The sequence below is a fragment of the Gobius niger genome, assembly GCF_951799975.1.
Source record: "Gobius niger genome assembly, chromosome: 18".
NCBI lineage: Eukaryota > Metazoa > Chordata > Actinopteri > Gobiiformes > Gobiidae > Gobius > Gobius niger.
Window position 1 is genome coordinate 1,302,422 of NC_136869.1, and position 142,646 is coordinate 1,445,067.

Below are 142,646 nucleotides of genomic sequence, written 5' to 3' on the forward strand. Positions count from 1 at the left end.
ATGACAAAAATGTGACAAAAAATGACAAAAAATGTGACAAAAAATGTGACAAAAAAAATTAAAAATAATTTTTAAAAAAAGACAAAAAAAATAAAAAAAAATGAAATAAAAAGACAAAAAATGTGACAAAAAAAGAAAAAATAATAAAAAATATATGACAAAAAAAAGACAAAAAATGTGACAATTTTTTTTAAAAAAATTAAAAAATGTGACAAAAAAAGAAATAAAATGAAAAAAAAATGAAAACAAAAAATTTAAAAAAATGAAAAACAAAAAAGACAAAAAATTCTTTAAAAAAAATAACAAAAAAATTTATTAACAAAATGAAAAAAAGCTACAAAATGAGTTGAAAACCCCCCAAAAAAGATGGAAAAAAATCTGACGTGAGGATAAAGATCCATTTACATGACTTTTGCAGATCTTAGCTTTCAAACGAGGCGTTACACTGGCCTACAGGATTTGGGTAAAGCTGGGGAAAAGGCTCTGGGTTCAGGCGGGAGTTCAGAGCGGCCTTTGGATTCACCGACTAAACCAAACCAGGATCAAAAACGAGCGTCACAGGCAGAACCAACACAAGCGTCTTTATTGACTCGTTCAAAGTCAAACATTTAAACCGAATTTTGACAAAAAACAAAAAGGCTTTGATTTGTTTGGAAACGTCACACTTAACAAAACGTTCTCAACATAATACGAGTCTAATCAGAAAGTAAGACACGTCCTTCATTTGAAACAGAAGTGAATGTGAAAGTATAGATGACTGCGCCCCTCGGTGGTCAGTCTCAGAAGTGCTGTTTGGAAAGGAACTGGTTTGATTAAAAAGTGGATGTGAGGCTCCAGGCGGTGCTTCAGGCGGTGCTTCAGGCGGTGCTTCAGGCGGTGCTTCAGACGGTCTGCGTGGAGCGGCTCAGGTAGGACTGCAGCGTGACGATCAGCTCGCTCTCCTCCTCCAGAGTCAGGTCCAGATAATCCTCCTCATGACGAGAGATGTCTCCCAGAACCTCGCTGACCGCCGCCTCGTCCTCTGTGAACACCACCTTCACGTTACACTGGGCTCGTTAATGATGAGGGTGCTGAGGGTCTGACCTGGGGAGCTGGTGGAGGAGCTGCCGGTGGAGGTGGAGGTGGAGGAGGTGGAGGAGGAGGGGACCGGCTCCTGTCGCCCGGGCCCCGAGGAACCCGAGGAACCCGAGGAGTCCTGGCTGAGGTCTGGAGGCAGCTCGCCCTGGTTCTCCAGCAGGAGCTGAGCCGCCGCCTGGACGTCTCCGTCTGTGAGCGTGAGCGCCGTCTCAGCGTGAGGCCGATCGAAGCCCAGGTACAGGAGCTGCAGGGAAAAGATCAGACTCAGATACTTCAACCATACTTGGTTTTCCATACTGGAACCAGAAAACAATGTGTGGAGGATCTGCACATGTACGGGTTCAGCCACAATGTCACGAGATGTGTGATTCATTTGGAGGAAAACTGTGGCAAAATGAAGGAAAAACATTGATCAAAAATATTGTGAAATGGGGGATAAATGAGGGAAAATATTAGTGATGGAAAAATTGCGATAAGATGGAAAAAAAAAAGGGAATCAAAAAATGGTGGGAAAAAATCTGTGAACTTTGGCCAAAAAATAGAAACGTTTTTTTTTTTAATATTAATAATAAATTGGGCAAATTGTGAGAAAATATTTGAAACAACCAAGTCACTTCCTTTAACCCCTGAACTACCGCCTGAACCGAGCACATTTTCTCCAGTTTGGCTTTGCCCCAATCCAAAAGCGTCTGGGAAAAAGGTGAGAAAATAGCGACAGAACTGAGACGAAAACAGTGATGGAAATGTGACAAAAAAGTGAGAAAATATTGACAAAAAAGTGATGAAAAAGAGGCAAAAATGTCACAAGACATTGACAGAAAATTTGATAAAAAATGAGACAAAAAAATGACAGAAAATTGGGGGAAAAAATGACAAATGTGATAAAAAAATGGACCAAAATGTAGTAAAAAAAAAAAAGATGAAAAAATGTCAAAAAATGTGACAAAAAAAAGTGATGAAAAAGAGGCAAAAATGTCCCCAAAATGTCACAAGAAATGGACAAGAAATGGACGAAAAAATGAGACAAAAAATTACAAAAAAATTACAAAAATGTGATAAAAATTTGACAAAGAAATGACCAAAATGTAGCAAAATATGAAAAAAGAAAAGAAAAAAAAAGATAAAAAATTGACAAAAAAAATTGACAAAATTTGACAAAAAAAAGACAAAAAAAATATCCAAAACATGTGACAAAAATGTGACAAAAATTACAAAAAAGTAAAAAAAAAATGGAGAAAAATATCTGCTGACGTGAGGAAAAAGCTCCTCTCGGTTCAGGCGGGAGTTAAGAGGTTAAAGCCGTCCCTGCTTTCGATACTTTCATGTCCTCGACACCGGTAGAAGCTAAACGGTCTTTCCGACACCAGACTGATCTGATCGACGTGGATCTTCACAGTAAAAGAGGAGACTGATGCCGTTCAGAAAAGCTGCTACAGTGACTTTATGTGAAGCTGCTGGACTCTGACCTGCTCCACTTTCTCTGGACTCACGGCCTCCGGAGAGTTGTTGTTCGTGGCCTCGGCGGCTTGTCTGGAGTTCAGGAGGATCTGGAAACACGACGGAGCAGGTGGAAGGTTTAAACTGTGAAGTATCAGTGCAGTATCAGTGCAGTACTAGTGCAGTACTAGTGCAGTATCAGTGCAGTATCAGTGCAGTATCAGTGCAGTATCAGAGCAGTATCAGTGCAGTATCAGTGCAGTATCAGTGCAGTATCAGTGCAGTATCAGTGCAGTATCAGTGCAGTATCAGTGCAGTACTAGTGCAGTACTGACGGTGTACGCCTGGTCCACGTTGCCGTCGCTCTGCTGAAGGGCTCGAGCTGCGTCTCTTCGGTTAAATCCGAGTTCAGACAAAACGGAAACGGCCTCGAGGCGAGAGCGTCGCTTCTGCCGCTCCCGGTCCTTCATCTCCGCTCGCTCCTGCAAACATTAGGCCTGGTTTAGACCTGGTTTAGTCCTGGTTTAGGCCTGGTTTAGACCTGGTTTAGTCCCGGTTTAGACCTGGTTTAGTCCTGGTATAGTCCTGGTTTAGTCCTGGTTTAGACCTGGTTTAGACCTGGTTTAGACCTGGTTTAGACCTGGTTTAGTCCTGGTTTAGACCTGGTTTAGTCCTGGTTTAGTCCTGGTTTAGACCTGGTTTAGTCCTGGTTTAGTCCTGGTTTAGACCTGGTTTAGTCCTGGTTTAGACCTGGTTTAGACCTGGTTTAGACCTGGTTTAGACCTGGTTTAGTCCTGGTTTAGACCTGGTTTAGTCCTGGTTTAGACCTGGTTTAGACCTGGTTTAGTCCTGGTTTAGACCTGGTTTAGTCCTGGTTTAGTCCTGGTTTAGACCTGGTTTAGTCCTGGTTTAGTCCTGGTTTAGGCCTGGTTTAGGCCTGGTTTAGGCCTGGTTTAGACCTGGTTTAGTCCTGGTTTAGACCTGGTTTAGACCTGGTTTAGTCCTGGTTTAGACCTGGTTTAGTCCTGGTTTAGTCCTGGTTTAGACCTGGTTTAGTCCTGGTTTAGACCTGGTTTAGACCTGGTTTAGACCTGGTTTAGACCTGGTTTAGACCTGGTTTAGTCCTGGTTTAGTCCTGGTTTAGACCTGGTTTAGACCTGGTTTAGACCTGGTTTAGACCTGGTTTAGTCCTGGTTTAGACCTGGTTTAGTCCTGGTTTAGACCTGGTTTAGTCCTGGTTTAGACCTGGTTTAGGCCTGGTTTAGACCTGGTTTAGTCCTGGTTTAGTCCTGGTTTAGACCTGGTTTAGACCTGGTTTAGTCCTGGTTTAGTCCTGGTTTAGTCCTGGTTTAGACCTGGTTTAGACCTGGTTTAGTCCTGGTTTAGTCCTGGTTTAGTCCTTCTTTAGTCCTGGTTTAGTCCAGGTTTAGGCCTGGTTTAGGCCTGGTTTAGGCCTGGTTTAGGCCTGGTTTAGACCTGGTTTAGTCCTGGTTTAGTCCTGGTTTAGACCTGGTTCAGACCTGGTTCAGTCCTGGTTTAGACCTGGTTTAGTCCTGGTTTAGTCCTGGTTTAGTCCTGGTTTAGTCCTGGTTTAGTCCTGGTTTAGGCCTGGTTTAGGCCTGGTTTAGACCTGGTTTAGACCTGGTTTAGTCCTGGTTTAGACCTGGTTTAGGCCTGGTTTAGGCCTGGTTTAGGCCTGGTTTAGGCCTGGTTTAGACCTGGTTTAGACCTGGTTTAGTCCTGGTTTAGACCTGGTTTAGGCCTGGTTTAGTCCTGGTTTAGACCTGGTTTAGTCCTGGTTTAGTCCTGGTTTAGACCTGGTTTAGACCTGGTTTAGACCTGGTTTAGACCTGGTTTAGACCTGGTTTAGTCCTGGTTTAGTCCTGGTTTAGTCCTGGTTTAGTCCTGGTTTAGACCTGGTTTAGACCTGGTTTAGACCTGGTTTAGACCTGGTTTAGTCCTGGTTTAGTCCTGGTTTAGTCCTGGTTTAGTCCTGGTTTAGACCTGGTTTAGGCCTGGTTTAGACCTGGTTTAGACCTGGTTTAGGCCTGGTTTAGGCCTGGTTTAGGCCTGGTTTAGTCCTGGTTTAGTCCTGGTTCAGACCTGGTTTAGGCCTGGTTTAGTCCTGGTTTAGGCCTGGTTTAGGCCTGGTTTAGTCCTGGTTTAGGCCTGGTTTAGACCTGGTTTAGGCCTGGTTTAGGCCTGGTTTAGGCCTGGTTTAGGCCTGGTTTAGGCCTGGTTTAGACCTGGTTTAGGCCTGGTTTAGGCCTGGTTTAGACCTGGTTTAGGCCTGGTTTAGGCCTGGTTTAGGCCTGGTTTAGACCTGGTTTAGGCCTGGTTTAGGCCTGGTTTAGACCTGGTTTAGGCCTGGTTTAGGCCTGGTTTAGGCCTGGTTTAGGCCTGGTTTAGGCCTGGTTTAGGCCTGGTTTAGACCTGGTTTAGGCCTGGTTTAGGCCTGGTTTAGGCCTGGTTTAGACCTGGTTTAGGCCTGGTTTAGGCCTGGTTTAGACCTGGTTTAGGCCTGGTTTAGGCCTGGTTTAGGCCTGGTTTAGTCCTGGTTTAGTCCTGGTTTAGACCTGGTTTAGACCTGGTTTAGTCCTGGTTTAGGCCTGGTTTAGTCCTGGTTTAGGCCTGGTTTAGGCCTGGTTTAGGCCTGGTTTAGGCCTGGTTTAGGCCTGGTTTAGTCCTGGTTTAGACCTGGTTTAGGCCTGGTTTAGGCCTGGTTTAGGCCTGGTTTAGTCCTGGTTTAGACCTGGTTTAGGCCTGGTTTAGGCCTGGTTTAGGCACAGATTCTGCCCAGTTTAGATCTAGTTTGTGCCTCCTGTCTCCCTCTCTGTCACCTGTCTCCCTCACCTGTCTCACCTCTCACCTGTCTCCCTCTCACCTGTCTCCCTCTCACCTGTCTCCCTCTCACCTGTCTCTCTCTCACCTGTCTCCCTCTCACCTGTCTCCCTCACCTGTCTCCCTCTCCTCTCACCTGTCTCTCTCTCACCTGTCTCTCTCTCACCTGTCTCTCTCACCTGTCTCCCTCTCACCTGTCTCTCTCTCACCTGTCTCCCTCTCACCTGTCTCACCTCTCACCTGTCTCCCTCACCTGTCTCCCTCTCCTCTCACCTGTCTCTCTCTCACCTGTCTCTCTCTCACCTGTCTCCCTCTCCTCTCACCTGTCTCACCTCTCACCTGTCTCACCTCTCACCTGTCTCACCTCTCACCTGTCTCACCTCTCACCTGTCTCCTGTTGCTGATGTGCAGCGCCGCCTCCTGGACGTCTCCCTCACAGGCCCTCAGCCCCAGTCGAGCTTCTCTCTCACCTGTCTCTCTCACCTGTCTCCCTCTCTCTCACCTGTCTCACCTCTCACCTGTCTCTCTCTCACCTGTCTCACCTCTCACCTGTCTCTCTCACCTGTCTCCTGTTGCTGATGTGCAGCGCCGCCTCCTGGACGTCTCCCTCACCTGTCTCTCTCTCACCTGTCTCTCTCACCTGTCTCTCTCTCACCTGTCTCTCTCTCACCTGTCTCTCTCTCCCTCACCTGTCTCCCTCACCTGTCTCCCTCTCACCTGTCTCCTGTTGCTGATGTGCAGCGCCGCCTCCTGGACGTCTCCCTCACAGGCCCTCAGCCCCAGTCGAGCTTCTCTCTCACCTGTCTCTCTCTCACCTGTCTCTCTCTCACCTGTCTCTCTCACCTGTCTCTCTCACCTGTCTCCCTCTCACCTGTCTCTCTCTCTCACCTGTCTCCCTCTCTCACCTGTCTCTCTCACCTGTCTCCTGTTGCTGATGTGCAGCGCCGCCTCCTGGACGTCTCCCTCACAGGCCCTCAGCCCCAGTCGAGCTTCTCTCTGTCTCTCTCTCACCTGTCTCTCTCTCACCTGTCTCTCTCTCTCCTGTCTCTCTCTCACCTGTCTCTCTCTCACCTGTCTCCTGTTGCTGATGTGCAGCGCCGCCTCCTGGACGTCTCCCTCACAGGCCCTCAGCCCCAGTCGAGCTTCTCTCTCACCTGTCTCCCTCACCTGTCTCTCTCACCTGTCTCACCTCTCACCTGTCTCCCTCTCACCTGTCTCCCTCACCTGTCTCCCTCTCTCTCACCTGTCTCTCTCACCTGTCTCTCTCTCACCTGTCTCTCTCTCACCTGTCTCCTGTTGCTGATGTGCAGCGCCGCCTCCTGGACGTCTCCCTCACCTGTCTCTCTCTCACCTGTCTCCCTCACCTGTCTCCCTCTCTCTCACCTGTCTCCCTCACCTGTCTCCCTCTCACCTGTCTCTCTCTCACCTGTCTCCTGTTGCTGATGTGCAGCGCCGCCTCCTGGACGTCTCCCTCACAGGCCCTCAGCCCCAGTCGAGCTTCTCTCTCTCCTGTCTCTCTCTCACCTGTCTCCCTCTCACCTGTCTCTCTCTCACCTGTCTCCCTCTCACCTGTCTCACCTCTCACCTGTCTCTCTCTCACCTGTCTCCCTCTCACCTGTCTCTCTCTCACCTGTCTCACCTCTCACCTGTCTCTCTCTCACCTGTCTCTCTCTCACCTGTCTCTCTCTCACCTGTCTCTCTCTCACCTGTCTCTCTCTCACCTGTCTCACCTCTCACCTGTCTCTCTCTCACCTGTCTCCCTCTCACCTGTCTCTCTCTCACCTGTCTCTCTCTCACCTGTCTCACCTCTCACCTGTCTCCTGTTGCTGATGTGCAGCGCCGCCTCCTGGACGTCTCCCTCACAGGCCCTCAGCCCCAGTCGAGCTTCTCTCTCGGTGAAGCCCAGCGTCATCAGCTGCTCCATCTTCTCCGCGTCTGGGCTGAGCCTCCTGTAGAGCGCCTCCACCTGGACACAGGCAGAAGTGCTCAGATGCCCTCCCGTACACCCCGTACACCCCGTTATGCGTCACGCCGTACCTTGGAGAGCTGCTGTCGGGCCTGAGCGTCGTTGCCCTCGATGTAGGCCAGCAGACTCTGCAGCAGATACAGACGCAGGAACAGCACCTCCTCCCGGCCCGTGCTCCCCTGGGGACACCGTTTGAGAACCGTTTGAGAACCGTTTGAGAACCGTTCTTACGAGCGGCCACAACAAACATAACAAACAGAAATAACGCCATGACGACGATTATGGCTTTAACCCCTTAACTCCCACCTGAACCAAGCACAGTTTCTCCAGTTTGGCTTTACCCCAATCCAAAAGCTTCTGGAAAAAAGGTGAGAAAAAAGCAACAGAACTGAGACGAAAACAAGGATGGAAATGTGACAAAACGTGAGGAAAAATTTATGAAAAAATGACAAAAATTTGATTAAAAAATGACAAAAAATGTGACAAAAAAATGACCAAAAATTGATTAAAAAAATGACAAAAAATGTGAAAAAAATGGACCAAAAAATGACAAAAAATGACAAAAAAAATACGAAAAAATGACAAAAAATCTGACAAAAATTGACAAAAAACAAAAAAATGACAAAAAATGAAAAACAATGACAAAAATTTGAGAAAAGATGACAAAAAATACAAAAATGTGGCAAAAAAAATGACAAAAATTTGATAAAAAATTTCAAAAAATGACTACAATTTTAAAAAAAATAATGAAAAAAAGTGAGACAAAAATTTGATTAAAAATGTGACAAAAAATGACAAAAAATTGATGAAAAAATGACAAAAAATGATAAAAAATGATAAAAAATGTGACAAAAATTTAACAAAAAAATGACAAAAAAATGACAAAAATGATAAAAATTTGACAAAAAAGGACAAAAATGTGACAAAAAAATGATGAAAAACAATGACAAAAATTTGAGAAAAGATGACAAAAAAATACAAAAATGTGATAAAAATTTGACAAAAAAATGACCAAAATTTGATTAAAAAAAGGACCAAAATTTCATTAAAAAAAATGACCAAAATTTGAAAAAATTTTACAAAAAATGAAATTTAAAAAAACAATAAAAAAAGTGAGACAAAAATGACAAAAATGAGTTGAATACCCAACAAAAAAATGATGGAAAAAAACCCTGATGACGTGAGGAAAAAGCTCCTCTCGGTTCAGGCGGGAGTTAAGAGATTAAAAGCATCTTCATGATATCTTTATGAGACCCGACTGTAGGGAGTCGGAACAGTCCAAGTCTGCATCATAAACTATCAGCTTCAGAGCCGTGTTCCTCCTTAGCAGAAGATGAAGCGAGCAGAGCGAACGAAAACGCTGTTAGACTGCTGCTGTTACCCATAATGCACCGCAAAATTACCTTGATCATGCGCAGTCTCTGCTGCTGCTCGCCGTAGCACTGGAGGAAGCTCTGCTCCGCTCGCTGTAGCCGAGCTCGACCGTCGTCCAAACAGGAAAGAGCCTCCAGAGCCCGGTAACACCACACGATGTCCAGCTGCAGCACCGCGAAGTTATCCACCGAGCCCAGCAGCGTGGAGCCGCACTTACTGAGGAGCAGAGCGGGTTAGAGCTCAAACACACACGCACAAGTATTAACCCCTTTTCTCCAGCCTGGCTTTACCCAAATCTAAAAGCTTCTTGGAAAAAAAAAGTATCAAAATAATGTTGAACACGAGGATGAAAAAAACTAATGGAATCACGAAGAAGAAGCTAACAGGCTAACGGGCAAAGCTAACTGCGGGCTAGCTCCACTTAACCCCTTAACCCCCAACTGAACCGAGCACATTTTCTCCAGTTTGGCTTTACCCCAATCCAAAAGCTTCTGGAAAAAAGGTGAGAAAACAACGACAGAAGTGAGACGAAAACAATGATGGAAATGTGACAAAAAAGTGAGAAAACTTATATAACTGAAAAAATGGACAAAAAAAGGTGAAAAAGAGGCCAAAAAAAATGACAAATCAATTGACAAAAAAGGACAAAAAAAGGACAGAAAGTGACCAAAAAAATGTACAAAAAATGATGAAAAATTGTTTTCATCAATTTTTCATCATTTTTTGTACATTTTTTTGTGGCAAAAAATGTGACAAAAATTGACAAAAAATTGACAAAATTTGACCAAAAAAATGATGAAAAAGTGGCAAAAAATTGACAGAAAGCTACAAAAAATGATGAAAAAAAGTACAAAAAATGATGAAAATATTTAAAAAGTGGCAAAAAATGTGACAAAAAAGGACAAAAAAAATGACGAAAAAATGACGAAAAATGATGAAAAATGATGAAAAAATTACGCAAAAGTGGCAAAAAATGTGATAAAAATGTGATAAACTGACAAAAAATTGATAAAAAATTGTCAAAAAATGACAAAAAAATGATGGAAAAAGTGGCAAAAAATTATCACAATTATCACAAAAATGTGACAAAAATGTGATAAAAACGGACAAAAAATGACAGAAAGTGACAAAGAAATTATGAAAAAATTATGAAAAAATTATGAAAAAGTGGCAAAAAATGTGATAAAAAATTGATAAAAAAAGGACAAAAAAATGACAAAGTGACAAAAAAATGACAAAAAAATGACGAAAAAATATGAAAAAATGACGCAAAAGTGGCAAAAAATGTGATAAAAATGTGACAAAAACGGACAAAAAAATTACAAAAAACAGACAAAAAATTGATAAAAAACTGACAAAAAAATTACGAAACAATTATGAAAAAATGACGAAAAAATTATCAAAAAGTGGCAAAAAATTATCACAATTATCACAAAAATGTGATCAAAAATTGACAAAAAATTGAAAAAAAAAAATGACAAAAAAGTGGCAAAAAATGTGACAAAAAAGCTACAAAATGAGTTGAAAACCCCCCAAAAATTATGGGAAAAAAATGTGCTGACGTGAGGAAAAAGATCCATTCAGATGAGTTTTGTAGATCTTAGCTTTCAAATGAGGTGTTACACTGGCCTACAGGATTTGGGTAAAGCTGACCTGGAGAAAATGCTCTCGGTTCAGGCGGGAGTTAAGAGGTTAAACAGTATTTACAGCCATGATTGAGTGAAATAAATGATCTCCATTGTGTAATTTGGATGAACAATATCCCTCTGTCCCTGTGTCTTGTCTGTCAGTGTAGGATTTACTCTCACGGGGAATTAATGAGTAAAAAACACTCATGTACGACACCTGCAGTGGCGCTTATGGCCTCTGGGGGCAGGAGTTACTTAGTTCTGCTTTAACGCAACAAAAAAGCGATAAAACAGCATGGAATTTGACTTGCTCCTGCCTGAAGAATCATGGTCTGCACCTGAACTGCTGGTCGGCCTGGAGCAGGTGGCACAGGGCGTCATCGAACTGCCTCCTCTTCATCAGCGACCGGCCCTTTTCGTGGAAACCCATGGCCAGAATCAGAGCCTGGGAAACGAGCGTCGCCGCAGTGAGAACCTCGTTACATTTACAAGAGCTCAGATCCACTCAGTCCAACCTTTTTCTCCTGGTGAGGGATGTTCAGGGGGTTTCCCTTCTGGTCTGCGATCTCCAGGAACGGCTTCGAGTCCAGATCCTCGGCTGAAAAAGAAGCAACAATAAACAAACATCCTTCTGAATGCATGAAGTGGAAGGAACGCGAACATAAGTAAAGGTCCGTTCCTCTTTCAGGGGTGTAGAGATTCTCCTTCCTTAGGATTCACACAGGATTTCCCAAAATTTTCAAAACCCCATTTTTTTTAAACTTGTTTTTTCTTTCCTATTTTCCCCCATAAATAATTTTCCCATGATTAATTATGACCAAATATTTTCCCAGTTTTCTTTCTTGTTTTTCCCATTTTTTCCCCATTTCTTGCTTATTTCTTTAAATAAAATGTTACCTTATTTTTCTCTATTTTTTTCCTTATTTTTTTCTTATCCCCCAAAAAAGCTTAATTTTCCCCCCAAAATTTCCCAATTAGTTTTTCCTCATTTTCCCCCCATTTCTTGATTATTTTTCACACTTTTTTCTTTTATTTTACCCAAAATCTTACCAAATTATTGTATTTTTCCCTTATTTTTTTTAATCAAATTTGATCCAATTCTTTTCTTATTTTTCCACCAAAAAAATCTTCATTTTCACCATTTTAAAAATTATTTTTCCCAAAAACCCTATTTTTTTTTTTTTCTTTTTCTTCCCAATTTTTCCCCCCAATTTCTTCCTTACTTTTATCAAAATTGTAGCCGATTTTTTTAAAAATTGTTTCACATTTTCCCTCATTTTCCCCCAATCTTTTCCCGTCACATTTTTTTTTTTTTTTTTTTTTTTTTTTTGTCACATTTTTGTAAATTTTTTATCACATTTTTAATTTTTTTGTCACATTTTTGTAATTTTTTTTAAAATCATTTTTTGTCACATTTTTTTCATTTTTTGGTCAAATTTTTGTATTTTTTTTTGGTCAAATTTTTATCAAATTTTTGTCACATTTTTGTCATTTTTTTGTCACATTTTGTAATTTTTCGGCAATTTTATGTCAATTTCTTGAGACATTTTTGGGACATTTTTGCCACTTTTTCGTCGCTTTTTTGTCAATGTTTTCTCACTTTTTTGTCACATTTCCGTCATTGTTTTCGTCTCAGTTTTGTTGCTATTTTCACAGCTTTTTTCCAGAAGCTTTTGGATTGGGGTAAAGCCAAACTGGAGAAAATGTGCTCGGTTCAGGTGAGAGTTAAGGAGTTAAACACTAACATAAGTAAAGGTCCTCTCCTCTTCGTACCTCTCTCTGACAGGATCTGAAGTCTTTCTGCTGGCCTTATTAATCTCTTAACCCCCGCCTGAACCAGATTTTTTTTCCATCATTTTTTTGTTGGGTGTTCAACTCATTTTTGTCAAATTTTTGTCACATTTTTAATTTTTTTGTCCTTTTTTTGTCCTTTTTTATTTTTAATTTTTTTGTCACTTTTTTCCCATTTTTAAAAAAATCATTTTATGTCACATTTTTTTAAAAAAAGTCATTTTTTGGTCAATTTTTTGTAGTTTTTTTGTCAATTTTTTATCACATTTTTATTTATTTTTTTGTCAATTTTTTTCAATTTTTTTTTAAATTTATCACATTTTTGTAATTTTTTTCATCACATTTTTTTGTCATTTCTTGTGACATTTTTGCTACTTTTTCGTTACTTTTTTGTCAATTTTTTGTAATTTTTTGTCAAATTTTTTAATTTTTTTGTGTAATTTTTTTGTCAATTTTTTGTAATTTTTTTATCACATTTTTTTCATTTTTTTTAAATCATTTTTTTCATTTTTTTTAAAAATCATTTTTTGTCAAATTTTTGTAATTTTTTTGTCAATTTTTTTTTATCACATTTTTGTCATTTTTTCGTCACTTTATTGTCGATGTTTTCTCACTTTTTTGTCACATTTTTTTGGACTGGGTTAAAGCCAAACTGGAGAAAATGTGCTCGGTTCAGGTGGGAGTTAAGGAGTTAAACAGTAACATAAGTAAAGCTCCTCTTCGTACCTCTCTCTGACAGGATCTGGAAGTCTTTCTGCTGGTCTTATTAAACAGTAACATAAGTAAAGGTCCTCTTCGTACCTCTCTCTGACAGGATCTGAAGTCTTTCTGCTGGTCTTATTAAACAGTAACATAAGTAAAGGTCCTCTCCTCTTCATACCTCTCTCTGACAGGATCTGAAGTCTTTCTGCTGGTCTTATTAAACAGTAACATAAGTAAAGGTCCTCTTCGTACCTCTCTCTGACAGGATCTGGAAGTCTTTCTGCTGGTCTTATTAAACAGTAACGTAAGTAAAGGTCCTCTCCTCTTCATACCTCTCTCTGACAGGATCTGAAGTCTTTCTGCTGGTCTTATTAAACAGTAACGTAAGTAAAGGTCCTCTCCTCTTCATACCTCTCTCTGACAGGATCTGGAAGTCTTTCTGCTGGTCTTATTAAACAGTAACGTAAGTAAAGGTCCTCTCCTCTTCATACCTCTCTCTGACAGGATCTGGAAGTCTTTCTGCTGGTCTTATTAAACAGTAACGTAAGTAAAGGTCCTCTCCTCTTCATACCTCTCTCTGACAGGATCTGGAAGTCTTTCTGCTGGTCTTATTAAACAGTAACATAAGTAAAGGTCCTCTTCGTACCTCTCTCTGACAGGATCTGGAAGTCTTTCTGCTGGTCTTATTAAACAGTAACATAAGTAAAGGTCCTCTCCTCTTCATACCTCTCTCTGACAGGATCTGAAGCCTTTCTGCTGGTCTTATTAAACAGTAACATAAGTAAAGGTCCTCTCCTCTTCATACCTCTCTCTGACAGGATCTGAAGTCTTTCTGCTGGTCTTATTAAACAGTAACATAAGTAAAGGTCCTCTCCTCTTCATACCTCTCTCTGACAGGATCTGAAGTCTTTCTGCTGGTCTTATTAAACAGTAACATAAGTAAAGGTCCTCTCCTCTTCATACCTCTCTCTGACAGGATCTGAAGTCTTTCTGCTGGTCTTATTAAACACTAACATAAGTAAAGCTCCTCTTCATACCTCTCTCTGACAGGATCTGAAGTCTTTCTGCTGGTCTTATTAAACACTAACATAAGTAAAGCTCCTCTTCATACCTCTCTCTGACAGGATCTGGAAGTCTTTCTGCTGGTCTTATTAAACACTAACATAAGTAAAGCTCCTCTTCATACCTCTCTCTGACAGGATCTGGAAGTCTTTCTGCTGGTCTTATTAAACACTAACATAAGTAAAGCTCCTCTTCGTACCTCTCTCTGACAGGATCTGGAAGTCTTTCTGCTGGTCTTATTAAACAGTAACATAAGTAAAGCTCCTCTTCATACCTCTCTCTGACAGGATCTGGAAGTCTTTCTGCTGGTCTTATTAAACAGTAACATAAGTAAAGGTCCTCTCCTCTTCATACCTCTCTCTGACAGGATCTGAAGTCTTTCTGCTGGTCTTATTAAACACTAACATAAGTAAAGGTCCTCTCCTCTTCATACCTCTCTCTGACAGGATCTGAAGTCTTTCTGCTGGTCTTATTAAACACTAACATAAGTAAAGGTCCTCTCCTCTTCATACCTCTCTCTGACAGGATCTGAAGTCTTTCTGCTGGTCTTATTAAACACTAACATAAGTAAAGCTCCTCTCCTCTTCATACCTCTCTCTGACAGGATCTGAAGTCTTTCTGCTGGTCTTATTAAACACTAACATAAGTAAAGGTCCTCTCCTCTTCATACCTCTCTCTGACAGGATCTGAAGTCTTTCTGCTGGTCTTATTAACCTCTTAACTCCCGCCTGAACCGAGAGGATCTTTTTCAGATTTTTTTTCCATCATTTTTTTGTTGGGTGTTCAACTCATTTTTGTCACTTTTTTGTCATTGTTTTGTCAAATTTTCGTCATTTTTTTGGCAAATTTTTATCACATTTTTAATTTTTTTGTCACTTTTTTTTCATTTTTTTAAAAATCATTTTTTGTCACATTTTTTTTCTTTTTTGGTCAATTTTTTGTAGTTTTTTTGTCAATTTTTTATCACATTTTTTTCTCATTTTTATTTATTTTTTTAGTACATTTTTTATCACATTTTAAATTTTTGAGAAATTTTTTTGTCACATTTTTTTCATTTTTTTAAAAATTTTGATCACATTTTTGTAATTATTTTCATCACATTTTTTTGTCATTTTTTGTCACATTTTTCTCATTTTTTCTGCAATTTTTTGTCAATTTCTTGTGACATTTTTGCCACTTTTTCGTTGCTTTTTTGTCATTTTTTTGTTAATTTTTTGTAATTTTTTGTCAAATTTTTATCACATTTTTGTAATTTTTTGTCACTTTTTTTGTAATTTTGTTGTCATTTTTTGTCACATTTTTTCCATTTTTTGGTCACATTTTTTTCATTTTTTTAAAATCATTTTCTTCGTACCTCTCTCTGACAGGATCTGGAAGTCTTTCTGCTGGTCTTATTAAACAGTAACATAAGTAAAGGTCCTCTTCGTACCTCTCTCTGACAGGATCTGGAGTCTTTCTGCTGGTCTTATTAAACACTAACATAAGTAAAGGTCCTCTCCTCTTCGTACCTCTCTCTGACAGGATCTGGAAGTCTTTCTGCTGGTCTTATTAAACACTAACATAAGTAAAGCTCCTCTCCTCTTCATACCTCTCTCTGACAGGATCTGGAAGCCCTTCTGCTGGTCTTATTAAACAGTAACATAAGTAAAGCTCCTCTCCTCTTCGTACCTCTCTCTGACAGGATCTGGAAGCCCTTCTGCGTGCGCTGCAGACTCTGGTTCTGGTTGTTCTGTCGCTCCTGCTCCTGCTCCTGCTGCTGCTTCCACTCGGAGTCGCTCACTCGCAGCACCATCATCTTGCTGTGGTTCCTCACGCCCTGCTCGTCCAGGCGCTGCTCTGCGCTCGGGGGAAACACGGGTCAGTGCAGCTCGGACTCGGGTCGGCCCCGGGTCACTCGGCCTCACACTTACCCACGTTCAGAGTCCTCCCGTTCAGGATGAGTTTGACGGATTTGAGCCCGTACTCTTCCCTGATCCTGAAACGAGCTGTAATTAAGCTCTGAACTCCCGCCTGAACCGAGAGGAGCTTTTTCCTCATGTCGTCAGATTCTTTTTCCAGCATTTTTTTGTTGGGTATTCAACTTATTTTTGTCACTTTTTTGTAATTTTTTTGGTCATATTTTTATCACATTTTACTCATTTTTTGTCAATTTTTTATACATTTTTTGTCAAATCTTTGTCATTTTTTTGTCAATTTTTGTCACATTTTATCACATTTTTTTTGTATTTTGTTGGTCATTTTGTGTCACTTTTTTCTTCTTCATTTTTTCATCAATTTGTCATCAAATTTTTGTCATTTTTTGTCATTTTTTGGTCATTTTTTGTCACTTTTTTTCCATTTTTTCATCAATTTGTCATCAAATTTTTGTCATTTTTTGGTTAAAAAAAAATTGTCACATTTTATCACATTGTTGTCATTTTTTGTCACATTTTTGTCATTTTTTTATCACATTTTTGTAATTTTTTTGCCACATTTTCATACATTTTTCGTCACTTTTTTGTCAATGTTTTGTGTCAATTTCCATCATTGTTTTCGTCTCAGTTCTGTTGCTATTTTCACAGCTTTTTTCCAGAAGCTTTTGGACTGGGTTAAAGCCAAACTGGAGAAAATGTGCTCGGTTCAGGTGGGAGTTAAGGGGTTGGGACTGTACCTGTCCACCAGCTCCTGGGCGCACACGTCCAGCTTGGTCTGGAAGAAGCTCTTCGTCTTCGGGTCCTGAAACCACAAGAGGGATTTTAAAGGTTATTTCTTTTTATTAACCTCTTAACTCCCGCCTGAACCGAGACGATCTTTTTCCTCACGTCAGATTTTTTCCCATCATTTTATTGTTGGGTATTCAACTCATTTTTGTAACATTGTTGTCATTTTTTGTCACATTTTTGTAAATTTTAAAAAAAAAAAAAAAAGTGAATTTTTTTATCACATTTTTTTCATTTTTTCGTCAATTTTTTTAATCAAATTTTTGTCATTTTTTTCGTCAATTTTTGTCCATTTCTTGTGACATTTTTGCCACTTTTTCATCAATTTTTCGTCACTTTTTTGTCACATTTCCGTCATTGTTTTCGTCTCAGTTTTGTTTTTTCCAGAAGCTTTTGGATTGGGGTAATTGGGGTAGGTGGGAGTTAAGGGGTTAAACATGGACTTTTCCTGAATGTGTGTTGTTATTGTTCTTACTGTGGCACCAGATTAAATCAAAGACACAATTGTCAGAAATGTTCAACAATTTCCCTCCAACTCAAAGCTTCTTTTCGCTCACACATCACACTGAAGCTCCACAGAAAACATGGAGAAAGGTTTACAAAGCCCTGTGGTTCAACACTGACGCCCCCGAGTGATGGGTTTTATGAAACTCATGTATTCTAATTACTCATGTATTCCGATACTGATGCCACATGCTTGTACTCATTAATGAGGTCCCGATACCAGAAACCGTGTGTCCGACAGGAGCAGCTCCACTGAGGAGAGAAAATAACAACAAACAAATCCAATAATCCACATAGAGCGGACTTTATTACAGACGACACTCCCTACAGCAGAGTCTGAGCTGGATTTAACCAGAGCTACACGTCTGCAGTGTCTACAACATACAGGCTAATGATGCTAATGTTGCTAATGTTGCTAACTAGCCGCTAACAGTTTTGCCCAGGGGCTTATTCATCTGAAAAACTAAAAAGTCCTCAGAAAATCCAGAATAAAGAGATGCAGCTCGGGCGCGGGGCGATACGGACTAAAAGTCGTATCCCGAAATGAAATGTTGAGTCAAAGTCGAGGCCAAACACGAGTAGTTTTATTGAAAACTCACTATAAAATGTAAACATAAACACACATTTAAATAAAAAAATTCTCTTAAATAAAAATAGCCGAGAAAATAAAATCTTTTTCTGAGGGAAGCGCTTATATATAAAGAGATAACAAAATAAAGTGCCCAGTTTAAGATAAACTTTTAAAAATCGGCCGTTTCTTTTTGGTAACTTAATAGCTTATCTGAATTTGAAATATCCCGATATAATTCCATATCTCATTTAACAATATATCGATACATCTTAAATATCGATGTATCGCCCAGCCCTCGATACAGCATGTTTATATTGAGCCAAAATGAGCAGAACAATGAAAAGGCTGAAGCTCCTGGATGAGTTTCTATAAACACAGGAGAAAATCCACACGGAGCTGAAGTAAAGGAGAAAAGAACCGTTTATCTGCAGTAATAAGTAACATCTCAGTACTATTGTTCAATAAAAACACATAAATGAATAAAGCACAAGCACTGAGGAGCTTTAGGACATGAGCTGTTCTGTCTGTGATGGACAGAGACAACCATATTTAAAATTAGCACTAGCCTAGCACTAGCCTAGCACTAGCCTAGCACCTCTAAACTCTTCAGATATCAGAACTGCATGAATGAAAACATAAAAACATCTACAGATTCAGCAAACCTCCTGAATCATCCCCGGATCGGATCTTTGTGTGACGTGTCCGAGTGTGTTTTTGTGAAGCACCTTCTTGGAGTCGCGCGGCAGCAGCAGCTCCAGCGACGCCACGTTAGTTTCTCGGAACGTCTGGTTTCCTTTGCCTCGGTTCACGGCCTGAGCGCGGATCGACTCCAGAGCGCCCCCTACCTCCGCCACCGAGAGGCCCAGCAGCGGCGCGTACTGCTCCGACAGATCCTGGCACACAACAGCATCTGGTCTTAGAAAAGGGAAGCGGGAAAACCCAGAGGGCGAGGGCCGGGTACAAACAAACGGTACTGCTGTATCTGGGTGGGCGGTGTCGATAATATCTCAATATCGATATTCAGATGATAATCTTCAACGACATGTGTACAATCTTGCAGAGAAGGTCTTGCTAAAGATATAAAAATGTGTATACATATATATAATTGTATATGTGAGTTACCAATGACATCACACAGTTCTGGCGGCCATTTTGAATAAGTAGAATTATGGGCTGTATCCGAATGTCACACTATTCCCTATATAGTGACTATATAGTGACTATATAGTGACTATATAGTCACTATATAGTCACTATATAGTGACTATATAGTGACTATATAGTGGTCACATGTTGTAGGGGCGTCCGAATGTCCAGAGAGAAAAAAGTAATGCACTCGAAATTTCCCACAATGCATCTGGAAAAGTAGTGAGTATCGATGGTCACTAAACGGGTCAATATAGACCACAATGCATTGATACAGACGCATCTCGTCATAGAAGGGGGCGTGGTTTCGCCGAGGGGGAAAATAGAATCTTTAGAGAAACACAGTTTTTCCTCTTTTTAGCCATTTCCTGGTGGAATATGAACTTATTTATCACATAAATAAAGTCAAGTCTAAATCGGGCCCATGTGGATATTTTCTCACAGCAGATTGTTCAGTAGAAGTGAAAAAACGGCAGTTGTAGCAAGCGCTACCTAACCGTTAGCATTAGCTCGATGCTAACATGTAGCATCAAGTTAGCATTCTCCGTTATTTATGTATTTATGGGCTGTTGAACCACTTTGCTCCTCCCCATGTCTTTGTATCTTTATTAAGTAGAAACTATATTCATAATTCAGCGTTTGTTAAAGTAGTTTTTTTAATAATTAGAGAAAGTTTAGATTTTTTCAAAATTGTTTTCCCCCTTAACTGTTTTAAAGAATGACCATATATGGGCGATTCCAGAGATGCGTCTGTATCTATTGCGAGAGTGGGAGAAGAGCCTGACAGAGACAGGTCTTTGAACTAAACACGACTGAAGTAAATCAGCTGTTTCAGTCGTGTGTTTGTGTTTCTCATGAATAAACGACCAAAATATAAATGGTTACGGTGAAAAGATGCTAACGTTAGCTGCTAACCTTTAACTGGAGCTGCTAAATGACCGATAGCTTCATGCTAACGTTAGCTGCTAATCTTTACTTTGAGCTGTTAAATGACCGACAGCTTCCTCTCGAATAATCTAAGACATTCATGTAAAATCCATGTTAAATAAAAGCGTATCTGACTCGTATTTATCATAAATATTCCACTGTCTCTGAGTTTGGTTTTTATCACAGAAATACTTTATTCCCGGTCTTTATTGAACTTTAAGCAGATGTAGTCGCTCAATCTGCTGGTGTTCGGACACCTGGCTCCGGGCTCTGAAAATGACAAAAATCCAGCAAAAAAACGGCAAAAATCCAGCAAAAAAACGACAAAAATCCAGAAAAAAAACGACAAAAATCCAGAAAAAAACGACAAAAATCCCTCAAAACTGTGACAAAAATCCAGCGAAAAAATTACAAAAATCCAGCAAAAAAATCACAAAAAAGTGACAAAAATCCATCAAAAAAATGACAAAATCCAGCAAAAAAGTGACAAAAATCCAGCAAAAAAAAGACAAAAATCCAGCAAAAAAGTGACAAAAATCCAGTAAAAAAAAGTGACAAAAATCCAGCAAAAAAAGTGACAAAAATCCATTAAAAAAGTGACAAAAATCCATTAAAAAAGTGACAAAAATCCAGCAAAAAAAGTGACAAAAATCCAGCAAAAAAAGTGACAAAAATCCAGCAAAAAAAGTGAGAAAAATCCAGCAAAAAAAGTGACAAAAATCCAGCAAAAAAAGTGACAAAAATCCAGTAAAAAAAGTGACAAAAATCCATTAAAAATAGTGACAAAAATCCATTAAAAAAGTGACAAAAATCCATTAAAAAAGTGACAAAAATCCATTAAAAAAGTGACAAAAATCCAGCAAAAAAGTGACAAAAATCCAGCAAAAAGTGACAAAAATTCAGCAAAAAAAAAGACAAAAATCCAGCAAAAAAAGACAAAAATCCAGCAGAAAAATAATTTTAAAAATGGCAAAAACACATTAGGGAAATAAAAAGTGACGACAATTGCAAAGAGGAGAGAATGCACTACAACATGGTTAAAAGCTCCAAAAAGTCCATTTTTAGGACCTTTAAAGACCCAGAGCATCAAGTCACAACAGCTAATGTGGATCCAAACAGTGAAGAACCAAACCTGCATGTGCTCTGGGCTGGGCCGGTTGTCCTCGGTGTACGGGGGGTTCCACAGCTGGATCTTCTGCTGCTTCAGGAGGGTCTTCAGTTTGGCTTCAGTGTTTTGCTCCGCCATCGTGTCTGTGGACGAGACACAACGACCAGATTTATTATCCTCCCCTCGTAGAATGTTTACAAAGAAACTACTCGTCTTGAATGCGACAACACTGGGGATTAACTGACTTAGACGTGTAGAATAACTCACTAAAGTGATAAGAAACTGGAAGAAAATGACACCTTAACCTCTTAACTCCCGCCTGAACCGAGAGCATTTTCTCCAGGTCACCTTTACCCAAATCCTGTAGGCCAGTGTAACGCCTCATTTAAAAGATAAGACCTACAAAACTCATCTAAATGGATCTTTTTCCTCACGTCATCACATTTTTTTCCCCATTTTTTGGGGGGTTTTCAACTCATTTTCCGTCCATTTTTTGTCCATTCTTTTGTCTAAGTTTTCTCACTTTTTGTCACATTTTTGTGATTTTTTCATAATTTTTTGTACATTTTTTGTCTACGTTTTTTCACTTTTTTAGTCATTTTTTGTACATTTTTTGTCCTTTTTTGTACATTTTTTGTGACATTTTTGCCACTTTTTCATCATTTTTTCTAAATTTTCCGTCAATTTTTTGTACATTCTTTTGTCTAAGGTTTCTCACTTTGTCAAATTTTTGTCATTTATTGTACATTTTTTTGTCCTTTTTTTGTGACATTTAAGCCACTTTTTCATCATTTTTTCTAAATTTTTTGTCAATATTTTGTCCGTTTTTTGTCTAAGTTTCGTCACTTTTTTGTCACATTTTTGTCAATTTGTCATATTTTTTGTAATCATTTTTTGTCAATTTTTTGGGCATTTTTGTGACATTTTTTCCACATTTTCATAATTTTTTCTAAATTGTCCTTTTGTCCAAGTTTTCTCACTTTTTGTCACATTTTTGTAATTTTTTCATATTTTTTTGTCAATTTTTTGTCTACGTTTTTTCACTTTTTTATCAATTTTTTTGTCATTTTTCAGTCATTTTTTGTACCTTTTTTGTCCTTTTTTGTACATTTTTTGTGACATTTTTGCCACTTTTTCATAATTTTTTCTAAATTGTCCTTTTGTCCAAGTTTTCTCACTTTTTTGTCACATTTTTGTCATATTTTCATAATTTTTTTGTCAATTTTTTGTCAATTTTTTGTCAATTTTTTGTCACTTTTTCATATTTTTTTCATCATTTTTTGTCAATTTTTTTGTCTTTTGTCAATTTTTTGTGACATTTTTGCTACTTTTTCATCATTTTTTCTACATTTTTCGTCAATTTTTTCACACATTTTTGTCATTTTTTCATAATTTTTTTGTCAATTATTTGTCCATTTTTTCTCTAAGTTTTCTCACTTTTTTGTCACATCTTCATCATCGTTTTCGTCTCAGTTCTGTCACTATTTTCTCCCTTTTTTCCAGAAGCTTTTGGATTGGGGCAAAGCCAAACTGGAGAAAATATGCTCGTTCAGGTGGGAGTTAAGGGGTTAAAACCTTAAACGAAAATGAAAGTACTATTTATTTACACACGGAGACTGAGCCAGTAAACGCTCTCCAGGACACAAACCTCCGCTAAATGAGATAAAAACAAAGAACAACCTTGAAAGAAAAGTAGAAACATTACAAACTAGGACTAAACACATCCTGGAAGACAGCGCTATATTTAAACTCCGCGTTTAACTCACTAAATATACATCTAACAAACAAAAACAGACGTTATATCTTCATTAATCTTCACATCCTCGCGCTCTTGTCTCCTGTTGTTGTTGTTCAGTGGCTACACACATGATGCTAAAGCTAGCTCGAGCGGAAGCTAACCGTTAGCTTCCTTTAGCTTCCGCGGTAAAGCGCAGAGTTCGCCGTGTTTTGTGGATGTCCCTCGGTAGTTTCTGACTCCTGGCGTTACCTGGAGGGGGAGCGGGGAGCTGTCACGGTGTTTGGAGCGTCCTGCTCTCGCTAAAACAGCGCTTTTCTCCGCTGGAAGCGCTCGGTCCGTGTTGTTTATGTGCGTACGTGACGGAGCTGGTTAATAACGGGAGGAGGTCTCACTCTGAGGAAGCACAAACTACGGCGTCACTTCTGCGGTCAGGGAGGGCAGGTCACGGGGCAGGTGTGGCTTTTAGAGGAGGAATGGAGTAAAGCCGTGAAGATTTAACCTCTTAACTCCCGCCTGAACCGAGAGCATTTTCTCCAGTTCGGCTTTACCCTAGTCAAAAAGATTCTTGGGAAAAAGCACCAAAAATGTGACAAAAATTCAACAAAAATTCAATAAAAATTTGACAAAAATTCAATAAAAAATTGACAAAAATTCAATAAAAATGTGACAAAAACTCAACAAAAATGTGACAAAAATTCAACAAAAAATCAACAAAAACTCAATAAAAATGTGACAAAATTCAACAAAAATTCAATAAAAAATTGACAAAAATTCAATAAAAATCTGACAAAAAATTAACAAAAATTCAATAAAAAATTGACAAAAATTCAACAAAAATGTGACAAAAATTCAACAAAAATTCAATAAAAATTCGACAAAAATTCAATAAAGATTTGACAAAAATTCAATAAAAATGTGACAAAAATTTAAAAAAAAATCGATAAAAAATTGACAAAAATTCAATAAAAATGTGACAAAAATTCAATAAAAATTTGACAAAAAATCAATAAAAATGTGACAAAAATTTCACACAAATTTCACAAAAATTTCACAAAAATTCTACAAAAAATCAACAAAAATGTGACAAAAATTCAACAAAAATGTAACAAAAATGTGACAAAAATGAAAAGAAAAAAAAACATACAAAAGGTGACACAACACAGCAACAACGCGAGGAAAAAGATCAGTTTTGTGGGTCTTAGCTTTCAAATGAGGTGTTACACAGGCCTATATAATGGCCAAAAGAGGACAGTGGGTAAGAGGTTAACGGGCTGAGTTACGAGAAACTATTGGGAAATTTAAGAGACAAAACATCCGCTCGCGCGCAAACAATCTAGGTACTCCATGAAAGCTAAAAAAAAATGAAAAAAACCATAAATAATAATAATAATAATAATAAAATATAATGGAAAAAAAATAATGATAATAAAACACATGGACACATGACGCACTCCTTTATCCTTTAATATTTTAACACTTTACTGTATCTGACATATTTACTTACAAGGCGTTGCCGAAAGTTAACACATAAAACAAATTTATTGGAAACCACTTCACTGATCATGTTTATCAATCTGCAAAACATGAATAAAAATCCTCTTCAGTGACAACGACATCCGACTGATCACACGGGAGATTCATGTGCGTGTTCCATCACGTTGGACAGACTTCCGTGTTTTTATCACGTCCTTAAACTAAAACCAGACTCCGCCCAAATAAACGTGTTGTTCTGTGCCCTCACCAAAGCCTGTATTTTCCAGGTAAGACGCTCTGCTTACTGGGCCTGGCGGTTTTCTTTATAAACATGCTGATACTGTGATTAAAGTCCGGATGCGATTAAAGTCCGGCTGCGAGGCACAGTCTGGATGCGAGGCACAGTCTGGATGCGAGGCACAGTCCGTCCAAAGCGCGTTTCTGGACAAACTGAGGAATGCTTTGCAGAGAGCGCGTAACGACAGGCGCTGCCTCTGAGCGCAGACCTGGCGCCGAACACCGCGGTGAAGTCAGTTTCACGTTGGATATTCGGCTCCAGCACCTGCGGCGGGAGCTTCCCTTTACTCCGACCCACCCGCTCAGTCTGGGTTTGGGGAGGAACGCGCTGAACGCGCCGCTCTGAACTCTGGTCGTTCCAATTTAGGGACCGTCAGTAAATGACTCTCTTACATAATCGCATTGGTTTTAAAAATGTACGTCTCGTGAAAATTCGAAAAAATACTTTTAAAACTGATTAAAAAAAATACTATTGTGGGAAAATAGACGAAATGGAATGTGCAGGTGTAAATTATATCATTCATTATTTTAGAATATTTTACAACCATTGTTGAAGACTGTATGAATATATTTTTCAATAGCTTTGGCATCACATGACCCAGAGACCCCATTCTCATTTATCATAGTAGTTCTAGTCCTGGGATACAACATATATATATATATATATATATATATATATATATATATATATATATATATAACACCTTTTTGTTTCCACATTTGGGGGTTGTACATTTTTGGAAGAATCAAAATGTGGCAAAATTAAACAAAATCCATCATTTCTGTTCAATGGCTTTGGCTCATGGCCCCTGTGTCTCCCGTCCAAGTGGACACTGACGCAGGGCCCCCTGGGGACCACCTGCCCCCCACTCAAACCCATCAGGACTGGGGTGAAGCGGGGGGGGACACCGATTGCCATAGTGGTTCCTGGAGTTTCAGTTTTGCTTTCCATACACGGCAGACGGTTTCGGAGCAAATCTAGAACTAGAAATATGTTCACATCATCCATCCATCCATTTTCTTCCTCTTTATCCGGGGCCGGGTCGCGGGGGCAGCGTCTCAGCAGAGACGCCCAGACTTCCTGATCCACACACACCTCCTCCAGCTGTTCTGGAGGTGGGAGTTGAAGACCCCACCGACAGAGGGATCCACCAGACGTTCCTACAGACCCTCACAACACGCTTGGGCCTGCCAGGTCTGACCAGCTTCCTCCCCTGCCAGCGGATCCAGCTCATCACCAGGTGGTGATCAGTTGACAGCTCAGCTCCTCCTGGGTAACTGAGCTCCTCACCCGATCTCGAAGGGTGCGCCCGCCACCCTGCGAAGGAAACTCATTTCGGCCGCTGCCGGCAATGGGAACCAAGCTCCTGCTGCTCATACAGGGAACGGACAGCCCTTAGCAGAGGGCCCCGGACCCCATACTCCTGGAGCACCCCCCACAGGGCACCACGAGGGCCCCGGACTCCATACTCCCGGAGCACCCCCCACAGGGCACCACGAGGGACACGGTCGAACGCTTTCTCCAAGCCCACAAAACACATGTGGACTGGTTGGGCGAACTCCTACAAACCCTCGAGCACCCGACGGAGGGTATAGAGTTGGTCCAGTGTGCCACGACCAGGACGAAAACCGCATTGTTCCTCCTGGATCCAAGGCTCGACTATCGGCCGGATCCTCCTCTCCAGCACCCTGGAGTAGACCTTACCGGGGAGGCTAAGGAGGGTGATTCCTCTGTAATTGGAACACACCCTCCGGTCCCCCTTCTTAAAGAGAGGGACCACCACCCCGGTCTGCCAATCCAGGGGCACTGTCCCCGACCGCCACGCGATGTTGCAGAGACGTGTCAGCCAAGACAGTCCTACAACATCCAGAGACTTAAGGTACTCAGGGCGAATCTCATCCACCCCCGGAGCCACCGAGGAGCTTTCTCACCACCTCGGTGACTTCAGCCCCGGTGATGGGCGAGCCCACCTCCGAGTCCCCAGCCTCTGCTTCCTCATTGGAAGATTGAGGAGGTCCTCGAAGTACTCCTTCCACCGCCCGACGACATCCCCAGTCGAGGTCAGCAGCCCCCCACCCGCACTGTACACAGTGTTGGTGAAGCACTGCTTCCCCCTCCTGAGGCGCCGGATGGTTTGCCAGAATCTCTTCGAGGCCGACCGATAGTCTTCCTCCATGGCCTCCCCGAACTCCTCCCAGACCCGAGTTTTAGCCTCCGCGACCGCACGAGCTGCAGCACGCTTGGCCTGCCGGTACCTCTCAGCTGCCTCAGGAGTCCCACAAGCCAACAAGGCCAGGTAGGACTCCTTCTTCAGCTTGACGGCATCCCTTACTTCCGGGCGCCACCACCGGGTTCGGGGATTGCCGCCGCGACAGGCACCAGAGACCTTACGGCCGCAACTACGAGCAGCCGCATCGACAATGGAGGAGGAGAACAGAGTCCACTCTGACTCCATGTCCCCCGCCTCCCCCGAAATCTGGGTGAAGCTCTTCCGGAGGTGGGAGTTGAAGACCCCACTGACAGAGGGATCCACCAGTCGTTCCCAGCAGACCCTCACAACACGCTTGGGCCTGCCAGGTCTGACCGGCTTCCTCCCCTGCCAGCGGATCCAGCTCACCACCAGCTCCGCCCCCTCTTCACCCGAGTGTCCGAGACACGCGGCCGGAGGTCAGACGACACAACTACAAAGTCGATCATCGACCTCCTACCTAGGGTGTCCTGGTGCCACGTGCACTTATGGACACCCTTGTGCTCGAACATGGTGTTCGTTATGGACAAACTGCGACTAGCACAGAAGTCCAATAACAGAACACCACTCGGGTTCAGATCGGGGAGGCCGTTCCTCCCAATCACCCCCTCCCAGGTCTCACTGTCGTTACCCACGTGGGCGTTGAAGTCCCCCAGCAGAACAATGGAGTCCCCAGTCGGAGCACTATCTAGTACCCCTCCCAGGGACTCCAAGAAGGCCGGGTACTCTGCACCGATGTTGGGCCCGTAGGCCGAAACAACGGTGAGAGACCTGTCCCCGACCTGAAGGCGTAGGGACGCGACCCTCTCGTCCACCGGGGTGAACTCCAACACGTGACGGCTGAGCTGGGGGGATATGAGCAAACCCACCCCAGCCCGCCGCCTCTCCCCGCGGGCAACTCCAGAAACATGGAGAGTCCAGCCTCTCTCCAGGAGTTGGGATCCGGAACCCAAGCTGTGCGTGGAGGTGAGCCCGACTATATCTAGTCGGTATCTCTCAACCTCCCGCACAAGCTCAGGCTCCTCCCCCCCAGCGAGGTGACGTTCCATGTCCCGAACACCAGAAGCTGTGCACATGGACCAGGTCGTCGAGGCACCTGCCTCTGACGGCCACCCAGTCCTCTCCACACCCGACCCCTACGGATCCCTCTGCGGGTGGTGGGTCCACAGGAGGGCGGGCCCACGTCGTCCCTTCAGGCTGTGCCCGGCCGGGCCCCGTGGGCAGAGGCCCGGCCACCAGAGGCTCTCGTTCAAGCCCCAGGCCTGGCTCCAGGGTGGGGCCCCGGCGGCGCCATGCCGGGCGACGTCTCGGCCCTTGTGTGTTGTACGTCCATAAGGGTCTTTTGTTCACATTAGTTCTGCAGATAAAGACCACACTTGTGTCCACAGGAGCAGAGGAGTCGGAGCTGCTGACCTCTTCTCCTGTCCTCACGTCCTATCAGGTAAGAACTTACAAACAGCACAGCCTTTCTGAGAAAACTAAAGGAATAAAGGAGTGAACAGAGACCGACAGTTAAGACAATCTCAATGAGACTCTTTTATCTGAGGATATTTAGAATTAAGTTACTTTTCTAGAATCAGAGGAAAACATTTAATTAATCATTAAATTCAGTTTCATGATCATAATAAGTGTGGTGGCCAGTAGTTGGAGGAGGTTTTAACTCAAAAGCCCACAAAGCACTGGCAGATCCAGTGTCAGGTTCAAACTATCTCCTGTCCTCCTCACCTCCTGACACACACAAACTGTCCACAGAGCTGATCGGGAGGGAGGTCTGAAGCCATAGACAAACACAAAAACATGACATATTTCATTCACAACTAAACTGGCTCCACAATAAGAGAGAAAACGTCAGACCAGCCGGGGGAAGGTTCAGCTCCACCTCATTGTGGGCCTGTGGCGTTTCCTCGTTAGTGCCAGACGTCTTAACAAGTGTCGCTGCACAGTTTTAATCACACAGCGTTTTTATACAGTGGTGAGAAAAAGTACAATTAATTCACAAGTTTATCCAGATATTTTACAGAAAAACCTTCACATTCACAACAGTGTGAATAAGTAAGTGAACCCCTGTGTTAAATATCTGCTGATGCTTCTTTTGCAGCAGTAACTGCTTTTCTGTAGATCAGACGCTCACAACGATCAGGAGGAATCTCGGATCATTCCTCTTTACAAAACTGCTGCAGTTCAGTGAGATTCAGGCGCTGTACTTACTTATTCCTCCCTGAATGGTTAATGTTATGGCCAATAAAAAATATGATCAATGTAAATGTTTGGGTGGTGTTAGTTTAAGCAGACACTGTTTAGTGACTAATTAGGCAAAGTGCAATACTCTGATTGGACAAAGTAACAGAATATGTTACAAAATACCCTTTATGGCAAGTATTCAGTAACTAGATACAATTTCAAAGTATTCTCCCCAACACTGACCATTGCCAGGCAGTAATGTGATCGTTACCACGGGATACATGGAACAATTATGAGCAAATTACGACACAATAGATGGATAAAGAAACTCGACTTCCTCTGGCTGTGATGGATCTGGATCTGTGAGATCCAGGGCTGAGCTACACATTTTAGGACAGACTAACAGGAGTGAGGCTGCCAATCTGTGCCACTCACTCACACTCAGTTCACACAAATGAATCTGTTTTCCTCTAAGACATCGGTCTGAAGGTAAAAGAATAAAGTAAATGAACTGAGACACGTCAGTGACACAGACTGTGTTGTTTCTGAATCAAAGTGAACCTGAACCTGTTCATGTGTGACTGATGTTTTCTTTCTTTCTACAGTCGGATCGTTCCAACATGAGTGACTGTGAGGGGAAACCGAGCGGAGAAGCTGAGGCTGAGGAGACCAGAAGAAAAGAACCTCAGAAGAGCCTCGTCTCTGAGGACGACCTGGGATATGGACCATCAAAACACAGAGAGAAGTTAAAACACGAAGAGCCTGGAGGCGCTTCAGACTGGGGTAACTTTAGAATTTACTAATACTCGTAATATTTGGAGGAGAGTGTTTCCCTGTGAAATCTGTGGTCGTCAGGATGATTTTTAGTTTGTCATAATTAAAGCTACACAGGTCAGAACCGAACATTTATCAGACAGATCTCCATTTGAGTAGTTTTACTTCACAAATCCTCTGAGGAGCACAATAACCAAAGCTCTGCCTCCACTGTGGGCTCTGCAGCTTCTATAGACTTCTGTCAAGCAGAGCAAAGGTCACATGATCTCAGTGACCTCTGTGACCTCTGACCTCTGTGACCTCTGTGACCTCTGTGACCTCTGTGACCTGTGATCTCAGTGACCTCTGTGACCTCTGTGACCTTCATTGAAGACACAGGGTGTCACTAAAATCCCCATTTAAGTTGTTTCAGATGAAAATATGTTTGAAATTAGGACTAATTCTCTTTAAAAAGGACTTAACTTAAATTGTTCGTTTGAATGAGGACAAGTCATAATATTGATTGATTTTCTCTTTTTTCAGATCCACACGAGGCTTTAGTCGTTTACAAACTAAGTCTTAAGACAAAGTGTGAAACAGTGTCTGAAGGAAGTGCCTCAGGGAGGAGAGTTCTTCTGCAGCAGGTCTTCACTGAGGTCCAACATGAGGTCATTCAGATGGAGGCAGATTCCAACAAGAGGAGCATTCAGGAGACAGTCATCAGCTGCAACGACATCTTTAAACCACTGCCCTCTGAACGCCAGCAGGGGGCGCCCCTCAGGGTGGTGCTGACTGTGGGCGTGGCCGGAGCGGGGAAGACCTTCTCAGTCCTGAGGTTCTGTCTGGACTGGGCCCAGGGCTTAAAGAACCAGGAGCTGCAGCTGGTGGTGCCGCTGTCCTTCAGAGAGATGAACCTGCTCACCACCAGGGGGCGCTACAGTCTGATGGAGCTGATCCAAGCGTTCCATCCAGAGCTGCAGGAGCTCCTTCCTCACGCTCTGAGCCACAGTAAAGTCCTGATCATCTGTGACGGCCTCGACGAGAGCCGCCTGCCTCTGGACTTCAGCTGTGAGGTCGTCTCTGAGGTCACACAGAGGTCAGAGGTCAGTGTGCTGCTGGTCAACCTCATCAGAGGAGACCTGCTTCCTCACGCCCAAATATGGATCACCTCCAGACCTGCAGCGGCCAATCAGATCCCAGCGCAGAGCGTGGACAGGCTCACGGAGCTGCGAGGGTTCTTCACTGATGATCAGAAGGAGAAGTTCTTCAAGAAGAAGTTCACTGATGAACGGGAGTTTAACTCAGCCATGTCCCTCCTCAGATCCTCCCGCAGCCTCTACAACATGTGTCAGATCCCGCTCTTCAGCTCCATCACAGCCACAGTGTTGAAAGCCCGTCATAGAGGACCACTCCTGCAGACGCTCACAGAGCTGTACGCTCACTTCCTGTTGGTGAAGACCCTCAGCATTAAGACGACACAGAAGAGTCTGTTGGACTGGTTTCAGAAGTTCAATATCTTTAGACGAGGGCTGAGCAGAGCCGACTGTGAGCTGCTCCTGAAGCTGGGCAGACTGGCCTTTGAACAACTGCAGAAAGGAAACATCATGTTCTACCAAGAAGACCTGGAGCAGGTGGGTCTGGACCTGAGCGAGGCCTCGTTCTTCTCTGAGATCATCAAACGAGAAAGTGTCTTTGACAAACCGGTCTACAGCTTCTTCCACCTGAGCCTGCAGGAGTTTATGGCTGCGGTTTATGTTCACCACTGTTTCAGGAACAACACGGACGAGCTCAAGGAGTTTCTTAATGTTGGTGCAGGGAGCATCCCACAAAGACCTAACGAGCTTCTCAAACTTGCTTTTATTAAAACCCTGAAGAGTCCAAACGACCTGTTTGTGCGGTTCCTTCATGGCCTCAGTCTGGAGTCCAACCACAGACCTTTAGGAGCTCTGCTGAGTCCAGTGGACCAATCAGAAATCACCAAAGTCATTGAAAACCTTAAAGAGATGAACTCAGAGAGAGTCTCTGTCGACAGAAGCATCAGCATCTTCCACTGCCTGGTGGAGCTGAAGGACCAGTCTGTGCAGCAGCAGATCCAGGACCTCCTCAGGTCAGGAGACCCGTCACAGCCTCTGTCTGAGCTCCAGTGCTCGGCTCTGGCCTACATGCTGCAGGTGTTAGAGCAGGTCCTGGAGGAGCTGGACCTGAACAAGTGCAACACGACTCGCCAGGGCAGATGGAGACTGATCCCAGCGGTGAAGAACTGCAGGAAGGCTCTGTGAGTATGAGAACATGTTTATTAGATTTTACAATCTGAAACCACATCTGAGAGACTTAAACACTTTTAGATTTCACACTTTGAGTGTGTTTTTGAAAGACTGTGTTTGAATAAATGGAAACCAGTGAGAGTTTGCAAAGCTCTTTATCTGAAGTCGAGCTCAGCCTGTGAGTTTACACATCGATGTCATGAGGCTTTGAGTTTCTCTGTTTCCTCTGGAGGAAGAGTCTGGGGAGAGGGAAGTCTAAGCCCTCTGTGTCTCAGAGCTGTACGTCTCCTTTGGCGAGACTCATGATGCAGTGTTTCCCAACCAGGGGCCCGGGGACCCCACTGAGCAGGAGGTGCTTGTACTTTAGATTAAAAACAAAGAGAAACTGAGTCAGATTTCAAGATTAATTTCAAAGGAAAGTTAGTTTGAATGATTTCAGTAAAAGGTTTGACTCTGAGAGTTTTTTAGCTTCATTTTAACACACTATTAAATACTGATAATCTTTATTTTACCAAAGTGATTGAGACCTGCAGCTCTACAGGCCCAAAGTGTCTGGATCCTAAACTGTGTTTGTTTCTTCAGTCTTTCAGAGAGTAGGCTGACTCTGACTCACTGTGAAGAAGTGTCTTCAGCGCTGAGATTTAGACTGTCTGTGCTGGAAGAACTCGACCTCAGTGGAAACTGGATCCAGGATGGAGGAGTGAAGGTCCTTTCTGTGGGACTGACAAGCCCACACTGTGTTCTGGAGGTTTTAAGGTCAGAACGTTTTTATGATCAAATCATTCACTTTCAGAAACGTCCAAATAAATCCTGCTCATATTGTCTCTTTTATATGTGTCATAATAAACACTGTCCGTCTGATAGAACATGTTTTAAAAGTGAAACAAACTGTCTTTGACAGTGGAACAAAAGGATCAGTTGGTGTTTGATGATAATCTCTGAGTCTGAAAGCACTGCTCAAACTGTACATATATAATGTAATATAATATAATGTAATGTAATGTATGTATATTATCTTCTTTATTTCATCCTAACACAGAGTCTGAGCTGCCCCGTCTCAGTTACTACAGGAGGACGGGAGGGCATCTGACACTTGTGTTTTGTTTTCTCAGACTGAGGGGCTGTGGTCTGACAGAACGGGGCGGCTCTGTCCTCAGCCTCGCCCTGGCGTCCAAACGCTCCCGCCTCAGAGTCTTGGACCTGAGTGAAAACCCACTGAAGGATGATGGAGTGATGTTTTTATGTGACTTTCTACAGAGTAATTGCTGCCGCCTGAAGAGTCTGAGGTCAGTCACTCTCATGACACGACTCTGCACCGACACATTTAGAACTGAAGAGCAGATCTGACCCACAGACGGCTCTAAAAGGTCAGTGAGTGAGGGCAGGTTATTATTATTTGATCAGGATTATCATTAGTACAAGTTTATTTGCACAAAGTCATTCAAAGTTCTTCAGTTTCATCAAATCATAAGAAACAGATCAAATCAGTCCATAAAACATCAGCATGAAAATGAAGTAACTACAACAAAAGCAAAGAGTCAATGAAATCCTTTCAGTCTCATATTCACGGGTAAAAAGTGTTGCTGATCCAGATCTGAGCCTCAGCGTGTTTAGTCCTGACTCTGGGACAGATGGTTCATACGGCTCTAACACGTCACACATGTGTTCTCTGAGCGACAGTGCACAGACCAGAGCACTGGACTAATATGGTGGTACTTCCTGGTTCTGGATGTTCTGCTGGAGACAAACACATGGATCAGTCTCTCTCAGTCTGGTTACTCACGATACCAAGTGTTTACAGCCCATATGTCAAACCTCAGCTGTCGTTTCTATAAATCTGTGTCAGATCTGTGTGAGGAACATCCTGAACCAACCACCAGAATCTACTGGAGGATTGTATGATGAGGATTTGATTGTTTTAGATGAACTCTGTTCCTCTGTGTTTCTTCACACTCAGCCTAAAGTCGTGTGGTTTGTCGGACCTCAGCTGTGAGTATCTGGTCTCTGCTCTGGAGTTTAATAAGAGTCTGGAGGAACTGGATCTACAGGACAACAACGTGACGTCACGGGGAGTCAAAAAGCTGAGAGACTTTCTAACAGGACCAGACCACAGACGCATCAGGTCAGACATGTTCTGTTTCACCGTCAATTTTACACAATTTACACAATTATCAGACCCTCCAAACGTACAGTTCAGTGTGAAGCAGAGCTGGCTTTAGGATTCCACGTCTAAATATAGGTTTGGTGTCAAAGTTCAACCTGCTCAAAGCGCTCATGTGAATGTTGTGTCTCTTCACGCCGTAGTCACTTTAACACCACAATGACCAAAGTCACCTGTAGTTCTCTGTAGGTGTGAGGGCGAGGTCAGAGGAACCTCACTCAGACTCAGAGAGAACCAAGTGTTTCACACTGTGTTCCTTTGGCTCTTCAGGATCCAAGATGACGTCACTCTCATGCACCGAGGGCATCCCTCTCTGCTCTATATGATGATTATATTTCTGGAAGTCCTTCACAGCTCCACACATTCTGTCTGTGGGAGGAGCCTCAGCCTCAGCCCGGACCGTTACCAAACGTGTTCTGATTCTGGCTGTGGCCAAACTCTCTCATCATCATGTGTTTGTTACTGACAAACAGCTGTTTACTGACCTGAGTTATAGATACAGAGGCATCTCTGGAATCGCCCATATATGGTCATATTTGAAAACAGTTAAGGGGGAAACAATTTGGAAAAAAATTTAGACTTTCTCTAATTATTAAAAAACTACTTTAACAAATGCTGAATTATGAATATGAAAGTGTGGGGATAACGAAGAATGGACATAGAAAGAAACTGCCCCTCAAAAGTCTCTATATTCCATCATTGGTGTGTTTTTGTCATATTCATCATTGTTTATTTCCTTGTATTATTTCTATTTATTTTTAAGTACATTAATACTGAGCCAGCCCTTTAGATTTGCAATAAGTGTAATTCATACAATCGACCACAAGGGGGAGGTACCTTCACATGAACTGCGGGCGTCTGAAGAATAAACGGCAGACAACATCTCGCACAACATTTACGGTTATGTTGTGTTCGCAAAAAATAAAACCATCGAAGTCACACTCTGAGTTCATTCTTCATCAAGTGTGCAACAATAGTTTTCTACTAAATAAAGAAACAAAGACATGGAGAGGAGCAAAGTGGCCCTTAAATACATGAAAAAAACGGAGGTAATGGGCTAATGATAAAGTTAGCTAGTGCGAGCTACAACTGCCGTTTTTTCACTTCTACTGAAAAATCTGCTGTGAGAAAATATCCATATGGACCTGATTTACACTTGACTTTATTTATGTGATAAATAAGTTGATATTCCACCAGAAAATGGATAAATAGAGTGAAAAATTGTGTTTCTCTAAAGATTCTGTTTTCCCCTCGGCGAGGCCACGCCCCCTTCTGTGTCAGACGGCATCTCGTCCATAGAAGGGGGCGTGGCCTCGCCGAGGGGGAAATAGAATCTTTTGGGAAACACCATCACACACAAGTATAGTCAAGTGTAAATCAGGTCCATATGGATATTTTCTCACAGCAGATTGTTCTGTAGAAGTGAAAAAACGGCAGTCGTAGCTAGCGCTAGCTAACCGTTAGCATTAGCCCGATGCTAACATGTAGCATCATGTTAGCATTCTCCGTTATTCATGTATTTATGGGCTGTTGAACCACTTTGCTCCTCCCCATGTCTTTGTATCTTTATTTAGTAGAAACTATATTCATAATTCAGCATTTGTTAAAGTAGTTTTTGAATAATTAGAGAACATTTTTAAATGTTTTCAAAATTGTTTTCCCCCTTAACTGTTTTCAAACATGACCATATATGGGCGATTCCAGAGATGCCGTCTGTGTCTATGGTCTGGGTGAATACTGGATTCTGATTGGCTGGAATGTGTCCATTAACAAGTGATAATGTAGACCAGTTAAAAAACAGTTAAATCACGTTCTGTTTCCCTCCACTGCAGCTGTTTCCATAGTAACGATCAACAATTGAGCTGGAACTAGTTTCAGGTGAAGTAACTCCTGAATGAACAGTGTGAGTGGGCGGGACCCTGGTATAAGCGGACGATGCACGACCAGGCGTCCGTTATCAGAATAACCGTGGGACGGCGACACCTCGTCGAGCTTTATCTCTCACTTATTTCCTGTGTCTTTGGTCACGGGTTACATCAGGAGGAAGTGCGCCCCCTGCTGGCCTAAAGCATTGAAAATCAAATCAAGCTATCGTAGCCACAACCGCCCCTGAGGCGGTCTGATGGAAGCGAGGCTGCCAATCTGTGCCATCTGCCTCTCCCACCGCTCACTCACACAGGCAAACACACTCTCATTCATTTTCACCTATTGTACATGTTTTTAGTGGTCGAGGAAACCAGAGGAAACCTACGCAGACACAGGAGGACCAAGTGTTTGACTGTGTTCCTTTGTCTCTTCAGGATCTGGATCCAAGATGGCGTCTCTCTCGAGCGGAGGCGCTCCTCTTTGACTCTTTATTCAGATATGTCTCCTTTATATCCGTTGGAGCGGTCTTCATCCTCCTCGTCTGCAGGCCGGTATGTCCCTCGGTGAGTTCTCCTCTGGTTTTTATTTTCTCCTCACCTTGTTCTGACTCTGGCTGTGGCCCGACTCTCTCATCATGTGTTTGTTTCTGATAAACAGCTGTTACTAACCTGAGTTATTTCCTGCCTCTTTGGTCATGAGTTACATCAGGAGGAAGAGCGCCCCCTGCTGGCCTAAAGTATATCCAAATCAGATCAATGGGGCAGACTGATGGAAGTGAGGCGGCCGATAAAAGGCTGATCGAGAAATCGGGCCGATATTTGGGGACTTCACGATATCGGCTATCGGCCGATCCAGCTCTGATTAAAGTGAATATTTCTGTGAATGAAAGTGTCAGAGGCTGAAGTCAGGGCTTTGGAGCGAGTCCTCGGCTTCAGGGGAACAGAGACACCAGTGTTGCACTGACGGTGACCAGGAGCTGGTTCTGGAGCAGCTCTTTAAATCATCAGTGTGGTGCATTTATTACAGACACAGCAAAGCAGTTTTAATCAGGCCTCAGGCTTCTTGGTCCAGTGGCCCAGAGTTGGTACTTTTTACGACAAGTTTAATGTTTTTACACAGTTACAGTCAGGTCCGTGCATTTCAAACCTGCTGAAGAATGTTTCTCTGCTCAGATCTGTGTCCCTTCACTCGGTTTTCCCTTTAACGCCACAATGACAGAAGTTTGGATTCCTTTGATCTGTAGGTGTGAGGGCGAGGTCTGAGGAACGTCACTCAGACTCAGAGAACCAAGGGTTTCACACTGTGTTCCTTTGTCTCTGCAGGCTTGATGATGACGTCAAGTGTTATGAACTTATGTCTGGTTCCTCCCATGAGCTGTTCACTCCTCCAGGTCTGTCGGAGCAGCCTCAGTCTTCATCCTCCTGGTCTGCAGACTCGTATGTCCCTCAGAGAGTTCTCCTCTGGTTTTTATTTTCTCCTCACCTTGTTCTGATTCTGGCTGTGGCCCGACTCTCTCATCATGTGTTGGTTACTGATAAACAGCTGTTTAATAACAGAGAACAGAGAAACATCACAAGGACAATTGTTAAAGCAGTACTAAGTAACTCCTGCCCCTAGAGGCCATAAGCACAACTGCAGGTGTCGCAGCAAGTTACGATTTTTTAACTTATTAATTGTCTTGGAGAGTAAATCCTTCACTGACAGGAAAGGGTGAAGGGAGAGAGGGATATTATACAATGGAAATATTATTTTCACTCAAACTTGGCTGTAAATACTGTTTAAAGTGACGTTAGCCCGCAGTTAGCTTTGCCCGTTAGCCTGTTAGCTTCTTCTTCCTGATTCCATTAGTGTGTATTGGTGACTCCGGTCCGGTGGCAGTCAAGTTGCAAACATGTTTTTCTGGCCAGAGACACCAGGGGGCGATGAAAGACCCTCCAATCCTCCCATAAACACTTGTATCACCCCCACAGGGACCACGGGGAGGGTTTATTAAGGTAAACACGTTACTTAGTGCTGCTTTAAGTTACAGGTTTGTTGAATATCCACCTTATTCCTCCGCCCATGAGCCTTTGTGTGAAGGACGGGGGGATTTCTACTGTTTGTTTGCCTGGAGACCGTTCAGTCTCGTCCACTGAGCTTTAGAGACGTGAACCTGAGGGAACACGAGCGTCACAGCTGAGACGACACGACCATTCACTGCTCACAATAAACTCACAGTGGAGGAGTTTTCTGACCCGTGTCTCCACTTAACCTCCATCCTTCACACACACGTTACAGATGTGTTTATTTATTTCACATAAAACATGTGTTTTAAAATCTTTGAACTCACACGCCGCCGCATTCACCCTCATTCATATCAGCGTCCACTCAAACAGTGAATCAAAACAATACCACTTGAATAAAAACAGAAAAACAGAACCACTTGCCCTTCCGGGCAGGTGGTTCTCCCTGCACGTCTGAAACACCGGAGTGAGTCCATAGTCGTTGGGCCTGAGTCGAAGCAGTTGAGGTCTGATGAAGGCCTTTCCATGAGGGTTGAGCTGTTGTCTGCAGAGTTAGCGGTGATGAAGTCCCTGTTTCAGTCACATCGCTTGGATCCTCCTTTGGCTGGGGCTGGGTTCTCTTCCCCGCCCATGCCTGTTTTGAATAGGGAGGTAGAGGTTGTTGAGGAGGTGGAGGATGTTGGTCTCTCTGAAGAGCACAGGTAGTGAGGCGGCAGACAGCTCCGTGCAGGTCTTGTGCATGGCTTGTGCATGGCTCCGCATCCACCTAAGCGTAAAGGCTCCCCCCCCTTTTATTGTCCCACAATCCATGGAATATCTGAGCGAGTTAAATGCATGTTGGCGAGCCCCAGGAGCCTTCTCGCACCTCTCCGCGGATGCTCGGGTGTTGGCTGCTGTGCATGAGGCGGCAAAGGCAGGCTTGGAGCGCATGCCAGCGGTTGAACCTGCCATAACTTCACTCATCGTGTCACCAGATGAGGCTCTGCGTCCTGATGTTCGTTGCCCACAGGTTCAGTCTCGAGCTGCTGATGACCTCCTCTGTAGAGCCTACAGTGCTGGGGCACGGGCTGGTCGTCTTGGTAACTCGCTGGCGCACCTCATGTTTGCCCTCTCTGCTTCCTTGCAGGATGAGGGGGGGGTGGCGGTCGCTGCCGGGTTTAGTGATGCGGCACTGCAGGCGTTTGCTCTGATGACCAGGGCTGACTGAGTCATGCCGTAGGACCCTACGCAGTGTTCCTGTGGAACCGGGAGAGATGTTTGGTTCGGCTGCCCTGGAGGCTTTGGAACGGACCATTCAAGCACGACAGACGAGACAGCAGCTTTCAGGTCTCAGCCGGGTTATGCCCCCCCCCCCCTCCTCGGCGGCCGAGGCGCCTTGTTACTGAACCCGCTGACCGCTCGCAGCCTCGGTCCCGGGCTGGTGGTTCTTCTCCTCGGGATGTTTCACGGAGGACCAGTGGGGACTTTCGTGGCACGGTCCGCCACTCAGGAGGGCAGGCCCGAGTGTCGGGTTCTGGCCGCCGCCCGAACCGATCTGAGGGGGCTCAATCGGTATCTGAAGGTCCTGCCTCTTCACATGCTGACCACGGCAGAGGTTCTGCAGGCTGTTGCGAGGGGGGACTGGTTCACGTCGATAGACCTCTCCGATGCGGTCAGTTCACGCTGGGCAGGCGGTTCCCCTACGTCACCTTCCTGCAGGTGTTAGGGAAGCTGACATCTGTCACTCGCATTGTGCCTTTGGGCCTGCTGTCGCTGCGTCCTCTACAGTGGTGGCTCCACGGGTTTCACCTGGACCCCCGGCGTCACAGGCATTGCAAACTCTCAGTGACAGGGACGTGTCTCCGTGCCCTGACTCCGTGGGGGGACAGGTCCTATCTCTCCAGAGGTGTCCCTTTGGGGGTAGTTGTGTGTCGCAGGGAGGTGGTGACCACAGACACCGGCTCTACGGGCAGGGGCGCTGTGTGGCAGCACCGGGCCGTCCAGGGGCGCTGGAGTCCGAGGGAGCGCTCCAGTAAATGTGCTGGAGCTTCGCGCCGTACACTTGGCTCTCCGGCGTTTCCTGCCCCACCTGGTGGGCAGGCATGTTCTCGTACAAACAGACACCGCAGCTGTCTACCACATCCACCATCAGGGGGCACCAGATCTGCACCGCTTCTGGAGGCGTCCAGGGCTCTTTTGGTGTGGGCGGCCCCTCGATTGGCCACTCTGCGGGCGGTGTATCTGCCTGGGGAACACACTCGGGTAGCGGACGCTCTCTCTCGTCAGTCATCTGCTCCGGGGGAGTGGACCCTTCACAGGGAAGTGGTGCACAGGATCTGGGACCTCTTTGGTCGAGCGGAGGTAGACCTGTTCGTCTCGAAGGAGTCGACTCAGTGCCCGCTGTGGTTTTCTCTTACGGGTCATCGGGTGCTCTGGGTCAGGATGCGTTGGCTCATCCGTGGCCTCAGGTCCTGCTGTTCCCTTTTCCGCCCCTTCCTCTGATTTGGCCCACTCTTCAGCGGGTTCTGAGGGAGGGTCACAGGTTGTGGCTGGTGGCCCCGTTCTGGCCAGCACGGCCGTGGTTCCCCCTGCTGCGAAGTCTGATTCACGGTAACCCGTGGTGTCTCCCGAACAGGAGGGATCTGCTGTCTCAGTCGGGAGGGCAGACTTGGCATCCCGACCCTCCTCGTGTTCGGCTGTGGGTCAGGCCGTTACAGGCCCTTGTCACAGTTGACTGGGTTGCCGGCGTCTGTCCAACACACCATCTTGAGTGCCAGGGCCTCCTCTACTCGTGGGCAGTCTGATAACAGGTGGCGGCTGTTTTCCCGGTGGTGTTCTGGTCGTGATGAGGACCCGGCTTTGTGGTCAGTGGCCTCTATTCTGGAGTTTCTGCAGTCGCTCTTTGATGAGGGTCGCTCTCCTTCCACGCTTAAGGTCTATGTGGCAGCGATCTCTACTAGTCAGGCTGAGATCGATGGAGAAATTTAAAAGCGTTTTTCATTCATGGATAAATTATGCCAAAGTTCAATGGGGTCAGAAACATTTCACTTTTATCAAAACGATGTTCTGCTTTTCCCACAGATCCAGCGACGCCTCTGAGGATCCACAGACACCTGGTGAGCAGGAATCCTCTTCAGTCACAATCAGAATCACAATCGTTTTATCGCCTTTGTTTGTAAACAGGTTCACAAACCAGGATTTTGTGAGATGTTCCATAAAAACATATAACACAGAGTTTAGATCCAAATATAAACTTGTCTTTCGGGGCATTCGTAGGAATATTCAAATCAATAAGAGGTAAATACGACACAACTGAACAACAGGACTGGATTCATGTGGCCTTAGGGCGCCTGTGCTGAGGAGGAGACTCTGGACATTGGGACAGTTTTGTTTTGTGTGGAAAGATCCAAACATTAGTAAAACAAAGCCAGAGTCGTCTCTTCAGCTCAGATGAACCGTGGTCTCATGATTTCCTCAAAAGAAACATGAGCGTGATGTTGGTCAGAGTCAGAATCATGTGGAGGTTTGTGAATCCATCACTGAGTTGTTTTTGGCTCCAGGCCGTTTACAAAGTGCTGGTTTTGGAAACGTTCCTGTCCGTCCTCCTGAGATCTTACTCCTGTGTTACCTTCATTTCATTGTTTGGTGTTTTCATTCTACAGAAGATGCAGATCAAGCGGCTCAGGAGCCCCCAGATCCTCCAACGCTCCCCTCAGACCAAGGAGACGACGAGGGAGGAGACGAGGGAGGAGACGAGGGAGGAGACGAGGGAGGAGACGAGGGAGGAGACGAGGGAGGAGACGAGGGAGGAGACGAGGGAGGAGACGAGGGAGGAGACGAGGGAGGAGACGAGGGAGGAGACGAGGGAGGAGGAGACGAGGGAGGAGGATGTGAAGGAGGAGCAGATGAGGCCCACGGTGCTGTTTCACTGGTCGAACCGTTGGACTGGGAGGTTTGTCTGTTTGTTTGTTTGTCTGTTTGTCTGTCTGTTTGTTTCCTTTATTGTCCCTGCGCCCGGGGACCTCCTCATGTCACGGAAACACCTGGGCTGTAAAAGTGGGCGGGGCTGAGTAAGGTCCTCATGCGTCTCTTCTCTTTAGGACTTTACACCTGAAGTGTCTCTCGAGTCCTGGAAAACCTCCTTCAGGTACGACGAGGCTCCGGTGGTCGTCGCTCGTTCTTTCCCCCAGTTTTTTGATGCTTTTTGGGTTGAACTCCTGCAGGTTCAGATGCCCTTCCTCCGGAGCCTTCCGCTGCTCTTCCACCGGATTGGTGTTTGTGGTGTCTAAGGAGGCGGAGCTTCGGTACAGGACGGTCCAATGGGACGAGGCGCTGCTGCAGTCGTCGGGCAGAACTCCTGCAGGACCTCTGTACAACATCGAGTGTCCAGAGAGAGCCGTGTGTGAGCTGCACCTGCCGCACTGTGAACCCGAGACCGGTACGAGTCCTTCAGGAACATCTGCTCCTCACGAACATCTGCTCCTCCTCACAAACATCTGGTTCTTTCATGTCTCCATGGTTCCAGCTGACCTCTCCCACTGCGGTCTGGCTGTGGCCCACATCAGCGACAGTGGAGTGACGTTCCTGGAGCCGCTGAGGATCACACAGTCCCACGTGGTGGTCCGGGTCTCGGGTCTGTCCGTCTTTGGTCTGGTTTGGCAGATCCTGGACTGGATTTACAAAAAGATCAAGTCCGTTTCAGGTCAAGTTCTGCTGTTCCTCGCCGCGAAGAACCCTTTGTCTCAGCTACGGAAACTCAACGTGCTGCTGCTGCCCTGGAACGTCTCCGTGGACGAGGTAAAAGACTCCGACCGGACTGAACCAGGACTGAGCTTCTCGGGCTGGGCAACGAGTCATTCTCTTCTCAAGGGCCCGATTTGATTCACGATTCAGTTAAGGGTTTCACACGGCACCAGTTTTACTTGGATATTGGAGCTGACGGAACAAGTGAACGTCTCCATTGTGAGATCAACAAAGACTTGACCTCTTAACTCCCACCTGGACATGTTTTCTCCTGTTCTCCAAATCTAAAAGCTTCTTCAGACCAGCGACAACGAATGAGAAAAAAATGAGGATGTAAACTAAAGAAAACAACGCTTAAAAGTGACAAAAAAAGTGACAAAAATCCAGAAAAAAAAAGACAAAAATCCAGAAAAAAAGTGACAAAAATCCAGTAAAAAAGTGACAAAAATCCAGCAAAAAAATGACAAAAATCCAACAAAAAAAGAATAAAAATCCAGCAAAAAAAGACAAAAATCCAGCAAAAAAAAGATTAAAATCCAGCAAAAAAGTGACAAAAATCCAGCAAAAAAAGACAAAAATCCAGCAAAAAAGTGACAAAAATCCAGCAAAAAAGTGACAAAAATCCAGCAAAAAAGTGACAAAAATCCAGCAAAAAAGTGACAAAAATCCAACAAAAAAGTGACAAAAATCCAACAAAAAAGTGACAAAAATCCAGCAAAAAAGTGACAAAAATCCAGCAAAAAAGTGACAAAAATCCAGCAAAAAAGTGACAAAAATCCAGCAAAAAAGTGACAAAAATCCAACAAAAAAGTGACAAAAATCCAGCAAAAAAAAGATAAAAATCCAGCAAAAAAGTGACAAAAATCCAGCAAAAAATTACAAAAATCCAACAAAAAAATAATAAAAATCCAGCAAAAAAGTGACAAAAATCCAACAAAAAAAAGATAAAAATCCAGCAAAAAAGTGACAAAAATCCAGCAAAAAAGTGACAAAAATCCAGCAAAAAAGTGACAAAAATCCAGCAAAAAAGTGACAAAAATCCAGCAAAAAAGTGACAAAAATCCAGCAAAAAAGTGACAAAAATCCAGCAAAAAAGTGACAAAAATCCAGCAAAAAAGTGACAAAAATCCAGCAAAAAAAAGATAAAAATCCAGCAAAAAAGTGACAAAAATCCAGCAAAAAAGTGACAAAAATCCAGCAAAAAAGTGACAAAAATCCAGCAAAAAAGTGACAAAAATCCAGCAAAAAAGTGACAAAAATCCAGCAAAAAAGTGACAAAAATCCAGCAAAAAAGTGACAAAAATCCAGCAAAAAAGTGACAAAAATCCAGCAAAAAAAAGATAAAAATCCAGCAAAAAAGTGACAAAAATCCAGCAAAAAAAGTGACAAAAATCCAGCAAAAAAGTGACAAAAATCCAGCAAAAAAGTGACAAAAATCCAGCAAAAAAGTGACAAAAATCCAACAAAAAAATAACAAAAATCCAGCAAAAAATGACAAAAATCCAACAAAAAAATAATAAAAATCCAGCAAAAAAGTGACAAAAATCCAACAAAAAAAAGATAAAAATCCAGCAAAAAAGTGACAAAAATCCAGCAAAAAAGTGACAAAAATCCAGCAAAAAAAGACAAAAATCCAGCAAAAAAAAAGATTAAAATCCAGCAAAAAAAGATAAAAATCCAGCAAAAAATGACAAAAATCCAGCAAAAAAAGTGACAAAAATCCAACAAAAAAAAGATAAAAATCCAGGAAAAAAAATGATAAAAATCCAGCAAAAAAAGACAAAAATCCAGGAGAAAAAAAGACAAAAAACCAGCAAAAAAATGTCATTTATGACAGAAAGTTTCCTCTCATTAGAGCGAGGCCAGACTAAGATCTGTCTTTCTCAGCTCTGTGTCATTACATTAGAATCTGCCTCATCAAGTCACTGCTGAAGCTCACGGTGCTGAACGCTGTGTGGGCTGAACCATTTGGCACATATTTAAAGGGGTGTCAGGGCCCTGAGATATTATCAATCATTATTGTTTGGGCAAACTTCTGTGTAGAACCCCTGTATTTCAGCCCTGTTGTTCAGTTGTTATAGTATCAATTATGAGGAAACTTAGAAAGTACAACACAGAACACTTTCTGCAGCATTTCTGTGGGCCCCGACCCTGCTCTGGGCCCTGGGTACTCAGCACCCTTTACCCCCCCCCCCAGTGCAAAAAAATGACACAAATGTGACAAAAAAAATGACGAAAATGGGACAAAAAAGTTACAAAAATGAGTTGAACACCCAACAAAAAAATGACAAAAATGTGACAAAAAAATGACAAAAATGTGACAAAAATGTGACAAAAAAATGACAAAAAAGTTACAAAAATGAGTTGAACACCCAGAAAAAAAATGACCAAAAATGTGACAAAAATGTGACAAAAATGTGACAAAAAAATGACAAAAAAATGACAAAAATGTGACAAAAAAATGACAAAAAAATGACAAAAATATGACAAAATAAGATAAAAATGTGACAAAAAGATGACAAAAAAATGACAAAAATGTGACAAAAATGTGACAAAAAAATGACAAAAATGTGACAAAAATGTGACAAAAAAATGACAAAAATGTGACAAAAAAATGACAAAAATGTGACAAAAAAATGACAAAAAAATGACAAAAATATGACAAAATAAGATCAAAATGTGACAAAAATGTGACAAAAAGATGACAAAAATGTGACAAAAAAATGACAAAAAATTGACAAAAAAATGACAAAAATGTGACAAAAAAATGACAAAAATTTGACACAAAAAATGACAAAAAAATTACAAAAATGATGAAAACATGATGGAAAGAAATCTGATGACATGAGGAAAAAGATCCTCTCGGTTCAGGCGTGAGTTAAGAGGTTAAACAACTCGGGACCCGTGAGACTCCCCCCCCCCCCCCCCCCCCCCGGGCGGCCATTCCCCTGAAATCCGTTCCCGTGCAGATCTCTACTCGGGTTTCAGACTGTGTTCCACTGTCAATGAAGCTGTTTGTTTTTGTGAAGGTCCGTCCCAAACACCCAAACATGAGGAACGTCCAGGTGACGGCGTCGCACGACTTCACTGTGAACCAGCTCTACAGCGTGGACTGCACCAGAGCCCACCGCGTCCAGCCCAAGGTCCACACTCGTCACACGCTCTGTCCAGCACTCACACTCGTCACACGCTCTGGCTTTGACTGGGGAGGGTCCAGCACTCACACTCGTCACACGCTCTGGCTTTGACTGGGGAGGGTCCAGCACTCACACTCGTCACACGCTCTGGCTTTGACTGGGGAGGGTCCAGCACTCACACTAGTCACACGCTCTGGCTTTGACTGGGGAGGGTCCAGCACTCACACTAGTCACACGCTCTGGCTTTGACTGGGGAGGGTCCAGCACTCACACCTGCCCCCGCAGACACACTATGTTGTTTTTTTATCTGTTTCCACATGTCTGTCTTTTTGCAGAAAGCCAAGTTCATCCTGGACTACGGCCCCAACTACCACCCCACGTTCCAGATCCGTCTGACGGCAGAAGTGAAGCTCATACATGTCAGGATCTGTGGAGAGAACTGCTCCTCAGTGTGGGAGCATGAGGTGGATCTGACGGGTGAGCGGCTCATTCTGAACCGGCAGCTCACGGTCATGTCTTTCAACAGTGGATACATAGAAGAGTTAAAGTCAGTTTGATGTAAAGTGCCCGATAAAGAAATGGACAAAAATGTGACAAAAAAAAAAGACAAAAATTTGACAAAAATTTGATAAAAAATAACAAAAAAATGACAAAAATGTGACAAAAAATGAACCAAAAAATTGACAAAAAAAATATTAAAAAATGAAGAAAAAATAACAAAAATGTAACAAAAAAAATGACAAAAATTTGATAAAAAAATAACAAAAATGTGACAAAAAATTGACAAAAAAAATGACAAAAAAATTGACAAAAAAATTGACAAAAAATTGACAAGATATTGACAAAAAAGTGATGAAAAATTTATTAAAAAATGACAAAAATGTGACAAAAAAATGACAGAAAATGACAAAAAATGGACGAAAAAATGACAAAAATATGACGAAAAAATGACAAAAAATGACAAAAAATGACAAAAAATGACAAAAAATGACAAAAAAATGACAAAAAATGACAGAAAATGACAAAAAATGGACGAAAAAATGACAAAAATATGATGAAAAAATGACAAAAAATGACAAAAAATGACAAAAAATGACGAAAAAATGACAAAAAATGACAAAAAAATGACAAAAAATGACAGAAAATGACAAAAAATTGACGAAAAAATGACAAAAATATGATGAAAAAATAACAAAAATGTGACAAAAATGTGACAAAAAAAAGACAAAAAAATGACAAAAATTTGATCCAAAAATGACCAAAAAAAGACAAAAATTTGACAAAAAAAATGACAAAAAAGTTACAAAAATGAGTTGAATACGCAACAAAAGAATGATGGAAAAAGAATCTTCTGACGTGAGGAAAAAGCTCCTCTGGGTTCAGGCGGGAGTTCAGAGGTTAACATCAGTTTGTTTTCTTGAGTCCGTTTTAACACCTGCTTTAATTCTTCACCTCATACTCAGTTCTATTCTATCTTGTGCTGATGAACACAGAGCAGTCGTGTCTTTCTACAGTGGACACACAGAACAGTTAAAGTCCGTTTGATATAAAGTGCCCTAAAAGGAAATTGACAAAAAAATGACAAAAAAATGACAAAAATGTGACAAAAAATGACAAAAATATGACGAAAAAATGACCAAAAAATGTCAAAAATTGACAAAAAATGGACAAAAAATGTCAAAAAAATTGACAAAAATTGGACAAAAATGTGACAAAAAAATGACAAAAATGTGACAAAAATGGACAAAAAAATGACAAAAATGTGATAAAAAATTTACAAAAATATGACAAAAAAATGACCAAAAAATCACAAAAAATGGACAAAAAAATATCTAAAAAAATTAAGAAAAAATGAAAAAAAATTGACAAAAAAATATTAAAAAATGAAGAAAAAATACCAAAAAATGTGACAAAAATGTGACCAAAAAAAATGACAAAATTGTGACAAAAATGTGACAAAACATGGACGAAAAAATGACAAAAATGCGACAAAAATGAGTTGAATACCAACAAAAAAATGATGTAAAAAGAATCTTCTGACGTGAGGAAAAAGCTCCTCTCGCTTCAGGCGGGAGTTCAGAGGTTAACATCAGTTTGTTTTCTTGAGTCTGTTTTAACACCTGCTTTAATTCTTCACCTCATACTCAGGTCTATTCTATCTTGTGCTGATGAACACAGAGCAGTCGTGTCTTTCTACAGTGGACACACAGAACAGTTAAAGTCAGTTTGATGTAAAGTGCCCTCTTTGCGCCTCAGATGTGATCATGGAGGAGCTGACCACGGCGGACGCTGTGGCCTCGGCCTCGGCCTCGTTCCGGGAGCTGCTCGTGGACTCGGACTCGTCGGTGGAGCAGCGCCTGCGTTCCATGCGGTTGGGCTTCGTGGAGCGAGTGACGGAGGTGGTGCTGGACCAGGTTCTGGACCGGCTCCTGCAGAGCGGCGTCCTGACCCCGGCAGAGAGAGAGAGCGCGGCGAGCGTCAGAGAGCGAAGGACTCGAGCCGCTCGGGTCATAGACTCTGTGATGAAGAAAGGATCCAAAGCCTCTCGTCTCTTCATCCAGGACCTGCACGACCTGGACCTTCTGCTGTTTGGCGAGCTGCTGAGGAGCTCTGAGTCCTGAGCTCCAGAGACTGTCAGAGCTGCACCAGACTCGTCATGGGAGAGGAAACATCTGGTTTCTCTGCTGTTCTTCTAAAGCCACTGTGGAAGTGCCCGACAGGAGCAGAAGGAACCAGCAGCAGCTCAAGTCAATGCATCATGTAGAGCAGTCAGGCCCGGGCCGTGTGTCCATCCTGGAAGAGCTCAGAGGGGCCACCGGTCCCGCCTTAACCCAGCTTTACCCAAATCTAAAAAAGAGGATGAAAAGAAAAGAACAATGTGCCGGAAAAGCAGCACAGAAAGTGACGAAAAATGTGATGAAAAGTCGACAAAAACACGACGACAAAGCAACGGAAAAAAGCAACAAAAATGTGACAAAAACACGACAGAAAATGATCGAAAAAAAGTGACAAAAACACAATAAAAAAGTGACAAAAACACAATAAAAAAGTGACAAAAACACAATAAAAAAGTGACAAAAAAAAGGAATGAAAAAACAACAAAAATATGACAAAATGTTACAATCCCTTTATCAGGTCTCAGCTTTCAAATGAGCCGTTACATTGTTGCTCTCCAGTCGAGAAGCTTTTAGATTTGGGTAAAGCCGAACTGTTTCTCAGTCTCAGTCCAGCCCCTGGTCCGGGGGCCAAACTCAGCCCTCCAGCAAAAAACCTTTAGTCCAAGAGAATTTTGAAGAAACATTTATTCATAAATCAGAGACGCGAAAAGGCTCTGTGGAAATGTGGGAAATACTGTCAATGTTTCACACTTCACATTGTGACCAGTGTTCGTTTCATCGACTAAAATATTTAGTCTTAATTTTAGTCAAAGTGATATTTTTAGCGACTAAAATTGGACTAAAACTAAATTAAAAGTTTCTCATGAGACTAAAACTGTGACTAAAATGTCCAGATATTTGAGTCGACTAAAATCAGACTAAATAAAAATGAAAAGGAGAGACTAAAATCATCCAAACTTGTATTGAGCGTCTGAAAGAGCCTCAGATCATGTTTAAAGGATCAGCTCTGAGCTTTGTTCATGTGGAGCAGAAACATGAAGCAGAGGAACAACATTAAATATGATTATAATGAATATTATCAATGCAAAATCCACTAAATTAGTCTTAAATTTAGTCGACTAAAACTAGACTAAAATTGAAAAGATTTTTTCGACTAAATCTTGACTAAAATTACATTACATTTTAGTCAAAAGACTAAAACTAAATTAAAACATGTTGTCAAAATTAACACTGTCTGTTTGGTCTTGTGCTGTGGAGCCGCCCTTGTGGGGAGTGAACTGGAAGTCTCTGCCCAGAGCTGTGGGAAGGGACAGGTTTCTGCTGTGGACACTTGTAAATCCACACGCTGGACTCTATTGTTATCTGTGTGGACCCTCGGTTTTGTGTCATTCGCCTCCTTTACAAAGACAGGGTTTATACAGACCAGTGTAAGTCCTTGTGTGACCGGGAACTATTCAACTAAAACAAAACCCTCCTTATCCCAGATCCCACATCCATCTTGTCAGGAGGGAGACCCGGCTGCCCCCCTATTGGAAAACCCCCTGTAGTTCAGAGACCCTGCAAACCGTCACAACATGTTTGTAGAAAAAGGTGCTTTACTTTGGGCGACATTGTGAGTTTCGGCCCTGGGTGTTTTGTGAATGAAGAACATGGACCCTCCATGACACAAACCTGCCTCCCCCTCATGTAAAACATCTTTGATTATCTGTTATTATCATGACTTTATCATGAACGTATCACATACTTACTGCAGATTATGAATAATAATGGTTGATCTGATCATTATAACTCATTACAAACATGGTCAGTGATTCATAAACACTTCCGCTCCAGCACAGGTTGTTTTGTTTTATTTGGACACTTAAAGCTCCAGCTCGTTTCCATGGAGATGTGACTAAAGTCGAGATCCTTCCTTTAATAAAAACACCGTTTTCTGTGTCGAGCTGGTCATTGGTCCGTGTTTTGTGCTGATGGGAACAGGACAGTCCAAAATGTTACGCAGTGTGCCTTTAACCTCTCACCACCCGCCTGAACCAAATGCCTTCTGTCCTCTTTGGCCGTTATATAGGCCTGTGGAACACCTCATTTGAAAGCTAAGACCCACAAAACTGATTTTTTTCCTGGCGTTGTTGCTGTGTTGTGTCACCTTTTGTATGTTTTTTTTTTCTTTCTTTTTTTTCCATTTTTGTTGAATTTTTGTCACATTTTTGTCACATTTTTGTTGCGTTTACATCCTTGTTTTCTTCTCATTTTTTGTGGCTGTTTTGGTGCTTTTTCCCCCAAGAATTAGGGTAAAGCCAAACTGGAGAAATTTTTGGTCAATTTTTCATCCATTTTTTATCATATTTTAGTCACATTTTTTTTGTCACTTTTTGTCCAATTTTAGTAATTTTTTTGTCACATTTTTGAATTTTTTTGTCACATTTTTATCTCATTTTTGTAATTTTTTTTATCAATGTTTTCTCACTTTTTTGTCACATTTCCATCATTGTTTTCGTTTCAGCTTTGTTGCTATTTCCACACCTTTTTTCCTGAAGTTTTTGGATTGGGGTAAAGCCAAACTGGAGAAAATGCACTCGGTCCAGAGTCCAGGGCCGTTTTTCAGTCCCAGTCCGCCCCTGTTGCAACCTCATTTTGAAATGTTTAGCCTCCGCTTTAGCCTCCGCCGCTTTAGCCTCCGCTGCTTTAGCCGTTAGTTCATAGCAAGTTAAACCTCTTCATCCCCACCTGAACCAAGCCCATTTTCTCATTTTACCCAAATCAAAAAACCTGAAAAAAGTCTCAAAATAGAGAGAAAAGAAAGCATGATGATAAAAAAAGTGACGAATAACTGACAAAAGAGCAACACAAAAGTGACAAAAATGTGTGAAGAAAACACAACACATTAGCCAAAAAGAGATACACAAAAAAGTGACAAAACAACAAAAGAGCAACAAAAAAGTGATGAAAAAGTGACGAAAATGTGACGAAAACACAAAAAAGGCCCAAAAAAAAGAATTTAAAAAAGTAAAAATAAAAACAAAATTTAAAAAGAGAAAAAGAAAGAAAAAAAAGAAAGAACATTTTTTTAAAAAGTGAAAAAAAAGTGAGCCTTAAAAAAAAAATCTTCCTATCTTCCTTTTCCCATTTGTTCCACGTTTTCCCCCTCAAATGTTTCCACTTTTCCCCCAATTTTTCACGTTTTTCCCTTTTCTTTTCTTTTTTTCTTTTTTTCTTTTTTTCTTTTTTATTTATTTTTCTTTTTTTCTTTTTTTTATTGTTTTATTTTTATTTATTTATTTATTTTTAATTATTTTTTTATTTTATTTTTATTGAACAGTTATTTTAATGTTATACACATTTATGCCACGGGTTAAACAAAAAAAATAACATAAGAAAGAAATAATAATAATAAAAAATAAATAAATAAAAAACAAAAAACACACCTTTCCTTACGTCGGCGTAGTGAGCAAAACGTGACCAAAAGTTGTCAGCGTGTCAAACACCAATCACAGCACAGGACCCCGTCACGTGGTCAGAGCGAAGCGTCAACACGGAAGTGCTGGTTTTCCGCTGGAGCAGCCGAAGCTTCAGCTGCTCGTCTCCCGCTGTGAGAGCTCCAGTCCTCCGCCCTCCGTCTCCAGCTCTGCCCGCCGCCCCCGCCACGATGTTCCCCCCCAGGTCAGTGCACCTCAGGCCGGGTATCACCTTTGGAAAGCCTCGGTTCAGGACGCGCTGTCTGTCGGGGCTAACTCCACTAGCTTAGCGTATCCGAGCACAGTTATTCATGTTTACCAGACTTTCTCTCATGTTTAAGTTTCAGCTTTAAGAACTTTGCTGTTTTTTTGTGTTTCTCTGAGTCTGAAGCGTCGGATTCTCTCTGAAAATCTGCACACTTGTCCAGCCACGCGGACTTTTGAAGGGTTTCCTCTTAGTTTTGGGCGTGGGCACTTTGAGTAAATAAAGGAGTGTCGGATTATTGTTGAAACGGAAAAAATGTGAGATCGTGAGATTGTAGATCGTTTCTGCGGGTTTAACCTCTTAACCCCCACCTGCACCGAGCACATGTTCTACAGTTTGCTATAGGGCTGTGCAATTAATCGAAATTCGATTACGATTTCGATTACAACAGTAAACGATTACAAAATTAGCATAATCGAAAAAAATCGAAGAAAAAGAAATCAAAAAATCAACAAAAAAATTCCAATTTTTTTTTCTTTTTTTTTCACTTTTTTTAATTTTTGTCACTTTTTTGCTGGATTTTAGTAATTTTTATGATGGATTTTTGTCACTTTTTTACTGGATTTTTGCTGGATTTTTGTCTTTTTTTACTGGATTTTTGTCTTTTTTTTACTGGATTTTTGTCTTTTTTTGCTGGATTTTTGTCTTTTTTTGATGGATTTTTGTCTTTTTTTTTAATGGATTTTTGTCATTTTTTTTAATGGATTTTTGTCACTTTTTTGATGGATTTTTGTCTTTTTTTGACGGATTTTTGTCTTTTTTTTTAATGGATTTTTGTCATTTTTTTGATGGATTTTTGTCTTTTTTTGATGGATATTTGTCTTTTTTTGATGGATATTTGTCTTTTTTTAATGGATTTTTGTCACTTTTTTGATGGATTTTTGTCTTTTTTTGATGGATATTTGTCTTTTTTTAATGGATTTTTGTCACTTTTTTGATGGATTTTTGTCTTTTTTTGATGGATATTTGTCTTTTTTTAATGGATTTTTGTCATTTTTTTGATGGATTTTTGTCTTTTTTTGATGGATATTTGTCTTTTTTTAATGGATTTTTGTCACTTTTTTGATGGATTTTTGTCTTTTTTTGATGGATATTTGTCTTTTTTTTTAATGGATTTTTGTCATTTTTTTTAATGGATTTTTGTCACTTTTTTGATGGATTTTTGTCTTTTTTTGACGGATTTTTGTCTTTTTTTTGATGTATTTTTGTCTTTTTTTTGATGGATTTTTGTCTTTTTTTTGATGGATTTATTTTTGTCTTTTTTTTGATGGATTTTTGTCACTTTTTGGCTGGATTTTTTTAAAAGCAACAAATAATCATTTGAATAATCGTGATTTCAATTATGACAAAAATAATCGTGATTATTATTTTTTCAATAATCGAGCAGCCCTAGTTTGCTATTGTTTTCACTGGGCCAGATTTGACCAAACAATAGTTGTCTTATACTGAAGCATTTTAAGGCTTTATAGGCGGTTCATACGGAGATATGTTCTTACCTGAGTTTAGACGAGTTGATCCGTACCTGTCTGGTGTCCGTGGAAGAGCTCGGTCGCTTCCAACTTCACCCCCGTTTGGAGCCATAGGAATACACTGGGAGCGGCCAAATGTTAGCAACATCTTTAGTCGTCTTGCGTGACTGAGGGCACACGCAAAGACCAGACAGGTACACATCAACTCGTCTAAACGGTGGCCTGTTCCTTTTGATAGAACAAATGATTTAAAGTTTGCCTCAATTAAGGAGAGGTCTCTGTTTCACACCTGCCCCCTGCTGAGTGTAATAATCAAAAGCGAGTTTTGAGTGATTGCACAGCCCTACATTGTCTCACTTTTTTTTCTTCGCTTTTTTTGGTGCGTTTTCATAACTTTTCTGTTGTTCTTTCGTGGCGTTTTGTCATATTTTTGTCACTATTTTGTTTCTATTTTGACACTTTGTTCAAGTAGCTTTTAGATTTGGGTGAAACCAAACTGGAGAGCGTGCTCGGTTCAAAACTATCTATAATCCAATCCAACTTTATTTAAAGTTAATGGTGATTGTAAAAAGTCTAAAGTTTATATAGTCTTATTACCCAAAGTGCTTTACATCAAGGAACAATGGATGGAAATGAGTAAAGGTCGACTCATGTGTTTTTTCTAAGGCCGATGCCGATATTCACGGCCGATATTTTTGACCGATTGTCTATAATCCCGTGTCTGATGCTCCTAAACTGTAAAATGTGTCAGTGTTGAACTGTGACAGCAGGGGGCGCTTCTTTGGGGCGTAGGGCTGATGTAGGTACTTAAGAGGGAGCTCTTTTGAAAGACAAATATCAGCAGATTCCAAAACAACAAAACGTTAAATCTCTATCACTTATGGTTCCGAAGAACCATGAGAAAAATTCTGCAAAATAAAAATATATGAACAAGTTCTTGCTCATGTCTCTGTTTCCTGTTTCCTCATGTCTCTGTTTCCTGTTTCCTCATGACTCTGTTTCCTCATGTCTCTGTTTCCTGTTTCCTCATGTCTCTGTTTCCTCATGTCTCTGTTTCCTCACGTCTCTGTTTCCTGTTTCCTCATGTCTCTGTTTCCTCATGTCTCTGTTTCCTGTTTCCTCATGTCTCTGTTTCCTGTTTCCTCATGTCTCTGTTTCCTCATGTCTCTGTTTCCTCATATCTCTGTTTCCTCATATCTCTGTTTCCTCATGTCTCTGTTTCCTCATGTCTCTGTTTCCTCATGTCTCTGTTTCCTGTTTCCTCATGTCTCTGTTTCCTGTTTCCTCATGTCTCTGTTTCCTCATATCTCTGTTTCCTGTTTCCTCATGTCTCTGTTTCCTGTTTCCTCATGTCTCTGTTTCCTCATGTCTCTGTTTCCTCATGTCTCTGTTTCCTCATATCTCTGTTTCCTCATGTCTCTGTTTCCTCATGTCTCTGTTTCCTCATGTCTCTGTTTCCTCATGTCTCTGTTTCCTCATATCTCTGTTTCCTCATGTCTCTGTTTCCTCATGTCTGTTTCCTGTTTCCTCACGTCTGCTTCCTGTTTCCTCACGTCTGCTTCCTGTTTCCTGTCTCCAGGTTGCGGTGTTGGCGAGTGGCAGCGGCGCTCACCTCGCGGACGTTTTGCTCCAGGTCCGGACGAGCTCCCGACATGAAAGAAGGTCACAGACGACGCTATGATTTTATGAGTTTTTACTTTGGAATCAACTCAACACGGGAGACAAAATATTAAACTTTAACCAAGTATTTATGTTTGTATTTAGCTCAAATTAAAGATGTTTCACAATCAAAGCATTATTCCAACACTATGCTGCTTTTAATTCAGTTAAAGGGTACAAAAAATGAAATCTATTTACAGAAACAGAAAGTGACATAGGGCCTCATTTCCTAGTTATCCAGAGGGTTTGGGATTTCTGGAGATACTTATATATATGTTTTAATTCATGCAGTTCTTGTATTTGAAGAGTTTAGTGGCGCTAGGCTAGTGCTAGGCTAGTGCATGTCTATGGTAACTAGTAGCCTGCGTTAAAAGCAAGTGCACCTGAGGTAAATCACACGCCAGACGACCATATAAACGTCTGTGTGACTGAATAATGTTTTAAATATAACCATTTTGCATTTAAAAGAACTTATGTTTGAGCAGCTTTAGCTTCCTGGTTGTAGCTACGCCGCGGCGGAGTGATCTGCTCGGTTACCGGATCTACAGTCGTTTGTTTACCTGCGGCCGCATCACTACACGTGGAATTCACAAAGGAGCTTCTGCAAATCAGATATGGCAACGTTTGGAGGACGAGGTTTCTAATGCAGGCTACTAGTTACCATAGACATGCACTAGCCTAGCACTAGCCTAGCACTAGCCTAGCACTAGCCTAGCACTAGCGGAGCACTAACTGAGCACTAGCCTAGTGTTAAGGGTCCGGTCTAGGGGCAGACCAGCACCAGAAAAACCATCTGAATAAATGGAAGAAATGATGAGACAAGAGGCAGTACGCTTTGTTCGATGCAGCCTCGCTTCATGTATATTTAATTAAATTATATTCACATACATTACATTTCTGTATTTACCAAAAATCATGTATACTTTTACTTTGTCTAATCATGTTTCACCTTTTATTTCAATAATCACGTGTAACCTTTATACTGTACAAGTACCTTGTTACTATCTTATCTGGTTTATCACTATGTTACTTTTAGCTTTAGCAATTTTCACCAGAAAATAGTGCTTTCACTTATATCTATTTACATATGTAGTTTTCTACTTTTTTTTAAAACTTATTTTGTTACTTGAGTACAACTAAAATAATGTTTATGTTTAAGTACAATCGCTTGGTCTGCTAATCAATGTTCATTTTTTTATACAAAATTACGGAACCAAAAATATATCCAAAAAAGCCAGTCTAGCATTTAAACATTAATTACACTTTTCAACAATGTCTCGGAGCTTATGTTCTTGTTACGGAGAGAGTTCAAGTTACGGATGGGCGCCGCCATTACACGACCTCATAGTAGCCTTACTACAACGGCCGCGATACCAAACAGCATACTGACGTAATCTAGCTTTACCAAACTACTTGAAAAATGGCTATAAACAACCACAATAGTAAACAATCTTGTATGTGATATTGTATGTGCTTTATACATTACTACCTGAAGAAATGATGAGACAAGAGGCAGTGAGCTTTGTTCGATGCAGCCTCGCTTCATGTATGAGGGAAGGCCGCAAACGTGTTGACAAGAAGGACCCCGCCTGGCGGTTCCGCTGCTTCCTCACTACATTGCCCCCTTGTGGCGCACCCCAATATTGCATTAACCTCAGAATCAAAGAAAGACATTAATACATTGAATTATAAAGTCCCGTGTTAACTGAAGTTCTAACTAACTAAAAATACTCTGATTATAAAATAACATAAAAAATGTGACTGCACATTTTGTGTGCGTCACACTAGCACTAGCTGAGCACTAGCCTAGCACTAGCTGAGCACAAGCTGAGCACAAGCCTAGCCGGGCACTAGCTGAGCACTAACTGAGCACTAGCCTAGCACAAGCCTAGCCTAGCACTAGCTGAGCACTAACTGAGCACTAGCCTAGCACAAGCCGAGCACAAGCTGAGCACTAGCCTAGCCGGGCACTAGCCTAGCACAAGCCTAGCCTAGCACTAGCTGAGCACTAACTGAGCACTAGCCTAGCACAAGCTGAGCACAAGCTGAGCACAAGCCTAGCCGGGCACTAGCCTAGCACTAGCTGAGCACTACCTGAGCACTAGCCTAGCACAAGCCTAGCCTAGCACTAGCTGAGCACTAACTGAGCACTAGCCTAGCACAAGCCTAGCCTAGCACTAGCCTAGCCGACCACTAGCCGAGCACAAGCCTAGCCTAGCACTAGCCGAGAAACTAGCCTAGCACAAGCCTAGCCTAGTACTAGCTTAGCACTAGCCTAGCACCACTATACTCTTCAAATATAAGAACTGCATGAATTAAAACATATATCTCCATAAACCCTCTGGATAACGAGGAAATGAGGCTCAAACTTCCTGAAATGTCCCTTTAACCTTTGGTCCTTTAGATCCACGTGTTGATGCTGTTGGTCCAGGGACGGCGTTAAAGGAAGTGTCTCGGTTGTTTCATTTAAAATAACTCGTATTTTATGGAGTAAATGAACATTATTGTTGTGCTTCCTGGTTCTAGTCGATAAACGTGTTAGGATTTGAAAAGCGCGGCGGTTCTCACGTGTGGCTGTTTGTCTCCACAGGAAACCCTCTGTTACATGTGTCCAATGGTAAACCAATCACCTTCTCTCTGCTCCCTCTGGTGTAATCCCGGCTAATTGTCATGTGACTGAACGCTCTCTTCAGCAGATGTTCCACCTCTGCAGCTTCTCTCTCCTCCACCTTTTCTACCACAACCTCACTACCCCTCGTTTGTTCATCTCCTCTCCCGACTCTGTCACCTCTTTATTGTTTTCCAAACCTCCCAGAGCTCTTGTTATCGGAGTCTCAAAGTATCTCGGGGTCATTGGCCTGAAAGTCTGGAATTTCAGTATGGATTTTTTTGGAGAAGCAGCGTCAAAGCATTAACTCGCTGAACTCGGTCCTTGGATCAGAGTGTCTTGAAAATGAAGTTGTTTAACCTCTTAACTCCCGCCTGAACCGAGAGGATCTTTTTCTTCACGTCATCTGATTTTTGTTCCATCATATTTTTGTTGGGTATTCAACTCATTTCTGTAACTTTATTTGTCATTTTTTGTCACATTTTTATCACATTTTTGTAATTTTTTTGTCACATTTTGTCAATTTTTTGTCATTTTTTTGTCCATTTTTTTTATCACATTTTTGTAATTTTTTTTTATCACATTTTTGTAATTTTTTGTCACATTTTTGTCATTTTTTTGTATTTTTTGTGTGACATTTTTGTAGTTTTTTCGTCAATTTTTTGTCACCTTCTTGTGACATTTTTTTTGACATTTTTGTGACATTTTTGCCACTTTTTCATCAATTTTTTGTCAATGTTTTCTCACTTTTTTGTCACATTTCCATCATTGTTTTCATCTCAGTTATGTTGCCATTTTCACACCTTTTTTCCAGAGGCTTTTGGATTGGGGTAAAGCCAAACTGGAGAAAATGTGCTCGGTTCAGGTGGGAGTTAACGGGTTAATGTGAAGCTAATTAATAGTTTGCGTTGACGACATTCTACAACGGGGTAGGCAAGTTTGTCTCATGGAAGGAGATTTTCATCTTTGCCAAAACACCAGGGGCCGTACCTCACCATTGTAGCCGAAAGTAAGAGTAGTTCAGCTTCCCGATGGCCCTGTGTACGAAACTGTTCCTCAGTCGACTGGAACTGACACGTAGAATCCGCAGTCTCCTCCCTGAAGGCATAACCTTGAAGAGACTGTGATGGTGCGAAGGGTCTCTGGCGATTTTGACGGCTTTGCGGGTGAGACGGGCTGAGAACATCTCCTTAATAGAGGGGAGAGGAGCTCCACAGATCTGCTGCTCTCACGATAAAATACTGACACTATATCTCACATTTTTAGGCTACTTAACCCCTTAACTCCCGCCTGAACCGAGCACATTTTCTCCAGTTTGGCTTTACCCCAATCCAAAAGCTTCTGGGAAAAAATCAGTGAAAATAGCAACAAAACTGAGACGAAAACAATGATGGAAATTGACAAAAAAGTGACGAAAGATTGATGAAAAGTGGCAAAAATGTCACAAGAAATTGACAAAAAATGGACAAAAAAATGACCCAAAAATGACAAAAATGTAACAAAAAAATGACAAAAATTTGCTACAAAATTTATGAAAAAATTATAACAATGTGATAAAAAAATGACAAAAATGTGACAAAAAATGTGACAAAAAATGACAAAAAAATGACAAAAAAATGACCCAAAAGTGACCAAAATGTAACAAAAAAATGACAAAAATGTGATAAAAATTGGACAAAAAAAGTTGAAAAAATTGACAAAAAAATGACAAAAAAGTTGCAAAAATGTGATAAAAATTTACAAAAAAAAGACAAAAATGTGACCAAAAAATGACAAAAATGTGACACAAAATGACTAAAAAATTGACAAAAAAAGGACAAAAAAAATGACAATTGACAAAAAATGTGATCAAAATTTACAAAAAAAGACAAAAATGTGACAAAAAAATGTAACAAAAAAAATGACAAAAATGTAACAAAAAAAATGACAAAAATGTGATAAAAGATTGACAAAAAATGACAAAAAAATGACAAAAAATTACAAAAAATTGATAAAAATTTGACAAAAAAAGTTGGAAAAAATGACAAAAAAGTTGCAAAAATGTGATAAAAGATTGACGAAAAAATGACAAAAAAGGAAAAAAAAATGACAATTGACAAAAAATGTGATAAAAATTGACAAAAAAAAAGACAAAAATGTGACCAAAAAATGACAAAAATGTGATAAAAATTTGACTAAAAAAATACAAAAAATTGACAAAAAATGACAAAAAAGTTGCAAAAATGAGTTGAAAACCCACAAAAAAATGATGGAAAAAAAAACCTGATGACGTGAGGAAAAAGATCCTCTCTGTTCAGGCGGGAGTTAAGAGGTTAAACAGGTATTTGCGCTCTTATTTGCATAATAATAATTCTCAAAATCATTGGGGGCCAGAGGTTCTGTGCTGGATGGCTGGATTTTGCCCCCGGGCCAGAACCCTGTTCTACAACGTCATGTGAACTTCTGGAACTAAACCCGGTCCAGAGCAGGTTTCCATGGAGGTCTACCCTGATGGAAAGTGATCTGGCTTTGTAGACCAGAGTTAACCCTGAGTTTACCACTAACCCTAGAGGGATAGTTCGTAGTTTACCCCTCTGAAATCTGAGCTATGTTTTTATTTAGACGATTTATCGGTTCTTTCTGGCAGTTTCATTAACGCACTCAGACAGGAAGCTCCAGTTTCTTTTCCCGTAACCTTGTGTCTTCCTCCAGTAAAGGCTGCTCTGCTGTTTCCTCTGCGTCTGCTGCTCCTCAGCTGTTTCTGCTCAGGCTCTGGAGACTGTGATCTGACTCCAGTCTTGTCGTTTCAGTGAGGAACAGGCTCAGGGAGATCGTCGGCGCTTCCACAAACTGGAGGTGAGTCCGGAACAGGAAGAATCAACCAACAGAGAGTCAGATGGGTCAAAAAAAATGGATTCATAAAAACAAAACCCGAAATGGATGTCGTGAAGACGCTCGTTTTATCGTCCTGTTCATTTAGGCAGAAACAGTCAGTGTTTAACAGTGTTTAAGCTCTTAACTCCCACCTGAACGGAGCCCATTTTCTCCAGTTTGGCTTTACCCTAATCTAAAAGCTTCTTGGGGAAACAAGCACCAAAACAGCCACAAAAAATAAGAAAACAAGGATGTAAACGCAACAAAAAAATGACAAAAATTCAACCAAAATGTGACAAAAATTCAACCAAAATGTGACAAAAATTCAACAAAAATGTGACAAAAATTCATCCAAAATGTGACAAAACTGTGACAAAAATTCAACAAAAATGTGACAAAAATTCAACAAAAATTCAACAAAAATGTGACAAAAATTCAACAAAAATGTGACAAAAATTCAACAAAAAAATGACAAAAATTCAACAAAAATATGAGAAAAATTCAACAAAAATGTGACAAAAAAAAAAAAAAAACTCAACAAAAACTCAGCAGAGATGCCCAAACTTCCCGATCCACACACACCTCCTCCAGCTGTTCTGGGGGGACCCCGAGGCGACTCACCACTAGGTGACCTCATTGCGCAACAAATAAAACAAACTGATTCCATTACAATAATTGTTATTTGCCGGTGCAGTGACCACCAGCAGGCGATGACAAAAATTCAACAAAAATTCAACAAAAATTCAACAAAAATTCAACAAAAATTCAACAAAAAAATGACAAAAATGTGACAAAAATGTGACAAAAATTCAACAAAAATGTGACAAAAATTCAACAAAAATGTGACAAAAATTCAACAAAAAAATGACAAAAATTCAACAAAAAAATGACAAAAATTCAACAAAAATTCAACAAAAAAATGACAAAAATTCAACAAAAATTCAACAAAAATGTGACAAAAATGTGACAAAAATTCAACAAAAATGTGACAAAAATTCAACACAAATGTGACAAAAATTTAAAAAAAAATTCAACAAAAATTCAACAAAAATTCAACAAAAACTCAACAAAAACTCAGCAGAGATGCCCAAACTTCCCGATCCACACACACCTCCTCCAGCTGTTCTGGGGGGACCCCGAGGCGACTCACCACTAGGTGACCTCATTGCGCAACAAATAAAACAAACTGATTCCATTACAATAATTGTTATTTGCCGGTGCAGTGACCACCAGCAGGCGATGACAAAAATTCAACAAAAATTCAACAAAAATTCAACAAAAAAATGACAAAAATGTGACAAAAATTCAACAAAAAAATGACAAAAATTCAACAAAAATGTGACAAAAATTCAACAAAAATGTGACAAAAATTCAACAAAAAAATGACAAAAATTCAACAAAAATTCAACAAAAATTCAACAAAAATTCAACAAAAATTCAACAAAAATTCAACAAAAATTCAACAAAAAAATGACAAAAATTCAACAAAAATTCAACAAAAATTCAACAAAAAATCAACAAAAATTCAACAAAAACTCAACAAAAACTCAGCAGAGATGCCCAAACTTCCCGATCCACACACACCTCCTCCAGCTGTTCTGGGGGGACCCCGAGGCGAACAATTTTTCAATTAAACCGCAGTACTAATGTTTCACCACTAGGTGACCTCATTGCGCAACAAATAAAACTAACTGATTCCATTACAATAATTTTCATCTGCCGGTGCAGTGACCACCAGCAGGCGATGGCGGAGCGGGCGTCTCTGTCCTCCATGTTGGTGAAGTCCCAGAGCGACCTGCCGTCCAAGTCCATGAAGGACAGTTTCCTGGAGGTTCATCTGCCCCTGGGCTCGGAGCCACTGCTGAGGGAGAAGTACCTCACCTTCCACAACACTGTCAGGTACGGCTACTCCTACTACAGTACTACGACTACTACAGTACTACGACTACAGTACTACGACTGCTGCGCCGGAGCCCACCCCTGCCCCTGACACTCCTTTCTTCCCCGTGCTTGTGCTCCTGGGCAGGTTCGGGAGGATCCTGGAGGACCTGGACAGTTTGGCGGGTGAGTTTCCTCCTTCGTCTCGGTGTTTTCAGGTTTCAGTCGTGACTCGTGATGTGTTTTGTGGCAGTGCTGATCTCGTACTCGCACACGTATAACCCGGCGCTGAAGAGGTCTCCGCTGTCCATCGTCACCGCGCTCGTCGACAAGATCGGTGAGTCTCGTTCTGTTCGAGTTCAGCCGTTTGTAACGAACGTGAAGGCGAGACGCGGCAGGGTTTGTGCTTAGACGGAAACATGAAGTAAACATCCTCCTGAGGCCCGAGAGTTTGTCTGGTGAGCATTTTATAATTGTTCTTGATACTTGGGATCAGTAGGACCTAATAAGTATAAGAACTAAAATGTGATGTTGTACAGGAAGTAGTTTTTCCTCCTGTGAGGACAGTGGGTCTATCAGAACCTTATGAAAAATCATTTGCTGTTAAGGGCCAGAAGGTCCTAATTAGTCAAAATTCAAAACTTCAGCTTAATATAATAAGTAGTTAAGGTTAAGAGGTTGAATTCTCCAGGTCCAAAGCTTCAGAATGATCTGCAGCCCATATTCACTCAGACTTAGTAAAAGTTGTGTTTTTCAGGTGATGAGAGACAAAACTGGTATCGGTTCAGTATCGGATATTTGTAGCCAATACCCAGTGTTGTATTTTTTCCAGTGTCGGCTCCAATATCGAATATCAGTATCGGATCGAGAAAAGAATAAAAATATACAAAAAATAAACTAAAATCTACATCTGAGACAGATGCTATCATAGAGGCGGGGCTAAATAGCGTTTATTTCTACGACAATTTACCACTTAGTATTTTAGTATAAGATTTACAACTGTACAACATGACTCTGCAAATGTGCCACAATAACTATTTACAACTGTAAACCATGTAAATAGTCCCAGGTTTAACCACATGGTGAATAGATAATGTTATATCGTCCCAGTGCTTCACATTCACTGATGTCCGAGCGGCTACAGTTACTAATATATGTGAAACTTTAATCCCCACATGACGATAGAGACAGTGTTGGACATAAATAAATGTCTTTTATTCATATCATTTGGATAGATTTTTTTCCTGGATCATTTTTCTTTCTGGTGTAGAAGGATTTTGCTGATATTCCCGCCATCGTCTTCTCACTGACACTGGTGTAATGTTATGACATCACCACAAGATGGCGTGGGCAGTGTCCCCAAACGGGTCAAAGATGGACAAATGTGACTATCACTGTGTCAAGAGATTGTGTATGAGGTCTCAGGGTCTCAGGAGGAGCTTGGTCTTTAACTAAACACAAATCTCCAAACTGACCAGTGTGGGAAGTGTGTGTTTCCTGCAGCCTCTCGCCTTCAGCCTCTGGAGCTGCTTGAAACCTCAAACACAGCAGAGGATTCTTTCATTTGTATGTTTTTTCTCAGACATGAGGCATCACGTGATCTACCCGGACTGCGACATTAAGTTCACGGGTCACGTGACGTGGGTCGGCCGGACGTCCATCGAAGCCAAGATGCACATGGCACAGGTTCGTCTCCATAAACACATCCAAGACGCTGCACGTGGAAACTACTGTAACTTCCTCATCAAAACTGACGGTTTAAAGAGTAATGCAGGTTCAAAGAATAATGTACCAAAAAACAGCATCATCATAGCTGGTGAACATTATGTGACAAAAATTCAACAAAAACTCAACAAAAACTTCAGCCAAAAAGTGACAAAAATTCAACAAAAATGTGACAAAAAATTAAAAAAAATTGACAAAAAATTAAAAAGAATTGACAAACAAATGAAAAAAAATGACAAAAATTTGACAAAAATGTGATAAAAAATTGACAAAAAATGACAAAAAAATGACAAAAAAGTTGCAAAAATGTGATAAAAGAATGACAAAAAAATGACAAAAAAGTTGCAAAAATGTGATAAAAAAATGACAAAAAAATGACAAAAAAGTTGCAAAAATGTGATAAAAGAATGACAAAAAAATGACAAAAAAAGACAAACAATTGACAAAAAATGTGATAAAAATGTACAAAAAAATGACAAAATGTGACAAAAATGTGACAAGAAAATTACAAAAAATGGACAAAAAAAAGACAAAAAAGTTGCAAAAATGAGTTGAATACCCAACAAAAAAATGATGGAAAAAAAACCTGATGACGTGAGGAAAAAGATCCTCTCGGTTCAGGCGGGAGTGAAGAGATTAAACAGGTATTTGCTCTTATTTGCATAATAATAATTCTCAAAATCATTGGGGGCCAGAGGTTCTGTGCTGGATGGCCGGATTTTGCCCCCGGGCCTGACATTTCCTACCCCTGTTCTACAACGTCATGTGAACTTCTGGAACTAAGCCCGGTCCAGAGCAGGTTTCCATGGAGGTCCACCCTGATGGAAAGTGATCTGGCTTTGTAGACCAGAGTTAACACTGAGTTTACCACTAACCCTAGAGGCAAAAATGTTACAAGAAATTGACAAAAATTTGACAAAAAATGACAAAAAATTGATTAAAAAATTGACAAAAAAAATTACAAAAAGTTGATTTAAAAATGACAAAAAATGACAAAAATCTGATTAAAAAATGACAAAAAAATGTGACAAAAAATGACAAAAAAATGACAAAAATCTAACAAAAATATGATTAAAAAATGACAAAAAAATGACAAAAAAATGACAAAAATGTGACAAAAAATGTGACAAAAAATGACAAAAATCTAACAAAAAAATGACAAAAATATGATTAAAAAATGACAAAAAATGACAAAAATATGATAAAAAAAAATGACAAAAATCGGACAAAAAAATGACAAAAAAATGTGACAAAAAATTGATAAAAAAAAAATGTGAGAAAAAATGACAAAGTTACAAAAATGAGTTGAAAATATAACGTGAGGAAAAAGATCCTCTCGGTTCAGGCGGGAGTTAAGAGGTTAAAGCATACGTATAATGAAAAAAGCAAACGTATAACGACAGAAAACATTACATTTCCCTCTGGCCTTTATAACCGTCTCTCACATGAGCTCACATCCCTCTCAGATGTTGATGCTCCTGGACCTGTCTGTTTCCTTTGATCCTGACCCGTATCCGTTTCCTCTTTCCGCTCGTGCCGCAGTACAGAGACGGCGCCTACGCCCCGGTTCTAGACGCCACGTTTGTGATGGTCGCCCGAGACCCGGAGAACAAGAGGTGAACCTGAACAGAATGGACTGACGCGGATCAGTGCAGATGTTAAAGTTTGTTTCCTGATCCCAGAGCAGCGATCGTGAATCCGCTGAAGCCTGAAGGCCCCGAGGACGAGAAGCTGTTCCAGGAAGGAGAAGGTGCAACACAAGGACAACACCAAACCCTGAATATAAACTGAGTCTCTTCTCAATAATGCAGTTTTCCTGTTGTTTTCCAGCGAATAAGTCTCGGCGTGTGGAGCTGAGCACGGCGTCTCTGCTCAAAGTGGCTCCGACGGCCGAGGAGAGGAAGATCGTCCACAGCCTCTTCCTCAACACGCTGGACAACAAGTGAGTGACGTTAAAGCCCAGAGAGAGCAGCAGCCTGGAGGTTTGGAAAGGTTCAAACACCAAATGTCACAGTTAGAACCATGAATCTGCATTAGAAGTAGGGCTGGGTACCATTCGCTTTTTTTTTTCCGATACCACTACTTTAACGATACCTGCTAAAGGTGAAGCTAAAGGTGAAGCTAAAGGTGAAGCTAAAGGTGAAGCTAAAGGTGAAGCTAAAGGTAAAGCTAAAGGTAAAGCTAAAGCTAAAGGTGAAGCTAAAGGTAAAGGTGAAGCTAAAGGTAAAGGTAAAGGTAAAGCTAAAGGTAAAGGTAAAGGTGAAGCTAAAGGTAAAGGTGAAGCTAAAGGTAAAGGTGAAGCTAAAGGTAAAGCTAAAGGTAAAGGTAAAGCTAAAGGTAAAGCTAAAGGTAAAGGTAAAGGTGAAGCTAAAGGTAAAGCTAAAGGTAAAGGTAAATCTAAAGGTAAAGGTAAAGCTAAAGGTAAAGGTAAATCTAAAGGTAAAGGTAAAGGTGAAGCTAAAGGTAAAGGTGAAGCTAAAGGTAAAGGTGAAGCTAAAGGTAAAGCTAAAGGTAAAGGTGAAGCTAAAGGTAAAGGTGAAGCTAAAGGTGAAGCTAAAGGTAAAGGTGAAGCTAAAGGTGAAGCTAAAGGTAAAGGTGAAGCTAAAGGTAAAGGTAAAGCTAAAGGTGAAGGTGAAGCTAAAGGTAAAGCTAAAGGTAAAGGTAAAGGTGAAGGTAAAGGTGAAGCTAAAGGTAAAGCTAAAGGTAAAGGTGAAGCTAAAGGTAAAGGTGAAGCTAAAGGTGAAGCTAAAGCTAAAGGTAAAGGTAAAGGTAAAGGTGAAGCTAAAGGTAAAGGTAAAGGTAAAGGTGAAGCTAAAGGTGAAGCTAAAGCTAAAGGTGAAGCTAAAGGTAAAGGTGAAGCTAAAGGTAAAGGTAAAGCTAAAGGTAAAGGTAAAGGTGAAGGTAAAGGTGAAGCTAAAGGTAAAGCTAAAGGTAAAGGTGAAGCTAAAGGTAAAGGTGAAGCTAAAGGTAAAGCTAAAGGTAAAGGTAAAGGTGAAGCTAAAGGTAAAGGTGAAGCTAAAGCTAAAGGTGAAGCTAAAGGTAAAGCTAAAGGTAAAGGTGAAGCTAAAGGTAAAGCTAAAGGTAAAGGTAAAGGTAAAGGTGAAGCTAAAGGTGAAGCTAAAGCTAAAGGTGAAGCTAAGGGTAAAGGTAAAGCTAAAGGTGAAGCTAAGGGTAAAGGTAAAGCTAAAGGTAAAGCTAAAGGTAAAGCTAAAGGTAAAGGTAAAGGTAAAGGTAAAGCTAACGACTTGGCTGGAGCGCCTCCTGCTGGCAGCTGTAGGAACAAGGCCTCTGACAGACTGCAGAGGTGTTTATTCACACTGACAGAGAAGCGGCTGCAGCCTCTGTGTTTCCCTGTGGTGAAGCCGTTCTGCTTCAGGAGGAGCTGATCTAAAGAAGCCAAAATTTGACAAAGCAGAAATCTTCGTCCTCTCTCCTGGTTTTACTGATTTGTTCAAACGCGAGTCTTCTGCAAAAAGAGAAATGAAAGTCTCTAATCCTCCTCAAACCAGCCAGAGTCTCTTTAATGTTTAATGAAACCTGCACGAGTAACATGTGGGAAATTTGACTTGAAAAGGCTTTAGGTATTTGAGTTTTCAGCCTCTTCCATCACGTCTGTGCTGAGAGAGGAGCGACAGAGACAGATCGATACAGGAGGAGTCTTTCTGCATATGCTGCAACATACTGAGGATTATTACACTGACTCCAAGCAGGACGTGTTTTGTTTATGTTGGAAGTAGATACAGTTACTGATCTTAAAGCTATTTAGGCCAGTCACCAGTCAGGGCGCAAGTAAGCAGCAAAAAGAATCTGGAATCACTTCAACCCCTTAACTCCCACCTGAACCGAGCACATTTTCTCCAGTTTGGCTTTACCCCAGTCCAAAAGCTTCTGGAAAAAAGGTGAGAAAATAGCAACAAAACTGGGATGAAAACAATGATGGAAATGTGACAAAAAAGTGACGAAAAATTGATGAAAAATTGGCAAAAATGTCACAAAAATATCATAAGAAATTGACAAAAAAAATTACGAAAAAATGACAAATGTAACAAAAAATGACACAAATTTGATAAAAAATTAAACAAATGTGACAAAAAATTAGACAAAAATGACAAAAAAGTGTCGAAAAATTGATGAAAAAGTGGCAAAAATGTCACAAAAATGTCACAAGAAATTGACAAAAAATGACCAAAAAAATGACAAAAATGTGACAAAAAATTGGGAAAAAAAATGAAAAAAAATGTGACAAAAAATGACAAAAAAAATGACAAAAAATGTGACAAAAACGTGATTAAAAAATGAACGAACAAATTACAAAAATGTGACAAAAGATGACACAAAAATGACAAAAAAGTGACGAAAAATTGATGAAAAAGTGGCAAAAATGTCACAAAAATGTCATAAGAAATTGACAAAAAAATTACGAAAAAATGACAAATGTAACAAAAAATTACACAAATTTGATAAAAAAAATTGATGAAAAAATTCAACAAATGTGACAAAAAATGACCAAAATGTGATAAAAATGTGACAAAAAAATTACAAAAAAAAGTGACGAAAAATTGATGAAAAAATTGACAAAAAATTGACAAAAAATGTGATAAAAAATGGACGAAAAAATTACAGAAATGTGACAAAAGATGACACAAAAATGACAAAAAAGTTGCAAAAATGAGTTGAATACCCAACAAAAAAATGATGGAAAACGATCCTCTCGGTTCAGGCGGGAGTTAAGAGTTTAATTAAGCGGTTTACATGGATTATTAAATAAGAACTATAACATAATAATGTGTAGCTGAAGAGCCACAGCCGTACAAGAAGAAACAGATCAATTAAACAGGAGGATCATTAGAACTGTGACTGTTGGAACCAGGAATCACTGCCCAGTATCTGATTAAACTAAAATGTTGTAAAGTTTGTCTTAACTCTGGCCTGTGTGTGTTTGAGGACGGTGAGCTTCCGCAGCAGAGTGCTCCCTCCCAACTCCGTGTGGATGCAGGACGCCAAACTGAAGGGGCTGGAGATCTGCCACCCACAGGTCAGAGCGCGCTACTGCAGGTCCACTCAGGAACGTCCTGTTCACCGCAGATAAAGAATGACGGAATGTTTGCAAATCTGTGGTATTTGTGCATTTAAGGCGAGACACGGCAGGTGAAAGTATTGATTGATTATTTGTATCTATTTTCCTCCCTTTACATCTTAGTTTTCATGTCAGATATAAAAATGATGATGTTTATTTTCTGATGTTTTGTCTGCGAGGTGGAGGTAACCAGGAAGTAGAAAGGCCGTCTTTCCCGCGGGTTTTCATTCATAAATATTGACAGATTTGACATCCACGTGTCCTGCTAAGGGGCCCCGTGATGACGCTTTCACCCAAATATGGTGTTTTTCCTCCTACGAGACGCTGGAGCGGAAAAGTGGAAGAACGGGCCGAGCATGAGCACTCGCTACAAAACTTCAGGGCTGGTTTTCTCTGAATGAGAGAAGCCGCACTCGGGCAGAGCCTGAGCCCTTATAGAAGCTCCCACAGACTCCAAACTTTACAGGCTGAGACACAACAAGATTTAGAAGGTTTTTTCAGAGGGATTTTTTAATATCTAATTCCAAACCTGATTTATTCAACTTTGAAACAAAAAAAAAAACAGGCGGAATTTGAGTTTTTACAGATTTTTTCACTGATGATTAGTTTATTGAACTAAACAAAATATCCAAAATCCCTCTGACAAAATCTTAGTTACTAATATGTCAATAAAATAAAACCATAACATTTAATCTGGCTCAACTCATTATTTTGATTTCCCAAAATATAGGCAATTTTGGCCGTTTTAATGCTCAAAATGCCTTATTTTTTTGTGAAAACATAAAATGACAGAAAAAGTGCAATACTTTTTTTTCTCATATTTATATCTGTGATGTTCAGCAAAAGTTTCAAATTGAAATCTCTACATTTACTTTTTTTCCCTATTCACCTGCAGTGTCTCCTCAATGACATCACGCATAGTTCCGGCGGCCATTTTGAACACCGCAGTAGAATTACGCAGTACTACAACAGGTAACAATATCTCTACTCAGGATGAAAATGAAAGACGACTGAGGCAGTGGTATTTTAGTGTTTCAGCTGCTCATAGCGTTAGCATGCTACCGGTTAGCAACTGTCATCAATCAACAGTGGCTCACATGTATGAACGCTGAGGAAATACTGCAGTAACAGCCCGGACCTCTGACCTCTGTCACATGTTGTATCCAGATGTTTGTGGTTCAGGGCTTTGTCTTGGAGAGGTCAGAGCTGAGCTGTTGAAGCTAAATGCTAACCGGTAGCATGCTAACATCTAGTTTCTTCACACAGAAAAATTCTTCTGTCGATCAGTCGTCTTTCATTTTCATCCTGAGCAGAGATGTTGGTACATGTTGTAGTTCTGCATAACAGGGTCAATGTCCTCGACTAAAATATTTAGTCTTAATTTTAGTCAAAGTGATATTTTTGACGACTAAAATTGGACTAAAACTAAATTAAAAGTTTCTCATGAGACTAAAACTGACTAAAATGTCCAGATATTTTATGTGACAAAAAAATGACAAAAATGTGCCAGAAAATGACAAAAATGTGATAAAAAATAGACGAAAAAATGACAAAAAATGACAAAAAAATGAAAAAATGTTGACAATAAATGTGACAAAAATGTGATAAAAATGGACGAAAAAATTACAAAAATGTAACAAAAATGACAAAAAAATGACAAAAAATGGATGAAAAAGTGGCAAAAATGTAACAAAAATGTCATAAGAAATTGACAAAAATTGACAAAAAAATAACAAAAAATGACACAAATTTGATGAAAAATTGATGAAAAACTGCACTGCACAACTAAATTAAATGTTTCTCATGAGACTAAAACTATGACTAAAATGTCCAGATATTTTATGTGACAAAAAAATGACAAAAATGTGACAAAAAATTGACAATCAATGTGACAAAAATGTGATAAAAAATGGACGAAAAAATGACAAAAATGTAACAGAAAATGTGACAAAAAATGACAAAAAAATGAAAAAATGTTGACAATAAATGTGACAAAAATGTAACAAAAGATGACACAAAAATGACGAAAAATTGATGAAAAAGTGGCAAAAATGTCACAAAATGTCATAAGAAATTGACAAAAATGTGCCACAAAAAAATAACAAAAAATGACCAAAATGTAACAAAAAATGACACAAATTTGATGAAAAATTGATGAAAAACTGCACAACAAAATTAAAAGTTGTTCATGAGACTAAAACTGTGACTAAAATGTCCAGATATTTTATGTGACAAAAAATGTGACAAAAAATGTGACAAAAAAATGAAAAAATGTTGACAAAAAATGTGACAAAAAATGTGACAAAAAATGTGACAAAAAAATGAAAAAATGTTGACAAAAAATGTGACAAAAAATGTGACAAAAAATGTGACAAAAAATGTGACAAAAAATGTGACAAAAAAATGAAAAAATGTGACAAAAAATGTGACAAAAAATGTGACAATAAATGTGACAAAAATGTGATAAAAAATTGACGAAAAAATTACAAAAATGTAACAAAAGATGACACAAAAATGACGAAAAATTGATGAAAAAGTGGCAAAAATGTCACAAAAATGTCATAAGAAATTGACAAAAATTTACGAAAAAATGACAAAAATGTGCCACAAAAAAAGAACAAAAAATGACCAAAATGTAACAAAAAATGACACAAATTTGATAAAAAATTGATGAAAAACTGCACAACAAAATTAAAAGTTTCTCATGAGACTAAAACTGTGACTAAAATGTCCAGATATTTTAGTCGACTAAAATCAGACTAAATAAAAATGAAAAGGAGAGACTAAAATCAACCAAACTTGTATTGAGCGTCTGAAAGAGCCTCAGATCATGTAAATTCTCTGTTAAAGGATCAGCTCTGAGCTTTGTTCATGTGGAGCAGCTCCATGAAGCAGAGGAACAACATTAAATATAATTAGAATGAATATTATCAATATAACTCGACTAAATTAATCTAAAAATTGACATGCAATTTTAGTCGACTAAAACTAGACTGAAATTGCCAAAAAAAATTGACTAAATCTTGACTAAAAAAGACTAAAACTAAAATGAAATATGTTGTCAAAATGAACACTGCTGCATAATTCTACTTCGGTATTCAAAATGGCCGCCACACAGGTCACGTGACTGAGAGGCCATGTTGCCATGCGGTGGTTTATCAGTGGTTTATCAGTGGTTTATCAGTGGTTTGTGTCTCTGTTTCAGGAGAGGAACATCTTTAACCGTATTTTCGGAGGTTTCCTGATGAGAAAGGCCTACGAGCTGGGCTGGGCCAACGCCTGCTCCTTCGGGTGAGCTCAGTCCGACGCCAACATGGGGATCATTTATTTATCCGACTTTACGGACTATGAGCTGCTACTTTTATTCCTAAATTCAAGAATCCAGATTTAAAGGAAAAGGCCACCGTTTTTCCATACTGAGATATGTTCTTACCTGAGCTGTGACGAGTTCTTTAGGACCTGTCTGATCTTCAGTCACGTGAACACAGCGCAGACGGCGTTAGCATTTAGCCTCTCCCTCTCTCCTCTATAGCTCCAAAACAGGTCAAGATAGAATTGGAGTTTTGTGACAGTGATTTTCTTTACAGTCATTTATATATTGCACGTTCAAAAACAGGTCTTATTTGTGAGATTTTGTGGACTTAAAAAGGTCTTGTTCCCTTAACTCCCGCCTGAACCGAGCACATTCTCTCCAGTTTTTGGCTTTACCCCAATGCAAAAGCTTCTGGAAAAAAGGTGGGAAAAAGCGACAGAACTGAGACGAAAACAATGATGGAAATGTGACAAAAAAGTGAGAAAACATTGACAGAAAAATGTATGAAAAAGAGGCAAAAATGTCACAAAAAATGACAAAAGAAAGTGACAAAAAATGTGACAAAAAATGACAAAAATGTGATAAAAAAAATGACAAAAATTACAAAAAATTACAAAAATGTGATAAAAAAAAAGACAAAAATATGACATAAAATGACCAAAACAATGACAAAAAAATGACAAAAAAATTTCACAAAAAATTATAAAAAAAATGTGACAAAAATTGACAAAAATGTGATTAAAAAAATGACAAAAATGTGACAAAAATGTGACAAAAATGTCACAAAAAATGACAAAAAGTCACAAAAAATGACAAAAAAATATGACAAAAAATGACAAAAATGTGATTAAAAAAATGACGAAAAAATGACAAAAATGTGACAAAAAATGACAAAAATGTGACAAAAAATGTCACTAAAATGTCACAAAAAATGACAAAAATGTGACAAAAAATGACAGAAAAGTTACAAAAATGAGTTGAACACCCAACAAAACAATGATGGAGAAACAAAATCTGACGTGAATAAAAAGATCCTCTCGGTTCAGGCGGGAGTTAAGAGGTTGAAAAGTCTTAAATTTGACTTGTCCAACTCTGTTTATATGTGACAGGTTCAGGTGGGGGTTAAGAGGTTATAATATAATATAATGGAATGTATGAACACACAGTTACAGTCACTGAAAAGTTACAAATGAAAGCGTGAAGTGAAATCAGCTCAGATCTTTTTGCAGTTTGTTCCAGGTAGAAGGAGTCGAGTAAAACGAGCTCTTCTCTGTGACTGAGCTGCAGATGTGGGAGGAGCCTGATCCAAACGTGACCTTTAAAGATACACGTTTAGCCTCTGTCACGGCTCAGGCAGAAGAACATGGAGCCTGAAGAACGTTTTCCTCTGTGTTAAACCCTGCTGTTTGTCCCTCAGAGGCTGCCGTCCGACTCTGGTGGCGGTCGACGACATTTTGTTCCAGAAGCCGGTGGACATCGGCTCTTTGCTGCTGCTCTCCTCTCAGGTCCAAGAAACAGATCATGCTTTTGACATTTGTGTCTAGTTCAGTCCTTAACTCATCGACTGCCGGCCATTTTCAAATCCGAGAGCTCCCACTGCCAGAGGCTTTGCAGGACTTTGACCCACAGAAAATTCAGGTCTAGGTCTATGTCAACACGAAACCCACCAAAAGAAAGTTTGTTTGTACCTCCTTCCATTCTTTAGTAATCGTCTGTAGAAAATTGGTGAAATCACCCACAATGTTGTTCTCCAAAAAGCTGAGAAAACGAAAGAGCAAAGCTGCCACCTAGTGACTCAATAAAAGAACTACACGCATGCGGCCCGGGGGCCAAATGCGGCCCGCGAGATGATTTCTTATTTATATTATACGGTAAATTGCATTGAACACGTTAGAACTATATTTCCCATGAGGCACCGCTCGGCAGCACCAATGCTGCTCTTCACTCCAAAGACTAGCATAGCGGACGTGAGAATGACAACATCAGACACAGGAGGGAGAGGCGGCGCTTCTGCAGACGACTTATCAACTTTATTCAACAAAGACACTAAAGACTAAAAGCAGCGACTGAGAGGAAGGAGCTTCTGAAACAGGTGGAGACTCAGAACACGAGGAGAAACTTCAGTTGTTACATTAACATGAGCTGGAAAAGTTACAGCAGCTGAAAGACAAAAAGCAGCTTTACATCTTTACCTTTAGGACTTTGCAAAGTGAACACTTTGTGTTAGTGTTTAAAAGCGTCACAACAGTAAAGTGAGGAGCCTTTTCTCTCAGAGCTACATCATCATGTCCATGAATTTAATCTGTATTAAGGACACATGTGTGTAGGGCTGAAACAACTAATCGATTAATCGACAACTAATCGATTATTGAAATAGTTGTCAACTATTTTAGTAATCGTAAAGTAAAGTATTTTCTAGTAAACAGACTTAAAAAGAGCAAAATTACATAAACATTTTTTATTTTTGATGGAAACCAACTTTGTTTTTAAAGTTAGGGACTTTAGTGTTTTGTACATTGAAAATGTCATAATTATTAACTAATATTGTCTGTGTCTCATCCAGTCATAAAGCAGAACTGGCACTAAGAGCCTCCAAAAACACTCACTTACACAACAAACTTTAAGTTTACTCCATCAACACTCCTCAAGTGATGCCACTTTAGCCTTATGTGATTAAAAAAATGAAAAAATACCATTTTCATACACCATTCACAGCCAAGCGATTAATCGTAAAAATAATCGGTAGATTAATCGATAGTTGCGGCCCGATGTGCGACCTGATCCATAGTTACATTAAAAATAGAGAATATGGAAATGTATAAAAAAAATACTGCAAATGATTACAGCATCATTAACATTAAAAAATATGAGCCCCATCAGTTCTTTAACTGTAAGAAAAAGGCCTGAGGTCAGTGACTCCACATCGGTGTGTCCTGAGATCAGCCCAGTCTGTATAAAGGCATTTACACATTATATTTATTTGAGGGTAATTGTAAATAAACACAGAACAAAACAAGTTTGTTGCTGATTTTCAGCTCCAGTCCTTGGCTGGGCCTTTTACACTACATTAAAATGACATCTGTACATTTTGCATTTCTTTCTAAACCGGCACAGACTGGACCTGACTCCAGACTCACTGATGCCTGAACCAACATGAGATTAATTACAAAAACACAAACTGTCTGAGGCTTAAACATGCTTAAAAAGAAGCTTAAACATGTGCAGATCGGTGATGCACCGTTTGTTTTAAGATATATTATAGCAAACAATAAAAAGTTGCTAAATCATCATTGGCTTAGTAAAAAAGGCTGAATCTGTTGCGGCGCCGACCGACACTGGGTTTGCATTTTTGGCCCCGGCTCCACATGAGATTGAGACCCTGCACTGCAGCATCAGGCAGCACAAGAAGACGTGAACACCAGACGTGCTCAAGGCTTCGCTGCAGATGTTCCCGTTGGAAAAACCACAATGACATCTACAGACGTCATTGGCAGTCAATGAGTTAACGTCTTAGGTTTACTGTGGGAGGAAGAACAGACCGAGCTCTCCCTTTATGATGCTCTATGATGCTTTATCGACTTGGGATTTCGTCTGAAGAAGGCTGAGATCACGGCCATTTGTATGTAAAGCGCTTTGAGAGCCTAATGTAGGTGGAAAAGCGCTTTGAGAGCCTAATGTAGGTGGAAAAGCGCTTTATAAGCCGAGACCGTTTACCGTTTTGTCTGCGCTTCATGTCAGTGCTAACCTGACGTCTCTCCCGCAGGTGTGTTACTCTGAGGGGAAGCACATCCAGGTCAGAGTTCACAGCGAGGTCTTTGACCCTTTGACCCGGACGCACAACACGACCAACGTCTTCCACTTCACCTTCGCCTCCGACCGCGACGTCCCCAACGTGGTCCCGGAGACGTACGGAGGTGAGGCCCGGGGCAGTAAAAACATACTTTATATACAGTGGGGCAAAGAAGTATTTAGTCAGCCAACAATTGTGCAAGTTCTCCCACTTAGAATAATGACAGAGGTCTGTAATGTTCATCATAGGTGCACTTCAACTGTGAGAGACAGAATGTGAAAAAAAATCACATTGTAGGATTTTTAAAGAATTTATTTGTAAATGATGGTGGAAAATAAGTATTTGGTCAATAACAAAAATTCAACTCAATACTTTGTAATATCACCTTTGTGTGAGAGAGACTATGAAAAACTTTATTTTCTTTATGGCTTGATTTTCAATCCTTCAAAATGACGGACGGCTTTTGAAATTTTCCGTCAAAGTAGAAAAATATTCCGTAAATGACGGAGAATTTTCGGTTAATGTCACCTCTGGTAGCTACGTTAAATCAATGGGCTTCAATGGCCACCAAACATGTAACCATTTCAGCGGTGCTCACGGAAGTGACAAAAAAACACGCTCAAAACAGCGATAGTTCTCTAGATTAGCGAACAAGCTGATAGTTTAAATCAATGCCTACAATTCGCCCGGCGTCTAAACGAAGCGGAACCAGACGGGGCTCTGGCTGGGAACGGCAGCAACTATAGTCACTAGGGATGGATTCGCCGATTTGCGCACGAGAGATGCGAGTGCGTCGGCAGAGAAGCCACAGATCGATGCAGTTCAGAGCAGAAACATAAGATGCATCGGATTTTACGCTCATATCGGTTTAATCTAGATACGTTACGGATGTAAAGCCCCTCGGGCCACTGCGCACCTCATCTGCGCGCCTCATCTGCGCGCCTCATCTGCGTGCCTGCACATGAGGAGCGCGTGTGTCTTACCTGTAAACTCCAGGCTGAGCGGCAGAAGTTCAGAAACACATCCGCGGTGTGGAGTCAGGTTTGGCCTCTGCCTGTGTTGAATGTGGGACGTCCCGTGTGCAAAACGCGATGAAAAGTTGCAGGAACAAACGCTGATAAATATTCCAAACATCGCCCTGATCAGCATCTTTGTTTGCCCAAGTCATTATGTCACTTAGAGGCGTAAAGAGTCAGAAAGAGTCCAGAAGCGGGAGCCCCGCCCACTAATTAGCATAACCATGTGAGCTTTTCTGTGTGCGTTATTAATGTGGAAATAATTCACACAATCGCCTTTTTAATTTAACAAAACAGATCAGAGATTAATAATAATTGTCCCCCCCAAAAAATTGTTGAAAAAACTAAAGAACAAACATTCTTAAGGTGGATAAACCCATAGAATATATAGGAAACAAAACAACAAACAGTTTAAATATGCAGTCTACATAAAACAATATGTAGTTAACTTTAAAGTTGTCTAATATCAATTAATGGCCTCAATAATAGTGAATATGTGTCAAATCTTAATTTATTTGAGCTGGTTCTGTTGAATCATTGCATCAAGCAAAGCGCGGATCACGAAACATCGAGGTGCATCGTGATAATCGGCCTAAACGGAATCGTATCGGGCTGGTGGTGGTTACAGATGTGTGGATCCAGATGCATCGTGGTCTCGGTGATGATTCGAATCGCATCGCAGCTCTGGTATCACCAAGTGCGTCTTAAATGAATCGGATCGTGGCAGGTGTATCGAGATGCGAATCGGATCGGACAGTGGCCTAAGATTCCCATCCCTAATAGTCGCGCTTCACAAATGAACTGTTCAGTGAAATGTTAAACCGTTAAACTCCTCCCTTGTCTGTGTTTCCAGAGTCGATGCTGTATCTGGACGGAAAGAGACACTTCAACCAAACCGTGCTCTGAAGGTCGTCGCCAAAGCAGCGGGAACTTCTGTTACGCCAAAGCTCCGCCCACGTTTACGCCGCCTCCGTGTCCCGTACGAAACGCCAACGTTCACCACGCCCTACAAACTGACACATACAGATCATCGCATGACGTCCTCCCCGCTGTGTCTCAAAGCCGCTGACCCTGTAGTTTACAATTCACAGAATATTTAAACCAAGTTAAAGATGAAATGCACCTTCATGGAGTTCACTGTGAGACGTGAGCTGGAGATTAATCCAGGAAGTGTCTGATATCTCATCCCTGACAGGCTTATTGAGCTTTAAAGGAACAGGACACCGTGTTTCCAGACTGAGATATGTTCTTACCTGAGCTTAGACCAGTTCACGTGTACCCTTTTTTTTATTTTAAGGTTTACATGGAGTGAGCGACGACTGAGATAGCCGGGGGGTGCAGGGTAACGACATGAAATCACACATAAGGGGTCAGAAGAACGGACGCCATGAAAACACTGTGTCAGGTTCGTGAGTCCGGTCACCATGAGATAATCACTGAGATACGTTTGCATCAAATACACCAACTCTCTCACAGAGATCCTACGTTTTAACAGCTTTGTGATCATCCAATGACGACATGGAGCAACCGTACAGTTTTAAGCTTTTTGGAAAGACAGAAAAGATTGGCTTTTTCCCAGAGAACTTGCATTTATGGATAAAATTTTTTGCCTGAAGTAACAACAGGTCATTCACTACATAGGCCGCACTATATAGTCACTGATTCTGTTGGTGATTCAGACACAAGACACTACTTTCTCCGCGCTGCAGCTGCAGATGTGTTTTTTATTATTTTTTAATCTGAATTTATTTATTGTTACAAACATTTATTTTATGAAACAGAACGACTGTTTTGGCACTTTTACAGGCGTTACTGTCATCACAAAAAAAGCAACAAAAAAAGTCACCCAGCGTGAGCTCAGAGACGCTGAGAGTTGGTCAGAGCCCGGTGTCCGAACACCAGCAGATTGAGTCACTACATCTGATAAAAGTTCGTGAAACTCCGGGAATAAAGTATTTCTGTGATAAAAACCAAACTCAGAGACAGTGGAATATTTATGATAAACACGAGTCAGATACGCTTTTATTTCACATGGATTTTACATGAATGTCTTAGATTATTCGACAGGAAGCTGTCGGTCATTTAACAGCTCAAGCTAAAGGTTAGCCGCTAACGTTAGCATCTTTTCACAGTAACCGTTTATATTTAGGTCGTTTATTCATGAGAAACACAAACACTCGACTGAAACAGCTGATTTACTTCAGTCGTGTTTAGTTCACAGACCTGTCTCAGTCAGGCTCTTCTCAGACTCTCCCAGTGCATTGTGGTCTATATTGACCCGTTTAGTGACCATCGATGCTCGCTACTTTTTCGAGATGCATTGTGGGAAATTGCACTGTTTGGGGTCTCAGAGAACATAAAGAGCAGGTACATCGATGTCTTTTTTAAACTTGACCATATTCTGCTTCACAGGGTAAATTCTGTGTAGGATTTTAAAAGAAATGTCTCCAACTTTGTTTGTAATAATATATTTAGAAGGCAACGGCCAGACCTTTTCCCAGGGAATTGTGTTACAAAACAGTCGGCTGTGACAAATGGTTTTGTTTTTGAAATAAGTTACGAATGGCCCTGTTGTTTTTTCTCCGAGATCCGAAGCAGATCTTTCCGCAGTTGGTGTTTTGGGGGCAAACTGTTTCTCCAGTCGAATCGAGAGAGACCTTTACAGAGACTGACGGTTCATGTACTCGTCACGTAAACACAGCACAGACAGCGTTAGCATTTAGCCTCTATTCCACTATAGAGGCTAAAAGCTAATCCAGTATAACTATAAAAGGGGGAACTATATTGTAAGGCGTAATAATACCAGGAGTAGTTCCACATCCGCGCAGTGATATCTTCACTCCTGAGCTCGGAAGCTTCTATCTTCACCTGGTTTGGAGCTACAGAGGAGGAAAGGCTAAATGCTAACGCTAACGTGGTGTGTTTACGTGACTGAGGACACGCGTGAAGACCAGGCAGGTCCACATGAACTCGTCTAAGCTCAGAACAGATCTCAGTCTGGAAACACCGTGGCCTGTTCCTTTAGGCTAAACTAGATCCAAAATGTTTGAAAGGAGGAGAAACTGTCATGGCTGCAGATTTGTTCAGGTTTTACTTCACGCTGTTGGACGTCCAGTACGTTTTTATAAAGTTGTTTTTGTTTCTCTGCGGCTTCTCGATCCCGTGTGTTTGGGATCATGTTACTTTTATGTTCTTCTGTCTTTACGCACAAAACGCTCGAGTTTGAACATTTAAAGCTTTACGCTTCGAGGGAACCGGCACTTCTTTAGCCTTAAACGTTGTTTTTATTATTATTATTATTATAGTCACTGCCATGCAATAAAAAACAGTATTTATACAAAACATGGACTTGTGTTTGATTCAAGGGTGGAAGGATTACGGGACCTCAGGGGGAACTTTGAATTATTTCAGATTTAAAAAAAAGAGAAGGTGGAACTGTGTCATCAACGTTACATTACCAACCTCAGCTTTACCCAAATCTTGAAGTTTACAGCCTACAGGACGGTGTGAAGCCTGATTTGGAAGGTAAGGCCTACAAAATGGATCCTTCCGTTTTTGTCACTCACCCAAATCCTGTATGTTTGGACAGAGATCACAGCCTGCAGGCCAGTGTTGGGAGAGTACTTTGAAATTGTATTTAGTTACTGAATACTTGCCTTAAAATGAAGTTTGTTGCATATTAGGTTACTTTGTCTAATCAGAGTACTGCATTCTGAATACTTCTACATACTTTCACATTGACTGTCGTTATATCTATGTATAAATGTGGTGTGTAATTACAAAAATGAAGACTAGGATTGTTCTAAACTCGCTTTCCTTTAATGATGATGTTTACAAGTCTTGGCCAATGGAGCGGCAGATACAGCATCATGTGACACATGTTTGTATGAACTGGATTATTTTATTTTAGGAGGAAAAACGGGCTTTCTTCGTAATGTTGTGATTATGAGGCTAAAATGTAATGATACTGGGATGTTTCAAAGACTCTCAAATCAAGGAGTAGCTTTACCAGAATACAATTTCTCAAAATGAGTATTGTTTAGTAACTTCCCAACACTGCCCTTGCAGGGGCTGGACTGGGACTTAAAAACGGCCCTGGACTCTGACCAGTGTGGCCCAAATTAGCGTAAATACATATTGACTTTACCCAAATCTAAAAGCTCCTGAGCTGGAGAGCAACAGTGTAACGCCTCATTTGAAAGCTAAGACCTACAAGAGTGATTGCAACTTTTTGTTATGAATTTGTTGTTTTTTCATTACTTTTGTGGCTTTGTCGTTGTGTTTTATCACTTTTTCGTTGCTTTGTTGCTGTGTTTTTGTCTCTTTTTTGTTGTTTTTTTGTCATGTTTTTGTTGGATTTTGTCACGTTTATGCCACGTTTTTTGTTGCTTTTACGGCACATTTTTGTCCCGTGTTCATCCTCGTTTTCGTTTTTCTGTTTTGGCGTTTTTCTTTTGAGCTTTTAGATTTGGGCAAAGCTCGGTTAAGGCGTAAGATTAGAGCTTAAGGAGGAAATTGAGAGGCCAGACCGGTGGCCCCAGAGCCAGGGGCCCTTTGTGCTCTTCCAGAATGGACATATGGCCGGTCCGCCCCGTGCCCTTGTAACGCCTCATTTGAAAGCTAAGACCTGCTGATCTGAATGGATCTTTTTCCTTGTGTTGTCACTTTTGTCATGTTTTTTCATCAAATTTTTTTTTTCCACTTTTTTGTTGCTTCTTTGTTGTTTTTTGTGATCACGCTTTGATACTTTTTTGCAACGTTTTCATGTTTTTTTATTTTCTTGTTTCTGTCTCTATTTGATGTTTAGATTTGGGTAAAGTCGAACCGGAGATAATGTGGTCGGTTCAACAAACATAAACCGCAATTAACCTCTTACCACCCGCCTAAACCAAATGCATTCTGTCCTCTGTTATATAGGCCTGTGTAACACCTCATTTGAAAGCTAAGACCCACAAAACGGATCTTTTTCCTCGTGTTGTTGCTGTGTTGTGTCACCTTTTGTATGTTTTTATTTCTTTCTTTTTTTTTTCATTTTTGTTGAATTTTTGTCACATTTTTGTTGAATTTTTGTCACTTTTTTGTTGATTTTTTGTCACTTTTTTGTTGAATTTTTGTCAGTTTTTTGTTGCGTTTACATCCTTGTTTTCTTCTAATTTTTTGTGGCTATTTTGGTGCTTTTTTCCCCAAGAAGCTTTTTGATTTGGGTAAAGCCAAACTGGAGAAAACGGTTCGTGTGTGGTTTAAGAGGTTGATAATGTTGTACAATATGGAGCTAAAATATAATCGCCGATACTGGGATGTTTTCCTTTGATATTTGAACTGTTTCTAAACACTCTCAACTGAAGGAGTAACTTTACCAGTTACTCCCCAACTCTGCCAGTGTAACGCCTCATTTGAAAGCTAAGACCTACAAAACTGATCTAAATGGGTCGTTTTCCTTGTGTTGCCGTATTGTCTACTTTTTGTAACTTTTTTGTTGCTTTTTTATGATCACGTTAAAACTTTCCATCTTTTCCAACTTTCCAACTTTCCATCCTTGTTATCTTCTCGTTTCTGTCTCTATTTTGAAAAACAAAACGTTTAGATTTGCGTAAAGCTGAACCAAGAAACATAAACTGCAATTATGTAAACTATTCATTCATTCAATCTTTATTAAGGACACAAGTGAGAACACATGATCCATATTTATGTTTAAAAGAAAAATAATATTATTATATATACATCCTATATTTTAAGACTTGATGGAGATGATTTATGTTTAACCTCTTAACTCCCGCCTGAACCGAGAGCATTTTCTCCAGTTCAGCTTTACCCAAATCCTGTAGGCCCAGTGTAACGCCTCATTTGAAAGACCTACAAAACTAAATGGATCTTTTTCCTCACGGCAGATTTTTTTTCCATCACTTTTTTTTGTTAGGCAGTCGACTCATTTTTGTCAAATTTTCATGACTTTTTTGTCACTTTTTCGTCAAATTTTTCAATTTTTTTTGGTCAAATTCTTATCACTTTTTTGTCCATTTATTCTCAATTTTTTGTCAAATTTTTCTCATTTTTTTGGTCAAATTCTTATCACTTTTTTGTCCATTTTTTCTCAATTTTTTGTCAATTTTTTGTCATTTTTTTCCTCAAATTTTTGTCTATTTTTGTTGTTTTTTCTCTATTTTTGGCAAATTTTTCTCATTTTTTTTCTCAATTTTTTTGCCACTTTTTTGTCCATTTTTTCTCCATTTTTTTGTCAAATTTTTCTCAATTTTTTGTCAATTTTTTGTCAATTTTTTGTCAAATTTTTCTCAATTTTTTGTCAATTTTTTCTCAATTTTTTGTCAAATTTTTGTCTATTTTTGTCAATTTTTTCTCAATTTTTTTGTCAATTTTTTCTCAATTTTTTGTCAAATTTTTCTCAATTTTTTGTCAAATTTTTGTCTATTTTTGTCGTTTTTTCGTCCATTTTTTCGTCCATTTTTTCTCAAATTTTTGTCCATTTTTGTCGTTTTTTTGTCCATTTTTTTTCTCATATTTTTGTCATTTTTTTGTCATTTTTTCTCAATTTTTTGTCATTTTTTCTCAATTTTTTGTCACTTTTTCTCATTTTTTTCTCCATTTTTTGTCAAATTTTTGTCTATTTTTGTCGTTTTTTCGTCCATTTTTTCTCTGTTTTTTCTCAAATTTTTCTCACTTTTCTCTCATTTTCATCCTTGTTTTCGTCTCAGTTTTGTCGCTATTTTCACACCTTTATCCCAGAAGTGTTTGGATTGAGGTAAAGCTGGAGAAAATGTGCTCGGTTCAGGCGGGAATTAAGGGGTTTAATGTTCTGCAGTCGCTCAGTTTTCCAAAATAAAACTCCTTCCGCCGCCCGCGCCCTCACTTCCGGCTGACGCTGCCGCGGCGGCGCAGACTTAACGGCTCCATCCCTCGCCTCCGTCCTCCGCCTCAGAGCCGCTCCGGAGCCTCGCACCGCCACAGCCTCCTCCCGCACCGCCTCCGCGCTCCTCCCCGGTCCTCCCCGCGGTCTCTCACGGGCTCCAGGGCCTCTGCTCCCGGGACGCTGCTCCAGGATCGAGTCGGAGATGAACCCGCCGTGCGCGCGCTGTGGGAAGATCGTTTATCCCACGGAGAAAGTCAACTGCCTGGACAAGGTGAGCTCGCGCCGCTCCGGGAAAGTTGTTTTGTCGTCGAGTTTAAAGGATTTTCACCGTTTTTTATTTTTATTTTTTATTTTTTGCATTGCGTGAATATGAAGTTGAGCTCGTGTTTTCGTCTCTTGTTTTTCATCGCTTTGTCGTCACGTTTTCGTCACATTTTGTTGTGTTTTTGTCACTTTTTTGTTGCTTATCCAGCACATTTTTGTTTTTGGATGCTTTTCTTTTAACCCCTTAACTCCCACCTGAACCGAGAGCATTTTCTCCAGTTTGGCTTTACCCCAATCCAAAAGCTTCTGGAAAAAAGGTGTAAAAATAAAGACAAAACTGAGATGAAAACAATGATGGAAATGTGTAAAAAGTGAGAAAACGCGGATGAAAAAGAGGCAAAAATGTCAAAAGAAATTGACAAAAAATGACAAAAAATTGACAAATATTTGATAAAAAGTTGACAAAAAAAATCACAAAAATTGCCAATAAAATGACAAAAATGTGACAAGAAATTGACAAAAAATGGACAAAAAAATGACAAAAATGTGTTAAAAAAATTGACGTAAAAATGACAAAAAAGTGACAAAAAAGTGAGAAAACGTGGATGAAAAAGTAGCAAAAATGTCACAAGAAATTGACGAAAATTTGACGAAAAAATTGACGAAAAAAATGATAAAAAAGTTACAAAAAATGACAAAAAATTGATACAAAAATATGACAAAAATGACAATTTAAAAAAAAAGAAATTGAAGAAAAAATTGACAAAAAAATGACATCTGTATTTAACCCCTTAACTCCCGCCTGAACCGAGCACATTCTCTCCAGTTTGGCTTTACCCCAATCCAAAAGCTTCTGGAAAAAAGGTGAGAAAAAAGCAACAAAACTGAGACGAAAACAATGATGGAAATGTGACAAAAATGTCACAAGAAATTGACAAAAAATGGACGAAAAAATGACAAAAATGTGATAAAAAATGACAAAAAAATTATTAAAAATTGAAGAAAAAATTGACAAAAAAATGACAAAAAATTGACAAAAAAATGACAAAAAATGGACAAAAAAATGACAAAAAAATTAAACGAAAAAATGATGTAAAAAGAATGTGCTGACGTGAGGAAAAAGCTCCTCTCGGTTCAGGCGGGAGTTAAGAGGTTAAATCTGACTCAAACATTATTCAGATTAAGAAAATAAAAGGCTTTATTTTTATATCAAAACATCAAATGAAAGAAAAATACATTTGATCCTCATTCATGTCTCTAATCTACAGCAAAGGATTCAGATTCATCTCGACATTTAAAGAGTTTCCTTTTTGTGCCTTTTTCTGCTTGAACAGTTCACCGCACAAAGGTCTGGGGTTCGATTCCCAGCAGACCCTGAGCCTCTGTGCGGAGTGTGCGTGTTCTCCCCGTGTCTGCCTTCCCTAAAACATGCACAATGGCCCCCCCGGCTCTGCGCTCCCGGCTCAGATTCAGCTAAAAGTGCTTTATATTCAGAGCGATTGTAAAGCAGTGAGTGAGGGAGCGTCTGTGGAGGCGGAGAACAGCTGACTAACTCTGTTGCATAATTCAGATCCATTATTCATCCTTTACTGTCAGAGCCATGTGGGCCAGAGAGCGGAGAGAGGGGGGCGGGACCTGGACCTGGACCTGGACCAGGACCAGGACCGGGACCGGGACAGGGACAAACTGACACTCGACCTGATTCAGACCGAGATCATGATCTGCAGCTTTAGACGCTCCATACTGTTTATATATTTAAAATTCTGTCTGGGGTCGTGGGGGTCGCATTGAGAAATCAAAGAATGGATTTGGATGAGGACCTAACCTGTTTAGTCACATCTCCATGGAAACGAGCTGGAGACGTAAACACTCCCGGTGAAGTTATGTCATGTCTTAGGAGAGCTGAGCCGCTCACAGCAAAGGCTCATGTTTGTTTGAGGTGTTTTTCACTGCGGAAAATGTCTGTCAATTTTATTTTATGAGTAAAATTCTACCCAGTGTAGCTTTAACCTCTTAACTCCCGCCTGAACCGAGAGGAGCTTTTTCCTCACGTCATCAGACTTTTTTTTTCCATCATTTTTTTGTTGGGTATTCAACTCATTTTTGTCTCACTTTTTTCCATCATTTTTTTGTTGGGTATTCAACTCATTTTTGTACCTTTTTGTCACATTTTTGTCCTTTTTTGGTAATTTTTTTGTCATTTTTTTGTCAATTTTTGTCACATTTTTGTCACATTTTTGTCACATTTTTGTCACATTTTTGTCACATTTTTTGTCATTTTTTGTCATTTTTTTGTCATTTTTTGTCAATTTCTTGTCATTTTTTGTCATTTTTTTGTCATTTTTTTGTCATTTTTTTGTCATTTTTTTGTCATTTTTTTGTCATTTTTTGTCACATTTTTGTCATTTTTTAGTAATTTTTTGTCACATTTTTGTCACATTTTTTTGTCACATTTTTGTCATTTTTTTCCGTCATTTTTTTCATCACCTTTTTGTCACTTTTGTCAGTTTTTCTTCCATTTTTTGTCAATTTCTTGTGACATTTTTGTGACATTTTTGTCCTTTTTTTGTCTTTTTTTGTCTTTTTTTTGTCACATTTTAGTCTATTTTTTTTTTCTTTTTTAAATTTAAAAAAAAAAAAAAAATCATTTTTTTTTTCATTTTTTTGTAATTTTTTGTCACATTTTTGTCACATTTTTGTCACATTTTTGTCACATTTTTGTCACATTTTTTGTCATTTTTTTGTCATTTTTTGTCAATTTCTTGTCATTTTTTTGTCATTTTTTGTCACATTTTTGTCACATTTTTGTCACATTTTTGTCATTTTTTTGTCATTTTTTTGTCATTTTTTTGTCATTTTTTTGTCATTTTTTTGTCATTTTTTTGTCATTTTTTGTCACATTTTTGTCATTTTTTAGTAATTTTTTGTCACATTTTTGTCACATTTTTTTGTCACATTTTTGTCATTTTTTTCCGTCATTTTTTTCATCACCTTTTTGTCACTTTTGTCAGTTTTTCTTCCATTTTTTGTCAATTTCTTGTGACATTTTTGTGACATTTTTGTCCTTTTTTTGTCTTTTTTTGTCTTTTTTTTGTCACATTTTAGTCTATTTTTTTTTTCTTTTTTAAATTTAAAAAAAAAAAAAAAATCATTTTTTTTTTCATTTTTTTGTAATTTTTTGTCACATTTTTGTCACATTTTTGTCACATTTTTGTCACATTTTTGTCACATTTTTTGTCATTTTTTTGTCATTTTTTGTCAATTTCTTGTCATTTTTTTGTCATTTTTTGTCACATTTTTGTCACATTTTTGTCACATTTTTTTGTCATTTTTTTGTCATTTTTTTGTCATTTTTTTGTCATTTTTTTGTCATTTTTTTGTCATTTTTTGTCACATTTTTGTCATTTTTTAGTAATTTTTTGTCACATTTTTGTCACATTTTTTTGTCACATTTTTGTCATTTTTTTCCGTCATTTTTTTCATCACCTTTTTGTCACTTTTGTCAGTTTTTCTTCCATTTTTTGTCAATTTCTTGTGACATTTTTGTGACATTTTTGTGACATTTTTGTCCTTTTTTTGTCTTTTTTTGTCTTTTTTTGTCACATTTTAGTCTATTTTTTTTTTCTTTTTTAAATTTAAAAAAAAAAAAAAAATCATTTTTTTTTTCATTTTTTTTTCATTTTTTGTCACATTTTTGTCAATTTCTTATGACATTTTTGTGACATTTTTGCCACTTTTTCATCAATTTTTTTCGTCACTTTTTTGTCACATTTCCATCATTGTTTTCGTCTCAGTTTTGTTGCTATTTTCACATCTTTTTTCCAGAAGCTTTTTGGATTGGGGTAAAGCCAAACTGGAGAGAATGTGCTCGGTTCAGGCGGGAGTTAAGGGGTTAATAAAGGTCGATCACGATAACCGCGTGGTGAGTTTTAATCGAGGTCAGTCCTGTCACTGTCTGGAAAACAACATGGACGCCGCAGCTGCAGCTCCTGTCAGGTCAATCCCAGGGAAACGCTCGGCCCAAACAAACAGGAAGCACAGACGACACATGCGGCACCAAGAGGAGCTGGGGATGCTACGCTAACTCGACTAAAGGGAAAAACACTTTTAGCCAAGGCCGTGGGAACCCAGGGTGCTGAGGGCGTTACAGCACCCCCTGGTGGATCGTCTGTGCATTACAAGCAATATTAACCTCTTAACTCCTGCCTGAACCGAGAGCATTTTCTCTAGTTCAGCTTTACCCAAATCCTGTAGGTCAGTGTAACGCCACACTTGAAAGCTAAGACCTACAAAAGTCATAAAAAATTGAGCTTTTTCCTCACGTCATCAGATTCAAGGGGTGGGGGTATTCAACACTTTTTTGTAGTCTTTTTTTTGTCTTTTTTTAAACGTTTTTTGTCATTTTTTGTGAATTTTTTTAAATCTTTTTTTTTGTGTTTTTTTGTGTCTCTTTTTGGTCTTTTTTTGGGCCTTTATGTTGTTGTTTTTTTTGTCTTTTTTTGGGTCTTTTTTTGTCTTTTTTTGGTCTTTTTTTTAAAATCTTTTTTAGGGTTTTTGTTTGTCTTTTTTGGTCTTTTTTTTTGTCTTTTTTGTCTTTTTTTTTGTCTTTTTTGTCTTTTTTTGTCTTTTTTTTGGTCTTTTTTTGGTCTTTTTTTTGGTCTTTTTTGTCTTTTTTTGGTCTTTTTTTTGTCTTTTTTTTGGTCTTTTTGTTTTTTCTTCTTTTTTTTGGGTCTTTTTTGGGGTCTTTTTTTTGTCATTTTTTTGTCATTTTTTGTCACATTTTTGTCATTTTTTTCCGTCATTTTTTTCATCACCTTTTTGTCACTTTTGTCAGTTTTTCTTCCATTTTTTGTCAATTTCTTGTGACATTTTTGTGACATTTTTGTGACATTTTTGTGACATTTTTGTCCTTTTTTTGTCTTTTTTTGTCTTTTTTTGTCACATTTTAGTCTATTTTTTTTTTTCTTTTTTAAATTTAAAAAAAAAAAACAAAACATTTTTTTTTCCATTTTTTTGTAATTTTTTGTCACATTTTTGTCAATTTCTTATGACATTTTTGTGACATTTTTGCCACTTTTTCATCAATTTTTTTCGTCACTTTTTTGTCACATTTCCATCATTGTTTTCGTCTCAGTTTTGTTGCTATTTTCACATCTTTTTTCCAGAAGCTTTTGGATTGGGGTAAAGCCAAACTGGAGAGAATGTGCTCGGTTCAGGCGGGAGTTAAGGGGTTAATAAAGGTCGATCACGATAACCGCGTGGTGAGTTTTAATCGAGGTCAGTCCTGTCACTGTCTGGAAAACAACATGGACGCCGCAGCTGCAGCTCCTGTCAGGTCAATCCCAGGGAAACACTTGGCCCAAACAAACAGGAAGCACAGACGACACATGCGGCACCAAGAGGAGCTGGGGATGCTACGCTAACTCGACTAAAGGGAAAAACACTTTTAGCCAAGGCCGTGGGAACCCAGGGTGCTGAGGGCGTTACAGCACCCCCTGGTGGATCGTCTGTGCATTACAAGCAATATTAACCTCTTAACTCCCGCCTGAACCGAGAGCGTTTTCTCTAGTTCAGCTTTACCCAAATCCTGTAGGCCAGTGTAACACCTCATTTGAAAGCTAAGACCTGCAAAAGTCATCTGAATGGAGCTTTTTCCTCACGTCATCAGATTTTTTTTCATTTTTTGGGGGGGTTTTCAACTCATTTTTGTAAATTTATTGTCATTTTTTGTCACATTTTTTGTCTTTTTTTGTCATTTTTAATTTTTTTTATTTATTTTTTTGGTCATTTTTTGTTATTTTTTTTAATTTTTTTGTAATTTTTTTTAATTTTTTTTAATTTTTTTATTTTTTTGTTATTTTTTTGTTATTTTTGTGTTATTTTTTTGTTATTTTTTTGTCATTTTTTTGTTATTTTTTTGTCATTTTTTTGTTATTTTTTGTTATTTCTTTTATGTATTTTTAATTTTTTGTTATTTTTTTTAATTTTTTGTTATTTTTAGTTATTTTTTTGTTGTTTTTTTGTTATTTTTTGTTATTTTTTTGTTATTTTTTTGTTATTTTTTTGTTATTTTTGTGTTATTTTTTTGTCATTTTTTTGCTACATTTTCATCCTTGTTTTCGTCTCAGTTTTGTTGCTCTTTTCACACCTTTTTTCCAGAAGCTTTTGGATTGGGGTAAAGCCAAACTGGAGAAAATGTGCTCGGTTCAGGCGGGAGTTAAGGGGTTAAATAAATAGGAAATAAGCAAAGTCTCTTGTCTCTCAGCACCCCCTAGCCAAAATGTCCTCCCACGGCCCTGCTCTTAGCGCCTCCATTGCAGATGTTTGTCCAGGTGAGGGGCAGCAGCAGCATCTGTTTACAGCTCGTCCAGGAAAAACACATTTATTGTTTTTTTTCCGAGATCGATCAATATGGGGAAAATAATTGTGATTTTTTTTTTTACATCATCGCTCAGCCCTACCCTGGACTGAGCAGTACTACTACTCGCAGTACTTCATCTGATACTGTGATGGAGGCGCCGGGTTTAGTCTGTGCACTGAGGATCGCAAATACTTTTACCTGCTCTAACTTTATAATCCTTGTAGTAGTACCAGCAGCAGTAGTACCAGCATCAGCATAGGGCTGTGCAATTAATCGAAATTCGATTACGATTTCGATTACAACAGTAAACGATTACAAAATTAGCATAATCGCAAAAAAACGATCAATTTTTTCAATATTTTTTTTAATGTTTTTTTTTTTCAAATTTTTAATTTTGGGATTTTTGTCACTTTTTTGCTGGATTTTTGTCTTTTTTGATGGATTTTTGTCACTTTTTTGATGGATTTTTGTCTTTTTTCTGCTGGATTTTTGTCTTTTTTCTGCTGGATTTTTGTCACTTTTTTGATGGATTTTTGTCTTTTTTGATGGATTTTTGTCACTTTTTTGATGGATTTTTGTCACTTTTTTGCTGGATTTTTGTCACTTTTTTGATGGATTTTTGTCTTTTTTGATGGATTTTTGTCACTTTTTTGATGGATTTTTGTCACTTTTTTGCTGGATTTTTGTCTTTTTTCTGCTGGATTTTTGTCTTTTTTCTGCTGGATTTTTGTCTTTTTTCTGCTGGATTTTTGTCACTTTTTTGATGGATTTTTGTCTTTTTTGATGGATTTTTGTCACTTTTTTGATGGATTTTTGTCTTTTTTCTGCTGGATTTTTGTCTTTTTTCTGCTGGATTTTTGTCACTTTTTTGATGGATTTTTGTCTTTTTTGATGGATTTTTGTCACTTTTTTGATGGATTTTTGTCTTTTTTCTGCTGGATTTTTGTCTTTTTTTTGATGGATTTTTGTCACTTTTTTGATGGATTTTTGTCTTTTTTGATGGATTTTTGTCACTTTTTTGATGGATTTTTGTCTTTTTTCTGCTGGATTTTTGTCTTTTTTTTGATGGATTTTTGTCACTTTTTTGATGGATTTTTGTCTTTTTTCTGCTGGATTTTTGTCACTTTTTTGATGGATTTTTGTCTTTTTTCTGCTGGATTTTTGTCTTTTTTTTGCTGGATTTTTGTCACTTTTTTGCTGGATTTTTGTCACTTTTTTGTTGGATTTTTGTCATTTTTTTGATGGATTTTTGTCTTTTTTTTGATGGATTTTTGTCTTTTTTCTGCTGGATTTTTGTCACTTTTTTGTTGGATTTTTGTCATTTTTCTGCTGGATTTTTGTCTTTTTTTTGCTGGATTTTTGTCACTTTTTTGTTGGATTTTTGTCATTTTTTTGCTGTTTTTTTTAAAGGCAACAAATAATCGTTTGAATAATCGTGATTTCAATTATGACAAAAATAATCGTGATTATTATTTTTTCAATAATCGAGCAGCCCTACATCAGCAGTAGTAGTACCAGCAGTAGTAGTACCAGCATCAGCAGCAGTAGTATGTGCAGTAGTATGTGCAGTAGTAGTATGTGCAGTAGTAGTATGTGCAGTAGTAGTATGTACAGTAGTAGTATGTGCAGTAGTAGTATGTGCAGTAGTATGTGCAGTAGTATTTGTTTGCTCCTGTGAACTGGAGCACAGTGATGACCCATTGAAGTTGTTCACTGACCCAGATCCCAGCAGAGCCGTGAGGAGGAGCTGAGGCTGAGGAGGCCGTGCTTCTGCTGCTGCGGTGGATCCATCGACTGACTGACTGACTGATTGATTGATTGATTGATTGACTGATTGATCGAGTCTTCTGTTTGTGTTTCAGAACTGGCACAAAGGCTGTTTCCACTGCGAGGTCTGCAAGATGACCCTGAACATGAAGAACTACAAAGGCTACGACAAGAAGCCCTACTGCAGCGCGTGAGTCACATGACCTCTTCCCCCGTGTCACATGACCTCCTCCCTCCGTGTCACATGACCTCCCCCCCTGTGTCACATGACCTCCCGCCCCCCTGTGTGCTGAATATTCCAGTGTGAATAACTAAAAGGCTCCAGTTTAGACTTTTGTTCTGACATTTGCTGCTGGTTTTCTTTGTTAAAGGTCCTCTGTCATGTAAAGTCTTTCAGTCATGTTGTTTTGCTATTTCTTTATCAAAAACACCCCCAGAGTGGTTTGTGGCTTCATTCACGCAGCTCTCAGTAATCCTCCTGAATCCTGCTCTCTGAGGCTCCGCCCTCCTGCTCTCTGAGGCTCCGCCCTCTCCTGGTGAACGACTGACCTGCTCAGTTGTGTCGTAACAGCGGAACGGAAGTGCTCGACGTCTGTGATGTAATGTCTTACAGCCTGATTTTAATTTGTAAAACAGCTTTTTCATTATTTCTGTTGTAAGAAATAAATAAAGGGAAAAAGAAAGAAAGGATGAGCCGAGGTGCTTCCAGGTCAAACACTTCCCTGAGCGTCTGAACAGACTCATGTTTGTGATGGATCTTTCTAACCGACTCTGGACCAGGGCCGCAACTAACGATTATTTTGTAATCGATTAATCTATCGACTATTTTTACGATTAATCGATTCGTCGCTTGGCTGTGAATCGTGTAGGAACATTTTTATTTTTTCTATTTTTTGATCACATGAAGCTAAAGTGGATCCGCTTGAGGACGTGCTGATGGAGGAAACGTAAAGTAAATGTTTGTTGGAGGCTCTTGGTGCTAATTCTGCTTCTGAAACAGATATTCATGACATTTACAATGTACAAAGTGAACTACATACACTTACTTTACAAACAAAGCAGGTTTTTATCAAAAATGCTACATTTTCATGTCATTTTTGCTCTATTTGAGTCTGTGTGAACCAGAAAACGATTAATCGATCACTAACATAGTTGTCGACGATTTCAATAATCGATTAGTCGTCGATTAGTTGTTTCAGCTCGACTCTGGACACGCCTGTTCTTTATTCTTACCTAACGATAATGTCACGGAGAAAAAGAAGCGCGTTTGGCTACGAGGACGAGGAGTTTATTCAACCTTTTTCAAGAAGAGGCCACTCGTCAGAAGTGTTTTTTTCTCTGGGATTCAGCGACTTTCACCAAAATATTGTTTTTCTGTGACGTCTCTGATGGATGTTTGTGAACCTTCACCAGAACCAAAGTGGATTAACTTTTATAACCAACGCGAGTCCCATAATGTAAACAGTGATGGAGCAGAGCGGAGAGTTTATCAAAACGTTAGCTTGTGTGTTAGCGTGTTAGCTTGTGTGTTAGCGTGTTAGCTTGTGTGTTAGCGTGTGTGTTAGCCATTTCTGAAGCTGTGTTGCAGATGTCAACTCTGTATAACTGCATTACGGTAAAGTATGTGCGGAGAGAGGGGGCGGGGCTAACTGAATCGAAGCGTTGTGTCTTCCGGGTTTGAAAAATACCTCCAGAAAACACTTATATCACAAAAACGAGTGCTCCATAGTGGTAGAGGTACAATATATCATATAAATGCCTATACTTAACTTTGGAATGGCTAAAATAGCAGGATATAGATCCTTTAAAGTGATTTGTGATGAACCTATTGTTGATTAGTTGATTGTTTTACTGACTTTAGATGTTGATATTGATGTTGTAAGACCCGCCCACTCGCGGTGATGCTGCCGTGTGATTGGTTCAATCCACCGGTGGCTCTGAGTCTTTGAAGGTGGATTTATCTGGAGGCTGAAAACTCATGCACGAGGTTTTCCTCAGTGGGTCAGTGGAACGTGTGGAGTCATGTGGTCTGTAATCTCCTGTGTGTGACTCCAGAGCTCCTGCTTCTGCTCAAGACCTCCTGCTTCACTCACAAACCTCCTCCTTCTGTCACAAACCTCCTGCTTCAGTCACAAACCTCCTGCTTCAGTCACAAACCTCCTCCTTCAGTCACAAACCTCCTGCTTCAGTCACAAACCTCCTCCTTCAGTCACAAACCTCCTGCTTCAGTCACAAACCTCCTGCTTCAGTCACAAACCTCCTGCTTCAGTCACAAACCTCCTCCTTCAGTCACAAACCTCCTGCTTCAGTCACAAACCTCCTGCTTCAGTCACAAACCTCCTGCTTCAGTCACAAACCTCCTCCTTCAGTCACAAACCTCCTCCTTCTGTCACAAACCTCCTGCTTCAGTCACAAACCTCCTCCTTCTGTCACAAACCTCCTCCTTCAGTCACAAACCTCCTCCTTCACTCACAAACCTCCTGCTTCACTCACAAACCTCCTCCTTCAGTCACAAACCTCCTCCTTCAGTCACAAACCTCCTCCTTCAGTCACAAACCTCCTCCTTCACTCACAAACCTCCTGCTTCAGTCACAAACCTCCTCCTTCAGTCACAAACCTCCTCCTTCAGTCACAAACCTCCTCCTTCTGTCACAAACCTCCTCCTTCTGTCACAAACCTCCTGCTTCTGTCACAAACCTCCTCCTTCAGTCACAAACCTCCTGCTTCTGTTCAAGACCTCCTGCTTCTGTCACAAACCTCCTCCTTCAGTCACAAACCTCCTCCTTCAGTCACAAACCTCCTCCTTCAGTCACAAACCTCCTCCTTCAGTCACAAACCTCCTCCTTCTGTCACAAACCTCCTCCTTCTGTCACAAACCTCCTCCTTCAGTCACAAACCTCCTCCTTCAGTCACAAACCTCCTCCTTCTGTCACAAACCTCCTCCTTCTGTCACAAACCTCCTGCTTCTGTCACAAACCTCCTCCTTCAGTCACAAACCTCCTCCTTCAGTCACAAACCTCCTCCTTCAGTCACAAACCTCCTCCTTCAGTCACAAACCTCCTCCTTCAGTCACAAACCTCCTCCTTCAGTCACAAACCTCCTGCTTCAGTCACAAACCTCCTCCTTCAGTCACAAACCTCCTCCTTCAGTCACAAACCTCCTCCTTCAGTCACAAACCTCCTGCTTCTGTCACAAACCTCCTCCTTCAGTCACAAACCTCCTCCTTCAGTCACAAACCTCCTCCTTCAGTCACAAACCTCCTGCTTCAGTCACAAACCTCCTCCTTCAGTCACAAACCTCCTGCTTCAGTCACAAACCTCCTGCTTCAGTCACAAACCTCCTCCTTCAGTCACAAACCTCCTCCTTCAGTCACAAACCTCCTGCTTCTGTCACAAACCTCCTCCTTCAGTCACAAACCTCCTCCTTCTGTCACAAACCTCCTGCTTCTGTTCAAGACCTCCTGCTTCACTCACAAACCTCCTCCTTCTGTCACAAACCTCCTGCTTCACTCACAAACCTCCTCCTTCAGTCACAAACCTCCTCCTTCAGTCACAAACCTCCTCCTTCAGTCACAAACCTCCTCCTTCAGTCACAAACCTCCTCCTTCAGTCACAAACCTCCTCCTTCAGTCACAAACCTCCTCCTTCTGTCACAAACCTCCTGCTTCAGTCACAAACCTCCTGCTTCTGTTCAAGACCTCCTGCTTCACTCACAAACCTCCTCCTTCTGTCACAAACCTCCTGCTTCACTCACAAACCTCCTCCTTCAGTCACAAACCTCCTCCTTCAGTCACAAACCTCCTCCTTCAGTCACAAACCTCCGGTTTCAGTCACATTTTTGTCATTTTTTTGTCACATTTTTGTCATTTTTTTTGTCACATTTTTGTCATTTTTTTGTCACATTTTTGTCACATTTTTGTCATTTTTTTGTCACATTTTTGTCACATTTTTGTCACATTTTTGTCACATTTTTGTCATTTTTTTGTCACATTTTTGTCATTTTTTTGTCACATTTTTGTCATTTTTTTTGTCACATTTTTGTCACATTTTTGTCACATTTTTGTCACATTTTTGTCATTTTTTTGTCACATTTTTGTCACATTTTTGTCACATTTTTGTCACATTTTTGTCATTTTTTTGTCACATTTTTGTCATTTTTTTGTCACATTTTTGTCATTTTTTTGTCACATTTTTGTCACATTTTTGTCATTTTTTTGTCACATTTTTGTCACATTTTTGTCACATTTTTGTCATTTTTTTGTCATTTTTTTGTCACATTTCCATCCTTGTTTTCGTCTCAGTTTTGTTGCTTTTTCCTGAAGCTTTTGGATTGGGGTAAAGCCAGACTGGAGAAAATGTGCTGGGTTCAGGTGGGAGTTAAGGGGTTAAGACTGCACAGTCTCCATCTTCTCTCTCTCTCGCTCTGTTGTGTAACGGCCACATGGATCTCGCCGTCGATCTATTATTCCTCTGAAGTGAGTCGTCCTCTCACTCGTGCACGCTCGTCCCGCCGCAGACGAGCGTGCACGAGCGAGTGAGTGCACGAGTGAGAGCGCGCACGTGTGAGTGCACGAGTGAGAGCGCGCACGTGTGTCCGTGTGTGATCTGTTGTTCTCTTTGTATCGGTTTTGGTCCGTGTCCCAGAATGCTCTGCTCTTACGCAACCGGGTTCACTCCATTAGAGCTGCAGCATCCTCTGTTCTTCCTCTGTTCATCCTCTGTTCATCCTCTGTTCCTCCTCTGTTCATCCTCTGTTCCTCCTCTGTTCATCCTCTGTTCCTCCTCTGTTCCTCTTCTGTTCCTCCTCTGTTCATCCTCTGTTCCTCCTCTATTCATCCTCTGTTCATCCTCTGTTCCTCCTCTGTTCCTCCTCTGTTCCTCCTCTGTTCATCCTCTGTTCCTCCTCTGTTCTTCCTCTGTTCCTCCTCTGTTCCTCCTCTATTCATCCTCTGTTCATCCTCTGTTCCTCCTCTGTTCATCCTCTGTTCCTCCTCTGTTCCTCCTCTGTTCCTCCTCTGTTCATCCTCTGTTCATCCTCTGTTCATCTTCTGTTCCTCCTCTGTTCCTCCTCTGTTCATCCTCTGTTCCTCCTCTGTTCATCCTCTGTTCCTCCTCTGTTCATCCTCTGTTCCTCCTCTGTTCCTCCTCTGTTCCTCCTCTGTTCATCCTCTGTTCATCCTCTGTTCATCCTCTGTTCCTCCTCTGTTCATCCTCTGTTCATCCTCTGTTCCTCCTCTGTTCCTCCTCTTCATCCTCTGTTCATCCTCTGTTCATCCTCTGTTCATCCTCTGTTCCTCCTCTGTTCATCCTCTGTTCATCCTCTGTTCCTCCTCTGTTCATCCTCTGTTCATCCTCTGTTCCTCCTCTGTTCCTCCTCTGTTCCTCCTCTGTTCATCCTCTGTTCATCCTCTGTTCCTCCTCTGTTCCTCCTCTGTTCCTCCTCTGTTCATCCTCTGTTCATCCTCTGTTCATCCTCTGTTCCTCCTCTGTTCCTCCTCTGTTCATCCTCTGTTCATCCTCTGTTCCTCCTCTGTTCATCCTCTGTTCATCCTCTGTTCATCCTCTGTTCATCCTCTGTTCATCCTCTGTTCCTCCTCTGTTCCTCCTCTGTTCCTCCTCTGTTCCTCCTCTGTTCCTCCTCTGTTCCTCCTCTGTTCCTCCTCTGTTCCTCCTCTGTTCATCCTCTGTTCATCCTCTGTTCATCCTCTGTTCCTCCTCTGTTCCTCCTCTGTTCCTCCTCTGTTCATCCTCTGTTCCTCCTCTGTTCATCCTCTGTTCATCCTCTGTTCCTCCTCTGTTCACCCTCTGCTCATCCTCTGTTCATCCTCTGTTCATCCTCTGTTCATCCTCTGTTCCTCCTCTGTTCCTCCTCTGTTCATCCTCTGTTCACCCTCTGCTCATCCTCTGTTCATCCTCTGTTCATCCTCTGTTCATCCTCTGTTCCTCCTCTGTTCCTCCTCTGTTCATCCTCTGTTCCTCCTCTGTTCATCCTCTGTTCATCCTCTGTTCATCCTCTGTTCATCCTCTGTTCCTCCTCTGTTCCTCCTCTGTTCATCCTCTGTTCACCCTCTGTTCATCCTCTGTTCATCCTCTGTTCATCCTCTGTTCATCCTCTGTTCCTCCTCTGTTCATCCTCTGTTCCTCCTCTGTTCCTCCTCTGCTCATCCTCTGTTCACCCTCTGTTCCTCCTCTGTTCATCCTCTGTTCCTCCTCTGTTCATCCTCTGTTCATCCTCTGTTCATCCTCTGTTCCTCCTCTGTTCATCCTCTGTTCCTCCTCTGTTCATCCTCTGTTCATCCTCTGTTCCTCCTCTGTTCCTCCTCTGTTCCTCCTCTGTTCATCCTCTGTTCCTCCTCTGCTCATCCTCTGTTCCTCCTCTGTTCCTCCTCTGTTCATCCTCTGTTCATCCTCTGTTCCTCCTCTGTTCATCCTCTGTTCATCCTCTGTTCCTCCTCTGTTCCTCCTCTGTTCCTCCTCTGTTCATCCTCTGTTCCTCCTCTGCTCATCCTCTGTTCCTCCTCTGTTCCTCCTCTGTTCATCCTCTGTTCATCCTCTGTTCATCCTCTGTTCATCCTCTGTTCATCCTCTGTTCATCCTCTGTTCCTCCTCTGTTCCTCCTCTGTTCCTCCTCTGTTCATCCTCTGTTCCTCCTCTGTTCATCCTCTGTTCATCCTCTGTTCCTCCTCTGTTCCTCCTCTGTTCCTCCTCTGTTCATCCTCTGTTCCTCCTCTGTTCATCCTCTGTTCATCCTCTGTTCCTCCTCTGTTCATCCTCTGTTCACCCTCTGTTCACCCTCTGTTCATCCTCTGTTCACCCTCTGTTCATCCTCTGTTCACCCTCTGTTCATCCTCTGTTCCTCCTCTGTTCATCCTCTGTTCCTCCTCTGTTCCTCCTCTGTTCATCCTCTGTTCATCCTCTGTTCATCCTCTGTTCCTCCTCTGTTCATCCTCTGTTCCTCCTCTGTTCCTCCTCTGTTCCTCCTCTGTTCATCCTCTGTTCATCCTCTGTTCCTCCTCTGTTCATCCTCTGTTCATCCTCTGTTCCTCCTCTGTTCCTCCTCTGTTCATCCTCTGTTCCTCCTCTGCTCATCCTCTGTTCCTCCTCTGTTCCTCCTCTGTTCCTCCTCTGTTCCTCCTCTGTTCCTCCTCTGTTCATCCTCTGTTCCTCCTCTGTTCCTCCTCTGTTCCTCCTCTGTTCCTCCTCTGTTCATCCTCTGTTCCTCCTCTGCTCATCCTCTGTTCATCCTCTGTTCATCCTCAGTTCATCCTCTGTTCATCCTCTGCTCATCCTCTGCTCATCCTCTGTTCATCCTCTGTTCATCCTCAGTTCATCCTCTGTTCATCCTCTGCTCATCCTCTGTTCATCCTCAGTTCATCCTCTGTTCATCCTCTGTTCATCCTCTGCTCATCCTCTGTTCCTCCTCTGTTCATCCTCTGTTCCTCCTCTGCTCATCCTCTGTTCATCCTCTGTTCATCCTCAGTTCATCCTCTGTTCATCCTCTGCTCATCCTCTGCTCATCCTCTGTTCATCCTCTGTTCATCCTCAGTTCATCCTCTGTTCATCCTCTGCTCATCCTCTGTTCCTCCTCAGTTCCTCCTCTGTTCCTCCTCTGTTCATCCTCTGTTCCTCCTCTGTTCCTCCTCTGTTCATCCTCTGTTCCTCCTCTGTTCATCCTCTGTTCCTCCTCTGTTCCTCCTCTGCTCATCCTCTGTTCATCCTCTGTTCACCCTCTGTTCCTCCTCTGTTCCTCCTCTGTTCATCCTCTGTTCCTCCTCTGCTCATCCTCTGTTCCTCCTCAGTTCCTCCTCTGTTCCTCCTCTGTTCATCCTCTGTTCCTCCTCTGTTCCTCCTCTGCTCATCCTCTGTTCATCCTCTGTTCCTCCTCTGTTCCTCCTCTGTTCATCCTCTGTTCCTCCTCTGTTCATCCTCTGTTCATCCTCTGTTCATCCTCTGCTCCTCCTCTGTTCATCCTCTGTTCATCCTCTGTTCATCCTCTTCATCCTCTGTTCATCCTCTGTTCCTCCTCTGTTCATCCTCTGTTCCTCCTCTGTTCATCCTCTGTTCATCCTCTTCATCCTCTGTTCCTCCTCTGTTCCTCCTCTGTTCCTCCTCTGTTCCTCCTCTGTTCCTCCTCTGTTCACCCTCTGTTCATCCTCTGTTCATCCTCTGTTCCTCCTCTGTTCATCCTCTGTTCATCCTCTGTTCCTCCTCTGTTCATCCTCTGTTCATCCTCTGTTCCTCCTCTGTTCCTCCTCTGTTCATCCTCTGTTCATCCTCTGTTCATCCTCTGTTCATCCTCTGTTCCTCCTCTGTTCCTCCTCTGTTCATCCTCTGTTCATCCTCTGTTCATCCTCTGTTCATCCTCTGTTCATCCTCTGTTCCTCCTCTGTTCCTCCTCTGTTCATCCTCTGTTCCTCCTCTGTTCATCCTCTGTTCATCCTCTGTTCATCCTCTGCTCCTCCTCTGTTCATCCTCTGTTCATCCTCTGTTCATCCTCTTCATCCTCTGTTCATCCTCTGTTCCTCCTCTGTTCATCCTCTGTTCCTCCTCTGTTCATCCTCTGTTCATCCTCTTCATCCTCTGTTCCTCCTCTGTTCCTCCTCTGTTCCTCCTCTGTTCCTCCTCTGTTCCTCCTCTGTTCACCCTCTGTTCATCCTCTGTTCATCCTCTGTTCCTCCTCTGTTCATCCTCTGTTCATCCTCTGTTCCTCCTCTGTTCATCCTCTGTTCATCCTCTGTTCCTCCTCTGTTCCTCCTCTGTTCATCCTCTGTTCATCCTCTGTTCATCCTCTGTTCATCCTCTGTTCCTCCTCTGTTCCTCCTCTGTTCATCCTCTGTTCATCCTCTGTTCATCCTCTGTTCATCCTCTGTTCATCCTCTGTTCCTCCTCTGTTCCTCCTCTGTTCATCCTCTGTTCCTCCTCTGTTCATCCTCTGTTCATCCTCTGTTCCTCCTCTGTTCATCCTCTGTTCCTCCTCTGTTCCTCCTCTGCTCATCCTCTGTTCATCCTCTGTTCCTCCTCTGTTCCTCCTCTGTTCATCCTCTGTTCCTCCTCTGTTCATCCTCTGTTCATCCTCTGTTCATCCTCTGCTCCTCCTCTGTTCATCCTCTGTTCATCCTCTGTTCATCCTCTTCATCCTCTGTTCATCCTCTGTTCCTCCTCTGTTCATCCTCTGTTCCTCCTCTGTTCATCCTCTGTTCATCCTCTTCATCCTCTGTTCCTCCTCTGTTCCTCCTCTGTTCATCCTCTGTTCCTCCTCTGTTCCTCCTCTGTTCATCCTCTGTTCATCCTCTGTTCATCCTCTGTTCCTCCTCTGTTCCTCCTCTGTTCATCCTCTGTTCCTCCTCTGTTCCTCCTCTGTTCATCCTCTGTTCATCCTCTGTTCATCCTCTGTTCCTCCTCTGTTCCTCCTCTGTTCATCCTCTGTTCATCCTCTGTTCATCCTCTGTTCCTCCTCTGTTCATCCTCTGTTCCTCCTCTGTTCATCCTCTGTTCATCCTCTTCATCCTCTGTTCCTCCTCTGTTCCTCCTCTGTTCCTCCTCTGTTCCTCCTCTGTTCCTCCTCTGTTCACCCTCTGTTCATCCTCTGTTCATCCTCTGTTCCTCCTCTGTTCCTCCTCTGTTCATCCTCTGTTCCTCCTCTGTTCATCCTCTGTTCATCCTCTGTTCATCCTCTGCTCCTCCTCTGTTCATCCTCTGTTCATCCTCTGTTCATCCTCTTCATCCTCTGTTCATCCTCTGTTCCTCCTCTGTTCATCCTCTGTTCCTCCTCTGTTCATCCTCTGTTCATCCTCTTCATCCTCTGTTCCTCCTCTGTTCCTCCTCTGTTCATCCTCTGTTCCTCCTCTGTTCCTCCTCTGTTCATCCTCTGTTCATCCTCTGTTCATCCTCTGTTCCTCCTCTGTTCCTCCTCTGTTCATCCTCTGTTCCTCCTCTGTTCCTCCTCTGTTCATCCTCTGTTCATCCTCTGTTCATCCTCTGTTCCTCCTCTGTTCCTCCTCTGTTCATCCTCTGTTCATCCTCTGTTCATCCTCTGTTCCTCCTCTGTTCCTCCTCTGTTCATCCTCTGTTCCTCCTCTGTTCCTCCTCTGTTCATCCTCTGTTCATCCTCTGTTCATCCTCTGTTCCTCCTCTGTTCCTCCTCTGTTCCTCCTCTGCTCATCCTCTGTTCATCCTCTGTTCCTCCTCTGTTCATCCTCTGTTCATCCTCTGTTCCTCCTCTGTTCATCCTCTGTTCATCCTCTGTTCATCCTCTGTTCATCCTCTGTTCATCCTCTGTTCCTCCTCTGTTCCTCCTCTGTTCCTCCTCTGCTCATCCTCTGTTCATCCTCTGTTCCTCCTCTGTTCATCCTCTGTTCCTCCTCTGTTCCTCCTCTGCTCATCCTCTGTTCATCCTCTGTTCCTCCTCTGTTCCTCCTCTGTTCATCCTCTGTTCATCCTCTGTTCCTCCTCTGTTCATCCTCTGTTCCTCCTCTGTTCCTCCTCTGTTCATCCTCTGTTCATCCTCTGTTCCTCCTCTGTTCCTCCTCTGTTCATCCTCTGTTCATCCTCTGTTCACCCTCTGTTCCTCCTCTGTTCCTCCCGTCTGTGAGCCTCCTCCTCTGCAGTCTTTAACCTCTTGACTCCCGCCTGAACCGAGAGGAGCTTTTTCCTCACGTCAGATTTTTTTTCCATCATTTTTTTGTTGGGTATTCAACTTTTTTTTCAAAACTTTTTTGTCATTTTTTCATCCATTTTTTTTATCACATTTTTTGTCATATTTTTGTCACTTTTTTGTCACTTTTTTATCACATTTTTATCCTTTTTTCACATTTTTGTAATTTTTTTGTCACATTTTTATCAATTTCTTTTTTTTTGTTTTTTTTTTTTTCATTTTTAGTCACATTTTTATCACATTTTTGTAAAATTTTTTGTAATTTTTTGTCATTTTTTTGTCATTTTTTGTCAATTTCTTGTGACATTTTTTTCTTTCTTTTTTTCTTTTTTTTAATCTTTTTTTTGTCAATTTTTTGTCAATTTTTTATCACATTTTTATAATTTTTTTGGTCAATTTTTATGTCACATTTTTGTCATTTTTTGTAAATGTTTTTGTCACATTTTTGACATTTTTTCGTCCATTTTTTAACACATTTTTGTCACATTTTTGTCACTTTTCCATCCTTGTTTTCGTCTCAGTTTTGTTGCTTTTTTCCAGAAGCTTTTGGATTGGGGTAAAGCCAGACTGGAGAAAATGTGCTCGGTTCAGGTGGGAGTTAAGGGGTTAAGACTCCACAGTCCTTCAGACCCTGTTTCCATCTCCACACGCAGGGATGAACATTTCAGCTCTTGGTCTCAGACTAGTCGCCGCCCCCCCCTCCTCCCCTGTTTTAGTTCATACATTCAGAGAGAAGACACTAAACTTCGGGACAGTTTCTGTTTCATGTGGATCAGTCCAGCCGTTACAGAGATTCACCACTGACCGAGTCTTAAGTCCAGGCTTTTGACCGTTGCTATAGTTACCGCAGCAGGATTCTGTGATTTACAAAGCTGTGATGTCGCGTCAACTGAAGCTGCAGCATTTTAGCTTTTTGTGAAAGTCTGGAATCGATCAAGGCCGAGTGATGAGCTCCAGTTCCAACACTGCAGAGTAATGATTATTGTTTATTGATCACATGATGCACAGACTGAGGTTCTGCTCAGTCACTGTAGTTTGATCTTCAGGTACTTCAGGTGCTGAGCTCGGCCGGTCTTCCTCACGGCCGGTCTTCCTCACGGCCGGTCTTCCTCACGAGCTCGGCCGGTCTCGGTCCAGTGGAAACAAACGCTTGTCCTTTTGGAGCTGAGTGAGAAGCAGGAGCTGAGTGGGAGGCAGTGAGTGGGAACTGAAGCCGAGGTCACGGAGCTGCAGGCGGCTCCTCCACAACAACAAGCAGCACCAGCAGCACCGTGCAGAGGGAGACCAGGTTTAGACCAGGTTTAGACCAGCTTTAGACCAGGTTTAGACCAGGTTTAGACCAGCTTTAGACCAGCTTTAGACCAGGTTTAGAACCACCAGCACCGTGCAGAGGGAGACCAGGTTTAGACCTGCTTTAGACCAGGTTTAGAACCACCAGCACCGTGCAGAGGGAGACCAGGTTTAGACCAGGTTTAGACCAGCTTTAGACCAGGTTTAGACCAGGTTTAGACCAGGTTTAGACCAGCTTTAGACCCAGCACCGTGCAGAGGGAGACCAGGTTTAGACCAGGTTTAGACCAGGTTTAGACCTGCTTTAGACCAGGTTTAGACCAGGTTTAGACCAGCTTTAGACCCAGCACCGTGCAGAGGGAGACCAGGTTTAGACCAGGTTTAGACCAGGTTTAGACCAGGTTTAGACCAGGTTTAGAGCCACCAGCACCGTGCAGAGGGAGACCAGCTTTAGACCAGGTTTAGACCAGGTTTAGACCAGGTTTAGACCAGGTTTAGACCAGGTTTAGACCAGGTTTAGACCAGGTTTAGACCAGGTTTAGACCAGGTTTAGACCTGCTTTAGACCAGGTTTAGACCAGTTTTAGACCTGGTTTAGACCAGGTTTAGACCAGGTTTAGACCAGGTTTAGACCAGGTTTAGAACCAGCTTTAGACCAGGTTTAGACCAGGTTTAGACCAGGTTTAGACCAGGTTTAGACCAGGTTTAGACCAGCTTTAGACCCAGCACCGTGCAGAGGGAGACCAGGTTTAGACCAGGTTTAGACCAGGTTTAGACCAGGTTTAGACCAGGTTTAGAGCCACCAGCACCGTGCAGAGGGAGACCAGGTTTAGACCAGGTTTAGACCAGGTTTAGACCAGGTTTAGTCCAGGTTTAGACCAGGTTTAGACCAGGTTTAGACCAGGTTTAGACCAGGTTTAGACCTGCTTTAGACCAGGTTTAGACCTGCTTTAGACCAGGTTTAGACCAGGTTTAGACCAGGTTTAGACCAGGTTTAGACCAGGTTTAGACCTGCTTTAGACCAGGTTTAGACCAGGTTTAGAACCAGCTTTAGACCAGGTTTAGACCAGGTTTAGACCTGCTTTAGACCAGGTTTAGACCAGGTTTAGAGCCACCAGCACCGTGCAGAGGGAGACCAGCTTTAGACCTGGTTTAGACCAGCTTTAGACCAGGTTTAGACCAGGTTTAGACCAGTTTTAGACCTGGTTTAGACCAGGTTTAGACCAGGTTTAGACCAGGTTTAGACCAGGTTTAGAACCAGCTTTAGACCAGGTTTAGACCAGGTTTAGACCAGGTTTAGACCAGGTTTAGACCAGGTTTAGACCAGGTTTAGACCAGGTTTAGACCAGGTTTAGACCAGGTTTAGACCAGGTTTAGAACCACCAGCACCGTGCAGAGGGAGACCAGGTTTAGACCAGGTTTAGACCAGGTTTAGACCAGGTTTAGTCCAGGTTTAGACCAGGTTTAGACCAGGTTTAGACCAGGTTTAGACCAGGTTTAGACCTGCTTTAGACCAGGTTTAGACCAGGTTTAGACCAGTTTTAGACCTGGTTTAGACCTGCTTTAGACCAGGTTTAGACCAGGTTTAGACCAGTTTTAGACCTGCTTTAGACCAGGTTTAGACCAGGTTTAGACCTGCTTTAGACCAGGTTTAGACCAGGTTTAGACCAGTTTTAGACCTGGTTTAGACCAGGTTTAGACCAGGTTTAGACCAGGTTTAGACCTGCTTTAGACCAGGTTTAGACCTGGTTTAGACCAGGTTTAGACCAGGTTTAGACCAGGTTTAGACCTGCTTTAGACCAGGTTTAGACCAGGTTTAGACCAGGTTTAGACCAGGTTTAGACCTGCTTTAGACCAGGTTTAGACCTGCTTTAGACCAGGTTTAGACCTGCTTTAGACCTGCTTTAGACCAGGTTTAGACCAGGTTTAGACCAGGTTTAGACCTGCTTTAGACCAGGTTTAGACCTGCTTTAGACCAGGTTTAGACCTGGTTTAGACCAGGTTTAGACCAGGTTTAGACCAGGTTTAGACCAGGTTTAGACCAGGTTTAGACCTGCTTTAGACCAGGTTTAGACCTGCTTTAGACCAGGTTTAGACCTGGTTTAGACCAGGTTTAGACCAGGTTTAGACCAGGTTTAGACCTGCTTTAGACCAGGTTTAGACCTGCTTTAGACCAGGTTTAGACCTGCTTTAGACCTGCTTTAGACCAGGTTTAGACCAGGTTTAGACCAGGTTTAGACCAGGTTTAGACCAGGTTTAGACCTGCTTTAGACCAGGTTTAGACCTGCTTTAGACCAGGTTTAGACCTGCTTTAGACCTGCTTTAGACCAGGTTTAGACCAGGTTTAGACCAGGTTTAGACCTGCTTTAGACCAGGTTTAGACCAGGTTTAGACCAGTTTTAGACCTGGTTTAGACCAGGTTTAGACCAGGTTTAGACCAGGTTTAGACCTGCTTTAGACCAGGTTTAGACCTGGTTTAGACCAGGTTTAGACCAGGTTTAGACCAGGTTTAGACCTGCTTTAGACCAGGTTTAGACCAGGTTTAGACCAGGTTTAGACCTGCTTTAGACCAGGTTTAGACCTGCTTTAGACCAGGTTTAGACCTGGTTTAGACCAGGTTTAGACCAGGTTTAGACCAGGTTTAGACCAGGTTTAGACCTGCTTTAGACCAGGTTTAGACCTGCTTTAGACCAGGTTTAGACCTGGTTTAGACCAGGTTTAGACCAGGTTTAGACCAGGTTTAGACCAGGTTTAGACCTGCTTTAGACCAGGTTTAGACCTGCTTTAGACCAGGTTTAGACCTGCTTTAGACCTGCTTTAGACCAGGTTTAGACCAGGTTTAGACCAGGTTTAGACCAGGTTTAGACCAGGTTTAGACCAGGTTTAGTCCTGGTTTAAGATAAGCCTTTATTGATGGAGAAATTCACTTGTTATTTTCAGCTCAGAAAGACTCGGGATAAACAGGAAATGTGCCGAGTTTTCCTCCTCGATGCAACGAGTCCTAAAAACTTTAAGGGGCAAGAAGTAAAAACAGTAAAAAGACCAGGTTTAGTCCAGGTTTAGTCCAGGTTTAGTCCAGGTTTAGTCCAGGTTTAGTCCAGGTTTAGTCCAGGTTTAGTCCAGGTTTAGTCCAGGTTTAGATCTGGTGTGATTCATTCTTGCTCTGAGTCTAAGACGCTGTGTCCTTCAGTGTGTGTGTGTGTGTGTGTGTGTGTGTGTGTGTGTGTGTGTGTGTGTGTGTGTGTGTGTGTGTGTGTGTGTGTGTGTGTGTGTGTGTGTGTGTGTGTGTGTGTGTGTGTGTGTCAGTCACTGTATGACAGTATGACTGAGTGACAGAGTGAGTAACTGACTGGTGGTGATGCCATTTGCCCCGGGGCAGCTGTGACTACAGAAGTGGGTTATCATCAGTGAATGCAGCTGCAGAGCGAGAGAAGAACGACGGGACAGTAACAGTTCCTCCTCCTCCTCCTCCTCCTCCTCCTCCTCCGCCTCCTCCGCCTCCTCCTCCTCCTCCTCCTCCTCCTCCTCCTCCTCCTCCGCCTCCTCTGCAGACGGACAAACACAAGCAGCACTTTTAAAACTACAGATTAAATTGCTTTAGTGCTTCAGTGATTGGCTGTGGTTTGAGACTTGGCTGTGATTGGCTGTGGTTTGAGACTTGGCTGTGATTGGCTGTGGTTTGAGACTTGGCTGTGATTGGCTGTGGTTTGAGACTTGGCTTTGATTGGCTGTGGTTTGAGACTTGGCTGTGATTGGCTGTGGTTCGAGACTTGGCTGTGATTGGCTGTGGTTTGAGACTTGGCTGTGATTGGCTGTGGTTTGAGACTTGGCTGTGATTGGCTGTGGTTTGAGACTTGGCTGTGATTGGCTGTGGTTTGAGACTTGGCTGTGATTGGCTGTGGTTCGAGACTTGGCTGTGATTGGCTGTGGTTCGAGACTTGGCTGTGATTGGCTTGAAGGAGTTTGGTTTGATCCAATCAGAAGCAAAAGGCAGAAATAAACGACTGTGACATCACTGCCTTTAAACTGTCTCGATCCACCTGAAACAAAAACTGTCCCAGAGTCCAGCGTCCTCCCTCTGGCCCCTCCCTCTGGCCCCTCCCTCTGGCCCCCCCCTCGGTCTGTCAGCCCCCCCCCTGCTCTCACTTCTCCTGGGGAAGTGAGTCTATAACCTTTCCAGAATCCGCCTGTGAAATGTCGGGCTCGTCCACGTGACATTTCCAACAATGGAGCCGCACAAAGACAGGAAGTCGGTCCAGGACAAACGGTCTCAGTCCGGGTCTAAGTCCGGGTCCTGAGTGCTCACACCGGGGGACGGGGGGCACGGGGGGGGGGGGGGGGGGGGGGGGTCAAAGCACTGATAGAAGTTCTAATCCCTCTGTGTGTGTGTGTGATTTCAGACATTACCCAAAGACGTCCTTCACCATCGTCGCAGACACTCCAGAGAACCTCAGACTGAAGCAGCAGAGCGAGCTCCAGAGCCAGGTCTGCCCCGGACCGGACCGGACTGGGACTGGACTGGGACTGGACTGGGACTGGACTGGGACTGGACCAGGTCTTAGCGTTTGGCAGGTGTCGTCTCCACGGGCCGGCGCTCGGCTCCATCTGCTCTGAACGCGGGGCAGGGCGGGTCTGATGGACCGACGCGGCGTCTTTATTTTTAGATTCAGAAACCTGGTACAGACGACACCTTAGGCCTGACGCCGGATTAAAGAGACTCAAATAAATCAGATTATTTTCATTTGTGTTTTGTGGGAAAGATCAGAAGCTTCACACGCAATATAATAAAACTTTTAACGCCTTAACTCACGCCTGAACCGAGCACATTTTCTCCAGTTTGGCTTTACCCCAATCCTAAAGCTACTGGAAAAGAGGTGAGAAAATAGCAACAAAACTGAGACGAAAACAATGATGGGAATTGACAAAAAAATGCCGAAAAAATGACAAAAAAAATGACAATAATGTGATAAAAAAAATGACCAAAAAAAGACAAAAAGAATTGACAAAAAAATGCCGAAAAAATGACAAAGAAAATTACAAAAATGTGTTAAAAAATTGACCAAAAAATTAGAAAAATTGGGCAAAAAAAATCACAAAAAAATTGATAAAAATATGGCCGAAAAAAATACCAAAAATATGACAAAATGTGACACAAAAATGACAAAAATTTGATTAAAAAATTGACGAAAAAATTAGAAAAATTTGACCAAAAAAAATCACAAAAATGTGATAAAAAAAAATCACAAAAATGTGATAAAAAAAAATGGTCGAAAAAATGACAAAAAAGTTAAAAAAATGAGTTGAAAACCCAACAAAAAAATGATGGAAAAAAAATGTGATGACGTGAGGAAAAAGACCCCTCTCGGTTCAGGCGGGAGTTAAGAGGTTAATTGACAATCGTACGATCAATGAAAAACAAACAAAACAAACACTAAAGGAACAAAAGGATTAAAAGCACAATCTTGTCGTCGTACAATTTTCAATGTGGCTTTTACATTAAAGTGACTATACGGAGTTTAAAATGTTAGAATTATGTATTTTCCTCCCCCTACATCAGGGTTAGGCACGTTTGTGTTATGGAGGCCGATTTTCATAATGGCCGAAACACCAGGGGCTGAACCTCACCATTGTGCCCTAAAGTTAAGATCCATTTTGTTTTACATCAGTGGTTCTAAAGTGGTCCGGCTCCGAGACCCGCCATGACCTTAATGACCCAAATAAAACTGTCATTTGTCATAAATCTTAGAAAACATTGTATTTACCACATATTTTGATTGACAAGACTGACTTTTTTTTTTTTTTTTTATCAAAACAACCCAATAATATTAATTTGAACAGACTCCAGTGTGTTCCCTGTAGGCTCGCGACCCACTGTTGAGTCCCGGCCCACCAGTTGAGAATCACTGTTTTTACATTATATATGATTATGTATGATGTTCTGCCAGGACATTTAAAAAATACACTATAAAAAGACAGTATTTCTCGCATTGTTTGAGTACTTTAACCTCTTAACTCCCGCCTGAACCGAGAGCATTTTCTCCAGTTCAGCTTTACCCAAATCCTGTAGGCCAGTGTAACGCCTCATTTGAAAGCTAAGACCTACAAAACTCATCTAAATGGATATTTTCCCTCACGTCATCAGATTTTTTTCCATCATTTGTTGGGGGGTTTTCAACTCATTTTTGTAACTTTTTTGTCATTTTCTTTACTTTTCTTTTCATTTTTCTTGACATTTTTTTTTTTTTTTTTGTCATTTTTCCATCCATTTTTCGTCATTTTGTCGTCATTTTTTGTGTCATTTGTTTGTGTCATTTGTTTGTCACATTTTTATGACATTTTTGGCACTTTTTCATCCGTTTTTGTCATTTTTTGTGACATTTTTGTACATTTTTTGTCACATTTCCATCATTGTTTTCGTCTCAGTTCTGTCGCTATTTCCTCACCTTTTTCCCAGAAGCTTTTGGATTGGGGTAAAGCCAAACTGGAGAAAATGTGCTCGGTTCAGGTGGGAGTTAAGGGGTTAACAGGTATTTGCTCTCTTATTTGCATATTAATATTTCTCAAAATCATTGGGGGCCAGAGGTTCTGTGCTGGAGGGCCGGATTTGGCCCCCGGGCCTGACGTTGCCTTCCCCTGCCCTACATGTTCCTCCATGTCCTCATGTGTAGAATGAGCTCAGACATATTCACCACAAATGCCTCTAAAATCCTGCACTGTCACTCAGAAAGGTGAAGCTGCCGTTACACGTATGACCTGAGGTGGCAGTAGTGAGTATAAAATGGCTAACTTGCATCCATCCCCTTTTAAAGAGGGGGTGTTCTGCTTTTTTCAGTCCCATAGCACCAGTCTATATCACACTACAATGATGACAAACCTTCTGTTGGTCTGTAAATGCAGTAAATCAGAATAACTGCCTTGTATAAAATGTCTCTCTCAAAATGGCTGTAGTGAATGTCTTGAAATAGGCCTCTGTTTCTTTAACCCCTTAACTCCCGCCTTAAATAATTTTTTTCATTTGTCATTTTTTGTCTTTTTTTTTGTCTTTTTTTTGTCGTTTTTTGTCATTTTTTGTCATTTTTTGTCATTTTTTGTCATTTTTTGGTCATTTTTTTGTCGTTTTTTTGTCGTTTTTTTGTCGTTTTTTTGTAATTTTTTTGTCGTTTTTGGTAAAAATTTTGTACTTTTTTTGTCATTTTTTAAATTAATTTTTTGTCATTTTTTGTCACATTTTTGTCATTTTTTGTCACATTTTTGTCATTTTTTGTCACATTTTTGTCACATTTTTGTCACATTTTTGTTGTTTTTTCGTCATTATTTTGTAATTTTTTTGTAATTTTTTGTCATTTTTTAGTCATTTTTTTGTTTTTTTGTTGTTTTTTTGTTGTTTTTTTGTTGTTTTTTGTCGTTTTTTGTCATTTTTTTGTTGTTTTTTTTATTTTTTTGTTGTTTTTTGTCATTTTTTTGTCGTTTTTTTGTCATTTTTTTGTCGTTTTTTTGTCATTTTTTTGTCGTTTTTTGTCATTTTTTGTTGTTTTTTGTCATTTTTTTGGTCATTTTTTTGGTCATTTTTTTGTCATTTTTTTGTCGTTTTTTTGTCATTTTTTTGTCGTTTTTTTGTCGTTTTTTTGTCGTTTTTTGTCATTTTTTGTCATTTTTTTGTCGTTTTTTTGTCGTTTTTTTGTCGTTTTTTTGTCGTTTTTTGTCATGGCAAACCTATCCCTAAAATGGCCGCCATCAGAGTCTTTACAGATTACTCAGAAATACGTGAATGTGCCAAGGCAACACTTCAGCCATGTTTTTAATGAGGGAGTGACAGAATAACATGATGGAAAGCTGGAAAAAGTCCATTTTGCAGAATACAAACACTGTAGTGACGTTTACAAAAGCACTTTCCTGCTCCGGTGTTGGTCAGAGCTGTTCTCAGACTAAACACTTTGGGACCTTTATAAACCTGTGCTCTCAGTATTGGTTTCACTTCTCACTCTCTCACAGTCCCAGAGCTTTAAGGAAGCGTCTGATGAAGTGTTTGTAGCATCATTAAGCTCCTCCCTCTGGAGCTTCAATAACATCCAGGATGCTGCAGCTGCTCCTGTAAACAGGGGCACATAAACATCATCTACAGAAACCGTCATAACCAGGATGTGACTAAGAACACGTAAACTCACTCAGAAACATTATAAAGCTGACGCCTCATTAGTCACAGTTAAAAGCTGCTCAGTGAAAGAGGACGAAGCTTTCATTATGGAACTATTAAAGGGATATTTCAGGATGTTTGACATAGGGCCTCATTTCCTCGTTATCCAGAGTGTTGCTGATTTATGGGGACATTTTTTTTTGTAAGTCATGCAGTTCTTATATTTGAAGAGTTTTGTGGCGCTAGGCTAGTGCTAGGCTAGTGCATGTCTATGGTATCAGCTAGCTTGCATTAAAAACAGTGTGACCCGCTCCACAGAGCACCTGAGGCAAATCACTGATAACACCAGACTAACCATAGAAATGTCTGTGAATATAACTGACCTGCATCACATGAACGATCGCATTCTGAGGGACTATTTTCTAGCAGATCCGAGAACCGAGAGCATTTTCTCCAGTTCAGCTTTACCCAAATCCTGTAGGCCAGTGTAACATCCTATTTGAAAGCTAAGACCTACAAAACTAAATGGATGATGTGAGGAAAAAGATCAGACTTTTTTGTGACTTTTTCGTCAAAGTTTTCGATTTTTTTTGTGTGTCAATTTCTTATCACTTTTTTGTCCATTTTTTGTCAATTTTTGTCGTTTTTTTTGTACATTTTTCGTCAATGTTTTCTCACTTTTTTCACATTTTCATCCTTATTTTCGTCTCAGTTTTGTTGCTATTTTCACACCTTTTTCCCAGAAGCTTTTGGATTGGGGTAAAGCTGGAGAAAATGTGCTCGGTTCAGGCGGGAGTTAAGGGGTTAAACTGGATATTCTCCAGGAATGAGGAAGATGAAGTCTTTGAACTGGATGTGTTTAGTTCAGACTGTCCTCTTCAAATGAATTCAGATTGAAACTTCACGAGTGTTTCCTGAAGCTGATCAATCCGGATCTCCTTTAGTCAAATGGCCTGATTAAAACTCGAGTCTGAGCTCAGAAGGTCAATGTTCTCCCTCAGTCAGTGCTTTATGGAGGTTCATCTGCTGTGACCCCATCCAATCACACGGTCCATCTGAGGAAAGGTCAGGCCCGCCTCCAGCACTGCGACTCCACACTCAACACCAGAAGGAACTAAACACAGACTTAAAGAAACTCTTGATGAATGAATCGAACCAATGGAAATGCCGGCGGCCATCTTGTGATCGTCCTTTCGAAACGAGTGCAACCTAAACATTAAGAAACACCACTCATTTATATGTCCTTTATACTAACTCCTGCCCCTAGAGGCCACAAGCGGCACTGCAGGTGTCGTACATGTCGTGTTTTTTTACTCTTTAATTGTCCGTGAGAGTAAATCCTACGCTGACAGAAATGGAGATCTTTTCATTCACTCAAACTTGGCTGTAGATACTGTTTAAGTGGTGCTAGCCCACAGTTAGCTTTACCTGTTAGCATGTTAGCTTCTTCTTCCTGATTCCATTAGTGTGTATTGGTGACTCCGGTCCGGTGGCAGTCAAGTTGCAAACATGATTTTCTGGTCAGAGACACCAGGGGGAGATGAAAGACCCTCCAATCATCCCATAAACACTTGTTTTACCCCCACAGGGACTACGAAAAGGATTTATTAAGGTAAACACGTTACTTAGTGCTCTTTTAAAAAAATAAATGATAATAAAATAAAATATGATTAGCAAAGATCCAAAATCCACTCATAAAACAGTGACAGGCTGACGTGAAGAGCTTTAACACTAAGTGAGGAGGCCATAATATTCATGGCTGAAGTCAACTTTCTCCAGCTCTCCCAAGGTTGGCAAAAATACATCTCAAAATACTTCAGATTGTTGCTTTAAAGGGGCTGGAAGCAAGTTCGCCATTTTATACTCACTACTGCTACCTCAGGCCATATGTGTAACTGCACCTTCTATATTAAGCTCGTGCATGACGGCAATTCGGGCCGAAGTGACACCTTTCTGAGTGACCGTACAGGATTTTAGAGGCAGTTGTGGTGAACAGGTCTGAGCTCATTCTACACATTAGGACATGGCTGGAACATGTAGGGGGAGGAAAATATATAATTTTAACATTTTTAAACTCCTTATAGTCCCTTTAAGATATGGAATATAAAAATATTTCCCTGAGAGGGGAAATATACTCACCTATTTCACCCCTGACCCAAAACAAAACAAAACAAAAAAAACAAAGAACTATGAACGAACTAGTTCATTTTGAAATTTGTGAACTGAACTTTGAACTAGTTCATGTAGAAAATGAACTTTCCCAACACTGACCGCAGGGCTCTGTATAGATACAGGCGGCATCTCTGGAATCGCCCATATATGGTCATGTTTGAAAACAATTAAGGGGGAAAACAATTTTGAAAAGATGTACATTTTCTCTAATTATTCAAAAACTACTGTAACAAATGCTGAATTATAAATATAGTTTCTACTAAATAAAGAAACAAAGACATGGGGAGGAGCAAAGTGGTTCAACAGCCCATAAATACATGAATAACGGAGAATGCTAACTTGATGCTGCATGTTAGCATCGGGCTAATGCTAACGGTTAGCTAGCGCTTGCTACGACTGCCGTTTTTTCACTTCTACTGAACAATCTGCTGTGAGAAAATATCCACATGGACCCGATTTACACTTGACTTTATTTATGTGATAAATAAGTTCATATTCCACCAGAAAATGGCTAAAAAGAGGAAAAACTGTGTTTCTCTAAAGATTCTATTTTCCCCCTCGGCGAAGCCACGCCCCCTTCTATGACGAGATGCGTCTGTATCTATTAGGGCCCCTGCTGTTTTCTCTTAATATGAATGATTTTCCATGTGTAATGTAATATATACACTGATGACACTGTGGTGTATATTCATTCACACGTCTTACCCCCGTCTGAATCGAGCACAGTCTGGCTTTACCAAAATCTAAAAGCTTATTGAAAAAAAGTGTCAAAATTGTGACAAAAATGTGACAAAAGCGCAATTGAAGAAGCCGCGCAAAAGAGCAGCAAGAAAAAGATCCCTTTAGATTTAGAGTTTTGTAGGTGTGAACTTTTAGATTTGGGTAATGCCGAACTGGAGAAGATGCATTCAGCGACACAACAAATAAAAAACAATTCCTGCGTCTCACATTCTGACGTCAACTAAAACCGTGTTCCCGTGTTTATCCAGTTAGCTGTTAGCGTTAGCCTCGGCGGCCACTCACAAGATGGCCGCCGCGTGTGTTCGCTGAGTTCTGTTTCAGATGTTTGGAACTAAACCCCTGCACTTCCTGTCGCTCTGTGTCCGCAGGTGAAATACAAGAAGGACTTCGAGGACAGTAAGGGGCGGGGCTTCAGCATGACGGTGGACGTGCCGGAGCTCCAGCGGCTGCGGCGAACGCAGGACGTCATCAGTAATGTATGAACCTCTGAGTGACGAGTGTGAGAGTGTTTGGTTAAAGGTGCTTTTAGTCGGTGACAGGGCGGAGCCGCGGTGAGTTCACTCTGTACGTCGCTTTGTTTGTTTGTCCTTGAACTCATCACTGTTTCTTCTGTGAGGTTTAAAGGCGCAAGATTCAGCGCAAGACCGGACCGGACTCTGAAGGTGAGAAACCTTTAATATGAGGTTAACCCCATAACTCCCGCCTGAACCGAGCACATTTTCTCCAGTTTGGCTTTACCCCCAATCCAAAAGCTTCTGGAAAAAAAGCAACAAAACTGAGACGACAATGATGGAAATGTGACAAAAAAGTGAGAAAACATTGACCAAAAAGTGACGAAAAATGGATGAAAAAATTACAAAAAATTGATAAAAATTTGACAAAAAATTGACAAAAATTGAACAAAAAATGACAAAAAATTTACCAAAAAAATTGACAAAAACGTGACAAAAAATGACAAAAAAAATGACAAAAAAACAAAACAAAAATGTGATAAAAATTTGACTAAAAATGACAAAAAAAATACAAAAAAATGACAAAAAATTGACAAAAAAATTACAAAAAATTGACAAAAAAAATACAAAAATGTGACAAAAATGTGACAAAAAAAAAAAGACAATTATGTGATTAAAATTAGACCAAAAAAATTCCATAAATTTGACAAGAAAATGTCAACAAAAAAAAAGACAAAAATGTGACAAAAAATGACAAAAATGTGACATAAATGAGTTGAATACCCAACAAAAAAATAATGGAAAAAAAATCTGATAAAGTGAGGAAAATTACTTCACGTGGCCCATGATTTAGAAGAGATTTTTAATGCAGGCTACTAGTTACCATAGACATGCACTAGCCTAGCACTAGCCTAGCACCAACTAAACTCTTCAAATATAAGAACTGCATGAATTATATATATCTCCAGAAATCAGCAACACTCTGGATAACTAGGAAATGAGGCTCACAAATCCTGAAACATCCCTTTAAGGTGAAGAGCTTGATGTTTAGACACAGGTGGAAAGGAAAAAGCTTTAATATGATGATATCAATGTGAAACTAACATAGATATTGGAAAACATGCACATTTTCTGTCAATTTATTAATAAAATAATGGACAGAGCCAGGTTTAATCATGGTTTTATTTTGTAGCACATTAGTTACGCCGTAAACGGCACAGTGGCACAGTGGTTAGGTCTCATTAACCTCTTCCCACCCGCCTGAACCAAATGCATTCTGTCCTCTTTGGCCATTATATAGGCCTGTGTAGCACCTCATTTTAAAGCTAAGACCCACAAAACTGATGTTTTTCCTCGCGTTGTTGCTGTGTTGTGTCATCTTTTTTATATGTTTATTGTTCTTTCTTTTTTGTTGAATTTTTGTCATTTTTTTGTTGAATTTTTGTCACATTTTTGTTGAATTTTTGTCATTTTTTTGTTGAATTTTTGTCAATTTTTTGTCACATTTTTGTCATTTTTTTGTTGAATTTTTGTCATTTTTTTGTTGAATTTTTGTCATTTTTTTGTTGAATTTTTGTCACTTTTTGGTTGAATTTTTGTCATTTTTTTATTGAGTTTTTGTCACATTTTTGTTGAATTATTGTCACTTTTTGGTTGAATTTTTGTCATTTTTTTGTCGCGTTCACATCCTTGTTTTCTTCTCATTTCTTGTGGCTGTTTTGTGGCTTTTTTCCCAAGAAGCTTTTTGATTTGGGTAAAGCCAAACTGGAGGAAATGGGATCCGTTCAGGTGGGAGTTAAGAGGTTTAACCACAGCAGAATGTTAGCTTAAGTCTCCTCTGGGCTCTACAAGTTCCCACTACCCCCAAAACATGCACACTAGGTTCCTCCCCCGGGTCCAGGACTCTCAGTGGGAGTAAACGGTGTAAAATCAGTGTTTTCTGAGCGTCCCCTGGGAGTCGGTGGCTGATGGTCCTGGTCCTGGTCCTGGTCCTGGTCCTGGTCCTGGTCCTGGTCCTGGTCCTGGTCCTGGTCCTGGTCCTGGTCCTGGTCCTGGTCCTGGTCGTGACTGTGAATGTAAACACACTCTGCTGTTCTGGCTCCGGGTCGGACTCACAGAGAGGCTCCATCTGCTCGAGGGCCTGGGCACCGAGGGAGGGCATCAGGCAGAGTCTCCACATACGCCTATTCACACATGGACACAGAGCTGGACCAAACAGATCTTTGTTATTGGATTAAGGCGAGACACGGCAGGTGAAAGTAGAGAGATTTGTATCTGTTTTCCTCCCTTTACATCTTAGTTTTCATGTCAGATATAAAAATGATGATGTTTATTTTATGATGTTTTGTCTGCGAGGCGGAGGTAACCAGGAAGTAGAAAGTCCGTCTTTCCCGCGGGTTTTCATTCATAAATATTGACAGATTTGACATCCACGTGTCCTGCTAAGGGGCCCCGTGATGACGCTTTCACCCAAATATGGTGTTTTTCCTCCTACGAGACGCTGGAGCGGAAAAGTGGAAGAACGGGCCGAGCATGCGCACTTGCTACAAAACTTCAGGGCTGGTTTTCTCTGAATGAGAGAAGCCGCACTCGGGCAGAGCCTGAGCCCTTATAGAAGCTCCCACAGACTCCACACTTTACAGGCTGAGACACAACAAGATTTTCAGAGGGATTTTTTAATATCTAATTCCTAGCCTGATTTATTCAGCTTTGAAACCAAAAAAAACAGGCGAAATTTGAGTTGAACAGATTTTTTCACTGATGATTAGTTTATTGAAAAACTAAACAAAATATCCAAAATCCCCTCAGAAAAAATGTTAGTTACTAATATGTCAATAAAATAAAACCATAATATTTAATCTGCCATTTAAAACATAACATAACAACATAACATTTAAAAAAAATGACAAAAATTGACAAAAAAAATGGTGAAAAATGATGAAAAAGTGGCAAAAATGTGATAAAATTTGACAAAAAATTGACCAAAAAATTTATGAAAAATGATGTGGCAAAAATGTGATAAAATTTGAAAAATATGGACAAAAAACTGACAAAAAAACTGATGAAAAAATGATGAAAAAATGATGAAAAATTGATGAAAAATGATGTGGCAAAAATGTGATAAAATTTGACCAAAAAGTGACAAAAAATTGACAAAAAAATGGATGAAAAAATGATAAAAAAGTGACAATGACAATTCATTATTTTGATTTAGGCCATTTTAATGCTCAAAATGCCTTATTTTTATGTGTAAACATAAAATGACAGACAAAATGCAATACATTTTTTTCTCATATTTATATCTGTGATGTTCAGCAAATGTTTCAAATTGACATCTCTACATTTATTATTTTCCCTGTTCACCTGCCGTGTCTCGCCTTAAAAGCAGATCTTTTGAAGTGTTGTGGCTGGATTGTAGAGCTGGGACCATCCACTATTGTCGATCCGATACGTATCACGATACAATAAGAAATTAACATACAACATAACATACAAGCTTTAAAAATATCCCTAATCTTCACAATAACACGTTTAAATATGGAGCTGATTTAATTTTTCCCCATAGATTTCTATAGGAAATCATAATTTCAAGGGTCTTTTTCTCCAAACACATTTTCTCTCATTGTGGCGACACTATGTCCACGTCAGTAGCTCCTAAAGACTTTAAAGGGGCTGGAAGCAAGTTCGCCATTTTATACTCACTACTGCCACCTCAGGCCATATGTGTAACTGCACCTTCTATATTAAGCTCGAGCATGACGGCAATTCGGGCCGAAGTGACACCTTTCTGAGTGACCGTACAGGATTTTAGAGGCAGTTGTGGTGAACAGGTCTGAGCTCATTCTACACATTAGGACACGGCTGGAACATGTAGGGGGAGGAACATACATAATTTTAACATTTTTAAACTCCTTATAGTCCCTTTAATATCTAATTCCTGATTTATTGAGTTTTGAAAGTCAAACTGATTTTTCCACTAAAAAACAGCTTATTTTAAAACTAAACAAGAAATCCAAAATCGCCTCTGAAAAAGTCTGTGTAACTCATTTATCAATAAAATAAAACCAAACATTTGTACCAGTGTTTTCGTCAACGAAGACGATAATGATATCTTTTCGTTGACGCCCCTTTTTTAATGACGATGACGTAACGATGACGAGCTAAACTGAGCTCTTTGGGGACGAGAACATGACGAGACGAGACAAAAATGGGAGAAGGTTTTTGGTCAGATCTCAAACTGAGACGAAAACAATGATGGAAATGTGACAAAAAAGTGACGAAAAATTGATGAAAAAGTGGCAAAAATGTCACAAAAATGTCACAAGAAATTGACAAAAATGTGATAAAAAATTGACGAAAGAAATGACAAAAAATTACAAAAAAAATGATAAAAATTGGACAAAAAAAAATACAAAAAGTGACAAAAAAATGACAAAAATGTGACAAAAAAATGATAAAAATTTGACAAAAAAATCACAAAAAATTGACTAAAAAAATACAAAATGTGACAAAAAAATTGATAAAAATTGGACAAAAAAATTACAAAAATTTACAAAATGACAAAAAATGACAAATGTGACCAAAATGTGATAATAATTTGACAAAAAAATGACAAAAAATGACAAAAAAATGACACAAATTTGACAAAAAATGACACAAATTTGACCAAAAAAATGACAAAAATGTGACAAAAAAATTGATAAAAATTTGACAAAAAAATTACAAAAATGTGACAAAAAATGACAAAAAATGACCAAAAAAATGATAAAAAATGTGACAAAAAATGACAAAAAAAATGATAAAAATTGGACAAAAAAATAAAAAAAATGTGACAAAAAATGTGACAAAAAATGTGACAAAAAATGTGACAAAAAATGACAAAAAAATGACAAAAAAATGACAAAAAGTGACAAAAAAATGACAAAAAATGACAAAAATGTGACAAAAAAATTGATAAAAATTTGACAAAAAATCACAAAAATTGGACAAAAAAATTGTAAAAAATTGGACAAAAAAATTACAAAAATTTGCAAAATGACAAAAAATGTGACAAAAAATGACAAAAAAGTTACAAAAATGAGTTGAATACCCATTACCAACAAAAAAATGATGAAAAAAAAAAATCTGACGTGAGGAAAAAGATCCTCTCGGTTCAGGCGGGGGTTAAGAGTGATAAGTCATGTGACCTCTGAGTCCGCTCCACTTCCTGGTCCTGAACATGTTCCTGAAGATGTTCTGATCTCCGTGATCTCCGTCTAACCCAGTTTGTGGCGGGTTCTTCGTGACTCACTGCGTCGGCACCGCTGGCACGTGGACCGACCGAGGCCCAAGGGCACAGCGGCGATAAGGGCTGAAGAGGGGCTGAAGAGGGGCTAAATCCGGAGGCGACCCAGATAAGAGCGGTCTGTTCACGGGGAGGACACGGGCCAGTCCGGACCAGAGATCAGAGACCAAAGACCAGAGACCAGAGACCAGACCGGAGCAGAGGTAAGATTCATTTCGTTTTATTTGTTTCTTAAGCTCAGGACTAAACCCAGAAACCTGAAGTCACAGTAACTATGGTAACGGTCAAAACGCTGAATGTTTAACTCCTTAACTCCCACCTGAACTGAGCACATTTTCTCCAGTTTGGCTTTACCCCAATCCAAAAGCTTCTGGAAAAAAGGTGTGAAAATTGCGACAAAACTGAGACGAAAACAATGATGGAAATGTGAAAAAAAAGTGAGAAAATTTGACCAAAAAATGACAGAAAAACTGATGAAAAAATGATGAAAAAGTGACAAAAATGTAAAAAAAAATTTGACAAAATTTGACCAAAAAAATGACAAAAAATGACAAAAAATGGACAAAAAAGGATGAAAAAATTATGCAAAAATTGGGGAAAACTGGGAGAAAATTTGACAATAAATGGACAAAAATGGACAAAAAAAATTGATGAAAAAGTGGCAAAAATGTGATAAAATTTGACCAAAAACTGACAAAAAAGGACAAAAAAAAGACAAAAAAATGGATGAAAAAATGATGAAAAATTGGCAAAAATGTGAGAAAAATGTGATAAAATTTGACAAAAGTTTGACAAAAAATGATGAAAAAATGATGCAAAAATTGGAGAAAACTGGGAGAAAATTTGACAAAAAAATGACAAAAAATGATGAAAAAGTGGCAAGAATTTGATCAAATTTGACAAAAAAATTACAAAAAAGAGATAAACACCCCCCAAAAAAATGCTGGGGAAAAAATCTGATGACGTGAGGAAAAAGATCCATTTAGATGAGTTTTGTAGATCTTAGCTTTCAAATGAGTTGTTACACTGGCCAACAGGATTTGGGTAAAGCTGAACTGGAGAAAATGCTCTCGGTTCAGGCAGGAGTTAAGAGGTTAATGTCTCTGTAGACTGAACTGGACTCTTCCACATGAAACAAAAACTGTCCCAAAGTCCAGCGTCTTCTCTCACATCTCGTGGAGACAAAAGCACTTCCAGCCACGTGACGAGTGTGGCAGGTTTGTGGTGAAGATCAGGGGAAGCGTTTGGACGTTTCTTTCCAAACCCGTGTCCCTCGGCTCGGGGACGGGCTGGACTTTATCAGCGGCTCCGTGTTGAGAGGAAGCTTTGACCTTTTCCCCTTCGCTCTCACACACGTCCACAGCTCTCAGGACTTTAAACAGACGAGGTCAGAGCGCTTCATTACAGAGGCTGCAGGTCCAAGATTACTCCGTATAGTCACAGGAGAACAGGTTTTAACTTAAGTGAAAGAACTGGAGAAAATTCTTAGCCTCTTAACACCTTAACTCCCACCTCAACCGGGCACATTTTCTCCAGTTTGGCTTTACCCCAATCCAAAGGTTTCTAGAAAAAAGCAACAAAACTGAGACGAAATCAATGATGGAAATGTGACAAAAAAGTGATGAAAAATTTATGAAAAAGTGGCAAAAATGTCACAAGAAATTGACAAAAATTGACGAAGAAATGACAAAAATGTGACAAAAAAATTACTAAAATTTGATAAAAAATTTGACAAAAAAATGACAAAAAATTGATTAAAAAACGACGAAAAAATGACGAAAAACTGATGAAAAACTGATGAAAAACTGATGGAAAAATGACAAAAAATGACAAAAAACTGATGAAAAAGTGGCAAAAATTTGACAAAAATGTGATAAAATTTGACCAAAAAATGACCAAAAATTGACAAAAAAATAGATGAAAAAATTATGAAAAAGTGGCAAAAATTTGAGAAAATTTGACAAAAAAATGACAAAAATTTGATTAAAAAAATGACAAAAAAATGACAAAAAAATGACAAAAGTTTGATAAAGAATTGACGAAAAAATTACAAAAAAGTTACAAAAAAATGATGGAAAAAAAATCTGACGTGAGGAAAAAGATCCTCTCGGTTCAGGCGGGAGTTAAGAGGTTAAATGATTCTATGGACACAGACATTTATATGGTTAGTCTGGTGTTATAAGTGACTCAGGTGCGGGTGTGGAGCGGGTCACACTGTTTTTAATGCAGGCTAGCTGATACCATAGACATGCACTAGCCTAGCATTAGCCTAGCGCCACGAAACTCTTCAAACATAAGAACTGCATGAATTACAAAAAAAAATATCTCCATAAATCAGCAACACTCTGGATAACGAGGACATGAGGCCCTGTGTCAAACATCCTGAAACATCCCTTTAAGTCTCCGTAGTGTCAGGATGAACTGGTTATAAAAGCTCACACGTTAGAACTTTAGGACCTCATGTGTGTTATGTCACCGTAAAACGACACCGATCAGCTGAATGTGTTTTGTTTTAGGAGAGACATGGAGCAAAACAAAGCTGCCCTCGAGGAGAGACATGCAGCAGAGGATGGAGGAGCAGAGGAGAGACATGTAGAGGAGAGACATGTAGAGGATGGAGGAGCAGAGGATGGAGGAGCAGAGGATGGAGGAGCAGAGGAGAGACATGTAGAGGATGGAGGAGCAGAGGAGAGACATGTAGAGGAGAGACATGTAGAGGATGGAGCAGCAGAGGAGAGACATGTAGAGGATGGAGGAGCAGAGGAGAGACATGTAGAGGATGGAGGAGCAGAGGAGAGACATGTAGAGGAGAGACATGTAGAGGATGGAGCAGCAGAGGAGAGACATGTAGAGGATGGAGGAGCAGAGGATGGAGGAGCAGAGGATGGAGGAGCAGAGGAGAGACATGTAGAGGATGGAGGAGCAGAGGAGAGACATGTAGAGGAGAGACATGTAGAGGAGAGACATGTAGAGGAGAGACATGTAGAGGAGAGACATGTAGAGGATGGAGGAGCAGAGGAGAGACATGTAGAGGAGAGACATGTAGAGGAGAGACATGTAGAGGAGAGACATGTAGAGGAGAGACATGTAGAGGATGGAGGAGCAGAGGAGAGACATGTAGAGGAGAGACATGTAGAGGAGAGACATGTAGAGGATGGAGGAGCAGAGGAGAGACATGTAGAGGAGAGACATGTAGAGGAGAGACATGTAGAGGAGAGACATGTAGAGGAGAGACATGTAGAGGAGAGACATGTAGAGGATGGAGCAGCAGAGGAGAGACATGTTGAGGAGAGACATGTAGAGGAGAGACATGTAGAGGATGGAGCAGCAGAGGAGAGACATGTAGAGGAGAGACATGTTGAGGAGAGACATGTAGAGGAGAGACATGTAGAGGATGGAGCAGCAGAGGAGAGACATGTTGAGGAGAGACATGTAGAGGAGAGACATGTAGAGGAGAGACATGTAGAGGATGGAGCAGCAGAGGAGAGACATGTTGAGGAGAGACATGTAGAGGAGAGACATGTAGAGGAGAGACATGTAGAGGATGGAGCAGCAGAGGAGAGACATGTTGAGGAGAGACATGTAGAGGAGAGACATGTAGAGGAGAGACATGTAGAGGATGGAGCAGCAGAGGAGAGACATGTTGAGGAGAGACATGTAGAGGAGAGACATGTAGAGGAGAGACATGTAGAGGAGAGACATGCAGAGGATGGAGCAGCAGAGGAGAGACATGTAGAGGAGAGACATGTAGAGGAGAGACATGTAGAGGAGAGACATGTAGAGGATGGAGCAGCAGAGGAGAGACATGTAGAGGAGAGACATGTAGAGGAGAGACATGTAGAGGAGAGACATGTAGAGGATGGAGCAGCAGAGGAGAGACTTGTAGAGGATGGAGCAGCAGAGGAGAGACATGTAGAGGATGGAGGAGCAGAGGAGAGACATGTAGAGGATGGAGCAGCAGAGGAGAGACATGTAGAGGATGGAGCAGCAGAGGAGAGACATGTAGAGGATGGAGCAGCAGAGGAGAGACATGTAGAGGATGGAGCAGCAGAGGAGAGACATGTAGAGGAGAGACATGTAGAGGAGAGACATGTACAGGATGGAGCAGCAGAGGAGAGACATGTAGAGGAGAGACATGTAGAGGAGAGACATGTAGAGGATGGAGCAGCAGAGGAGAGACATGTAGCAGAGGATGGAGCAGCAGAGGAGAGACTTGCAGCAGAGGAGGGCCGTCGGAGGAGGCTTCTGGGAGCCTGGGAACTGGAGGTGAGATTGCTGTGGACATTAATCCCGCCTCTTCCTCCCAAACACGTGGATCTGTTTGTTCTTTGGTTTCCAGGGGTCTGAAGCGAAGCCTCCTCGTCCTGACCCCGCCTTCAGCCGCAGGTGCAGCGTCCTCGCCAGTGACGTGAGTCTGCCCCCTGTAGGCCGCACCACGAACTCACCGCTGTCAGAACTGTTGATTCATTGGTTCTTCAGCCTTCGCCTTCCAGGTGTTTGAGGCATTTTTAATCTAGTTACTGTAAGGCAGGAGAAGAGAAGAGTCTTTGTGATCAAACTTAATCTCTTAACTCCCGCCTGAACCGAGAGGAGCTTTTTCCTCACATCCGATTTTTTTTCCATCATTTTTTTTGTTGGGTATTCAACTCATTTTTGTAACTTTTTATAATTTTTTGTTATTTTTTTTGTCCATTTTTTTGTCATTTTTTTCTTTTCTTTTTTTTCTTTTTTTGTCACATTTGTGTAATTTTAAACAAAAAATGTGTCAATTTTTTGTATTGTTTAATTAATTTTTTAACAATTTTTTGTCATTTTTTTATCACATTTTTGTCAATTTTTTGTATTTTTTGTATAAATTTTTTATCAATTTTTATCATTTTTTGTCACATTTAGTCACATTTTTGTCATTTTTTTGTCATTTTTTTGTCATTTTTTAGTCATTTTTTTTGTCATTTTTTTATCACATTTTTGTCACATTTTTGTCATTTTTTGTCATTTTTTTCATATTTTTTTCATATTTTTATCACATTTTTGTCATTTTTTTGTCATTTTTTTGTCATTTTTTTGTCATTTTTTGACATTTTTTTGCCTTTTTTTGTCATTTTTTATCAAATTTTTGTCATTTTTTTATTACATTTTTGTCATTTTTTTGTCATTTTTTGGTCATTTTTTGGTCATTTTTTATCACATTTTTATCACATTTTTGTCATTTTTTTGGTAATTTTTTTGTAATTACCAAAAAAAGGGCAAAAAATGTTTTTTTTTGCCTTTTTTTTGTAATTTTTTAATACATTTTTTATCAAATTGAGTCACATTTTTTTTTTTTTTGGTCAATTTTTTGTCATTTTTTGTTATTTTTTTGTCATTTTTTGTCACATTTTTGTCATTTTTTTAGTCAATTTTTTTGTCAATTTTTTGTCACATTTTTGTCACATTTTTGCCACTTTTTCATCAATTTTTCGTCCCTTTTTGTCAAAGTTTTCTCACTTTTTTGTCACCTTTTTTCCAGAAGCTTTTGGACTGGGGGTAAAGCCAAACTGGAGAGAATGTGCTCGGTTCAGGCGGGAGCTAAGGGGTTCACCAAAGACGAAGTTGTTTCTGACCAGACTCTGTTTGAGCAGTCGTCTGGCCCGGGCTGGTCGGGCTGAACACCTCCGTCACGAGTCTCTCCGTTTCGCTCAGAGACATGTTTTTGCAGTCGTTCAGTTGCTGATGTATAAATAGCCTAATTATGTAACAAGATTTGGGTTTTATGACTCACGGCGGCTGACACAGATTTCATCGAGGACGCGCGGATTTCTCTTCATAATCAACTCCAACGTTTAATTTTAGATCAAATACAAGGAGGACTTTGAGAAGATGAAGGGCCAGAGCCAGTTTTTCCCCGGAGCCGAACTCATCCACTCCAAGAACATCCGCTCCATCGTCTCAGAGGTCAGTTACAGTCAGAGAACATCAGAGAACATCAGCTCAGAGGTCAGTTTCAGTCAGAGAACATCCTCAGAGGTCAGTTACAGTCAGAGAACATCAGCTCAGAGGTCAGTTACAGTCAGAGAACATCCTCAGAGGTCAGTTACAGTCAGAGAACATCCTCAGAGGTCAGTTACAGTCAGAGAACATCCTCAGAGGTCAGTTATAGTCAGAGAACATCAGAGAACATCACCTCAGAGGTCAGTTACAGTCAGAGAACATCCTCAGAGGTCAGTTACAGTCAGAGAACATCAGCTCAGAGGTCAGTTACAGTCAGAGAACATCACCTCAGAGGTCAGTTACAGTCAGAGAACATCACCTCAGAGGTCAGTTACAGTCAGAGAACATCCTCAGAGGTCAGTTATAGACAGAGAACATCACCTCAGAGGTCAGTTACAGTCAGAGAACATCAGCTCCATCACTCAGAGGTCAGTTACAGTCAGAGAACATCAGAGAACATCACCTCAGAGGTCAGTTACAGTCAGAGAACATCAGAGAACATCGTCTCAGAGGTCAGTTACAGTCAGAGAACATCAGCTCAGAGGTCAGTTATAGTCAGAGAACATCCTCAGAGGTCAGTTACAGTCAGAGAACATCACCTCAGAGGTCAGTTACAGTCAGAGAACATCCTCAGAGGTCAGTTACAGTCAGAGAACATCCTCAGAGGTCAGTTACAGTCAGAGAACATCCTCAGTGGTCAGTTACAGTCAGAGAACATCAGCTCAGAGGTCAGTTACAGTCAGAGAACATCACCTCAGAGGTCAGTTATAGTCAGAGAACATCCTCAGAGGTCAGTTACAGTCAGAGAACATCAGCTCAGAGGTCAGTTACAGTCAGAGAACATCACCTCAGAGGTCAGTTACAGTCAGAGAACATCACCTCAGAGGTCAGTTACAGTCAGAGAACATCCTCAGAGGTCAGTTATAGACAGAGAACATCACCTCAGAGGTCAGTTACAGTCAGAGAACATCAGCTCCATCACTCAGAGGTCAGTTACAGTCAGAGAACATCAGAGAACATCACCTCAGAGGTCAGTTACAGTCAGAGAACATCAGAGAACATCGTCTCAGAGGTCAGTTACAGTCAGAGAACATCAGCTCAGAGGTCAGTTATAGTCAGAGAACATCCTCAGAGGTCAGTTACAGTCAGAGAACATCACCTCAGAGGTCAGTTACAGTCAGAGAACATCCTCAGAGGTCAGTTACAGTCAGAGAACATCCTCAGAGGTCAGTTACAGTCAGAGAACATCCTCAGTGGTCAGTTACAGTCAGAGAACATCAGCTCAGAGGTCAGTTACAGTCAGAGAACATCAGCTCAGAGGTCAGTTATAGTCAGAGAACATCAGCTCAGAGGTCAGTTACAGTCAGAGAATATCCTCAGAGGTCAGTTACAGTCAGAGAACATCCTCAGAGGTCAGTTACAGTCAGAGAACATCCTCAGAGGTCAGTTACAGTCAGAGAACATCCTCAGAGGTCAGTTACAGTCAGAGAACATCCTCAGAGGTCAGTTACAGTCAGAGAACATCACCTCAGCGGTCAGTTATAGTCAGAGAACATCCTCAGAGGTCAGTTACAGACAGAGAACATCCTCAGAGGTCAGTTACAGACAGAGAACATCACCTCAGAGGTCAGTTACAGTCAGAGAACATCAGCTCAGAGGTCAGTTACAGTCAGAGAACATCCTCAGAGGTCAGTTACAGTCAGGGAACATCACCTCAGAGGTCAGTTATAGTCAGAGAACATCCTCAGAGGTCAGTTATAGTCAGAGAACATCACCTCAGAGGTCAGTTATAGTCAGAGAACATCAGAGAACATCACCTCAGAGGTCAGTTATAGTCAGAGAACATCACCTCAGAGGTCAGTTACAGTCAGAGAACATCAGCTCAGAGGTCAGTTACAGTCAGAGAACATCATCTCCATCAGCTCAGAGGTCAGTTACAGTCAGAGAACATCAGAGAACAACAGCTCAGAGGTCAGTTACAGTCAGAGAACATCCTCAGAGGTCAGTTATAGTCAGAGAACATCCTCAGAGGTCAGTTACAGTCAGAGAACATCACCTCTGAGGTCAGTTATAGACAGAGAACATCACCTCAGAGGTCAGTTATAGTCAGAGAACATCTTCAGAGGTCAGTTACAGTCAGAGAACATCCTCAGAGGTCAGTTACAGTCAGAGAACATCACCTCTGAGGTCAGTTATAGTCAGAGAACATCCTCAGAGGTCAGTTACAGTCAGAGAACATCCTCAGAGGTCAGTTACAGTCAGAGAACATCACCTCTGAGGTCAGTTATAGTCAGAGAACATCAGCTCAGAGGTCAGTTATAGACAGAGAACATCACCTCAGAGGTCAGTTATAGTCAGAGAACATCAGCTCAGAGGTCAGTTATAGACAGAGAACATCACCTCAGAGGTCAGTTATAGTCAGAGAACATCACCTCAGAGGTCAGTTATAGTCAGAGAACATCCTCAGAGGTCAGTTATAGTCAGAGAACATCACCTCAGAGGTCAGTTATAGTCAGAGAACATCACCTCAGAGGTCAGTTATAGTCAGAGAACATCAGCTCAGAGGTCAGTTATAGACAGAGAACATCACCTCAGAGGTCAGTTATAGTCAGAGAACATCAGCTCAGAGGTCAGTTATAGACAGAGAACATCACCTCAGAGGTCAGTTATAGTCAGAGAACATCACCTCAGAGGTCAGTTATAGTCAGAGAACATCCTCAGAGGTCAGTTACAGTCAGAGAACATCCTCAGAGGTCAGTTACAGTCAGAGAACATCACCTCAGAGGTCAGTTATAGTCAGAGAACATCACCTCAGAGGTCAGTTACAGTCAGAGAACATCCTCAGAGGTCAGTTATAGTCAGAGAACATCCTCAGAGGTCAGTTATAGTCAGAGAACATCTTCAGAGGTCAGTTACAGTCAGAGAACATCAGCTCAGAGGTCAGTTACAGTCAGAGAACATCACCTCAGAGGTCAGTTACAGTCAGAGAACATCACCTCAGAGGTCAGTTACAGTCAGAGAACATCACCTCAGAGGTCAGTTACAGTCAGAGAACATCCTCAGAGGTCAGTTATAGTCAGAGAACATCCTCAGAGGTCAGTTACAGTCAGAGAACATCACCTCAGAGGTCAGTTACAGTCAGAGAACATCGCCTCAGAGGTCAGTTACAGTCAGAGAACATCACCTCAGAGGTCAGTTTCAGTCAGAGAACATCCTCAGAGGTCAGTTACAGTCAGAGAACATCACCTCAGAGGTCAGTTACAGTCAGAGAACATCACCTCAGAGGTCAGTTACAGTCAGAGAACATCCTCAGAGGTCAGTTACAGTCAGAGAACATCACCTCAGAGGTCAGTTACAGTCAGAGAATATCCTCAGAGGTCAGTTACAGTCAGAGAACATCAGCTCCATCACCTCAGAGGTCAGTTACAGTCAGAGAACATCCTCAGAGGTCAGTTACAGTCAGAGAACATCAGAGAACATCCTCTGAGGTCAGTTACAGTCAGAGAACATCAGCTCAGAGGTCAGTTACAGTCAGAGAACATCACCTCAGAGGTCAGTTACAGTCAGAGAACATCCTCAGAGGTCAGTTACAGTCAGAGAACATCCTCAGAGGTCAGTTATAGTCAGAGAACATCAGCTCAGAGGTCAGTTACAGTCAGAGAACATCAGCTCAGAGGTCAGTTACAGTCAGAGAACATCACCTCAGAGGTCAGTTACAGTCAGAGAACATCCTCAGAGGTCAGTTATAGACAGAGAACATCCTCAGAGGTCAGTTACAGACAGAGAACATCCTCAGAGGTCAGTTACAGACAGAGAACATCACCTCAGAGGTCAGTTACAGTCAGAGAACATCCTCAGAGGTCAGTTACAGACAGAGAACATCCTCAGAGGTCAGTTACAGTCAGAGAACATCACCTCAGAGGTCAGTTACAGTCAGAGAACATCACCTCAGAGGTCAGTTACAGTCAGTGAACATCCTCAGAGGTCAGTTACAGTCAGAGAACATCCTCAGAGGTCAGTTACAGTCAGAGAACATCCTCAGAGGTCAGTTATAGTCAGTGAACATCCTCAGAGGTCAGTTACAGTCAGAGAACATCACCTCAGAGGTCAGTTACAGTCAGAGAACATCCTCAGAGGTCAGTTACAGTCAGAGAACATCCAGAGAACATCCTCAGAGGTCAGTTACAGTCAGAGAACATCACCTCAGAGGTCAGTTACAGTCAGAGAACATCCTCAGAGGTCAGTTACAGTCAGAGAACATCACCTCAGAGGTCAGTTACAGTCAGAGAACATCCTCAGAGGTCAGTTACAGTCAGAGAACATCACCTCAGAGGTCAGTTACAGTCAGAGAACATCCTCAGAGGTCAGTTACAGTCAGAGAACATCCTCAGAGGTCAGTTACAGTCAGAGAACATCAGCTCAGAGGTCAGTTACAGTCAGAGAACATCCTCAGAGGTCAGTTATAGTCAGAGAACATCACCTCAGAGGTCAGTTACAGTCAGAGAACATCACCTCAGAGGTCAGTTATAGTCAGAGAACATCCTCAGAGGTCAGTTACAGTCAGAGAACATCCTCAGAGGTCAGTTACAGTCAGAGAACATCACCTCAGAGGTCAGTTATAGTCAGAGAACATCCTCAGAGGTCAGTTACAGTCAGAGAACATCCTCAGAGGTCAGTTACAGTCAGAGAACATCCTCAGAGGTCAGTTACAGTCAGAGAACATCCTCAGAGGTCAGTTACAGTCAGAGAACATCACCTCAGAGGTCAGTTATAGTCAGAGAACATCCTCAGAGGTCAGTTACAGTCAGAGAACATCCTCAGAGGTCAGTTACAGTCAGAGAACATCAGCTCAGAGGTCAGTTACAGTCAGAGAACATCCTCAGAGGTCAGTTATAGTCAGAGAACATCACCTCAGAGGTCAGTTACAGTCAGAGAACATCACCTCAGAGGTCAGTTATAGTCAGAGAACATCCTCAGAGGTCAGTTACAGTCAGAGAACATCCTCAGAGGTCAGTTACAGTCAGAGAACATCACCTCAGAGGTCAGTTACAGTCAGAGAACATCACCTCAGAGGTCAGTTACAGTCAGAGAACATCCTCAGAGGTCAGTTATAGTCAGAGAACATCACCTCAGAGGTCAGTTACAGTCAGAGAACATCACCTCAGAGGTCAGTTACAGTCAGAGAACATCCTCAGAGGTCAGTTACAGTCAGAGAACATCCTCAGAGGTCAGTTACAGTCAGAGAACATCAGCTCAGAGGTCAGTTACAGTCAGAGAACATCCTCAGAGGTCAGTTACAGTCAGAGAACATCACCTCAGAGGTCAGTTACAGTCAGAGAACATCCTCAGAGGTCAGTTATAGTCAGAGAACATCACCTCAGAGGTCAGTTACAGTCAGAGAACATCCTCAGAGGTCAGTTACAGTCAGAGAACATCCTCAGAGGTCAGTTACAGTCAGAGAACATCAGCTCAGAGGTCAGTTATAGTCAGAGAACATCCTCAGAGGTCAGTTACAGTCAGAGAACATCACCTCAGAGGTCAGTTACAGTCAGAGAACATCACCTCAGAGGTCAGTTACAGTCAGAGAACATCACCTCAGAGGTCAGTTACAGTCAGAGAACATCCTCAGAGGTCAGTTACAGTCAGAGAACATCACCTCAGAGGTCAGTTATAGTCAGAGAACATCACCTCAGAGGTCAGTTACAGTCAGAGAACATCCTCAGAGGTCAGTTACAGTCAGAGAACATCCTCAGAGGTCAGTTACAGACAGAGAACATCAGCTCAGAGGTCAGTTATAGTCAGAGAACATCAGCTCAGAGGTCAGTTACAGTCAGAGAACATCAGCTCAGAGGTCAGTTACAGACAGAGAACATCACCTCAGAGGTCAGTTACAGTCAGAGAACATCAGCTCAGAGGTCAGTTACAGTCAGAGAACATCCTCAGAGGTCAGTTACAGTCAGAGAACATCCTCAGAGGTCAGTTACAGTCAGAGAACATCAGCTCAGAGGTCAGTTACAGTCAGAGAACATCCTCAGAGGTCAGTTACAGTCAGAGAACATCGTCTCAGAGGTCAGTTACAGTCAGAGAACATCAGCTCAGAGGTCAGTTACAGTCAGAGAACATCGCCTCAGAGGTCAGTTACAGTCAGAGAACATCAGCTCAGAGGTCAGTTACAGTCAGAGAACATCGTCTCAGAGGTCAGTTACAGACAGAGAACATCAGCTCAGAGGTCAGTTACAGTCAGAGAACATCCTCAGAGGTCAGTTATAGTCAGAGAACATCACCTCAGAGGTCAGTTACAGTCAGAGAACATCACCTCAGAGGTCAGTTACAGTCAGAGAACATCCTCAGAGGTCAGTTACAGTCAGAGAACATCCTCAGAGGTCAGTTACAGTCAGAGAACATCAGCTCAGAGGTCAGTTACAGTCAGAGAACATCCTCAGAGGTCAGTTACAGTCAGAGAACATCACCTCAGAGGTCAGTTACAGTCAGAGAACATCCTCAGAGGTCAGTTATAGTCAGAGAACATCACCTCAGAGGTCAGTTACAGTCAGAGAACATCCTCAGAGGTCAGTTACAGTCAGAGAACATCCTCAGAGGTCAGTTACAGTCAGAGAACATCAGCTCAGAGGTCAGTTATAGTCAGAGAACATCCTCAGAGGTCAGTTACAGTCAGAGAACATCACCTCAGAGGTCAGTTACAGTCAGAGAACATCACCTCAGAGGTCAGTTACAGTCAGAGAACATCACCTCAGAGGTCAGTTACAGTCAGAGAACATCCTCAGAGGTCAGTTACAGTCAGAGAACATCACCTCAGAGGTCAGTTATAGTCAGAGAACATCACCTCAGAGGTCAGTTACAGTCAGAGAACATCCTCAGAGGTCAGTTACAGTCAGAGAACATCCTCAGAGGTCAGTTACAGACAGAGAACATCAGCTCAGAGGTCAGTTATAGTCAGAGAACATCAGCTCAGAGGTCAGTTACAGTCAGAGAACATCAGCTCAGAGGTCAGTTACAGACAGAGAACATCACCTCAGAGGTCAGTTACAGTCAGAGAACATCAGCTCAGAGGTCAGTTACAGTCAGAGAACATCCTCAGAGGTCAGTTACAGTCAGAGAACATCCTCAGAGGTCAGTTACAGTCAGAGAACATCAGCTCAGAGGTCAGTTACAGTCAGAGAACATCCTCAGAGGTCAGTTACAGTCAGAGAACATCGTCTCAGAGGTCAGTTACAGTCAGAGAACATCAGCTCAGAGGTCAGTTACAGTCAGAGAACATCGCCTCAGAGGTCAGTTACAGTCAGAGAACATCAGCTCAGAGGTCAGTTACAGTCAGAGAACATCGTCTCAGAGGTCAGTTACAGTCAGAGAACATCCTCAGAGGTCAGTTACAGTCAGAGAACATCACCTCAGAGGTCAGTTATAGTCAGAGAACATCCTCAGAGGTCAGTTATAGTCAGAGAACATCAGCTCAGAGGTCAGTTACAGTCAGAGAACATCATCTCAGAGGTCAGTTACAGTCAGAGAACATCCTCAGAGGTCAGTTACAGTCAGAGAACATCACCTCAGAGGTCAGTTACAGTCAGAGAACATCACCTCAGAGGTCAGTTACAGTCAGAGAACATCATCTCAGAGGTCAGTTACAGTCAGAGAACATCCTCAGAGGTCAGTTACAGTCAGAGAACATCAGCTCAGAGGTCAGTTACAGTCAGAGAACATCACCTCAGAGGTCAGTTACAGTCAGAGAACATCACCTCAGAGGTCAGTTACAGTCAGAGAACATCAGCTCAGAGGTCAGTTATAGTCAGAGAACATCACCTCAGAGGTCAGTTATAGTCAGAGAACATCCTCAGAGGTCAGTTACAGTCAGAGAACATCCTCAGAGGTCAGTTACAGTCAGAGAACATCACCTCAGAGGTCAGTTACAGTCAGAGAACATCACCTCAGAGGTCAGTTACAGTCAGAGAACATCACCTCAGAGGTCAGTTACAGTCAGAGAACATCCTCAGAGGTCAGTTACAGTCAGAGAACATCCTCAGAGGTCAGTTATAGTCAGAGAACATCACCTCAGAGGTCAGTTACAGTCAGAGAACATCCTCAGAGGTCAGTTACAGTCAGAGAACATCCTCAGAGGTCAGTTATAGTCAGAGAACATCAGCTCAGAGGTCAGTTACAGTCAGAGAACATCCTCAGAGGTCAGTTACAGTCAGAGAACATCCTCAGAGGTCAGTTACAGTCAGAGAACATCCTCAGAGGTCAGTTACAGTCAGAGAACATCACCTCAGAGGTCAGTTACAGTCAGAGAACATCAGCTCAGAGGTCAGTTACAGTCAGAGAACATCACCTCAGAGGTCAGTTACAGTCAGAGAACATCACCTCAGAGGTCAGTTACAGTCAGAGAACATCACCTCAGAGGTCAGTTATAGTCAGAGAACATCCTCAGAGGTCAGTTACAGTCAGAGAACATCAGAGAACATCAGCTCTGAGGTCAGTTACAGTCAGAGAACATCCTCAGAGGTCAGTTACAGTCAGAGAACATCAGAGAACATCAGCTCTGAGGTCAGTTACAGTCAAAGAACATCCTCAGAGGTCAGTTATAGTCAGAGAACATCCTCAGAGGTCAGTTACAGTCAGAGAACATCAGCTCAGAGGTCAGTTATAGTCAGAGAACATCCTCAGAGGTCAGTTATAGTCAGAGAACATCCTCAGAGGTCAGTTACAGTCAGAGAACATCAGCTCAGAGGTCAGTTATAGTCAGAGAACATCCTCAGAGGTCAGTTACAGTCAGAGAACATCAGCTCAGAGGTCAGTTACAGTCAGAGAACATCACCTCAGAGGTCAGTTATAGTCAGAGAACATCACCTCAGAGGTCAGTTATAGTCAGAGAACATCACCTCAGAGGTCAGTTACAGTCAGAGAACATCAGCTCAGAGGTCAGTTAAAGTCAGAGAACATCCTCAGAGGTCAGTTATAGTCAGAGAACATCACCTCAGAGGTCAGTTACAGTCAGAGAACATCCTCAGAGGTCAGTTACAGTCAGAGAACATCACCTCAGAGGTCAGTTACAGTCAGAGAACATCACCTCAGAGGTCAGTTACAGTCAGAGAACATCCTCAGAGGTCAGTTACAGTCAGAGAACATCACCTCAGAGGTCAGTTATAGTCAGAGAACATCACCTCAGAGGTCAGTTACAGTCAGTGAACATCCTCAGAGGTCAGTTACAGTCAGAGAACATCCTCAGAGGTCAGTTATAGTCAGAGAACATCACCTCAGAGGTCAGTTATAGTCAGAGAACATCAGCTCAGAGGTCAGTTATAGTCAGAGAACATCACCTCAGAGGTCAGTTACAGTCAGAGAACATCACCTCAGAGGTCAGTTAAAGTCAGAGAACATCACCTCAGAGGTCAGTTACAGTCAGAGAACATCACCTCAGAGGTCAGTTACAGTCAGAGAACATCACCTCAGAGGTCAGTTACAGTCAGAGAACATCCTCAGAGGTCAGTTACAGTCAGAGAACATCAGCTCAGAGGTCAGTTACAGTCAGAGAACATCACCTCAGAGGTCAGTTACAGTCAGAGAACATCAGCTCAGAGGTCAGTTACAGTCAGAGAACATCACCTCAGAGGTCAGTTACAGTCAGAGAACATCACATCAGAGGTCAGTTATAGTCAGAGAACATCCTCAGAGGTCAGTTACAGTCAGAGAACATCAGCTCAGAGGTCAGTTATAGTCAGAGAACATCCTCAGAGGTCAGTTACAGTCAGAGAACATCAGCTCAGAGGTCAGTTATAGTCAGAGAACATCCTCAGAGGTCAGTTACAGTCAGAGAACATCCTCAGAGGTCAGTTACAGTCAGAGAACATCACCTCAGAGGTCAGTTACAGTCAGAGAACATCATCTCAGAGGTCAGTTACAGTCAGAGAACATCAGCTCAGAGGTCAGTTACAGTCAGAGAACATCACCTCAGGTCCTCTTCTCCTCCCTCCTCTTGTTCCTCTGCTCTCATGGGTTCTCGTGATGTTCCTCAGAGTCAGTACCGAGCGGAGGGGCTGAAGGAGGCCTCCATGTCCCTGTTCTCCATCCTCCCGGAGACTCCAGACACACAGCGAGCCCGAGAGACGTCCGCCCTGCAGAGCCAGGTACTGCCTGTGGCTCCTGGAGGTCACGGGTTTGACTCCTGATCTGTCCTGTGCTGTGTCCAGGTGAAGTACAGCGGCGGCTGGAGGCGGGACAGCTCCGCCTCCCTGTACAGTCTCCTGCCCGACACCTCGGAGACGCAGTTCAACAGAGAGCTGCAGGAGCTGCTCAGCCAGGTCAGAGCTTTGGTCTCTTAACTCCCGCCTGAACAGGTCGGCTTTACCCAAATCCTGTAGGCCAGTGTCACGCCGCGTTTGAAAGCGAAGATCTACAAAACTCATCTAAATGGAGGTTTTTCCTCACGTCATCACATTTTTTTCCATCATTTTTTGGGGGGGAAGTATTCAACTCATTTTTGTAACGGTTTTGTAATTTTTTTGTCACATTTTTGTTGTTTTTTCGTCACTTTTTTTTCCATCATTTTTTTGTCACATTTGTCAAATTTTTATCAAATTTTTATCAAATTTTTATCAATTTTTTTTGATTTTTTAGTAAAATTTTAATCAATTTTTTGTAATTTTTTTGGTCAATTTTTTATCAGAATATTATCACATTTTTGTAATTTTTTTGTCATATTTTGTCAATTTTTTGTAATTTTTTGTAATTTTTTAGTCAAATTTTAGTCCTTTTTTTCATAAAAAAAAAAACATTTTATCATATTTTTGTCATTTTTTAGTCAAATTTTAATCAATTTTTTGACATTTTTTTGGGATTTTTTATCCAATTTTTGTCATTTTTTTGTCAATTTTTTTCTCACTTTTTTATCAAGTTTTTGTCACATTTTTATCACATTTTTGTCATTTTTTTGTCACATTTCCGTCATTTTTTTGTCCATTTTTTGTAATTTTTTAGTCAAATTTTAGTCCTTTTTTTCATTTAAAAAAAACAACATTTTATCAAATTTTTGTCATTTTTTGTCAATTTTTTTCCACTTTTTTGTCATTTTTTTGTAATTTTTTAGTCAAATTTTAATCAATTTTTTGTCATTTTTTGGGGATTTTTTATCCAATTTTTGTCATTTTTTTTATGTCAATTTTTTTCTCACTTTTTTACCAAGTTTTTGTCATTTTTTTGGTCACATTTTTGTCATTTTTTCCCAAATTTTTATAAAATTTTTGTCACATTTTGTCAAATTTTTTGTCAATTTCTTGTGACATTTTTGTGACATTTTTGCCACTTTTTCATCAATTTTTCGTCACTTTTTTGTCATTTCCATCATTGTTTTCTTCTCAGTTTTTTTTGCTATTTTCACACCTTTTTTCCAGAAGCTTTTGGATTGGGGTAAAGCCAAACTGGAGAAAATGTGCTCGGTTCAGGTGGGAGTTAAAACGTAAATTGAGAGAAAAAAAAAAACCTTGCAATACATTATTTTCAGTCAGTGACGTTCAGCAAAAACATGGAAATTGATTTGATTGATTTTTCCCCTAATGTGTGTATGTGTGTAGAATAAGTACTACGAGGAGGGCAGGAGGGGGCGCCGCACCTCCCTGTACTCTGTGCTGCCTGAGACCAGTGAGACTCAACACTCCAAGAGCCTGCAGTCGTTTCAGAGCGAGGTCTGAGCTCCTGGACGCTCCCACACGCTCCAGACGGGACTCTGACGGGACTCTGACGGGAGGCTTTTGTGTTGCAGAAGAAGTACCAGGAGGAGGGGAGGAGGAGGGCGTCCGTCTCACTCTACTCTCAGCTGTCGGACACGCCCGAGATCCAGCACGCTCTGGAGCTCACCCAGCTGCAGAGCGAGGTACTGCACCCTGCCCTGCACTGAGGAGATCCTGACCTTTAGTCTCTCCTCAGTGTCAGGAAGTGGGTCATTCACAAAAACATGTCTGGTGTTTCCTCTGTTCTGCTGCAGCTGACCTATCGCCCGAAGCTGCTGGTCAGAGGCGCGCCCTCGTCTCTGTACTCGCAGCTGCCGGACACGCAGGACGTCCAGTTCGCCAAAGAGATGAGCCTCATGCACAGCCAGGTACGTTCACTTTCTCCCCGCCAGAGCCGAGGCAGCGCTCGCCGCCGCCGTCACCACCAGAGTCAGAACCAGTGCAGAAACAGGACATGCAAATCTGACGCCTTTCGCTGTTTTGACCTCAAAAAATGTGAATCGTGTAGATCTGCAATAAAAGAAAAAGGAAGGGAGGGGGGGGGTCTACCGTGTAAATAAACTATGCACTGGCTGAGGCTTGTAAAGTGTTCACTGGTGCTCTTAGGGCAAATATGCCTCTAGCTGCAGCCAGAGGAGCCTCCAGCTCCAGGCTGAGGGAGCCGCTGCCCCGCGCTCATAGACTGTACCGCGCCCTCGCTCTCTCGCTCTCTCTCGCTTCACCTTGGCAGAGCTACAGCTGCCCGCATCCGCAGACTGACTGTAGCTCGTCTACTCAGTAACCCCGCTCCAACAGACGCCACTGAGGGCCATGACCCGCATGAGACATCGCGCTGGGGGGAAAGTTATACCGATTTATATTACGACAAGTGAACTTTTACTGCTTTAGCTAGCGACAGCGGCTAATGCATCTGCACTACAAAGTTACGCTGACCCAGCGCGCAGCTGTGCATGAGACTGAGCACAAAACTGATCTAAGTTTTGTGATTCCTGTAGCTTTATATTTGATAATAACCGGGTGAAACGTGAGAGCATCTACAAGCTAACCTGTAAAGCTAACATAGCTACATTTACTGTGAGGCTAAATTGACCGGAGAGGCGCCCGTGGTCCTGTGCGCGCTCTGCGCTCGTTTGATGCACTATTGCGTCATTGAGGAGAGGGCTGACCTCTCCTGGTGGACCGTGTGGTCAGTGGGTGGTTCTGACATGGTTTCTACTGATCAGAGACGTTATGTGTGTCCAAAGAGACTTGTTGCAACTATTCAATGAAGCCAAACCATTGGTAAACCTTTAGTCGCTGCTGAAGCCAGAACAAAACAGATACCGTTTTATTTAGTCTGGTATAGGGTGGCATATTCTGCAGTGTATATTAGTTATATTTCTATAAATAGTCAATCAAAGTTTAAAATCTATATTTAAAAATCGAAAATGTAACAATATTTTGTCCTTTTTAAACATAATTCAAATAGAAGACATTATCTTCTGATGAGCAGAACCTGATTTGGAATTCCACATGATGTACAAATCCTTTACTCTGTTCACTCTGTGATGAAACTCCCATCAGCAGAACTACAGTTCTGAAACAAAAGGAAAGTTTAGTGTTGAATTAATAGTTGTCCATCATATGCACTAAAACAAGTGGATTGTTTGAGTTCATTAATCATAGAATCTACGTGTTCTGTTTTAAAATGGCCGCCAACCGTGTGTTCCGCCGCGGCCCCGTGAACTCTCACCTTTCTCACTGTGTGTTTGCACGTCTGAAGAACAGGACTGGAAATAAGAGCGTTTTTGTGGCACTTTCTTCCTCGTTTTGTCTTGTGTTTAGAAGCAGATCGTGTTGTGTTTCCAGAGGCTGTACGATTGTGTTGTGTTTCCAGAGGCTGTACGATTGTGTTGTGTTTCCAGAGGCTGTACGATGGTGTTGTGTTTCCAGAGGCTGTACGATTGTGTTGTGTTTCCAGAGGCTGTACGATTGTGTTGTGTTTCCAGAGGCTGTACGATGGTGTTGTGTTTCCAGAGGCTGTACGACTGTGTTGTGTTTCCAGAGGCTGTACGATTGTGTTGTGTTTCCAGAGGCTGTACGATTGTGTTGTGTTTCCACAGGCTGTACGATCGTGTTGTGTTCCCAGAGGCTGTACGATTGTGTTGTGTTTCCAGAGGCTGTACGATTGTGTTTCCAGAGGCTGTACGATTGTGTTGTGTTCCCAGAGGCTGTACGATTGTGTTTCCAGAGGCTGTACGATTGTGTTGTGTTTTCAGAGGCTGTACGATTGTGTTGTGTTTCCAGAGGCTGTACGATTGTGTTTCCAGAGGCTGTACGATTGTGTTGTGTTTTCAGAGGCTGTACGGTTGTGTTGTGTTTCCAGAGGCTGTACGATTGTGTTGTGTTTCCAGAGGCTGTACGATCGTGTTGTGTTCCCAGAGGCTGTACGATTGTGTAGTGTTTCCAGAGGCTGTACGATTGTGTTGTGTTTCCAGAGGCTGTACGATTGTGTTGTGTTTCCAGAGGCTGTACGATTGTGTTGTGTTTCCAGAGGCTGTACGATTGTGTTGTGTTTCCAGAGGCTGTACGATTGTGTTGTGTTTCCAGAGGCTGTACGATTGTGTAGTGTTTCCAGAGGCTGTACGATTGTGTAGTGTTTCCAGAGGCTGTACGATTGTGTTGTGTTCCCAGAGGCTGTACGATCGTGTTGTGTTTCCAGAGGCTGTACGATTGTGTTGTGTTTCCAGAGGCTGTACGATTGTGTTGTGTTTCCAGAGGCTGTACGATTGTGTTGTGTTTCCAGAGGCTGTATGATTGTGTTGTGTTTCCAGAGGCTGTACGATTGTGTTGTGTTTCCAGAGGCTGTACGATTGTGTTGTGTTTCCAGAGGCTGTATGATTGTGTTGTGTTTCCAGAGGCTGTATGATTGTGTTGTGTTTCCAGAGGCTGTACGATTGTGTTGTGTTTCCAGAGGCTGTACGATTGTGTTGTGTTTCCAGAGGCTGTACGTGGCGGAGAGCAGGAGGAGACAGTCCCAGAGTCTGTTCCATCAGCTCCCACAGACGCTGCAGACCCAACACGCCCGGACTGTGGGCGAGCTGCAGAGCCAGGTGAGCTCGGGTCCAGACCGGGTCCAGACCGGGTCCAGACCGGGTCCAGACCGGGTTCAGACCGGGTCCAGACCGGGTCCAGTCCTGACCCTCTCCTGACCCTCTCTCCTCTTGTTCAGCTGCGTTACAGAGACGCCGGTCGGTCCAGCTCCAGTCTGTTCAGCGTCCTGCCTCAGACCCTGGACACGGCTCACGCCAGACTGGCCTCGGAGCTCTGCAGCCAGGTACTGATGTTAACCTCTTAACCCCCACCTGAACCCAGCACATTGTCTCCAGTTTGGCTTTACCCCAATCCAAAAGCTTCTGGGAAAAAGCAACAGAAATGAGACGAAAACAATGATGGAAATGTGACAAAAAAGTGACGAAAAATGGATGAAAAAGTGGCAAAAATATCACAAAAATGTCAAAAAGAAAATGACCAAAAAATGACCAAAAAATGACCAAAAAAATGACAAAAATGTG

At 41.2% G+C, this 142,646-nt stretch overlaps 6 protein-coding genes across 7 annotated transcripts in view; 5 read left to right on the forward strand and 1 right to left on the reverse strand.

The window, feature by feature from the left end:
• Positions 1-812: 812 nt before the first annotated feature.
• Positions 813-20,975, reverse strand: nub1 (negative regulator of ubiquitin-like proteins 1). The gene is made up of 14 exons (XM_079576120.1): positions 20,858-20,975; positions 18,378-18,545; positions 16,529-16,593; positions 15,789-15,853; positions 15,547-15,714; positions 10,839-10,921; positions 10,662-10,768; positions 8,725-8,911; positions 7,393-7,500; positions 7,169-7,321; positions 2,850-2,996; positions 2,544-2,624; positions 1,084-1,321; positions 813-1,021 (listed from the first exon to the last, which is right to left on the reverse strand). The coding sequence occupies exons 1-14, from the start codon at positions 20,969-20,971 to the stop codon at positions 882-884; spliced, it is 1,824 nt and encodes a 607-aa protein (XP_079432246.1). The 5' UTR covers positions 20,972-20,975; the 3' UTR covers positions 813-881.
• Positions 20,976-25,143: 4,168 nt separating this feature from the next.
• LOC306977854 (protein NLRC3-like) lies at positions 25,144-36,482 on the forward strand (the record flags this gene model as incomplete). The annotated part of the gene is made up of 9 exons (XM_079576293.1): positions 25,144-25,231; positions 27,946-28,031; positions 29,377-29,554; positions 30,068-31,799; positions 32,371-32,544; positions 32,901-33,074; positions 33,746-33,910; positions 36,250-36,378; positions 36,473-36,482. 9 exons carry the CDS (start codon positions 25,144-25,146, stop codon positions 36,480-36,482), a joined length of 2,736 nt encoding a protein of 911 aa, XP_079432419.1.
• Positions 36,483-45,994: 9,512 nt separating this feature from the next.
• LOC306977855 (uncharacterized protein) lies at positions 45,995-48,324 on the forward strand (the record flags this gene model as incomplete). The annotated part of the gene is made up of 2 exons (XM_079576294.1): positions 45,995-46,154; positions 47,934-48,324. 2 exons carry the CDS (start codon positions 45,995-45,997, stop codon positions 48,296-48,298), a joined length of 525 nt encoding a protein of 174 aa, XP_079432420.1. The 3' UTR covers positions 48,299-48,324.
• A 3,486-nt stretch (positions 48,325-51,810) lies between these two features.
• acot9.1 (acyl-CoA thioesterase 9, tandem duplicate 1) lies at positions 51,811-78,394 on the forward strand. 2 transcript variants are annotated; one of them, XM_079576531.1, is made up of 16 exons: positions 51,811-51,955; positions 55,064-55,146; positions 57,734-57,760; positions 60,541-60,586; positions 62,333-62,503; positions 62,631-62,668; positions 62,736-62,819; positions 64,065-64,168; positions 65,750-65,823; positions 65,890-65,957; positions 66,038-66,149; positions 69,152-69,242; positions 72,490-72,575; positions 74,015-74,102; positions 76,361-76,511; positions 78,257-78,394. In XM_079576531.1, the coding sequence occupies exons 1-16, from the start codon at positions 51,942-51,944 to the stop codon at positions 78,307-78,309; spliced, it is 1,290 nt and encodes a 429-aa protein (XP_079432657.1). In that variant the 5' UTR covers positions 51,811-51,941; the 3' UTR covers positions 78,310-78,394. The 2 variants fall into 2 exon arrangements, with proteins under 2 accessions (XP_079432657.1, XP_079432658.1); XM_079576532.1 differs by lacking the exon at positions 57,734-57,760.
• Positions 78,395-80,470: 2,076 nt separating this feature from the next.
• LOC306977857 (LIM zinc-binding domain-containing Nebulette-like) lies at positions 80,471-116,278 on the forward strand (the record flags this gene model as incomplete). Its single annotated transcript, XM_079576296.1, has 5 exons — positions 80,471-80,517; positions 84,338-84,539; positions 92,756-92,850; positions 109,002-109,086; positions 116,017-116,278. The coding sequence occupies 5 exons, from the start codon at positions 80,471-80,473 to the stop codon at positions 116,128-116,130; spliced, it is 543 nt and encodes a 180-aa protein (XP_079432422.1). The 3' UTR covers positions 116,131-116,278.
• Positions 116,279-125,595: 9,317 nt separating this feature from the next.
• Positions 125,596-142,646, forward strand: part of LOC306977722 (uncharacterized protein) — a 94,370-nt gene continuing 77,319 nt past the window's right edge. The window contains exons 1-9 of the mRNA XM_079576150.1: positions 125,596-125,792; positions 127,217-127,318; positions 137,383-137,493; positions 137,557-137,667; positions 138,937-139,047; positions 139,125-139,235; positions 139,347-139,460; positions 142,074-142,184; positions 142,304-142,408. Of these exons, the coding sequence (XP_079432276.1) occupies positions 127,244-127,318; positions 137,383-137,493; positions 137,557-137,667; positions 138,937-139,047; positions 139,125-139,235; positions 139,347-139,460; positions 142,074-142,184; positions 142,304-142,408 (849 nt within the window). The 5' untranslated portion in view covers positions 125,596-125,792; positions 127,217-127,243. The remainder of the gene's footprint in view (positions 125,793-127,216; positions 127,319-137,382; positions 137,494-137,556; positions 137,668-138,936; positions 139,048-139,124; positions 139,236-139,346; positions 139,461-142,073; positions 142,185-142,303; positions 142,409-142,646) is intronic.

What these genes read in the sequence shown, in the direction of transcription:
- acot9.1 (XM_079576531.1), top strand. An exon ending in CCAAGATGCACATGGCACAG is followed by an intron (nt 64,169 to 65,749) that starts GTTCGTCTCCAT and finishes CTCGTGCCGCAG; the next exon opens with TACAGAGACGGCGCCTACGC. An exon ending in GCCAACGCCTGCTCCTTCGG is followed by an intron (nt 72,576 to 74,014) that starts GTGAGCTCAGTC and finishes TTTGTCCCTCAG; the next exon opens with AGGCTGCCGTCCGACTCTGG.
- nub1 (XM_079576120.1), bottom strand. Translation starts at nt 20,971, where the DNA reads ATGGCGGAGCAAAACACTGAAGCCAAACTGAAGACCCTCCTGAAGCAG. An exon ending in CGGGAGGACTCTGAACGTGG is followed by an intron (nt 15,715 to 15,788) that starts GTAAGTGTGAGG and finishes CCCCGAGCGCAG; the next exon opens with AGCAGCGCCTGGACGAGCAG. An exon ending in CCAGATCCTGTCAGAGAGAG is followed by an intron (nt 10,922 to 15,546) that starts GTACGAAGAGGA and finishes CTTCTTTTTCAG; the next exon opens with CCGAGGATCTGGACTCGAAG.